General features: G+C 61.6%; 1 protein-coding gene across 3 annotated transcripts; it reads right to left on the bottom strand.

The window, feature by feature from the left end:
* Positions 1–22,660: 22,660 nt before the first annotated feature.
* ZFPM1 (zinc finger protein, FOG family member 1) lies at positions 22,661–102,843 on the bottom strand. Of its 3 annotated transcripts, XM_054453683.2 has the most exons (10): positions 102,451–102,843; positions 70,187–70,291; positions 67,163–67,285; positions 42,780–42,913; positions 30,910–31,012; positions 29,583–29,789; positions 25,581–25,814; positions 25,094–25,189; positions 24,875–25,015; positions 22,661–24,661 (listed from the first exon to the last, which is right to left on the bottom strand). In XM_054453683.2, the coding sequence occupies exons 1-10, from the start codon at positions 102,488–102,490 to the stop codon at positions 22,842–22,844; spliced, it is 3,003 nt and encodes a 1,000-aa protein (XP_054309658.2). In that variant the 5' UTR covers positions 102,491–102,843; the 3' UTR covers positions 22,661–22,841. The 3 variants fall into 3 exon arrangements, with proteins under 3 accessions (XP_054309658.2, XP_054309659.2, XP_054309660.2); XM_054453684.2 differs by lacking the exon at positions 25,094–25,189 and having other exon boundaries at positions 102,451–102,836; XM_054453685.2 differs by lacking the exon at positions 67,163–67,285 and having other exon boundaries at positions 102,451–102,836.
* Between the last annotated feature and the right edge of the window lie 6,721 nt (positions 102,844–109,564).

Genomic DNA, 109,564 nt, shown 5'->3' with positions numbered 1-109,564 from the left:
TCCGCTCACTTGAACCTCCGCCTTTTTTGTATTTCTAGTAGAGAGAGGCCTAGAAGGCTCAGCTGCAGCCGCCTGCCCCGCAGGGCATTCCTGGCCCAGAAAGGGTAAAATCAGACTCTAAACTCATTCAGCTGAGTGGCTTGTCCTGGGTCTGCTGTAACAAGTGACCACCAATGGGCGGCTTAAAGCAACAGAAGCTGGCTGGGCACAGTAGCTACACCTGCAATCCCAGCGCTTGGGAGGCTGAGGCGGGAGGATCGCTTGAAGCCAGGAGTTTAAGTCCTGGCTGGGCAGCATAGTGATACCCCCATCTCTAAAAAAAGATGGTACACGCCTGTAGTTCCAGCTACTCTGGAGGCTGAGGCGGGAGGCTTTCTTCAGCCCAGGAGGTCGAGGCTACAGTGAGCCATAATTGCGCCACTGCACTCCAACCGGGGCAAGAGAGTGAGAGCCTGTCTCAAACAACAACAATAATGACAACAAAAACACCCAGAAACACATCGCCTCACAGCTCCGTAGGCCAGATGTCTGGTAGCACACGAAGTGGAGAGCGAGGCATGGGCAGGGCTGCAGGCTACAGGGGAGGCTCCCCACTGCCTCTTCCAGGTTCCCAGGCCCCAGGCATCCGTGGCTCCCGTGCCTTGAGGCTGCATTGCTCTTGCTCTGCCTCTGTGGTCCCACGCCTCTCCTCTTCCATCTGTGTCCAATCTCCCTCTGCCTCCCTCTTAGGAGAACTCATGATCACGTTGGGTGTGTCCAGATGCCTTATTTCTCTCCATCTTTAACTCAATCATGTCTACAAAGACCTTTCTTCCACACGCAGTCACGTCACGTTCACAGGGTTAGGGTTAGGGACGTGGATGTCTTTTTTTTTTTTTTTGAGACGGAGTCTTGCCTGTGGCCCAGGCTGGAGTGCAGTGGCACAATCTTGGTTCACTGCAAGCTCCCCCTCCTAGGTTCACACCATTCTCCTACCTCAGCCTCCTGAGTAGCCGGGACTACAGGCGCCTGCCACCATGCCCAGCTAATTTTTTGTATTTTTAGTAGAGACGGGGTTTCACCGTGTTAGCCGGGCGGTCTCGATCTCCTGACCTCGTGATCTGCCCACCTCGGCCTCCCAAAGTGCTGGGATCACAGGCTTGAGGCACCGTGCCCGGCCAGGGACGTGGATGTCTTTCAGGGGCCATTTTCAGTGGCCACATCACATGTGAGTGAGGGGACCAGGCCCTGGTTTCTGAGCCCCCGTGGTGTGCTCAGTCCTTGTGAGGTTATAGGTGAGGTAAGAATAGTGGCCCCCAGCGTGGAGCCTGTTTCCATTTCTCTTTTTCTCCCTCTAAGGCAGCACAGGTGGCCCAGCTGTGCCCTCCCGAGCAGGTGAGGCTGGCTGAGCCCTCTGGGTTCTCCATCCTTGCCTGTAAGTAGGGCTGAAAACAGCACTTTCGCCCAGGTGCTAGGAAATGAGACGCTGTGTGTAAAGTGACTGGCGGCTGCCTGGCCTGGTGGTAAAGCTCCTGGAAATGGGCGACTGTGTGAGTCCAGGCTCACACTGCTCTAAAGAACTACTGGAGACTGGGTCATTTATGAAGAAAGAGGTTTAATTGCCTCACAGTTCCACAGGCTGTGTAGGAAACATGGCTGGGAGTCCTCAGGAAACGCACAATCATGGTGGAAGGTGAAGGGGAAGCAGGCACATCCTCACATGGCGGCAGAAGAGAGAGAGAGAGCACGAGGGGGGAAGCGCCACATACTTTAAAACCATCAGATCTCGTGAGAACTCACTATCATGAGAATAGTGAGGGGGACATCCACCCCCGTGATCCAGTCACCTCCTACCAGGCCCCTCCCCTAACCTTGGGAATGACAATTCGACATGAGACCTGGGTGGGGACACAGAGCCAAACCACATCAGTGGCTTTCGGGAGATCTGAGTAGCAATGAAGGCACGGCCCCCTTGGGAGAAAGTGTCTTGTGAATTCTGCGGTACTCACCATGGGCTGGGCGGGTTTTCATTGGGGGCGGCAGGGCCTTGGGGGTGGGGCCACACTCTGGGGAACCCTTTGGGTCGGGGAGTGAGCCCCGCTCTGGGCATAGGCAGCCCCAGCACAGCAGAGGGCGTTCCTTAGGTCCGGAAGGGGGCACAGTCAGGTGTGAGTTCTGGGCCCTGAGCTGGGGCCATCATCTCCTCCCGAGAGAGAGCACAGGTGCCATTGCAGGTGCTGCTAGGTGCTGTGCTGCGTGCCCTCTGAGCTTGGCGACGTTCCACTGAGCTGTGAGAGTCTCTATCCTGGGCTCTGTGGAGACCAGGATGAGAATAAGATGAGGACCAGTGGCTTCCAGGAGCCCCAGTCTTAGAGGTGGAGACAAAGAGCTGTGGAGGGGCCGGGAGTGGAGAGGAGCTGGGGGGTAGGCAGAGGGGGTGGGGATGGGGCAGGAGGCATGGAAGGGGCAGGGGACAGACAAAGGGCCACTGGAGCCAGATTAAGACAGAGGGGAGGTGTTAAGACTTGGAGCCGAAAGTGCTGGGAATTAAGGGGAAATTCTACTAAAAGTTTATGGTAAGACACTGGGATGGGGGCCGGGTGCAGTGGCTCATGCCTGTAATCCCAGCACTTTGGGAGGCTGAGGCAGACAGATCACTTGAGGTCAAGAGTTCAAGACCAGCCTGGCCAACATGGCGAAACCCTGTCTCTACTAAAAACAAAAAATTAGCTGAGTGTGGTGGTGCGCGCCTGTAATCCCAGCTACTTGGGAGACTGAGGCAGGAGGATCGCTTGAACCCTGGAGGCGGAGGTTGGAGTGAGCTGAGATTGCCTCACTGCACTCCAGCCTGGGTGACAAGAGTGAAACTCTATCTATAAAAAAAAAAAGCCAAAAATGCTGAGAATTAAGGCAAAATTCTGCTAAAAGTTTATGGTAACACCTGGGATGGGAAAGGTCAGGTGTGCAGGAGGATAAGGCCCGAGGTAGAGAGATGCCCCTGGCTTGGGGCCTTGACAAGGCTGGAGGAATGGGGCCGTGGGGAAGTGGGGGGTGGCGCCTGGCTCAGACAAGGGTTCCCTGGTGGAGGGTTGGCGGCTGTGGGAGGGAGCGGGGAGGCTGGAAGCTGCAGGGCCTCCCTCAAAGCCAACCAGGCCTTTGGCGCCAGCATGGAGGGTCTTGGGCCAGCCCTGGAAGGGGAGTCCTTCATCCCTCTCTCCCGGGCTCCCAGCTGCTCACTGCCTATCCCTGCTCAAGAGAGGAGGCGGAAGGCTGTGTCAGGGAGGCCCAGCTGGGCTGGGGGTGGGGCCGAGGCTGCTGCTGCGGGTCTTCAGATGAGGACGCGAATGCTCCTAGGGGCCTGGCTGAGGCGGGACCAGCGGAAGGAGTAGGGAGGAGGGTTGGGACAGAGACTGGATCCCGGAGATACAGGGCAAGGGCAGGGGCTGGTGTGAGCTCACCCATAACCTCCAGGTTCGAGTCTCTCCCCCTGAGTGCTCCAGACCTGACCCTTGCTCTTCCCTTGGGACCCCACTGGCAAAAGGGACTTTGCAGATATGACTGAGTTAAGGATCAAGAGAGGGGAGATGACCCTGGATTATCCGGGCGGGTCCCCCTGAACCACAAAGTTCCTCGTAAGAGGCGGGCAGCAGGTCAGAGAGGAGAGGAGAGGCTGCCCTGCTGGCTCTGAAGATGGAGGAGGGACTGAGAGCCTAAGAACGCAGGCGGCCTCTGGAAGCTGGGAAAAGCAAGGAACGGATTCTCCCCGGAGCCCTTCCAGGAGGAAGCAGCCCTGCCCACACCTCAAGTTTAGCCCTGAGAAACCCGTGTTAGCTTCTGGCCTGCAGAACTGTGAGAGGATGAAGCTGTGTGGTTTCAAGTCACTAACTCTGGGGTCTTTTGTTCCAGCAGCCACAGGACCCTCGTCCAGGAACCAGCACCCCAGCCTGAACGGGGCTTCCTGATGACCTGCCCAGGCTCCCACCTCTCTGCTAGCTGGGGCTGTAAACATTTTATACTTGTGATGAGGCCACCAGCAAACACGGAGGCCTTCCTCCGGCGGTGACCCAGTGATGAGCCTGGGCCGATATCCCCAGGCACACTGGGGTTTTCACGGAAGCAATAACATCTCTGTCATTTTTTTCCAGACCTCACTGAAGATCCCCCTACCCCAGGCTCAAGTCAGAGAGAGAGGAGGTGACAGTGCTGGAATTTCAGCTGGGCATCTGTCCCAGCTCTGCACTGAGTGCGTCCAGCCCCTGCTGGAGCTTGCAGACGGCAGCCCTGCAGGAACCCACCAGGGCTGACTCCTTCCTCCCCAGATCCCACAAAACAGCAACGGATCTCCACCGGCACGTGTTCCCCTCTACGTTCACATGAAGTGTCTTTTAATGGAAAGTGTATAAACTCGTTAATTTTGGTTACTGCACAGAAGTTAGGCAAGTTCCTGCAGCTTTATTCAATGACAAATGCTGTCCCTCCTGAGTGTGAAATTAACTCACTTTTCTTTTCTTTTTTTTTTTGAGATGGAGTCTCGCTCTTTCACCCAGGCTGGAGTGCAGTGGCGCGATCTCGGCTCACTGCCAGCTCCGCCTCCCAGGTTCACGCCATTCTCCTGCCTCAGCCTCCTGAGTAGCTGGGACTACAGGCGCCCGCCACCACACCCAGCTAATTTTTTGTATTTTTCGTAGAGATGGGGTTTCAGTGTGTTAGCCAGGATGGTGTCGATCTCCTGACCTTGCGATCCGCCTGCCTCGGCCTCCCAAAGTGCTGGGATTACAGGCGTGAGCCACCGCGCCTGGCAAATTGACTCACTTTTCATGGCAGGTTTGAGGGAGACAGAGAAAACTCTTCTCTCACCTGAAACCGTGGCTTTGAGAAAAATAAAGTAGAACGACCGTGGCTCTTGGGAGCACGATCTGAAGGACTTGGCAAAATGTTTCCTCTTAGTGGCACCTGTGATGCCAGGTCTGTGAAAAGCCCAGGGAGCCCGGCTGGCATCACCTCTGTGGCGTCCCGTGGGCCTCTGGCCATGCTGTGTCGTAGGAGAAAGAGCCACCAGGCAGCTGTGTCTTGGAGGAGCCTCCCCGCTGCTGTCAGAGGTGCAGTGTGCACTTAAATAGCAAGAACCTGGGCGCAAAGCTGTGAGGCCCGGGGCTGGGTTTCTGCCCCTGCTGTCACACATGACCACCAACCGGGAGGTAGGAGTTTTAAAACAATAGACATTTACTCTCTCACAGCTCTGGAGGCCACAAATCTGAAACCAAGGGGCCTCAGGGCTGCCCTCCCTGCAGGGCTCAGGGAGGCCCCTTCCTGCCTCTCCAGCTCCTGGCTGGTGGCTTCCTCGCTGTCCGTTTTCACACAGCCCCTCCTCTGTGTCTCTGTGTCCCTCTCCTTATAAGGACATAAGCCACAGCGGCCCAGAGCTGTGACCCTTCATCTTAACCTTCATCACCTCTGCAAAGACCCTGGTTCCACACTCACAGGTCCTGGGGCTAGGGACACAGCTCAACCTAAAACAGCCTCTAAGTGAGGGGGTTTCAGAGGAAGATTGCCCCAGCTCCTCCGTGCTGAGAAGGACTTGGACATGGAAGAGTACGGGAAGAGCATTCCCGCCGCTTGGAACAGCCCACAGGTGGAGGCATACGTCAGGAGGAGCAGGGCCCTGTGGGCCCAGTGGGTGTGGAAGGTCGTGTGGCGCAGTGTGTCTTCCAGAGGGCTCAGGAGTGTGGGGCTGGGAGCCACAGAGCCTGTGGCAGGCAGGTGTGACCAGGGACAAGCGTGTTGCTGGGGGAGACAGATCTGGAGGATCAGCGAGCCCAGGCTTCCCAGCGGTGGAGCCCCTGGACAAGGTTGTGTCCCTGTGGGAGGCAGAGGGCTTTTTCAGCCTTCATTTCAGGAACAATGACATGAAGCCCTGAGAAGGAGGAGCTCAGCCAGGAGCGGAAGGAGCTGGGCTCGAGCCTGGGGTTCAGTTCTACCAAACCCAGTCCAGATCTGGCACCTGTCAGCAGCCAATGAGCACATTAAAAAATGTGATGAGGCCAGGCGATGGCTCACACCTGTAAACACTGCACTTTGGGAGGCTGAGGTGGGAGGATTGCCTGAAGCCAGTTCAAGACCAGCCTGGGCAACACAGTGAGGCCCCCATCTCTGCAAAAACTATAAATAAAAAAAATGAGGCCTGCTGCGGTGGCTCATGCCTGTAATCCCAGCAATTTGGGAGGCCCAGGCAGGTGGATCACTTGAGGTTAGAAGTTCAAGACCAGCCTGACCAACATGGTGAAAACTTGTCTCTACTAAAACAAAAACAAAAGCAAAAATTACCCACATGTGGTGGTGCACGCCTGTAATCCCAGCTACTCAGGAGGCTGAGGCAGGAGAATCACTTGAACCCGGGAGGCGGAGGTTGCAGTGAGCCGAGATTGCGCCTCTGCACTCCAGCCTGGGCGACAGAGCGATTAGCCGGGTGTGGTGGTGCACACCTGTAGTCCCAAGTACTTGGGTGGCTGAGGCTGGAGGATGGCTTGAGCCCAGGAATCTAAGGTGGTAGTGAGCTGAGATCACACCACTACACTCCCCCCTCGCTCCAGGGTGACAGGGTGAGGCCCTGTCTCAGAGTAAATAAATAAATAAGTAAATGAAAAATAAAAATGTGACAAGACCAGGTGCTCATTGATGACTGAATGGAAAAACAAAATGGGGTCCATCTGTGCCTGGAAAATTCTTCAGCCATAAAAAGGAGCGGAACCCTGACACAGGCTACACTGGGACGAACCTTGAGACCCTTCTGCAGAGTGAAAGACGCCGGTCACAAGAGGCTGCACGCGTGTGCCTCTGTGTCTCCGGAACGCCACGACAGGCAAAGCCACGGCAGCAGGGAGGATTGGGGGTGCCTGGGCTGGGGAGGGGGAGAGGCAGGCGGCTGCTAATGGGGTGGGTTTTTTTGTTGTTGTTTTGTTTTTTGAGATGGAGTCTCGCTGTGTTGCCTAAGCTGGAGTACAGTGGCATGATCTCAGCTCACGGCAACCTCCACCTCCTGGGTCCAAGCAATTCTCCTGCCTCAGCCTCCCAAGTAGCTGGGATTATAGGTACGCACCACCACACCCAGCTAATTTTTGTATTTTTAGTAGAGACGGGGTTTCACCATGTTGGCCAGGCTGGTCTCAAACTCCTGACCTCAGGTGATCCACCTGCCTCGGCCTCTCAAAGTGCTGGGGTTACAGGCCTGAGCCACCGTGCCTGGCCTGAATGCACATTTTAAAAGAGTCTCGGCCAGGCATGGTGGCTCACGCCTGTAATCCCATCTACTTGGGAGGCTGAGGCATGAGAATTACTTGAACCTGGGAGGTAGAGGTTGCAATGAGCCCAGATTACACCACTGCACTCCAACTGGGCGACAGAGACTCTTAAATAAATACATAAAGAGTCTCATTTGCATAATTTCATGTAATGATGAGCAGAGCCCTCTGAAGGTCACTATCCGGGCAGCCTCTCATCTGAGCTGGGCTCGGAGCCTGGACTGTCCTCTCCCGGGAGCCCCTCAGGCTCCGTGTTTTCATGGGCCAAGGTTGCTGTCAGACTGCCTGAGTCCTCAGGGCTCTGAGTCCAGCAGAAAGGAGGAGATGGTGTCCACGCCCATGTCCTCTTCTTTCCGCCAGCCTCACTGTAGCCTGGCCTTGCTACCTGGCCACTTCCTCTGGGCCACGCCGCTCCAGGAAGGAGCCCAAGGGCAGCCTTCTGCGTGGGGGCCACTGCGCCATCCGTGGCCACGTGAGCTGCTCCAGAGGGCAAGGTCCCCGGCCTCCCTGGGTCAATCAGAGCTGGCTGTGCTTTGCCTGTTTGGCGGTAGAGCTGCGCCGTCTTGGGGACGGGGGTGCACACAGGAGGAGGCTCCTTTTGTTGGAGCAGAGTTGGGGTTGGGGTGGGGGCCACCCTCTCCCCTGGCCTGGCCTGGAAGGAGAGAACAGGCATGATGTGTGTCTTCCGGAAGATGGCAATGGGCACGGAGCAGAAGGAGACCAAAGGCCCGCCTGCAGCTCCCGCGTTTTGGTAGGGGGCATTGCGCGTGTTCAGGAAGTGTGAGGTTCCTGTCTTCTCTGACAGCAAGGGCTCGGATCAGGAGCCAGGGGTAGGAGCGCAGACCTCAGGGGGAGACGACCAACCTTCACTCCCTCTGTGTTCTCTGGGCCTGTTCCCAGGTCAGAGGGCTGTGCTGGGGAGGTACCACACAGTTGGACTCAGCCACAGCTAAGTTTTGATTGAAGGCTCCTCCCAGGCACTCACCCTCTTTCCCCTCTCCAGTGAGCCCCCGCTGGGTGCCTGAGCTGCAGGAACCTGCAAAACACCTTTGTGCCTCCCAGGCTTCAGACTGACTTCAGAGTTTCTTTTCTTTTTTTTTTTTTTTTGAGATGGAGTTTTGCTCTGTCCCCAGGCTGGAGTGCAGTGGCGTGATCTCGGTTCACTGCAACCTCTGCCTCCTAGGTTTAAGTGATTCTTCTGCCTCAGCCTCCCGTGTAGCTGGGACTATAGGTGTGCACATAACCATGCCCAGCTAATTTTTGTATTTTTAGTAGAGACGGGGTTTCACCATGTTGGCCAGGATGGTCTTGATCTCTTGACCTCGTGATCCACCTGCCTCAGCCTCCCAAAGTGTTGGGATTACAGGCATGAACCACCACGCCTGGCCTCTTGTTGCTATTTAGAGGAGGACAAACGACTTACAATCTAACGCAGATCAGAAGTGACTGCCAGTGTTTCTGACTGAGACTTAAATAATGAGTCACTCTGATGTTTGCACTGCAGTTTGAAGCAACACGATGTCTCCTTTTGTGAAATTAACTCTGAAATGGCCCCACGTTTAAAGAAGTAACTTTATTCTGCTTTGATATTTCAGCTCATTTTGAAACCCAAGCTTGGTCTCCTCTCTTTGCCATGTGAATTGTCCATGGATTCCGGCTGAAAGCGGCGGACCCTGGCTGGCGGGTGCAGGTGCAATACAGTTAGAGCTGGAGGCAGTCCTGCCTCATGCAGCCGCTGCCGGGGCTCAGAATTTAACCACTTGGACCCTCTGTTTCCTCTTCAGTAAGACAAAGCCAGCACTAGAAGGGTTAAGATTGGAACAGACTTTCCTCAACTCTGATCCATGGACCTGTGCGTTGGTGCCAATGTTTTCATCGATGTGCAGTGAAATGAAGAAAAGGAGCACCAAGTGGAATAAATCATTTCACGTGGGCTGGGCGCGGTGGCTCACGCCTGTGATCCCAGCACTTTGGGAGGCCAAGGCGGGTGGATCGCTTGAGCCCAGGAGTTTGAGACCAGCTTGGGCAACATAGGGAGAACTTGTCTCTATTAAAAAAAATAATACTTTCATGTAAAAGGCTTTTTGTTCAGATATTATGCTATCCTACTGTATTTGGTGCTAAAAGGTGCTTTTATGAAATATTGAGACTATTAAGCAATAGTTAAAAAAATTAGTGTCAGTATCTGGAAAAAATGTAAGGTTAGAGTCCTATGCAAACCCAGAAGTGATTGTTGACAGTTTTCTGGTTTGTGATTTTTCCAAAGTCGGGGGACCCCTGTTCGGAGTGGCGCTGCCTCACGGGTGCCTTCAGGTGAACCCTGGCGGGGGGCAGAGTCCCTGGGAGGGAGATGGGCCCAGGTAGTCAGTCCAGCCAGAGCAGAGAAGGCAGTCAGTCAACATGCAGGCCCTGCCCCTGGCTTTGGTGCCAGATAAAGGGATGTCCCAGGAGTTCCTCTGAGACCCTGGAGCCTGTGGCTGGTGCGCCTGGGAGGAAGGGAGGTGTGAGCCAGGCGCCCAGATCACAGGGCTGGTGGGTGGGGCAGGAAGAGGGCCAGTGCCCTACATGAACCTGCCAGGGCTGTGGGCCTGGAAGCCCTTTCCCCCCGGAAGGGGGACAGGGTCATTGACAGTGACCATCTGGCTGGTGCTGACGTGGAGGGTGGGGATTGGAGCCACTGGGGTGGGATCCTCTGGCCATCCACTGGGAACCCGACCTTACGGGGGAAAGGGCGGTGGCGGTCAAGCTGCTGTCAATCCCTACTGTAGTGCGTGGGTCGGGGCTCTGTGCCCTGGAGACCCGCGGTCATCTTTCTGGCCACAGGATGTCCTGCCTCTTCTATGCCTCTTGGGTCTGGGGGGAACCAAGGGTCTGGGAGGGGAACTGTGAAGTCTCATGGCTCAAAAGGGCCAAGGCGGGGTGAGGCCAGGGTGTCTGCAGCCCAAGCACATACCCATCAGCTTCACGCTCCGGCAGTTGTCACCCTCTGTTCCCTCACCTTCCCCACCCTGTGTTTCCTCACCTTCCCCACCCTCTGTTCCCTCACCTTCCTCACCCTCTGTTCCCTCACCTTCCTCACCCTCTGTTCCCTCACCTTCCTCACCCTCTGTTCCCTCACCTTCCCCACCCTCTGTTCCCTCACCTTCCCCACCCTGTTTCCTCACCTTCCTCACCCTGTGTTCCCTCACCTTCCTCACCCTCTGTTCCCTCACCTTCCCCACCCTCTGTTTCCTCACCTTCCTCACCCTCTGTTCCCTCACCTTCCCCACCCTCTGTTCCCTCACCTTCCCCACCCTCTGTTCCCTCACCTTCCCCACCCTCTGTTTCCTCACCTTCCTCACCCTCTGTTCCCTCACCTTCCTCACCCTCTGTTCCCTCACCTTCCCCACCCTCTGTTCCCTCACCTTCCCCACCCTCTGTTCCCTCACCTTCCTCACCCTCTGTTTCCTCACCTTCCCCACCCTGTTTCCTCACCTTCCTCACCCTGTGTTCCCTCACCTTCCCCACCCTCTGTTCCCTCACCTTCCTCACCCTCTGTTCCCTCACCTTCCCCACCCTCTGTTCCCTCACCTTCCCCACCCTCTGTTCCCTCACCTTCCTCACCCTGTGTTCCCTCACCTTCCTCACCCTGTGTTCCCTCACCTTCCTCACCCTCTGTTCCCTCACCTTCCTCACCCTCTGTTCCCTCACCTTCCTCACCCTCTGTTCCCTCACCTTCCCCACCCTCTGTTCCCTCACCTTCCCCACCCTCTGTTTCCTCACCTTCCCCACCCTCTGTTCCCTCACCTTCCCCACCCTCTGTTCCCTCACCTTCCCCACCCTCTGTTCCCTCACCTTCCTCACCCTCTGTTCCCTCACCTTCCCCACCCTGTTTCCTCACCTTCCCCACCCTCTGTTCCCTCACCTTCCCCACCCTCTGTTCCCTCACCTTCCCCACCCTCTGTTCCCTCACCTTCCCCACCCTCTGTTCCCTCACCTTCCCCACCCTCTGTTCCCTCACCTTCCTCACCCTCTGTTCCCTCACCTTCCCCACCCTGTTTCCTCACCTTCCCCACCCTGTTTCCTCACCTTCCTCACCCTCTGTTCCCTCACCTTCCCCACCCTGTTTCCTCACCTTCCCCACCCTGTTTCCTCACCTTCCTCACCCTCTGTTTCCTCACCTTCCCCACCCTCTGTTCCCTCACCTTCCTCACCCTCTGTTCCCTCACCTTCCCCACCCTGTTTCCTCACCTTCCCCACCCTGTTTCCTCACCTTCCTCACCCTCTGTTCCCTCACCTTCCCCACCCTGTTTCCTCACCTTCCCCACCCTGTTTCCTCACCTTCCTCACCCTCTGTTCCCTCACCTTCCCCACCCTCTGTTCCCTCACCTTCCCCACCCTCTGTTCCCTCACCTTCCCCACCCTCTGTTCCCTCACCTTCCCCACCCTCTGTTCCCTCACCTTCCCCACCCTCTGTTCCCTCACCTTCCCCACCCTCTGTTCCCTCACCTTCCCCACCCTCTGTTCCCTCACCTTCCCCACCCTCTGTTCCCTCACCTTCCCCACCCTCTGTTCCCTCACCTTCCCCACCCTCTGTTCCCTCACCTCCCCCACCCTCTGTTCCCTCACCTTCCCCACCCTCTGTTCCCTCACCTTCCCCACCCTCTGTTCCCTCACCTTCCCCACCCTCTGTTCCCTCACCTTCCCCACCCTCTGTTCCCTCACCTTCCCCACCCTCTGTTCCCTCACCTTCCCCACCCTCTGTTCCCTCACCTTCCCCACCCTCTGTTCCCTCACCTTCCCCACCCTCTGTTCCCTCACCTTCCCCACCCTCTGTTCCCTCACCTTCCCCACCCTCTGTTCCCTCACCTTCCCCACCCTCTGTTCCCTCACCTTCCTCACCCTCTGTTCCCTCACCTTCCCCACCCTCTGTTCCCTCACCTTCCCCACCCTCTGTTCCCTCACCTTCCCCACCCTCTGTTCCCTCACCTTCCCCACCCTCTGTTCCCTCACCTTCCCCACCCTCTGTTCCCTCACCTTCCCCACCCTCTGTTCCCTCACCTTCCCCACCCTCTGTTCCCTCACCTTCCTCACCCTCTGTTCCCTCACCTTCCCCACCCTCTGTTCCCTCACCTTCCCCACCCTCTGTTCCCTCACCTTCCCCACCCTCTGTTCCCTCACCTTCCCCACCCTCTGTTCCCTCACCTTCCTCACCCTCTGTTCCCTCACCTTCCTCACCCTCTGTTTCCTCACCTTCCCCACCCTCTGTTCCCTCACCTTCCCCACCCTCTGTTCCCTCACCTTCCCCACCCTCTGTTCCCTCACCTTCCTCACCCTCTGTTCCCTCACCTTCCTCACCCTCTGTTTTCTCACCTTCGAAATGAGCAGAAAGGTGCAGGGATGGGCGATGGGTCTGGACAGATGTTTCTCCACAGACACACAGTGGCCAGTGAGCATGGGGATGCTGCGTGGCACTGCCCGTCACTGGAGAATGCAGATCACAGCCCCAGTGAGATGCCCCTTCGCATGCATTCAGAGGCTGAAGTCAGACAGCGCCCCAGCATGTGTTGGTGGGATGTGGAGGCCTGGCATGCACTGCTGGTGGGAACAGCAAACAGTGTGGCCGCTGTGGAAAGCAGGGTGACAGCTCCTCAAAAGCTCAACCTCGGGCCCGGGTGCGGTGGCTCATGCCTGTAATCCCAGCATTTTGAGAGGCTGAGGCAGGAGGATTGCTTAAGTAAGGAGGTGGAGACCAGACTGGGCAACATAGTGAGATGCCATCGCTACAAAAAGTAAAAAAAATTAGCTGGGAATGGTGGTGCACGCCTGTGGTCCTCAGCACGTAGGAGGCTAAGGTGGGAGGACCCCTTGAGCTCAGGAGGTTGAGGCTGCAGTGCACGGTGATAGCGCCATTGTACGCCCTCTGCCTTTGAGTGGAGAGTGATGATTTCCTCGTGCTGGTTGGAGACCGGAGCATGCCATGTTCATGCTTCCTGAACTTTTATCTGACTTTACTTGTATTATTATTATTGCAAGGTATAAACAAAAGTAGATGCAAGATGGTCGGGCACAGGACCCCTCCCCCAGCTCATGAGGTGCCACTGGGATCTTTTTGCAGCCCTGGCAGGCCCTCTCTGTCCTGTGTCCCACCCTACCCCAAGTCCCTGCTATCCTGAGTCGGGCGCAGTGGTCTTCAGGAGCCTCCTGTGGGGCTCACGGAAGTGGGGCTCACGGGCTGAGGTCCAGGCGTGAGCAGGGCTGGCCCCAGCTAGGAGCTCCCGGGGAGAACCAGCTCCTTGTTCTGGAGGCCTCCCCATTTGTTGGCTCACGGCACCCCCCCATCTTCAAAGCACATTGAGTCCTCCCATCCCACCTCTCTGCTGTTCTCTCCTGACCGCTCTTCCACTGATAAGAACCTTGTGATTACACTGCGCCCACCAGGATGATCCAGGGTAATCTCCGTGTCTTGGGTCAGCTGATGAACAACCTCAACTTCCCCTGCAGCCTTAACTCCCCTCTGCTGCGTGAGGCTGCGCCTTCACAGGCTCATCCTGGGGATGAAAACACAGGCATCTTTGGGGCCATTCTTCTGCCCGCCGCCTCTCCCCTGGCATCGTTGTCTATGTCTGCTGCCTGTATTTGAATCCAGTGTATGTGTGCACCTGCGTGGCCCTGTATCTCCCCACAGCATCCATGCTAAGATTCCCTGTGCTGACTCACAGAGCCAGACGTGGTGGCACAGGCCCATAATCCCAGCTACTCAGGAGGCTAAGGCTGGAGAATCGCTTGAACCTGGGAGGTGGAGGTTGCAGTGAGCCAAGATCAAGCCACTGCACTCCAGCCTGGGTGACAGAGTGAGACTCTGTCTCAAAACCGCCCCCCCCAAAAAAAACCCAAAAAACTAGTAGTTAGACTGTGTGTTACCATGTGCTGATGTTTATTAGTTACTGAACTTGGGATTAACCGACTTCTTTGTCAACAAGGTCTAAACCAAGCCACACACCCTCATGGTAGCCTCTTCCAAGTCTGAGGTTTGGTGAGGGAGGGTGAGTGCAGCCCTGAAGTGGGAGCAACCAAAGCACAAAGCATGATGTGAGCAGGAGCCCAGCTCCCTCCAGCAGCTGCAGATATTGCATCAAAAATTGCCTCAGTGTTGGACAGGTGCAGCGGCTCATGCCTGTAATTCAAGCACTTTGGGAGGCTGAGGCAGGAGGAGCAATTGAGCACAGCAGTTCGCAGACCAGCCTGGGCAATATAGTGAGACCCTGTCTCTTATTTTATTTATTTATTTATTTTTGAGACAGAGTCTGGCTCTGTCGCCCAGGCTGGAGTCAGTGGCGCGATCTCCGCTCACTGCAATCTCCGCTTCCCAGGTTCACGCCATTCTCCTGCCTCAGCTTCCCAAGTAGCTGGGATGATGAGTAGCTGGGACTACAGGCGCCCACCACCACGCCTGGCTAATTTTTTGTATTTTTTTAGTAGAGACGGTGTTTCACCGTGTTAGCCAGGATGTTCTCAATCTCCTAACCTCGTGATCCACCCATCTTGGCCTCCCAAAGTACTGGGATTACAGGCATGAGCCACTGCGCCTGGCCCCGTCTCTTAATAATAAAATTTTTATAAAAAAGAAATTGCCTTGGTGTGTTCCATGGTGGTGTCTGTGATTGTGGGAACCAGTTTCCTTTTCCTTGGCTATTTTCAAATTTCACTGGTTCTTTAAAAAAACACACAGTAGAACTTTAAAACAACAACAACTAAAGTCATACATGGACACCCAACAAACACCACAGCTCCTGGCGATATGAAAAGTGGCTTTTGACTCACAGGGAGTCAGGGCTGCACTGAGCAGTTTGCAAATCTCAGCTCCAATGATCATGAGGTATGAACAGACTCGCCAAGGCTACCTGCCTGAAACCACAAGTGCAGCCTACAGTGATGAATCTTTGGCAGTGCTTTTTTTTTTTTCTTTTTTCTTTTTTGAGACAGAGTCTCGCTCTGGCGTCCAGGCTGGAGTGCAGTGGTGTGATCTTGGCTTCTTGGCTCACTGCAACCTCTGCCTCCCAGGTTCAAGTGACTCTCCTACCTCAGCCTCCCGAGCAGCTGGTACTACAGGCGCCCGCCACCATGCCTGACTGATTTTTGTATTTTTAGTAGAGATGGGGTTTCACATATTGGCCAGGCTGGTCTCGAACTCCTGACCTTGTGATCTGCCTGCCTTGGCCTCCCAAAGTGCTGGGATTACAGATGTGAGCCACCACACCCGGCCTCCCAGAGTGCTGGGATTATAGGTGTGAGCCACCACGCCTGGCCAGTCTTTGATAGTTGTAAGGATTATTTTCATCATTACCATCATCGTCACTATCATCACCATCACCACCATCATCAGAATGTGCCTTTTCAACTTTAGAAACGAAAAATGCCATAAAACATATTCACTGCAGATGAAGCAACAGATAACGCAGCAGTAAAAAGAGCGAATTTACTGACTAGAAAGTCGATCAGAAGAAATGACCCATTACGAGTGCAGAGAGATAAGGAGATAGAAAATCTGAAAGAGAAGCTAAGAGGTACAGAGTAGAGAAGAGAATCTAATAGAAATCTAATCAGAGCTCCAGAAACGAGAGCAGAGGGAATGGGGAGAGGCAACATTCGAAACCAAAATGGCTGGGGATTTTTCAAAAATGTTGAAAGAGAAGAATTCTCAGATGTAGGAATGCCACGGAGGATACACACTTAGTGAACTGTACTACAATTGCAGGCTGTTAATGATGAAGAGATCCTGAAAGAGGGGATGAGAAAGAAATACAGCTGACTACTCTAAAGAACTACAGCCGACGACTCTAAAGGACTACAGCCGACGACTCTAAAGGACTACAGCCGACGACTCTAAAGGACTACAGCCGACGACTCTAAAGGACTACAGCCGACGACTCTTCATCAACAATGAGAGTCAGAGAAAAGTGGAAGCACATCTTTTCTTTCTTTCTTTCTTTTTTTTTTTTGAGACAGAGTTTCACTCTTGTTGTCCAGGCTGGAGTGCAATGGCATGATCTCGGCTCTCTGCAACCTCTGCCTTCCGGGTTGAAGTGATTCTTCTGCCTCAGCCTCCTGAGTAGCTGGGATTACAAGCATGTGCCACCACGCCTGGCTAATTTTTTGTATTTTTAGTAGCGACGGGGGTTTATCCATGTTGGTCAGGCTGGTCTCGAACTCCCGACCTCAGGTGATCTACCCAGCTCGGCTTCCCAAAGTGCTGGGATTACAGGCATGAGCCACCATGCCAGGCCTAGCACATCTTCAAAGAATGAGAAAAGTGAACTGTCAAGCTGGATGGAGTGTCCAGCCAACTTCTCATTCAAGAATTATGGCACAATAAAGGCTTTTCAGATAAAACACTAGTATAGTTTTGCACAGTCAGACCCTCATTAATGGAACATTTACAGGATGCTATTAAGGAAGAAAGAACGCAATGCCAGGAAGCTGTGCTGGGATGGCTTGTGACCCAGCAATCTCCACCATCCATGGCCAGGCGGCATTTGAGGGGGCTGCACCTGCCTGCCAGGTGTGCTGAAGCTGCCTATCCACCTGCTGCTGGCACCTGGTGTCCCCCATTCCTGCACCGCCCGTCTGATGGGTGCAAGCTGCGTCTCTTCATTTATAATTCACCCTCCCTGACAACGTCTTCCCACCAGGCTCCTCCCTGTCTCCAGCCTTCCTGTGGGATGTGCAGACACTGGATCCCAAACCAGGACTCGAAACTTCAAGTCCAGGCTCTGGAGACTTCCTTGCCACCTCCATGTTTGATTGTGGAAGGAAGGAGGGCCCAGCTCTCTGGCCCTTCCCACCAGATGGCAGGAGAGACAAACTTGCTGGTTCTGTGCCCCCTCGGAGCCCCCAGTTGGCAGGGTCTAATGAGGAGTGCAGCTAACTGGTTAATGGGGAGAACCTCAGGGGGAGATGACAGCAGCCAGTGACAGTTGCCCAACAATCAATGTGCCCAGGCCAGGCAGGCTGGTGGGGAAGATGCATTGCAGGGGGCATGAGAGCACAGCCCATAGGGAGGACCCCCAGCCTCTTGAGAGGCCCATGCCTGCTTTCCATAGCCAGAGACCCTGTTAGGGCCAAGGGCGGACCACCCACACGCAGCCTCCGAGCTGTTCTGAGGTAGGAAACCAGCAGGACTTCTCTGGTCACAACCTTGCTGACCAAAACGTGATCTGGTCCAGAAAGGATAAAGTAAGGAAAGCAGCAGGAACCAGCAGATGGCGAGGAAGGCGATCCCTAGCTGCCTCATTGTTCTCTGGCATAACGCAGTCCCACCAGCACCATGACAGTTTACAAACACTATGGCAACGGCCTGGAAGTTACCTGCTTTACGTGGCAATGATGGGGAAGTTATTGCCCCTTGCCTAGAAAGTCCTAAGTAACAGCCGGGCGCGGTGGCTCGTGCCTGTAATCCCAGCACTGTGGGAGGCTGAGGCAGGTGATCACCTGAGGTCAGGAGTTTGAGACCAGCCTGACCAATATGGTGAAACCCTGTCTCTACTTAAAATACAAAAATTAGCCGGGTGTGGTGGTAGGCTTCTGTAATCCCAGCTACTTAGGAGGCTGAGGCAGGAGAATCACTTGAACCCGGGAGATGGAGGTTGCAGTGAGCCAAGATCATGCCACTGCACTCCAGCCTGGGAGACAGAGGAAGACTCTGTCTCAAAACAAAACAAAACAAACAAAAGGAAAGTCCTAAGTAACCTGCTCCTCAATTTGCATGAACCCACCTTTTAATTTGCATGTAATTGAAAGGGGGTTTAAGTGGTTATAAATACAGTCGCCAAGAGCACCGTGGACTCTGGGTGCAGTGACAGACTGCTGCCGTCTAACACCCCAGCCTGCCCTTGAATTCTTTCCTGGCTAAGCCTCAATCGCGTGGTCCACCTGTCCTGCATCAGGAAGAGAATCAAGGCCATGTGCTGCCGGCTCACGGCAATAACCAGGCGTGTGGAGCTTGGGTCTCTGGCTCAGGCACCACACCTGCCTGGCTCTGCCTCAGGCTGGTGGCATATGCCCATGAGAGCATATGAGACCTTCTTTGAGCCATCAGCGGTCTCCTGGGGGGATCTGGGCTGTGCAGGAGGGGCCCAGAATTTCAGACTGGAGTTAGGGTGTGTGCCAGGCCTGCTCCAGCTTCTCTCGGCTGCTTGGGGTTTGGGGTTCAACATGGAGGACTCGGATTGGCCAGGACACCAAGACCCTCTTCACCCTTCCCTGCCCCTTTCCACCCCCTGCCTGCACAGGCCACATTCTCCTAGGCATTCCTTCAGCCTCAGCCCGTGCCCTGCGTTCGAGGGTGGGGCTCCTGCCCTCGCCACCCTGTTCACCAGGAGCGTCAGAGAAGGGGAGGGCCAAGCGTGCACTCCACGCAGGGCAGGACGTGGCCCCTGGGCAGAGATCTGGGTCCAGCTCTCTCCCTTCCCCGCCCCTGCCTCAGTTGACCAAGGCCTGGTGAGCAGGGATGTGTCTGCTCCTGCTGGTGAGCTAGTGAGGTCGGCGCCCACGGTCTGGGCACCTGCTGTGTGTGCAGTTCTCACACCTGCCAGAGAGCAAACTGCTGGGAGCTGGTTAAATGCAGATTCCCAGGCCCTGGCCGGCAGGGAGGGAAGCAGCCAGCCAGAAGCTGCTGCAGGTCTGTGGGCAGCGCTGGGGAGGACTGGGGCTCTGAGGGGACAGAGGGGCTCTGAGGGTGCCAGATGGGGAGGCCATGCTGGCATGAGGGCCGCCGTGTACAAGGCAGGGCTCAGGCTGTGTATTTCCCTTGCATCTTGGTGGTCACTCCTGTGACCCTGGGCAAGTCCCGTGCCTGGGAGCCCCCTGCTCCCTGCCCAAGGACAGCATCAGAGGATGTGCCTCCAGGGTCGTGTTGGAAGCAGCCTAGAACAGCCCTGTGAGGTTGGGATTCTGCCAGGTTCGCCACTCTCCCCAGGTCCAGGCCACCCGGCCGTCTGGTGGCCGAGCTCCTCCCGGGTGGCCGGTCACCTCCCCTGCTCCTTCCCTCCATGTGGAAATGGATGCGTTTCTGAACAGCTGTGAGACCTCCTGCTCTGCGCCTCCCTCCTCCATGCGACCCGCCCTAACCCTAACCCCTGCCCGGAGCTCCCGACCCTCCCTGCCCCTGCCTGACTCACCTCTGAGACACTCCCAGCCCAAGGTCCCGAGGCGAGTTCTGTCCACAGCCGCATGGTTTACTCTTCTCTTCACCTCTCCCTGGCACCTCCAAGGAGGAGGAGTTGGGTGTTGAGGGGGTGAGGCTGCCTCCTCCTGCTCTTCCTCCCTCCCGCTCTGCAAGGCCCCGGCAGCTGCAGGGCAGGCCAGAGTGCAACGGTGCTGCCTCCTGGCGTCCTGAGGCTCTGCCTGAGACTCCAAAGCGGGGCTCTCCCGAGGGGTCGAGGGGTCGGCTTGGGGAGGAACAGGTGGGGACCGGTTTTCAGAGCAGACCCATTCAATGGTTGCCAGCTCACGCAGACCCCCAGCCACAGATGATGTCCTGCTCTGCATGTTGGTGTCCTGGTGTGGGAGACAAGGCCGGCAGTGGGGGCCCTCTCCACTCCCACCCTTCCTCAGGCAGGCTGGGGTGGGCTTCTGCTAGGCCTGAGCTTTCTGTAAGCCGGGGCCCGGCTGGGAGCCAGAGCCCAGCCTTACGGCTGGTGGTAGAGAACTGAGTGCTGGAAGCCAGCAGAGGGATATGCCCCGGCCCAGCTTTGCCCGCCAGGTGCCTGGGCAGAAGGCGTGTCCCGACGGAACCTTGGTGCCCTCGTGCACAGTCAGGGCACCCAGCCCATGGTGTGGCTGAGAGGACAGACCCTGTGTCTGGCAGAGAAAGGGGCCGCAGGAGGACGAGGCTGCCCTGCATCATCTCATGGACGTTGTGCCCCAAGTAGCGTGAGGGACTCCCGGCAGGCTGGGGTGACCCTGCCTAGGGGTTGCCAGCCTGCAAGGGGCTTTGAGCTGTATGCAGCTCAGGTAGAAGGGAGCAGGTGCCCTCTCGGAAGAAGGACGGTGGAGGCGGGAGGCCCATCCTGCGCAGGGCAGGGGAGGGGTACAGCCTGGCTGGGTGGCCCTGAGGTGGAACTTTTAAGCTAGTCTTGAGGGGAGAAGGAGTTTCACAGGCAAAGCAGGGGGAAGTGGGGAGGGGGGAGTGGGGAGGGAGCAGCTTGGAATGCAGCGGCCGAGAAGCTCAGGTCACACATGGGACTCAGTGGACAGTGTGATTGGAGAGTGGGCTGTGACGGTAACCATGTGCCATGAGTGGACAGTGTGGCTGGAAAGTGGACTGTGACAGTGGGACTGACTGCTGGGCATGGGGAGGGGCTGGCTGTGGTCCACACACACCCTTTCGACTTCAACGGATGCAGGCCCCTCCTCTGTGCCGGCCACTTGTGGGTGCCTGGGAGGCAGAGGTCCAGCAGGCGCAGCCCCAGCTTTCAAAGGAGACAGGCCAGTAGGCGACGGGCAAGAGAACAGAGATGCAGAGTGACCGTTCCTATGGGGGAGCGAGCTGGGGACAGAGATGCAGAGTGACCGTTCCTATGCGGGAGCGAGCTGGGGACAGAGGTGCAGTGACCATTCCTACACGGGAAATGAGCCAGGGACAGGTCTGAGGGGGCACCTAAGCTGAGAGCTCCTGAACCCTCCAGGCAAATTCATGCAGAACAATGCAAATGACGAGCAGACTTGAGGGGTCCATGCCTCCCGTCCCCGCTGTCATCTGGTCTTCAACAAAAGGGGTGTCTGTGAGGAAAAGGCTGCTTGCCTTTCCTGGAGCTCAGGTCCCTGGGAGGGGGTGGCAGCCCTGTCTGTCCAGTGGCCTTGGCCACAGCCCCATCTGGCCAGACCCTAGTGGGCAGGTGGACAAAGACATCAGAGACCACTGAAAGCGTTGCAGACCCAGGACCACGAGCTGCGGGCAGGAGAGCGAGCCCTGGACGAGCTGGGAAGTGCCTCGGGCTTCTGAGGCTAGAGGCCGCTGCCTTGTTTGCCTGCACTCCCCAGGGCCGCTGGGCAAAGCTGAAAGAAATGCAGCTAGTTCAAGTAGAGTTGGAAATGGGCTGGGAATGGTGGCTCGCGCCTCTCATCCTAATGCTTTGGGAGGCTGAGGCTGCAGAAGCACTGGAGGTCAGGAGTTTGAGACCACCTTGGACAACACAGCAAGACCTTGTCTCTATAAAAATGTTTTAAAAGTTAGCCAGGTGTGGTGGGTCAAGCCTGTAGTCCCAGCTACTTGGGAGGCTGAGGCAGGAAGATGGTTTCAGCCCAGGAGTTTGAGGCTGCAGTGACTTATGATCGTGCCACTGAACTCCAGCCTGGGGAACAGAGCAAGACCTTAGCTCTAAAAAAACAGGGTTGCCCAGCCTGGGCAGCATAGGGAGACACCATTTCTACAAAAAATACAAAAACTAGCTGGGCATGGTCGTGTACCAGCCCCAGTTACTCAGGAGACTGAGGTGTGAGGATCACTTGAGCCCACGAGGTCAAGGCTGCAGTGAGTATCCCAGGGCACTCCAGCCTGGGCAAGAGAGTGGGACCCCGTCTCCAAAAATAAAAAAATAAAGTGACGTTGGGAATAGAAGAGTGTTTTTGTTCTCCAGTGAGAAAGCACGCTGGAGGCTGCCCACAGCCGCCCAGCTGCAAACGGCAAGGTGACACCGTGGCTGACCGCGGTCATCCAAGTATTCCCTCAGTGTGGCCGGCCCATACAGCCCAGCAGGGCAGGGAGGACAGGGTGGGGTGCCCTGGCCCTTGCACCGACTCAGCCACCACAGGTGACTCCACCACACAGTTGTCCTCAGCCCTGGCTCTGAGGGAGAGATGCACCCACCAGTGAGCATCAGGACCCCCTCGAGGCCAGGGAAGGCTTTGGCCTTGGTCTCCCTCTCCTGTCCACCTACTCGCCTGTTCTTCCCCCAGCCTTGGCGACCACAGGGCTTCATCCTCCCCAGGGCGCCCCCACCCCTGCCATCCCTGGTGGTCTGTGACCGGATGGGGGACATCGGACCCCCACGACCATGCAGGGTTGGGGGATGGCCAGCCAGGTCAGTGCCCTTCCCTTCCATGTCTGGTGGCCAAGTAGGCCGTGGAGAGGGTCAGCAGTGTGGAGGCTGCTCTCCCTAGGCGGGTATGGACAGGGGTGGGGTGGGGTAGGCCCAGAGCGGCTGGCCCTGCAGTGGTTCAGTGTGTGCTGTGGCCTCCGACCTGAGGCTCGGTCTAGCTCTTAGCACCACCAGTGGTGTGACTCCGGCAGGGGCCCAGCCACTCTGGGCCGCAGTGGCCTGTGTACACACCAGGGGTGGATGTGACACTGGCTGCGTGTGCCTACTGGCTCAGAGAACTAGACTGGCCCACCACCATACTCGTCAAACTGAACTTCTTTATTAAGTGCCAAGGGTCCAGGCGGGCGCTGCCCCCTGCGGCCCCCTCCGCCGAGGCCTGTGCGCGGCGGGGTTCCCAGGAGCGAGAGTCCGTGCGGCCTGGGGGCGGCCCCCTCCCCGCATCGCAGGGGAGCGTGCAAAGCGTCTGAGGCTGTAGTGTGGGCGCTCACTTCACGTGCTCGGCGGCGTGAGAGGAGCAGTAATACTTCTTGTGGGCGATGAAGGTGGACAGGCTGCTGAACTTGATGTTGCAAAGACGGCAGTACCGGTGGTTGCCGTTGGGCAGGGGCGCCGGCGTGCTCTTGCTGGGGGTCTGGACGCCCTTGTCCGAGTAGGAGGGGGGCGCCGGCGGGGGCGGCACGGCCTCGGGCGCGGCGGCCGGGGACGGGGGCGGGCCGGGCGGAGGCTCCTGGGGCTCCGGGCCGAGGCCGTCCCGGGGGCCACGGGACCCGGGCTGCGGGGAGGCGGCGGGCGCGGGAGCGGGCGAGGGGCCGCGGTCGGCCGGCGTCCGGGCCTCGACCCCCGGGCCGGCCAGGGGCGCGCCGAGCAGCAGGCCGTGCGCCAGGCGGAAATGCTCCAGCAGGTCCCCGCGCACCGGGCCGTTCGGGGGGCAGTAGGGGCAAGCCGCGGCAGGCAGGCCGAGCGCGCCGGGCGGTGGCGCAGCGGGGCACGAGTACTTCTTGTGCGCCAGGTAGGCCTCGAGGCTGTGGAAGCTCACGCGGCAGGCCGTGCACTCGTGGTAGTCGGCCAGCGCGGGTGCCGGGGCTCCGGGGAGCGGGCGTCGCGGCTTCTTGCTCAGGTCGATGGGGCCGTCGGCCGCGGGGCCGGGCGAGCGCGCAGGGGCGGGGCCGGGGCCGCTTCCGCTTCCGGGCCGCGGCGACTCGGGCGCGGGGGCGTGGCCGGGCGGCGGGGGCGGCGGGGCGCCGGCCGCGTGCAGCTCGTAGAGCTTGCGGCGTCTGCGCGTGCGCACGGGCGCGGCGGGAGTAGGGGCCGGGGGCGCAGCCGGCCCAGGGGGTCCCGGGGGCGCGGCCGGTCGGCGCGGTGGCGGGTCGTGGCGCGAGGCGCAGTAGTATCGCTTGTGCACGGTGTAGGTCTCGTGGCGGCTGAAGCGGATGTTGCAGGCCTCGCACAGCGTGCGGCTGGGGTCGTCCTCCGCGTCGTCCACGGAGCTACCCGGGCTCTGGCTGCCCTCGCTGCCCCGGCCGCCCGCGCCGTCCTCGGGCGTGGCCGCGCCCCCAGCCCCGTCCTCGCGCGATCCGGGGCCCGGGGACGAGCGCGGCGCGTCGGGCTCGGCGGGCGGGCCGGGGGGCGCGCGGGCCGGGCCGGGGGGTGCCTTGGGCCTGCGCGCGGCGGGCGCGTCCTCGGGCGCCCGGCGGCCTGAACAGTAGAGGCGCTTGTGCACGTAGTAGTTGTTGACGTTGCTGAAGGTGATCTCGCACTCGAAGCACGTAGCGCCCTTGGGGGCCCCCGGGAAGAGCCCGGTCTGTGCGCCGCCGGCTCCCGCGCCCGCGCCCTGCTGTAGCCGGCTGTGCACCAGTTCGGACATCTTGGCCAGGATCTCCGAGGCGGGGGGCGCCGCGTCGGGCCCGAACACGTACTGCGGCAGGAACAGGGCCCCGGCCAGGCCCAGCTCGCCGGGCACCGGGCTGGAGCCCGGTGTGGGGCTGGACAGCTCGGCCTTTACCCTGGCCGGGGCGGGGCTGCGCGGCGACGGCGTCCGCGACGGGGCCTGGGGCCCACGCTCTCCGGGGCCCGGCATGGGGGCCGCCTCCGGCTCCTCCACCACCTCCACCTTGATGCTCCTGGGGGCCGCCGGGGGCTCGCTGCTGCCTCCATTCTGGGGGGCCACTCTGGCCTCTCCGTTGGTGGCCTCGGCCAGGGCCTTTCTGTCCAGTCCTGGCGATGGGGTGGGCGCCAGGCCCAGGTCCGCGGAGGCCAGGGGGCCTTGCAGGGCCGTGTGCTGTTGCTGGAAGCTGCCCAGACTGTCTGCAGAGAGATCGCAGGGGTGGCACCTCAGGCCCGGGGCGGGACCTGGCCGGTCAGAGCTGGAGGGCGAGCTCCGGGAGGGGAGGGGTGGGTGGAAGTGGTTTAGAGCGAAGGCTGAAATGGACCCCCACCTGTCTTGGGCGACAAGCCCACTCCCTTCTCACTGCTCAGGGGGCCCAAGGGGCAGGGGGTGGCCCCCACAGGGCTGCTCACCTGGGGGCAGCTTGGTTGCTGGGTGCCCTGGCGAGTAGATCTCACCCTTGGAGCCAGGCTGGCAGACCATGTGGTTGGTGACCAGGTGGCTGTAGAGGATGTCCCTTGTGGTGGAGATGAAGCCACAGCTGTGGCAGACACCTGTGGGCCATGGCGAGGTGGTCAAGGCCCAGGGCGGGGGGCGGGGCCCACACACCTCCCGGCGCCTGCGGTGCCTACCGCTCAGCGTGTCCGTGTGCACCTTGAGGTGCCGCTCGCAGTTGGCCTTGGTGGTGAAGGCCGACAGGCAGATCAGGCACACGAAGGGCCTCTCTCCTGGAACACAGGGCGCGTGAGAGCGGTGCCCGGGCCAGCTTGACCTTGGGACTCCAGGGATGAGGAAGGCGACAGGGCCCAGGGCCGTGATCTGTGCAGGGGGACCCTGTGCTGAAGGGTCTTTAAATTCCTCCCCCTCCTCCGCCTTTTGTCTCTAGAGACTGCAGTGGGCCCAGCCCTCAGCTGACTACCCAGATAGCCCACAGGCCAGCCTGCCTGCTCTGGGCCCCTGCGGGGCTCTTGGGTGTGCCGGAGACCGCACAGGTGAACCGTGGCACCGTGTGTGCTCGCATGTGGGTTTTCCCGGGCGGCCTGCGGGACTGGGTGGGGAAGCAGCCGGCATCCTGAGGACCCGAGTCCGGGGTGGGGGCTCACCGCTGTGGGGGCTCACCGCTGTGGCTGCGCATGTGGATCTCCAAGGAGCTGGCGCTGGGGCAGCTCTTGCGGCACTGGGGGAAGGGGCAGATGCGCTCATTGGGGTAGGTCTCTTTGGGCTTCTCGTCTGTGGCGGCCGCGGCTGGGGAGCCGGTGCCCTGGCGGCTGGCGCAGTAGTAGAGCAGGTGCGCCTGCAGGTTGCGCTCGCTGCGGTACCAGATGCCACAGTCCTTGCAGGGGAAGACGTCTTCTGTGGGGTGGGAAGCAGGCGGGGTCAGGCTGAAGGCCAGCCTGCCAGCCAGGGCAAGGCTGTGGGCCGAGGCAGGGCCTGGCCGTGACGGACCCCACGGTCCTCCCCACCCCAGGAGCTGAGGCTTTGACCCCTTCCTGTAACTGTAAGCCTCCTGGATGGTCCTGTGACAGCCCCACTCCCTTCCGTAGATCCCAGGAGCCCTGGGACCCGTGGGGAGTGAGTGGGGTCTGAGTGAACCCCTATGGGTCCGCTTCCAATGGTGAGCCCCATAAGGAGATGCTTTGGCCTCATGGGGGCAGAAGGAAGAAGTGGACACCGCCGGGTGTAGCATCCATGACATACTGGGGTGACCCTGTGGACCCGGGAGGCCGTGGAAGAGGAAATGTGTGTGTACAGATGTGCGTGCAGGTGCGTGGGAGTGCCAGGCTGCAAAGAAAACCCACGCGCACAGTCCCGGGCACTCAGGCACACGATGGCTGCTGACTGCAGTTCTAGGAATGTGGGCATGAGACTAGGAGTGCAGAAGTTAGGAAGCCCCCATGCGCCCACACACCTGGGTGGCTCCATGTCAGTGATCACCTGGCTGGTCAGATTTGCCGAATTTACCACACTGACCCCAAATGGGCTGCTTATAACTGTTGAGAGTTTTGGGGGCTTGCACTCTGCTTACGGTGGTTTTGTCAGCGGGGGAGGACTTCTCTAGCGTGTTCTCGGTTTGTCTTTATAGCAGTTTAAGGAATGTTCTCTGCGCCAGAGCCCTGCCCCATCTGCCAATGGCCCCTTGGCTGAAGACAGCGAAGGGGAGGGCCTGTTCAGCTTGGCCTTGGCCTCCATGTGGAACCCAGGGGCCCTGGGATTCCTTATCTGGCTTTCAAGCCTGTTCCACTTAGAGACCGATGTGATATCTGGCTTCTGCCTCCGCAGGTTAGTGCTGGTTTCTCACCCAGCTTCTCCAATGTTGATCCCGAGTCTGCAGTTATCACGCAGGGGTGGCCCCTACCCCCGCGCCCTCCCCTCTGCGGCCTGCTCGCCACCTCTGCCTCTTGGGAGGAATTTCAGTGCCTGGGTGAGGTGGCTCTTCCTCCTGCACCTCGCTGTTCTAGCGACTTTCTGGCTCACATCTCCCTCCTGTGCTGTTGATTTCTGTTTCTCAAGTTCCTTTTACTTGGGGGCTGCAGGCAGCTCTGTCCTCTCTCAGCTGAGGCCTTGAGCTGGGTCCCAGATCTGGGAGGCCACGGGGTGGGTTTGTTTCTGCGTCTCCAAGGTCATTGTGGGGGACTGTGTTGCTGCAGGGATGTGGGGAGAGGGGCCGTGGCCATGCAGTTTAGAAAGGCTGCCCGCCTGCTGGTGACCACAGGCCAAGTCCGGTGGCCTGCGGAGGGGCCTCCAGGCAGGTGCCTCTGCATCCTGCTTCACAGGTGAGATGGGCCCAGAGTGCCGGAGGCTCAAGAATTAAACTGGATCTGACCCTGGAATTGGTTCCTACGGCTCTTGCAGAGCAGCAGACAAGCATCGGCCGTGCCCTGGCAGCTGCAGAAGTGTTAGGGCAGGACTCAGGAATGTCAACAAGATGTCTGGCCCATGGTGGTGTCTTTCCGAAGCAGTGTTCCCAGGACACTGCTGCCTGGGGATGAGGCATGTCAGACCCGCGAGGGGGAAACCGAGGCAGAGGCTGAGCCTGGGGCACCCGCAGCTGCCCCTCAGAGACTGGGAGGTGGTCTCCTCAGGCCGTGTGGGCAAGGACCCTGCTGGAGGATGGGACCCTCACCAGCCTGCTGTCCCCACTGTCTTACTGTAGTCATCAGCAGGGTGCTCCCCTGGAGTTGGGTCTCCTGGGCACCCTGAGACACTATGGGGGCACCCCCTCTCCATCCTGGTGGAGGGGTGCTCTGGCCTCCCATCCCCTCCGCGCCTTCTTCCAGGGAAGAGGAGAAGGCAGATGGGGACCCCCTTTGCTCCCGGTTCCTTTCAGTCACCTGTGGCCCAAGTTCTCTTCTGACCTCCTGGCTCCCTGGGGCAGTGGCTTGCCCTGCCCAGGCCCAGCCTCCGCCACCAACCTGGACTTAGGTGTGGACCTGGCTGCTCAGCCCCTTCTCTCCAGTGTCACCAGCCGTGCCCACCAGCACATAACATGGGCCATTATGTCCTGGGTACCTCGCACACAAGCCCAGCCCCCTCTGGCCAGCTGGCCCCTGCGCAGGCCTCCTCTCTGACCCTCCCTGGAGCGGCCTTGGTCAGGGTCATGGTGACCTCTGCACTGTCAGGACCAGCAGTCATTTCTCTGCCGTTGGTCTCGCCACAGCCTGGATGTGGCAGACCACCTGCCGCCCTCCAGGGCCCCCTCTAACCTATCTCAGCTCACTCTCCGTACCTTGGGAGATGTCCCCTGTCCCCTGACTCCAGGGTCCACAGGGCTCTCTGAGCCCCATCCTGTCCCTCAGTGGACTCTGTGGCTTCTCTTTTGCATCTAGCAGGTGTCTCGAGGTCAGGACACTCAAAGAGTGGGGGTCTGCTCCCCAGACTCCCGTACGGGCTGACATCCCCCCAATGGCTGCATACTTGGCCCTGCGGGTCCCTTTGCCCCTAACCACTGGCTGCCTCCACCTACTTCAAGCCGTCTTCACATCTCACTTGCTCACAAAGGTCGCTTTTCTTCCAGTTTTGTGACTCTGTGGTCACCAAAGCTAAACCTGGGTCTTACTGTCCCCCTCCAAACGTCCTCTGGTGCAGTCCCCGTTCCCCTGGGAAGCCCCAGCCGCTGGCCGGAGCCAGACTTGCCGCGTATTCCCCGCATGCCTCGTGCCTGTCCACGGTGGCCACACGCTGTCCTTGGCCACAGAGGTGCACGGGACGCACCATCACTCTCAGCTCATTTTAAAAAGTTTCAGCAGATATGAGATCTTTTGTGTTGCCCAGTCTGGCCTTGAACTCCTGGGCTCAAACGGTCCTCCTGCCTCGGCCTCCCACTGTACTGGGATCACAGGTGTGGCTCCTGCACCCGGCCGGGGGTGAGTGACTCATGATTCCCACAGCCACCCTCAGAGGTTCTGAGAGAGCCACTGCAGGAGTGACATCTGTCCACTTCAGGCGTCCCCAGGGGTGGCTCTGTCCCCAGGGACATGTGGCCACGTGTAGAGAGATTTTGGTGGCATGTGCCTGAAGTCCCAGCTACTCAGGAGGCTGAGGCAGGATGGCTTGAGACTAGGACTTTATGACCATCCTGGGTAACAGAGTGAGACCTTGTCTCGAAAAAAAACAACAAAAAACCCAACCAACAGATGTCTTGGTTGTTACAACTTGGAGGTGGAGGTGGTGGCAGCACCTAGCGGGCTGGGGCCAGGGCTGCTGCTCACAGCCTGTGGTGCCCAGGGAGACCTCCACTGTGGAATGACCCGGCCTCAAACGCCAGGAGGGCCGAGGTGAGGGTCCTGCTCTGCCCCACAGTCAGGGCCGCCCCCACGTCCGCCCCCAGGGAAAGTGCAGGCTTCTGGTGTGGTGTGCGGGGCAGAGCCAGGTCTGTGCCTAAGCCCGCTTGCCTGCTGGCAGGGGCTTTCCCTGTGGTGGCCCTGGGCTCTGGGGACCCTCACTGTCCCTGTGTGTTCTGCACTTGGGACCACCCACATCACCTCCTTCCCTGCCTTCCCTCTCAGTCTGTTGGCAGCCTGCGGCCCCCCAGCTTCCCACCGTCAGCTCCCACCCTCTCCTGCCCTGCCCGTCCCTCCTTGGTGGAGCAGCCGCCCTGGGCCCGGGGAGCCCAGCACTCACTGTTGATCACCGCGGTGGCAAGGATGGAGGCCATCCCGGCCTGCTGGGGCAGGAGCTGGAGGTCGTGTGCAGGGGCCGGGCACGTGGGCTCTGCTGGCTCCCTCTTCACAGGGTGGCCGGGGGTGCTGTGGGGCTCGGCCGTGAGGAGCACGCTCAGGAGTCCCCCCGCGGGCACCGGCTTGGTGACTCTGCACCAGAGTGTGTCATCTGGAGGGAGACAGGTGTCCAAACCTAGGACCTTGTGCCCCACTGCCCTGTCCCGTCTTAAACAAGGGGCGGAGGATGGGGTCAGGAGAGCGGCCACCCGGGTTCACAGCCGTGGCTGGCTGGCTGCCAGGGCCGTCCTGCCTCGGGGGTGAGGCTGGGTGGTCCCCTGTGGGTGCTCACAGCCTGCCTGCCTCCAGGCCTCCTTGCCCTGGGCCCATCCTAGTGGGAGGGCCCTGAGGAAGTCTCCCAGGAAAGGGATGACGTGGAGGGCGGGTGGTGGGGTAACTAGGGGAGACCCTGGGTGGCCACTCAGGGAAGGCAGCCAGAGGTGGGGCCCTAGAGTGGACCCCGCTCTCCAGGAAACTGTCCAAGGGCGGCTCTTCCTGCAGCTGCCTGCAGGGGGCAGCCTCAGCCCACAAAGCCCAGGCTGTGCGGGGCCGGCTTGTTCACCTGCGATGCCGGGCTGTGTCCCCTGCGGTGCTACCTTCAGGTCTGAGCCGGCCCTGCCCACGCGCACCATAGCCTGTCCCCACCCCGCACTGGGGCTAGGGACTCCACTGGCCAGTGGACCCTGCCTAAGCCCAGAGGGCCTCCCGCTTCTTCCCTGGGTGCTCGGAGGTGGAGGCCGCCCAGACGTGCCACCCTAGTAGCAGCAGCACGGCAAGGCCCCTCGACTTCCTGGACGGCCACCTTGACCGTTCCTGGAGCCAGCCCGACGACGTGGAAGATGGTCCAGTGGCACCTGCCAGCCAGCCTGGCATCGGGGTCCCTGCTGCTGCCCTTGGTGGGTTCCCAGAGGTGCAGCCGAGGCAGGGAGGAGATACGGGGATCACGGTGTCCCCCAGAGGGGCAGAATCCTCTCCCCGCCCCCCCCCCCCCGCCACAGACACCTGTCCTGGCTCAGCCTGCCAGTCGGTACCCTCATACAGGGACTCATGGTCTGGGCTGACTGGTCCCAGTAGAGCGTCTGCTTCACGCTGCAGTGCCCGGGGCCAGCGGCTCCCTGTGCCCCATCCCCCGCCCTAGCAGGCTGGTTTCCCTTTAAGGGCCCAGCCCAGGGGGAGCCAAGTGACCCCCACCTTCCGGAAGGCTTGGGACGGAGGTGCCGCGTCATACTGACCCTTCCTGTGGATCTCTGTGTTGGCCTCGGCCTCAGTCAGGGCCTGGGGCAGCGTCCTCAGCCAGCAGGCCTCGTCCACCAGCAGCAGGGTCAGGGCTGGGCTCTGCGGAGGGGGGCAGGAACAGGTGGGGAGGGGTCCATCAGCAGCCTGTCTGGGGGTTCCCGTGGGTATGTGGGGCATCTGTGACACGGATCTGCCTCCCGGCTTCATGGATCTGCCTCCCGGCTTGGCTGCTAGGCCAAACTGTGGACAGTCATTGGCCCAAGAGCTGGCAGAGCCGTGGGATGGGCCATCTGTGCCATAGCTGGCTGGCGGGGCTAACACCGTGCTGGGGCTGGGAGGCTTGGCAGGGAGTAGTACCTTCCAGGGTTGGGTACAGGGAGTAGTACCTTCCAGGGTTGGGCACAGGGTTCTTGTGGAGACTGAGGCCCGGAGAGGTCGAGCAACATGCCCCAGGTCACGCAGCCAGTGAGCAGCAGAGCCTGAACTTACACCCGGGTCTGCATATCTGTGTATCTGTGTTCTCCCTACTGCTCGCCCACCTTTGCCCCCGGAGTGCTGGGTGTGAAACCGCTGTTCCCACAGGGGCTGGACCTGGTAGAGGCTCCTTCCACACAGACCCTAGATGCCTCCAGAATGACCTCTGTGGGCTGGGGCCGAGATTAGCCCAGAAGATACGGCACCTCCCTAGCAACGCTTGGGCCTCAGTGTCCCCCTGACAGCATGGCTCCCCTCCCTGCCACAGGGCGTGGCAGGGCCACCTGCGTTCCCACTCGCTCCCGGGGCCGGCACACAGTGGACGCTGGGGAGCACCCGGTGGGCTCAGCAGGTCTGTCCCCACCCTGAGGCTGGTCAGGCCCCTTCCTGTGGGCCTGAGACACCAGCACTGTGTTGGATCAGCCCTGGCCCCCCGGCCTCACTGTCACCCTGGAAAGCAGGCAGTACCCTCCTCTCCATCTCATGGGTGAGGAAACTGAGGCCCGGGAAGGGGAGGGACAGAGCTCATGCCAGTGCCCGGGGCCATGCCATGCTGTCAGCGGTGGTTCAGGCTAGGTCTGGAAGGAAAACACTCTGGGCTCGGCCCTCAGGGCGGCTGCCGGCGGAGCCTGTGGAGGCCGCCTCGTTTCCTGCGTCCATTGCATCCCGGCCGCCAGCCGAATGGCAGAGGAAATAAATGCGAGGGGCCCCATCCCAGTGCAGTCGGGGGCTGGGACAGGGCGAGGTGGGGCGGGCAGTCCGTGGCCTCACTCTTTGGTGCCCAACACTGGTCAGACATCAAGGGGAGAAAGTGGTGATGGAGGAAGGGGTGACCGCCGCTGCCGCTCAGGCCTTGGTCCCTCCTGCAAGGCTGACTCAGCCTCCGTGGCCTGACCTTCAGCCCTGTGCTGTTCACTGCACTGGTGGTCCCCAAGCTCAGCCACCTGGGCGTCCAATCCAGAGGCACAGCACACACGCGTGCTCCAGCACTTCCTGTAAACACACTTTTTGTTCTGTACAAATGAATGCCTTTTCATCAGAAACTTCCTGCATCGTGACCTTTGCCTGAAAAGCCAGTGTCACCTACAAATGCTGCCGCTGGCACGGCACAGGTTTGCGCAGCCCTGTGGTGAGGACGGCAGTCGGCCCAACCCTGCCATGGCAGAAGGGGCTGGGCTGGTGACAGTGCAGGGGTGTCCCCCGTGGGTTTGGGGTACCTCCCCACTAGGTGCCAGCCCATGAGCTTTCCTGGACTTTGCCAGCACGCGTGGGACCCTGTGGGCCGCAGAGCTGGGCAGTGGGGTCCCAGCCAGGCTTGGCCTCCCTGCTGTGACCTTGGGCAGGGCACGACCAGACCCTCTGGGCCACCCCTGCCTCTTGGCCCATCCGCAGGGCACTCAGGAATCTAGCAAGATACGGCCTTCGGGCTGGGATGTTCAGTGACCACTCAGGCAAGGTTGGGGCAGGCTGGCCAGCAGAGCAGGTGGCTTCCACGTCACCTGCCTGCTACCGCACGGCTCAGCCACAGGACGGGTGAGCAGAGCTAAGCTGGCCAGTGGGCTGGCCCTGGCTGGGGCGGGTGCAACCCTGCAGTCCCAGTGTGAAGCCATCCCCAGCAGCCACCCGAACCCCTGGCTCAGCTTCTCCTCTGCAGACGGGGCTCTGCCCTCTCCCCACATGGCTGTTGGGGGACAGAGGGGAGGCCGAGCCCCTGCTCACTCTGGACCCACCCCAAGCCCACCATTAGCCTTTGAGGCAGTCTCAGGTGGGTCAGTCCTATCTCCTTTGACTCAGTTTCCTCCCAGTATGTTGGGAGGCCATGATCTGTGTGAAGCTTTTTGCCTGCCTGGCAGGTTCCCAGCACAGGATGCATATTAGCTCCAGCCCTGGCTGTTGCTTTTGGGTTTACCCGGCAGGACAAATTGGGCAGGGGGTGCTGTCCACAGGGCACGTCCGGGGCAGCAGATGCTGAGTGTCCACTGTAGTGAGTGGCTCCCCCGAAGAAGGTGCTTTGCCCAGGCTGGCATCGGGTGGGTGCCCCCCTTTTAAAGGATACCCCAGTGATTCCCAGGGCCACAGAGCAGGGCTCAAGAGCTGCACGTCAGTTGTGGGGTTCTGCTGGCTCCGATGGGGGCTTCCGCTGGGGCAGGCTGGGGGGTAAACCCCAGGGGCAATGGGCAGGCACATTCCTGGCACAAAGGTGGGTGACCAGCGGCTACTGTGTCCCGGCTGCGCCCGAGCCAGGCGGGCAGCGCTGGGCGAGGCTGCTGGGGCCTGGCCCTCCCCACCCTGGCCTTCCTGAGCCTCTAATGAATATTAATGAGCAGAGGAGGGTGAAAAAAATTAATCTGCTTGATCCTCCGATGGGTGCTGCGGTAACGATATGAAATCTAATTATTCGTCCCAATATTTCTAAACCCTCAAACTGAGACTGACAGCCTCCCGGTCGGTTTAATGCTTATCACTCCCAGGAGCAGCGTGTTCGCAGCATGATAAAAACACGCACCGCAACTTTGCTGACGCTGCACAACCCCCCGAGTTTTCTGTGGCAGTCCCAAGTGGAGGGAAGGCGCCATGTTCCCGCCCGGCCCCGCCGAGTGCACCCCGTGTTTGTGGGGCACGACGGGGCGCCTGCCCTGGGTGTGCAGGTGGGGAGGGGCATGGGGAAGGAGGGCGAGGCTCCCATCCGGCACCCGCCCCCGACCCGGGAGGGAACAGGTAGGAGACCTAGGGGTGCAAGATAAGCAGCTCGGGCCACTCTACCACAGCCCCCACTGCCAAACACTCTCAGAGGGGCCTGCCGCTCCCACTTTTGTGATCACAGGCTGGGAAGGGGTGAGGGCCTCCCTGCCAGTCTGCCCTGGCTTCTGAGGATGCAGGGGCCACCCTGACACCTCCCAGGGGAGAGGGGAGCACAGCCTCACCTGGGGCCACCAGGGTCCCCAGCCTGGAGGTGGCAAGGACATGGCCAGCCCTGAGCCAGTGTCTTGCCCGGTGCCAAGTGGCCAGACCCCTGAAGCCAGCTGGGGGCCACCCGCCCATCCTGGGAGCCACTGCTGGGGCCGGGGCCGCGGCCGCGGCCGGGAGACGCAGGGGCAGGAAAAGCCAATTTCAGCTTCTGCTTCCCTTGAGGAGGGGCTGGCTGGGCTAGGTCTGCCTGTTGAGTTTTTTCTCTGTCTCTTGTTTTTTCCCCTCCTCTGATCAGGCCTGGAACAGAAGCCCTTTCTCTGGTGCTGCAGGCCCTTCCTGACCCTGCTCTGCCTGTGGGCAGTGGGGAGCAAGTGGGGAGGGGGCCTATTTTTTTTTTTTTTTGAGATGAAGTCTCACTCTTGTCCCCCAGCCTGGAGTGCGATGGCGCGATCTTGGCTCACTGCAACCTCCACCTCTGGGGATCAAGCAATTCTGCCTCAGCCTCCCGAGTAGCTGGGATTACAGGCACGCACCACCACACCCAGCTAATTTTTGTAGTTTAAGTAGAGACGGGGTTTCACTATGTTGGCCAGGCTGGTCTTGAACTGCTGACCTCAGGCGATCTGCCCGCCTTGGCCTTCCAAAGTGCTGGGATTACAGGCGTGAGCCACCGCGCCTGGCCTTAGGAGGGGGCCTATTTTTAACTTCCCAACCGGGCCCTCCTGCCAAGACTCTCAGAGATGTGGGCGCTGCGGCCATCTTCCCTCCCAGGGTGCCACAGGCTCGGCACCCAGCCTGGTCAGGCAGGTGTGTCCAGGGTCCACGGAGGACCCTAGAGCCCACCCTCCTTGCCGCCCCTTGGGGTTGCCCTGACCCTCCTCCGGGCCCTGGCCGGCCCCACCAGCAGCGGCCACTTTAAATTCCCCGGGCGGACCTGAGAATGCTCCTTGTTTCCCCCAACAAAGAGGTCAGTGTCTCGATTCTGCAGTGGCACCGATAGCCATCGGAAACCCTATCTGCGCCGCATCCGCTGTGACAACTTTATTTGAGGCCGTTCTCAAACCTTGCTGTGCAGCTCTGAAGCAGCTTGCAGGGCTGCTGGGGTGGCCCGGCCCATGGAGCCAAACGGCCGGTCCCGCAGAAGCCCCGTGGGGCTGCTTGGCCATCCCCAGGCCACTGCGGGGTAGCAGGCCAGCAGCAGGTTCACGGGAGGGTGGGAGCTAAGGCTGAGGCTGCTGAGGCCCCAGCCCGTCTTTCCTCCAGCCCATCCTGAGAAGTCCTTCACCTCCCCGTCACCTTACCAGAGGCACCAGCTGGTCCCTCAGCGCCTCTGTCTCCCTCGATCATGCAAGGAGTACACTTCCCAGGTGAGGGCCTGAGGCCTGCACGACTACAAGCCAGGTCCGTGAGACCCCTGCCGCCTTGCTGCTGCCACTTCATCCACTCGGTCACTCACTCGCTCACTCCCTTATCTGGCAGGCAGACCTTGCGCACCAGCTGTTGCCAGGTGTGGGGAACACAGTGAACAGAACTGCGTCTCCTGTGGGTGCTGGAGTGTGGAGCCGGCCAGAAACAGCAGGTAGGCGCCTGGAGGGGCAGCGACAGAGACACGGGACAGGCTAAGACGGGGAGTGGGAGTGGCTGTGCCAGGATGTTGGCCGAGACCTGGAGGGTGAGGACGGGAGGATGTGGATATGAGGGGGCCAAGGAACAGCACGGGGGAGGAAACAGCACGGAGAGGGAACAGCACAGGGGAGGGAACAGCACGGAGGGGCGGGGAACAGCACAGGGGAGGGACTAGCACGGAGGGGTGGGGAACAGCACAGGGGAGAGGGAACAGCATGGAGCAGGGGAGGGGACAGCACAGGGTGGGGGAACAGCACGGGGGAGGGAACAGCACAGGGGAGAGGGAACAGCACGGGGGAGGGAACAGCACGGGTTGGGGGAACAGCACAGGGGAGGGAACAGCACAGGGGAGGGAAAAGCACAGGGTGGGGGAACAGCACGGGGGAGGGAACAGCACAGGGGAGAGGGAACAGCATGAAGGAGGGAACAGCACCGGTTGGGGGAACAGCACAGAGTGGGGGAACAGCACGGGGGGGGAACAGCACAGGGGAGGGAACAGCACAGGGCGGGGGAACAGCACGGGGGAGGGAACAGCACGGGTTGGGGGAACAGCACGGGGGAGGGAACAGCACAGGGGAGAGGGAACAGCATGAGGGAGGGAACAGCACGGGGGAGGGAACAGCACGGGTTGGGGGAACAGCACGGGGGAGGGAACAGCACAGGGGAGAGGGAACAGCATGAGGGAGGGAACAGCATGGGTTGGGGGAACAGCACAGGGGAGGGAACAGCACGGGTTGGGGGAACAGCACGGGGGAGAGGGAACAGCACGGGGGAGGGAACAGCACAGGGGGAGGGAACAGCACTGGGGAGGGAACAGCACAGGGGGAGGGAACAGCACGGGGGAGGGAACAGCACGGGGGAGGGAACAGCACGGGTCGGGGGAACAGCACAGGGGAGGGAACAGCACGGGTCGGGGGAACAGCACAGGGGAGGGAACAGCACGGGTCGGGGGAACAGCACAGGGGAGGGAACAGCACGGGGGGGGGAACAGCACGGGGGAGGGAACAGCACGCGGGGGGGAACAGCACGCGGGGGGGAACAGCACGGGGGAGGGAACAGCACGGGTTGGGGGAACAGCACAGGGGAGGGAACAGCACGGGTTGGGGGAACAGCACAGGGGAGGGAACAGCACAGGGGAGGGAACAGCACGGGGCGGGGAACAGCACGGGGGAGGGAACAGCACGGGGGGAGGGAACAGCACGGGGGAGGGAACAGCACGGGTTGGGGGCACAGCACGGGTTGGGGGAACAGCACAGGGGAGGGAACAGCACGGAGGGGGGGAACAGCATGAGGGAGGGAACAGCACAGGTTGGGGGAACAGCACAGGGGAGGGAACAGCACGGGTTGGGGGAACAGCACGGGGGAGAGGGAACAGCATGAGGGAGGGACAGCACGGGTTGGGGGAACAGCACGGGGGAAGGAACAGCACGGGTTGGGGGAACAGCATGGGGGAGAGGGAACAGCATGAGGGAGGGACAGCACGGGTTGGGGGAACAGCACAGGGGGAGGGAACAGCGTGGGGGAGGGAACACGGTGTTTGTGCTCAGGATACCTTAGCGGGGGGTCCCTGATCCACGATGGCCTGAGGCTTTCTCACCTGGGGATGGGGCTGGGACCCCTGGAGGCACCACAGGGTCTGAGCAGTCCTCTGAAACCATGCAGGGAGCCCCAGAGCCTGGCGTCAGGGGTCATCGCCATGGCAGAACCTGATCTCCTAGGAGGGGAAGGCTGGCCTTGGGGAGCTAAGTCAGGCCACTCTCCCTTTAGTTTTCACAGCACGGAGGAGGGAACAGCACGGAGGCGGGGGAAACAGCATGGAGTGGCAGTGGGGAACAGCACAGAGGAGGGAACAGCACAGGGGAGGGAACACTGAGGTTGGCCTCAGGCCATATATCCATCCACCCATCCATCCATCCATCCATCCACCTACCTGTCCATCATCCACCCACCCACCTAATCATCCATCCACTGACCCACCCTCCCATCCATCCATCCATCCACCCACCTGTCCATCATCCACCCACCCACCTAATCATCCATCCATCCACCCACTCTCCCAACCATCCATCCATCCACCCACACTCCCTCCCTCCTATCCATCCATCCATCCACCCACCCACACTCCCTCCCTCCCTCCCATCCATCCGTTCATCTACTCACCCACCTAATTATCCATCCTCCACCCACCCTCCCAGACATCCATCCATCCATCCACCTACCCATCCACCCATCCATCTATTCATCCATCTATCCACCCACCCACCTAATCATCTATCCATCCACCCAATCATCCATCCATCCACCCACCCTCCCATCCATCCATCTACCCACCCATCGATCCATCCACCAACCCATCCACCCATCCACCAACCCATCCACCTAATAATCCATCCATCCACCCATCCACCCACCCTCCCATCCATCCTCCCATCCATCCATCCATCCATCCATCCATCCTCCCATCCATCCATCCTTTCAGCCACCCACCCATTCGTTCATCTATCCACCTACCCACCCACTCATCCATCCACCCATACATCTGTCCGTCCATCCACCATCCATCTACCCACCCATCCATCCATCTATCCACCCATTCACCCACTCATTTATCCATCCACCTATCCATCTATCCATCCACTCATCCATCCACCCATCTATTCATCTATCCACTCATCCATCTATCCACCCCCCTTCACCCACTCATCCATCCACCTACCTATCTATCCATCCATTCATCCACTCATCCATCTATCCATCTACCCAGCCGTCAATCCATCTACCTACTCATCTGCCCATCTACCCATCTACCCACACATCCACCCACCCATCCATCTACCCATGCATCCATCCATTCACCCATCATCCATCCATCCATCCATCCACCCACCTTCTCAGCCAGCCACCCATTCATTCATCCATCCATCTATCCACCCACTCATCCATCCACCCATACATGTATTCATCCATACATCCACCTGATTATCCTCCCATCCATCCACTTATCCACCAGCTATCTACCCACCCATCCATCTACCCACCATCCATCCATCTATCCATCCACCCAGCCATCAATCCATCTACCTACACATCTGTCCATCTACCCATCTACCCACCCATCCATCTGTCCATCCGTTCATCCACCTGTCCATCCACCCACCCACCCACCCTCCTATCCATCCATCCATCCACCCACCATCCATCTGTCCATCTATTCATCCATCTATTCATCATCCACCCACCCTTCCATCCATCCATCCATCCATCCACCCACCCACCCTCCCATCCATCCACCCATCCATCCATCCACCCATCCATCCATCCACCTATCCATCATCCACTCACCCACCTAATCATCCATCCACCCACTCTCCCACCCACCCTCCCATCCATCCATCCATCCATACATACATACATCCACCCACCCTCCCATCCATCCATCCATCCATCCATCCTTTCAGCCACCCACCCATTCATTCATCCATTCATCTATCCACCCACCCACTCATCCATCCACCCATAAGTCTATCCATCCATCTACCTGGTTATCCATCCACCATCTATCTATCCACCCATTCACCCACTCATGTATCCATCCACCTGTCCATCTATCCATCCATTCATCCATCCTCTCATCCATTCATCTATCCACTCATCCATCTGTCCACTCCTTCACCCACTCACCCACCCATCCATCCATCCATCAATCCATCCACTCATCCATCAATCCATCCACCCAGCCATCCATCCATCTACCTACACATCTGTCCATCTACCCATCTACTCACCCAACCATCCACCCATCCATCTACCCATGCATCCACCCATCCACCTATCCATCCATCCATCCATCTATCCATCTATCCATCCACCTACCCACCCACCGACCCACTCATCCATCTGTCCATCCATTCACTCATCCACCCAGCCCTCCAGCCACATATCCATCCATCCATCCATCCATCCATCCATCCATCCATCCACCTACCCATCCATCCATCCATCCATCCATCCATCCACCTACCCATCCATCCATCCATCCATCCATCCATCCATCCACCTACCCATCCATCCATCTATCCATCCATCCATCTACCCATCCATCCATCCATCCATCCATCCACCTACCCATCCATCCATCCATCCATCTATCCATCCATCTACCCATCCATCCATCCATCCATCTACCCATCCCTCCGTCCACCTACCCATCCACCACGAGCGTTTCTTCTGTATCTGACTATACATTCTGAAGCTGGCTGGGCCCCTCAGGCCCCTTTCCTCCAACCCCTGGCGTGGCAGGGGTGGGAGCTGTTGCTGCATCAGGGAAGCGTCCTGCCCCAGGTCACACAGCAAGTCGGTGCCAGAGTCCACACTCCTGACTCGGCTGGGGACTTGTGCACTCATTTTCCTCTGTGGGTGCCCACCCCCCATGTCCAGAGGTGGGGGACTGAGGGGGAAGCCACCCTGTCCCTGTTCACCCCTGCCTGTGAGCAAGCCCTAGGCCTCTGGAGGCCATCGGGGAGGGTCACAGCATCGCATCTGCACCCCTCCCCCTTCTCCTTCTACAAAGAGAGAAGAAAAACCAGCAGCAGCTGGGGCGATCCAGGCAGGAGGCAAAGTCCTCCTCAGGGAGGGGTCGGGGAGAGAACTGGGACCTGTCAGCCAAGAGCGACAGGGGCCCACTGAGACGCAAAAATATTTAGACAATAAATGAAGTATCGGAAAGGCGTGCATATCTTGAAGAAATCAATCATCTTGTACGGTGTGTCTGGACACTCGGCGCCAAGGCGGAGATAGCGCCTCGCTGGGGAGATAAGGGTTAATCAAGGATTTAATTCTGCAGGAGATAAAGCAGAGGAGGGAAGAGTGGAGCGGGGGCTCCTTCCTCCCCGGGCTCACCGCAGAGCCTTAGCGGCTCCTCTGGCCTTGGCTCCCCTTGTGCCCCCAGACGTTATCTCCCCACTTGGGAGGGTTTCTAACCCCGTGCCCGTATCCCCAGGATGGCCTGTGCCCTAGGCCAGAGCAGGACTAAATGCGGAGGCAGGCGGACAGGGAGGGGTGACTGCAGCTAGGGCAAAGGGCAGCCCGTGGGGATGACTCCTGGGCCGGTGCCAGCCCCTCAGCCCTACCATTAAGGAGCCTGCGAGGGTCTCCGGGGATGGGCAGATGTGGGTTCTAGTTCTCCCTCTGCTGTTTGATCCTGGGTATTTGGGCAATTAACTTAACATCTTGGAGCCTCAGTTTTCTCATCTGTAAAATGGAGTGGCAGGACCCACCTCGTAGGGTGCGGGGATGAGGAAGTGAGGATGGGCGTGTCATGTGTCTGGAACTCACAGAGCCCTCCAATCTCAGCCTCTATGGTCTTTGCCCCTGGTCTCTACCTATGGGTTTTCTTGACACTTTGAGAGTTCAGAGATGAGAGCCACGGAGCTCCTAGCCCATCCACGCATTCCTCCTGGCAACCATAAATGCCTGCCAACATCCCCACATCCCAGCACCCCAGAAGGATCAACTGCCGCTTGCACGCGTACAGTGATGGGGAGCTCACCCCCTACAGAGCCAGCTCTAAACACCATGGCTTCCTTCCCGTGGTGGAGCTGAAATGTGGCTCCTCCCATGGAGAAAACTGACCACCACTGAGCTTCCACTGCCGTCCTTCCACCGCCCTGCTCCAGGCCACGGGGCCAGGCAGCCACCCCTCCTGCAGGGCTGCTGGCCGCAGTGCCCACTGAGCCATGCCTCGTGTCAAGCACCACTCCTGACCATCTCATGTGACCTGCCCAGCTGCCCTGGCAGGCAGGGGTGCCCTGGGCTTCCCTGCACCACAGATAAGCTTGCAGCCCTGCCCACGCCCCCTCTCAGGGTCTGCAGGCTCAGACGTAAAAGGAAGCTTTAGGCGTCCCTGTGTCTCACCCAAGGTCCCAAAGGCTGAGGAAGTGGAGGCTCACAGTGGGCAGGAGCCTGCCTGGAGATGCACAGCAAGGAAATGGCATAAAGGCAGGAGACTCCAGGGCCTGGCAAAGGGGGATGCCCTCTGTCCTGGGCCAGCTTCCCAATGACTCCCTGAGCGGCCTGGGACACGCGTCTGCCCGCTCAGCTGCAAAAGGCTGTGTGAACGGCCCAGGAGGCCCCAGACCCTATGCCGCCCATGATGCACCCCATACGTACTTACAGGTTTCTATATACCAGTGCCCTTCCTTAGCTGACACGTGTTTTAAAAGAAACCATGATACCCTCTTCGGAGGAAACCGTACTGACTTGTCATAAGTCAGAGGTAGCCCCAGAAGTACATCCAAGACAAACGACACAGGCCTTTGTGTCTAGCAGCAAGGGGCTGCCTTGGAAGGCTCTGCCAGGCAGGGGCTGTCACCAAGGAGATGAGCACACGTGCCGAGGCCATGGAGACCATGGGCCTGACGGCCGTGCCTGTCGTCAGAAGGGTCCGTGGGGACAGACGCAGAACTACCCTCTCGCTCTCTGCTGTAGCATCCCCACCGTCCCAGTACCCCAAGGCCTGGGCCATTGCTTTGTTCCTCCCTCCCCTTGAATGCTCTTCTCCTCTGCTCCAATGCCCAGTCATCTGTCAAGGTCCTGCTTAAAGAACCCCTCCTCCAGGAAGTCCTCCCTGAGGCACCAAAGGCCCCATATCACCTCCTACAGGAAGCCGTCCCTGGGCCTCAAGGCAGTGAATCCCTCCCTATGCTCCAGGTCCCAATATCTCAGGCCCACATCTTCCCACAGGCTCCACACAAAGTGGCCAGAGCTCCTGGGCTGGCATCTAAGCTGGGCCTGTCCCCTGGGTCGGTGTTGCCCTGCATCTGGTGGGCGGGCAGGGGCGGGGATGGGGGCTTCTTACCGGCTCCGCCTGCCTGGGGGATGAGGCTCTGGTCTGGACACTCCCGTGGAACGGGCCCCAGGACAGGCCCGTGGCGAGGCTGAGTCGGGCCCGTATGCGCCTCTGCCCATCCTGCACCACCGGCTCCAGCTCGTCTGCAGAGAGACATCGCAGGCATGAGGCGTGCCCGGTCTGGGGCCTGTCCAGCCCACCTCCCGCTAGGGTTGGCCCAAGGGGCAGTGGAGGGTGGTAGTCCTGGGGGCCTGGGCTGAGTGGCAGGGGCTGGGCAGGAGCTGGGTCCCAGGGGCCTGGGCAGCCCTGCAGCAAGATCTCTAGGGCACTGTGGGGTGTAGGGACGCAGCCAGGAGGATGCCTGTGGCTGGGTTTGAGCGAGCTGTGAGCCCTGTGATGGTCGTTCTCCAGAGCAAGGGCTGCGGGTTGGATAAGCCCACAGAGCCCGGCCGCACAGTGCAACGCTGGCATGAGTTTGTGTCATGGCTGACTGGTGGCCCCCAAAAGATACATCAGCCTGCAGTCTATGAACCTGCTCATATTTGGAAAAAGGGTCTTTGCAAATGTAATTAGATTAAGGCTCTTGAGATCAATGGGATTATCAGGTGGGCCCTAAAACCAATGACAAGTATCTTTCTAAGAGACACAGAAAAGGAGAGAGAAAAAACCATGGGAAGATGGAGGTGGAGATGGGAGGCAGCCATGAGGGTCGCCTGAAGCCCCCAGAAGCTGAGAGTGGCAGGAGGGAGCCTCTGGAAGGAGCCTGGTACTGCCGACACTTGGAGCCTCCAAGCTGTGCGAGGACACACTCTGCTGCCTGAAGCCCTAGGTCATGCTAACTTAACACCCAGCCCAGGACACACACGCACCTGGCCCTCACTTGCCTCCTGGAGCCTCAGCCTCCTTGGTGGACAACAGGGACGTGGCTCCTCCCAGGCCACACACCCTCTGCCCAGGAAGGCCGGGCCACCTCTACCTCTCCTGAGGCCAGGGCTGCCTGGGCGCATGGAGGCCTCACGTGACCTGGCCTGGTCCCCTGGCCGCAGTGCTGTGGCGGCCCCACTTCCTGGAGCCCCGATTGGGCAGGCTGTGGCCTTAATGGGCCTGATGATCAGATAGCTGCTTGCCTAATGGCAGAGATAACATGTAAATACACCGGAGGCCCTGCTAAAACGTTTTAACTGGGTCTTTGTCTTCCCCAGGGCAGATAAGATGGCAGCGAACCAGGACTGAGAGGCCGAGGAGGCCTGCGCCCCTTTATCAGCCCCCAGGAAGGGAAGAGCGGACTGGGGGCAGCAGGAGCGGTTCTGCCGTCTCAGCTTCAGGGCTGCCAGCCCACCCAGAATGCCTGGGTCCCGGCCCAGGGCTCTGACCACTGGGCCGCCCTCCTCCCCTGCCCCTGCAGGGCTTGGCACCAAGAGGATGCCCAGTGTGGGCTGGGTCCCAGCATCACAATCACACGGGCCAGCCCGCACCACGTGGCCCTATGGGGGACCGGGAACACCCATTCCTGTGACGGTCATCCCCCTGCACAGACAAGGACATCGAGGCCCCTGGAGGCTATGCGGCTAGCAGTAGGGCACCGGGGTCCAAACCCAGAGGCCTGGCTCCAGGGGCACCCCTGCGTGTGACAGTGGTGGGGGGCCCGGCCCCTGATGTCCTGGCTGTACCTGCGACTCTGGCCCACCTGGCCAGGCCTCAGGGGTAGGCATGGGAGAGAAGAGACTCCCCAGATGGGAGCTCCCGGTGTGTGCTCATCTGTCCCTCTCTCTGTCCGGCCTCTGGCGGGTCCTGAGTGCCACCATCAAGTGAGCCTGTGTGTCACCCCTGAGTCAGGGCTGGGGCCACAGGGAAGCATTTGGAATCCCATCCGGACCGTCAGAAACGCTTGGAGCTTCGTGGGGTGGGCCCTGCATGCAGGCCTCTGTTCTCCTGCTGGGGCCTGGGGGGCAGGGCGGGGTGGGGGGGCAAAGAGGACCCTTGTCTGAGAAGCCTCTGAGGGCACGTCTGGACCCATGAGTGGCTGTGACTTCCTTTCAGAGAGGGAAGGGGTGGCATGCCTTCCCCTCAGGTTCCAGAACATTCTTGACCAGAGCCCCTGCTGTTCCTGAGACACTGCCGTGCACCTGGGGCTGGTGCCCACCTTTCCAGGGGTAGGAGGAGCTTGGGCCTGTAGCGTCCACACCTGCCGCGTGTCACACCTCAAGGGTGCCGAGGTCCCTGTCCTGGCAGCCCTGGGCTCTCACTTGGCCCCTGCCCTCATGGGGAAGTGGGAGGGCAGAACTGGTGCCCACCCTACCCGGCCCACGATGCACCCACAGGCAAACGGTCCTGCTCCCTAATCAGAGCTCCAGGGCCAGCCGGCCAAGCCTCCCAGATAAGAGCATGGCTGGCATTTCCCGTGGCGGCCGCCCCTTCTGGGTATCACGCACTGCCAGAGAGGGCTGGCTCTGATAAAGGTGGCCGTTCCACTCGCCCAGGGGCAGAACCCATCACTCAGGGATGGCCGGGGGCTGGGCGAGGGGCCTCCAAGGAGTCCAGGGATCGGAGGGGTGTGGGGCTGGGGACCAGGGCAATGGTCACCATGACAACCCATCTCCCTGGACCAGGGTTCAGGTTGCGTCTCCAAGGGGCTGTGCACAGGAAAGGTGCCTCTTGGGGGTGGATGCAGGTGCCTGGATTGGTAAGGGGAGAATGGCTGATCTTAGCCCCAGCTCACCCCAGGTGCCCTTGTGCAGTATTCAGCCTGTGCAACTGAACATGGAGGCCGTGGTGGTTCTCAACGCCCTTCTGCTCACGTAACCTATATCCAGCCCCCTGTTCCTGCAGAGACCCTCTCCCAACCGGAAGTAAAATTGCATTGGAAAGTGGGGGTGGGTAAGGCCTCCTACTCCTGGCAGATGGGGTGCCTCCTGAGGACTTGACTCAAGGCTGAGAATGGATGGAAGTGTCCGTGAGTGAGGGTGAGGGGCCTGGAGCCTAGAGCCGGGGGATGCTGAGCTGGGTGGGAATGGGCAGGAAAACACAGGCAGTTGTCTTTTAAATGGTCTCTGAAATGGCTGGGGGATCCAGACAGTGGCACCCATGGAGATGGTCAGCGCCCAACCCCACCACCAGGAAGCCTGGGGCCCAGCGAGGCTGAGGAGTGCCCAAGCCACAATGGGAGCTCTGGCTGGAGGTGGGACCACAACCCACCGTGAGCTCAGTGCTTGTCCCGCCACAAAACCCTGTGGGGCACCTGGGGCAGCAACAGGCAAGCCACAGCCTTGGCCTTGGGGCTCCCAGAAAACACAGGCAGTGGCCAGACACCCCCACTGGCACCGACAGCTCTGAGGGTGGGCCAGTCAGGGTCGGCTTCCAGGGGGTGGTGTCCTTCCCTGCCAGCCTCCTGTGACCGGTCTTTCTGCTTTCTCTTCCCCAGCTCCAGAACAACTGGGGTGAGCCCAGCAGAGATGCCAGCTCCGGCCAGGTTGTCTCTGCAGCTGAAGAATGGGGACGCTAGCTGTGGCTCCCAAAAACCCACAAACCCAACATGAGTGCCTGCCCCACGGACCCAAATGAGCGCCCGCCCCACGGACCCAACTGAGCTCCCGCCCCACGGACCCAACATGAGTGCCCGCCCCACGGACCCAACATGAGTGCCCGCCCCACGGACCCAACTGAGTACCCGCCCCACGGACCCAACATGAGTACCCGCCCCACGGACCCAACTGAGTGCCCGCCCCACGGACCCAACATGAGTGCCCGCCCCATGGACCAAGCCTCAGCCAGGCCCAGCAGGACTTGTGAGGATTCTTTCCAGCTGTGCTGAAGTTACTCCACCCAACGTACGTGGGGGAGACAGATCCGAGAGGTTAAGCAGCTGGCCCAAGGGTAGGCAGCGGGTGGGTAGGTTTGAACCAGAGCCCCAGGGCTCTTCTGAGCTGAGGTGGGAGGGAGCGGCTGGTGGCCCCGTGGCTGACTCTTCCTGCTCTGACCTCAGTTTCCCCATCTCTAGATGGGTCTCCTGAGGAGGGGGCGGGCCCCAGGCCACATGGGTGAGCCCAGCCGGGGGCATGGGGCCGTCACTACAGGCACAGCACTGGGACAAGGACTAATTTATTCAGGCAAACAAGACGCACACACCATTTCCAGAACAAACACGCTGTGCTGGGATTCAATTTCACCCCCAAGCATCTGCGAGGAACCAAATGAGAAGTTCCAGCCATTGCATATTTATATGATTGAAAGGTCCACGTGGGTCTTAAAACCCTACAATGACACCCCGTGGGGAGGGAAGCAGTGGGGGACCGAGGACCAGGCAGAGCTCGGCGCTGCCGGCTGAACCAACTCCACAGAGTGGGAACCTGGCTGAGGGGAGCCCGGTGGGTCTGGCCAGGGTCCAGGGCCTTTTGGGGGTGCCTGGGGAGGGAGAGCTGGGGTTTGGAATCCACAGGCCTGGGGCCAAGTCCTGCCTCTGCCCAGCTTGCCAGCGGTTGTGTGTGCTCTGAGCCTCAGTTTACCCATATGGAGAAGGGGGTGCCAGCATGACGTTCCCTCGGGCTCGTGCCGTGAGGTTAGGGGGTGTGTCTGCCAGTGCAGCCAGCACTGTTCTCTCTCTCCTAGCTGCCCAGATGGGCTGAGAAGCTGCACTAGGTGGGCATCCTAAGGCCTGGGGCCCAGCCCAGGGCTGCCCCCTGGGACTTGGCCTTCACCCCTGGACTCTGGTTCTGCCCCTGAGGCCTTAGAGGCCCCTGTGGCCTCCCTCGACAACGTGGCCAACAGTGTCCAGCGCAGGAACCGTGGCCCCTCCGTGACGCGCGTGTGGCAGCAAGCCAGTGGAGGAGCGTCTGCTCCCATCCCACAGGCCCAGAGACTCCAGCAAGCAGCTGGGGGTCACACAGCAGGGAGGGCAGTTGCTCCCGAGACCAGACCCTGAAGCTGCTCTCTGACAGAGGATCCAAGGCTACACCCAGGGTCTTCTGCCTCCTGAACCCACTCTGCTCAGCCGCCCGCCTCCCCAGGCCTGTTTCTCCACCTGCTCCTGAACCCTCTCTGCTCAGCCGCCCGCCTCCCCAGGCCTGTTTCTCCACCTGAGCCATGGCCATGGCAGGCTGGCTCACAGCTCTGACTTGAGGAGGCAGGTGAAGGCATCACCCTGTGGGTCTGCGGACGTCTGGGAACCGGGGCCCCTCCTGCACACAGCTGGCCTTCCCGTCTTCCAGGGGCCAGCCTCTGTGTGTGCCTAATGGCTGGTAGCCTCTGGAGTGCAAAGTCCAGCCACCCCATATGGTGGGCTCTGTGGTTGGTGCCCACCGTGGGGTCACCCCAGCACCCACTTATCTAATCGGCCCCATCGCTCCGCCCGGCCCCGCCCTGTGACTCCCATAGGCCAGCTGGGCCTGGCTTTGTTGGGAGCGGCCCTGTCTCAGGGATCATGCTGTTTGCATTTGATAAAAGTCACAAAAAAGGAAAGAAAAAGGAGTGAGGGGGAGGGAAGAAAAAACCCCAGGCTGACGGGGTTCTGGAAGTCTCTGTGGGTCAGCAGGCTGGCGGTGAGGCTGGTGCACAGACCATGTGGGGGCCCCGAGAACACCAGCTTCCAACACATCCTGTACAGACACAGAAACCGAGGCCAGAGGGGTGAGCGGTTCCCCAAGGTCATATGGGAGGCAGACAAGGGTGGCCGGGGTCAGCTGCGTGGGGCGGGGCAATCCGGCCCCTCTGTCCACCACAACGCGCCGTGTGCAGATTCGCTTGCTGATCACGTGCTCGGTTCCCGCGCAGGCAAACCCCACGGGGCCCCTGAGGGCCTGGAGCCCATTTAACAGGGGGCGAGGTGACCTGCCCAAGGTCACCAGCTCCAAAGTCAGACCCTCCTGGGTGGAAAAGCCCGTAATCTGGGTGGCAGCTGAGGCCCCAAGACAGAGAGAGGTGACAGAAGGGGAGGGGAGGCTAAGTAGCTCCTCCTCCGCCCCGTGACCTCCATGCAAAGTCTGTGTCCCCTCTGCAGCCTCAGCAGCAGGCTCTGGCTCTGTGTGCTGCAGCCACCTACGGGAGGCAGAGCCCTGGTTCCCAGGATTCACCAACCAGGGCCCACGGCAGGCACCGAAGGCCACATCTGGGAGAGGTTCAGAGTGAGCGTCGGGATGGGCCTGTGCCAAGGAGAGGCTGGGGAACCCACGTGGAGCCCAAGGCCTGTGGTTGGACTCTGTGGCCTGCTCTGCGGCCACGGAAGCCTCTTGGGCAGTGGAAAGGGTGGTCCTGTGTGGATGTCATGGCCTCCTTCACATGTGATCCTCCCAAGATCTGGCTGGGAACAAACCCGGGCCTGGTGAGAAATGGATGGGGGACAAGGCTGGGGGTCCAACAACTTCTTTTCTTTTCTTTTTTTTTTTTTCTTTTTTTTGAGACAGAATCTTGCACTGTCACCCAGCCTTGAGTGCAGCGGTGCTATCTCGGCTCACTGCAGCCTCCGCCTCCCGGGATCAAGCAATTCTCCCATCTCAGCCTCCCGAGTAGCTGGGAGTACAGGTGCGCGCCACCGCACCCGGCTAATTTTTGTATTTTTAGTAAAGAAGGGGTTTCGCCATGTTGGCCAGGCATGTCTTGAACTCCTGACCTCAAATGATCTGCCCACCTCAGCCTCCCAAAGTACTGGGATTACAGGTGTGAGCCGCTGTACCCGGCCCACCAGCAACTTCTTGACACATTCTCAACCCACTGGGCCCCTATCTGTGGTCCCCTTTTTAGGTTCCTGTTTACAGATGGGGCAACCAATGCCCAGAGGAGGGAGTGGCTGCTGGAGACCCCCGAGTGGAGCCCAGGATGGGCTGGGGAAGGGTGTCCTCCCAGGAGGGCTGTGGGGCTGGGCCCATCTGCAGAGGGGCCTCACAAGGGTCCCTTGTGAGCATCCGAATGCCTGGGTACACGGGTGAGGTCAGGGTGCACTGTGGGCATCTGGCTCTCTGCAGGGGGCCTTTCCCACAGCATGTGGGCCCCTCAGGGCTGCCACTTCTCCCCGAGGCCCACATCTGCCGAAGATGGATGGCATCTCCCATGGGGGCTGGTGTTCCCAGGCCTGTAGAATCCACAAGACCCAACCCAGGCTATGGACAGTGGCTGAGCATCATCCTCTGAGCCATACCCCATCCAGCCAACCTGCCAGGGCATGGAGAAGGCTGAGCACCGTCCTCTGAGCCATACCCCATCCAGCCAACCTGCCAGGGCATGGAGAAGGCTGAGCACCGTCCTCTGAGCCATACCCCATCCAGCCAACCTGCCAGGGCATGGAGAAGGCTGACACACCCAGGCAGCCCAGGTCTAGGACCAGGAGACCAGAGCCATGGGGCACCAGTCAGTCAGTGTGTTCCCTGGATCAAGCCACACCTGAATGCGGGGACCCGGTGCTGACGGGGCGAGGCCAAGAGCTTGGGGGATGATGGGGACCATTTCTCCTGTTCTCGTCTGTGAAAAGCAAGGCCTGAGAAGCTGGGGGCCACGTCGGAGGTTACACAGCCAGCAAGTGGCATGGGAGAGTCGAGCCCAGGTCCTCTGATCGCAAACCCATGACTGCAGCCCAGGCCATACCCCACTTGCAGTGAATCCCACCCACTGGGTAGTGGGCCCTCCGTGAAGCCCCTTCCCCGTTCACAGACAGGAGCTACCGAGCGGAGCGGGCAGAAGGCAACCTGGAAAGGCCAGCAGGACCGCAGCCCTCACTCGCGGCGGTGGCCCCAGCTGTGGCACTCAGGACAGCCGAGATGGAAGGAACAACGTGACACACGCTAGCGAGAAGGAGATGGAGCCGCCGATGGGAGGCAGAGACAGAGCTGCAGGCGGATGAGACGCGGGTGACGGGAGCCATGGATGCACCAGAGCTTGGAGGCAAAGCCCCTCGAGGCCTCTGCAGATTAGCCCGGTTTTTGGGGGCCTGATGAGGGTTCCCACCCTGCCTCCCCTTGGGTACCCCCCAGCACCCCTCAGAGGGTCCAAGTCCTTGAGGAGGGCTGGGTCTGGGAGAGGCGGCAGAGGAGCCTGGGAGCTGCACGCCCAGGATGGGTAGAGAAATGGATCAGCTTCGCTGTTGAAAAACCAGATGTCACATACGTCTGGGCCCTCTGGCCACGCTGGGGAAATGGCTCTGCTCCTCAGGGCTGTGCCCCGTGCACACCCAGTGATGGCCACCACCCTGCGGACGCACACTCAGTGCACAGCCTGCCCTGCCCGCCCGCCCCCATTCAGTCCTTTCTGGATTATTCTGTGTTATTGTGTGCCCAGCATTGCAGACAAGCCCCAGCACAAGACCTGAGTCCATTTCACTGAGGGGGAAACAAAGGAGGGGCTGCCCAAGGCCCCCCAGCGCCTTGCCCTGGAAGACCCCAGGCCCATCACTTCCTGGGAGGCTTCCAGCTCCTCCACCCTGGTCCCCCTGCCCTGGTGCCCCCCACCCCTGCCCTGGTCTCCCCACCCCCTGCTCTGGCCTCCCCAACCCCTGCCCTGGTCTCCCTGCCCCCTGCCCCTGGTGCCCCCACCCCTGCCCTGGCCTTCCTGCCCCCTGCCCCTGGTCTCCTCTACCTTCTGCCTGGCATGGCCCCTGTTGGCCTCCTGGCCATGGTGCCTGGCCTCTGCTGGGCCACAAACCTCAGAGCACCCTGGAGGCCAGTGGAGAGCCCAGAGTGGGGTTGGCCCAGAGCCCCAGGCCTCCTGGACAAGGGTTTTCTTCTCACCCCAGGCCAGAGGTTAACAAAGGTTTTTTGTTTTGAACCCCAGAACTTGCCTTCCTGAGATGTTTCCCTCACACCCTGCACTCACTGTGGATGGCCGTGGGGGACCGGGGGTGCGGGGGGTGCCTGCCCTCGGGGTGGGCACGTGGTTGGAAAGCCCCATGGGGGCCCTGCCAGTGGCTGCACCTGCCGAGGGTCTCTCTCTGCTAGAGGTGGACCTCGCGCCCGGTGTGCCCACCCTCCGAGCAGCGGCCCACCCAGCACGGTGGTCTCCTTGCCAAGATGTGCTCAGGGCCCACATTGCAGGGGGCCTGGGTGGGGTCAGCAGACAGGCGGCATGGGCTGCATTCCTGGGAGCTGACGGCAGGGGGTGCTGGCTCCAGGGAGTGGTAGGTGCCAGGCACGGTGCTGCCTCAGGGCCAGCCCACATGGCGCTGTGCCAGGACCTCAGGAAGCTGCCGTGTGGAGGGCGATGCCGGCCCCTCCCACCTCCTCCCTGCCTCCCAGGTCCCCAGAGTGCTCACCACCTCCTGGGGCACCAAGGGGCAGAGCTCTTGATTTCATTAACTCTGTCTTCCTGCTAGACCGTCAGCCCCTCAGGGCCGGCTGTTGACGGCTGTGTCCCCAAGGCACTGGGACACCGTGGATCTGAGTGCCTGTGTTTGGAGGAGGAGGGCACCACCGCCTGGAAGAAGACCCTGCTAGAGGACGCTGGGGAGGGACTGGCCTCCTCGCGGAAGCTCTAGCTGGCTCTGGGCTGCCCTTCTACAAATGGGCAGTAAGGAGTAGCAGGCGCAGGGGCCATGGCTTGGCTTGGCCAAGCCTGGGTCTGGCGTCCACTGTGGAGCAGCTGCGTCAGCCGCCGGGCGAGGGAGCGGCAGGAAGGGCTGGCCCCAGGTGCCGCAGCCCCTAGCCCTGCCCCGCCCACCCGCCAGCTGGTGCCTGTGAACTTCTCTTCCTATCGCCTGGAACATCGCTGCAATTATTGATTTTTTGACACAGAACAACAGCCCATCTTTATCGGGCTGAACCCTGGCCCCAGCTAATGGCAGAGCTGGGACCGCCTGGGAATAGCAAGGAGGGCAGGGTGGGGCCCAGCTCTCCTGCAGGGACCTGGGGGCCCTCGCACCTGCAGGCCCAGTGGCCCGTCCTGGGGAGGGGGTGTCTCTAAGGGAAGGGGCAAGGCCCTGGCCCCACAGGGGCAGTGGGGCAGTGCTCAGGCCCAGAACTGCCCTTTCAGAGGCCTCGAGGGCAGCTCGGAGCCAGGTCTTGCCTGTCTGAACCCTTTCCATGGTGCTCTCTGGGGACTGTGGTCTCAGACACCACTACCTTGGCCCCGTCTGGGGCAGCTGGACTGGCAGGCAGAGCTCCACGATGCACAGGGGGGCCATGTCCCTCCATGTAGCCTTAAGGGGTCTGTGCACGGGGCCCAGCAAGGGGCTCTTTCTTCATGCACCCTGGGCGGTGTCTCTGCCACTCTGTGGCACCTCCCCAGGGCTGAGGAGTCTGAGAGCCACAGCCTCATGTCACCTCCAAGCTGGGAGACTGGCGGCCTCTCTGGGCTTCTGGAAGGCTAAACACCCTGGGTTCTGGGCCTTGGTCTTCCCGCCTGGGAAGTGGGGAGAGGGAGATGATTTGCCTTCAGGTCCTAGTAATCTGGTCTTCGGGGACCCTGAGGCCTGAGAACTGGGGTGGGGGTCCCTGGCTCTCCCCAGCCTTGCCTCGTCCTATTGGTGGCTGAAAACAGGATGTCAGATAAGCTGTTTGCACAGGACATATTTTCTTTACCTTATCTGTGTCCTATCGGCCTGGGCGCCCTGGCCTCTGCCCTGTTTTTCCAGGGTCTGGATGCCGCTGAGGGCCCTTTCTTTCTACCAGGCCCCTGCTCAGCCTGTTCATTTGCCCCCTGGGGGCTCTGTCTCTGCTTCATAAATGGGAGAGGGTGAGTGAGGGTCCAGGGTGCTGCCCCAGCCCTGGGCGAGACCATCTACCCAGCCTGGCAGGCACCCACCCCCACTGAGGGCAGCTGTGGACACCCAGGCAGGTGCTGGTGAGGACGCTGGTGCCCACCGAGAGTGTCAGGACACTGCCACCCCCTAAGAATGGAAAAGTCCCTTCCAGAAAAGGCTGCTGCCCTGAGCCCTCACTGACCTTTCAGGCTCATCACCTCCACAGAGGAGGTGCTAACCAGGGGGAGACTGAGGCCTCGGGAGCCCAAAGTCTGCCTGGCAGCCCGAGGCTCTAACTGGGGTACAGGGCCTGTGCCCCGGGGTGAGCCCAGCCCCATGTGAGTCCCGGAGGCAGAAGGTGCTTCCGTGAACTGTGAATGTGTCTCCTCTTCTAAGAGCCACGTGTGGTTTTATGGGAAGCCACAGAGAGTGCTGTCATGGCACCGATCACCCCAACACATGAGAAGACCGAGGTCAGAGAGGACCTGGCGCCACAGAGAGGATCTGGCCCCACAGAGAGGCAGCTGGCTGTGAGTCAGATGCAGGCCAGGCAGAGGGTGCGGAAGACCAGGAAGCAGGAGGAGCCCTGGAGGCAGAGCAGGCCGGCTCCTCCCCAGACACAGATCCCTCCACTCAGGAACCGTGGGTCCCCCAGACACAGCTCCCTTCCCTGTGCCGCTGCTCAGGAACCACGGGGGTCCCCACTGGCCCCTGAATCAAGCACTGTGCTACAGTGGGGGTTCCTGTCCCAGGGGCGCCGTGCTCATCCACCCGACCTGCCCCGCGGAGCAGCACCCCCGCCGCCTCCCATCTGCCGAAGAGACTGCACACAGCCTTCCAGCCCCCCGGGGCCTTCATGGCTGGTGGGGTTGGGGGAATGACAGCTAAAGGCGGGTGGGGGTGGTGAGCGCTCTGAGGGCAGCCCCGGATCTGCCGTCCGGCCACCGTGTGTACAGAGAGACCCACAAATGGGCATCCACGTGGCCTCCGCTGCCCTTAGAACCATCCTCCTTCTCTGGAAGAAACGTGGCAAGACAGCAAAAATTAAAAAAAAAAATGGCTTGCCATCTTTGACATGCTGTCCTGAGCCCGCCCATGCTGGGATGATTTTTCTGGGATAAATTCCCAGGAGCCAACTGCTGAGTCAAGGGAGGCAGCAGCTGGTGGCGCTGGGGCAGCCAGGACCGGGTGGCTCCAACCTGCGAGGTGGGGACCCTCGGCTGGGGCGGGGAGTCTCCATGGCCGCAGGCGGCCCACAGGGCACAGGGACGGGGTTGGGAGACATGGAGGGGCGTGCACAGAGGCGTCAGGCCTATGGGGCAGAGGTGGGTCCTGAGTGCCCGGCGCCCGGGCCCCTGGGCAGGGTGGGAGAGGGCGGGGGGCTGGGGTGGGAGGCACCCTCACGAGACACAATAAACCCCCAGATAGCATCTTGCCGCATCTCAGGCCCTGCTCGGCCCTTTCGGGCAGGATATGACCAGCCCTCGAGCCGATGGCGGCCCCTTTGTCCCATCTCCGGGGACCGATCTTATCAGCTGCGTCCACGGCCGCTGTAATGGAAAAGCGCAGTGAGGAAATAAAAAGTTACACGCAGAGAAGGAGGAGAGATAAATAAATAAATAAATAAATAAATAGGGGGGTGGGTGGAGGAGCTGCTAGGAATGTTAAACTATGGGTTGGGGCATTTGCAGTGCTGGGGTCAGGAGGTCAGGGCTCACCGGCCTGGTCTCCACCTCGGACGAGCCACATGAACTCACTGGGCCTCAGTTTGCTCATCGGCCCAGGAGCCCCCTCCCTGGCTGGGGTTGATCCCATGGCAAACAGCAGTGGCAGGAGGGCCCGGCACCCACGCCCGCTACCTCCATCTTCACCAGCACCTGCGGGAGGGCCCCCACACCCACGCCCGCTACCTCCATCATCACCAGCACCTGCGGGAGGGCCCGGCACCCACGCCCGCTACCTCCATCATCACCAGCACCTGCGGGAGGGCCCGGCACCCACGCCCGCTACCTCCATCTTCACCAGCACCTGCGGGAGGGCCCCCACACCCACGCCCGCTACCTCCATCATCACCAGCACCTGCGGGAGGGCCCGGCACCCACGCCCGCTACCTCCATCATCACCAGCACCTGCGGGAGGGCCCGGCACCCACGCCCGCTACCTCCATCATCACCAGCACCTGCGGGAGGGCCCGGCACCCACGCCCGCTACCTCCATCATCACCAGCACCTGCGGGAGGGCCCGGCACCCACGCCCACTACCTCCATCTTCACCAGCACCTGCGGGAGGGCCCGGCACCCACGCCCACTACCTCCATCTTCACCAGCACCTGCGGGAGGGCCCCCACACCCACGCCCGCTACCTCCATCATCACCAGCACTGGCAGGAGGCCCTGCACCCACGCCCGCTATCTCCATTATCACCAGCACCTGCGGGAGGGCCCCACATCCATGACCGCTATCTCCATCACCAGCAGTGGTGTCTCGGTTTCCCTCCTGGGCAGGAGGAGGTGGAGAAGTCAGGCCAGTGTGGGGAGGGGCCAGCCTTAGAGACCCTGACATGTCCCCAGCCGAGGCTGAACCCCCACAGGGAGGGCCAGCTGTACCTGTCGGTCAGGTGAGGACACCGAGGTGCCGTCTAGGGACCCAGCACTGTTCCCAGGACCCAGCTCAGCCCAGGGTGGCCAAGATCGAAGCTGACCATGCAGATGTGCTGGGAAAGAGAAACTGTGGGCCCTGCCCTGCCCCAGCAGCCCCAGGCAGCCTGAACTGTCCTGTCTACGTCTCACAGATGAGGACCCTGAGCCCAGAACAGGGCACAACAGGCCCCAGGTCTGCGGTGAGAGAGGTGATACCTGGAAGCCAGCTGTGCCGTTGTGCCAGCGGGAGGGTTGGTGCCAGTACTGCTGGCAGCAACAGTCCTAGCAAGGTGACAGCATGACCCAGAGTGACAGCGACAGCACCAGCAAGGTGACAGTGGCCAGGCCAGCAGCAGCACTCTCTAATAGCACTGTTCCTGTGCTAGTGACAGTCACGGTGCCCACGCTGGTGGTGACACGGGTGTAGTGGTGGGAACAAGGGCAGCTGGGGCAGCAGCTGCCAGCGACATGCTTGTGGCCTGCCCAGCGCCTGCCCACTGTCCCAAGGGTCCTCCCAAGAGTGCCTTGTGGCCATCTTCCTGAGGAGGCCACCAGCTCAGGCGGGGAGCTGGCTGTGTCCCCGGCCATGTGGCAGGCCCAGGAGGGGCAAGGAGGGAAGCTTCTGGGCAGCAGCCCGGGCTCCAGGGGCTCGTCCAGGTGACACTGGTGGACCTGCCCCTGAGATGTCTGGGAGGGGCCGGTAGGGCAACGGCGGGTCCTGGGTGGGGGCTGGTGATGGGGGATGGCCGGGGCAGGAAGCTGGGTGGGAGGGCGGAGGAGGAAGCCAGCTTGATTAGCGCCTGCGGCCGAGATAGGCTGCCCTGGCCACAGATAGCCTCTCCCAGAAGGTGGTGAGGCCAGCGGGCAGCACGGCAGGCAGCCAGGCCCGGCCCCCGCCCCCCAACCACCGGGACGGCTGGAGACCCAGGGCTCCGCCTGCACTCCTCATGGGGCATCCACTCTCTGCTCACCCTCTGCTGGCATGGGGCCGAGGCGGGGCCCGGGGAGCCCACGGGACCCTGGGGGCTGGGCCCGGAGAGGCTGGATGGGTGGGCCTGGGCCCTTCCCTGGGAGGCAGGCCTGTGGGCTCTGTGCCCACTCAGCCCCTCCCCAGCATGGGGGTGGGGTGGCTACCTGACCTCTCCTGGCCTCAGTTTCCCATCTGTGAATGGGGACACTGCCCACTTCAGCCAAGCCCTTTCCCGGATCTCCCTCCGTCTGCCCCGGAGCCGTCCTCCACCCAGCCAGCGGGATTCAGGGGCCACCCAGGTGGGGTCCCCCACACTGTGCGCAGACCTGCTCCGTGTCCAGCCTGCTAGGCACCAGGCTCCGCCCTGTCCACGTGCCCGGTCCTGCCTGCCCCTTGGCCCCTTTGCTGCTCCCAAAGTCAGCTGGGCCGGCCCCACCCCAGGCCTCTGCACCCGGCTTCCTCTGCACCGGCCTGTGTCTACGGCCCGCTGCGTGGCCCCCGCAACTGCTCTCTCCTCCTCGGCGGCTGCTCTGGAGGCTGCGTCAGGGTCTGTTTTGCTCACACTGCGTCCCCCTGTCTATCACAGGGCTGGCACACAGTTGGCGCTCAATAAATGGAAGTACAAGGGAGTGAGTGAGTGCCGGCTCTGCCTGTGGTTTTGGGACGTCGAGGCCCAGGTGACTTTCCTGGGGTGGAGGCTGAAGTCAGGGCCAGGTTCAGGAGGCGGCTTCTGTATGGCCAGGGCCGGGGTAGGTGCGGGAGGTCAGCCAGGCCTCAGGGGCTGCAGATGGCTCTGGCCCCAACCTCAACCCTGTCCAGGGGCTCCGCCCACAGGGCCTTGCGTGGAGAGGCAGGCCTGGGGTCTGGTAGTGCAGGCAGGACCCGGCTGCAGCTGCCACCCAGCCCTGGGTCCAGTGCTTGGGAGAGGGGAGGGAAGGGTGTCATGGGAAAGCTCAGGGCCAGGGGCAGCCAAGGTGTCCACACCAACCACCCAGGGTCATGCTGGCCAGAGCCTGCGACCTCTGAACTCAGTTTCCAAGATAACTAGCCTCCACAGCCGCAGCCCAACGTGATGGGGCCTCAGGCTCTGAGCTGGCTGCTGCCTTACCCCTGCACTCACTCCAGATCAGCAGGGTGCCCCCGGCTCAGGGACTGTGCCCTCAGCTTGGGACACCGTTTCCAGACGCCCCTCACTCATTTGGGACTCAAATGTCAGCTCAGCGAGGCCGGCTCTACCTGCCCCTCGGACATGTGGGGTTCCTACCTTGTCATGATTTGAGGTGTCTCCCTCACCAGAGAGCAGATCCTGGAGGGCCTGGGCTGTGCTGGCCTGAGCACGTCCCTCATACACACACTGGTTGAATGAACATGCCACCTCCTTCTCTTAACCGCTCCCGGGCAGGACACCCATGTTCTTTCTGGTTCCAGGGCCCGTGTCCCCTCCATCACACATGTCCAGGGCAGGCCCATCCCTGTCTATCCAGCACCTGATATGTGCCTGGCCCCAAAGTGCTCAGCAAACCTCTGGGGAAGGGGTGTGGCTGCGAGACACAGCCCCTCCTCAGGTTCTGGCTCGGGCTCCCCAGGGCCCCCTCTGCCCAGCTGTGAAGTGGGGCGGGGTCTGAGGCTCCCTCTGGGGACCCCCCAGGTGGGCCCCTGTTCCCTAGGACAGCCAGAGGAGGTGGCTCCTGACCCAGCACTGGGTCTGGTCCCCGGAGCTGACCCCAGGCTGACCCCTGCCATCCGCCAGGGCCCCCTCCTCCGCCGTTAATCTAAGACTAATAGTGCTATCGGGGGCAGCGCCGGGCCGCTGATAAGGCAGAATAGCTGGAATGATTTCCCACCCACGCACACCGGGTAGGGAGGGAGCCAGTCGCCTATCGGCCCATCTCCCCGCTGTCCATCAGGCCGGGCCCCCGCCTCAGCCTCCACCCGATAGCAGGCCTTGAGGTTTGCGTAGACGCTCGGCCGGCGAGATTAGTCAGAGGGAGCTCGGCCCAGATAACCAGCCCGACGCCCTCACACACTCGGGTGAGGATTCCCAGCCTCGGGCGGGCCCTGTCGGGACCCTGGGGCGGGGGACCCTTCGTGGGCCTCAGGCAGGAAATAGCGGACAGAGCCCTCCTCCTGCCTCACAGCAGCTGCCTGCTCCCAGCGCCGGGATGCTGGACCAGATCGCTCACGGCACGGCATCTGGACGAACACCCCCTACCAAACCCTTCAGGATACCCATTTTACAGCCAAGAAAACCGAGGCAGCTCCTTGCAGTCCCAGGCACTGAGCCCCCGCCCTGACCCCTCTGAACCCCATCCCCGCCTGGGCCCTAATGCTCCAGCCACCACTGACCACTTGAACCTCAGCCTGAGCCAGCTCCTTGCACACAACCAACCCCACTCTACTGTGTCCGTCACACCTCGGCGTGGGGCTGGGGCTGGGGCCGTCCAGCTGCCGCCCCTCCCATCTCCCACACCCAGCCTGACACTCGGGCGTCCCTTCTACTGGCCAGCAGTGCCCTGGGGACATGGCCAGCCTTCCCATCTCTGCCACCAGAGCCCAGGACGGAGTGGGGATGGAAAAGGCATGACTTGTGTGATCAGCTGGAATTCACCTTGTCCATAGTAGTCCTGGGAGAGCTCCAGGTCCTGAGGCACTTAGGGGTGGAGCAAGCCAGAAGCAGGTGTGTGTGGCTCCTGGGCAGGGGCAGGCCTGGCAGCCCCCCACCCACAGGCAGCACTGCCCAAGTCCCAGCCCCATGTCCACTCAGGGTTGGACCACTGTGGCCAAGCCACCTCACCTCGCCGAGCCCCCGTTTCCCTAACTGTAGAGTGGGACCCAACTCAGACCTCACCTGCAGGACTGGCTGCCGGATGTGAGAGGCCCTGTATACCAGGAGTCAAGAGCGCCCCTCACAGGAAACGCCCAGTGAGAGGCGATCTCCTCAAGCCCCATGTACATGACCAGTGCTGGTGTGCTCTGACGCCTGGCAGTGTGTGGGGGAGGGTCCCCGTCCCCACCCTAAGCCCCCTCTCTGTTGCTTTCTCTCCCCTGTAGCCCACCCTGGGCCAGAGCAGGTGGGGACTTTTGTTCTACAGCCTGAAGCCCCCAGGTGGGGGCTTCAGGGTCCAGGGGAGCCCCCCTGTTCAGTCTCAGCCCCAGGGTACCCCAGGCCTCTCCTCCACCAAAGGCCCAGCTTCCCAGGCCCCACTTTGCCCCTGGAGTCAGTGGGGTGGGGCGGGGTCTGGGCTTCACGGGGATTGCTTGCCCGGGAACCGCACAGGCCAGGGCTGAGCCTCGGTGGTGCACCTGGGTCAGGTCCCCAAGCACCAACCCAGCCCACTCTGCCCTCCCTCTCCAATCCAGCCTGTCTCCAAGGCCAGGCTCTAGCCTGGAACCCCCAGCCCTGTGCTCTCAGGATAAAGTCAGCCCCGCCGCTGTCACATCCTGGGCCTCTCACCTCTGCCCAGGCTGGTCCCTCCTCATGGAAAACACTTCCAGGAGGCCAGGCAGGGGATGTGTGCTAAGCTCACCGGGAAAATTCTCCCTGACCCCCAAGGGCAGTGGATACCACTGCTGGGTGCCCTCCGGAAGCCTCCTCCCTCGGCTCCAGAGGTCTCGGATGGAGCATCTTGCCCTGCCCAAGGATGGCAGTGGGGTCACATGGAGCCCAGGCTCAGGCGGGAGCTGCAGGAGTCACTGCTGGGAGCCTGCCCCAGAGCCCATGTGCAGTGCAGCCACACTCTGCCCTAGACCACCCCAGCTCCCATCTCACAGGCGGACCCCTGTGCTCCTCTTGCCTTAGCATGCCCCCCTCCCCATGGCCCAGGTGCATTTTGTTTCATACATTTGGTTACCAGGAAAAAGCTCTAGGCCCCGAGACGCTTCCCAGTGAAGGGGACCTCACCACCCTGGCCCCCAAGTGGGCTCCTGGCCTCTCACCTTCTGTCCGGGGCCCATAGAGCCCCAGCTGCCCTCATGTTACTTCACACACACACAGTGGTGGGCAAGTCCTGTGGGCCTCTGAGGCCGCCTCCTCGCTCCCCAGCTAGCATGGCACCCTTGGCACGGTCCTGCCCTTAGCGTCAGGTCTCAGGCCGTCCTTCCCATCCTCGGTGCCTGCACCATGCTGCCTCCCAGACAGACACAGGCAGAGCTGGGAGCGACTCACTCTCTGCCCACCCTGCAGACCAGGCACCTCCTCTGCACTGGGACAGGTAGGCAGGTATGGGGCCAGAGGAAGGACGGACAAGTGAGGCCTCCTTGGTGCCTCAGGCAGCCCTGGGCGAGAAGCTTTCCTCCGAGCCCAGTTCCCCTCAGTTCTGCCTCACAGAGGGAGGGGGGAGGCCTGTTCCATGGGGAGGGGACTCCACACTCCAGGGTCCAGCCTCCACGCTCTCCGGCCTCTCCCTGCACCTGTTTCCTTGTGGCCCAGCCTGCACAATTACTCTCCGGGCAGATGACCACACAGGGCCCGTGAAACGGGTCAGCCCAGGACCCCAGGGAGTCGAATGGGACCCCGGCTCCACCCCTCCAAGTCCTAGTGGGGCTGGCATGTCCGAGCGCCTCCATTTTCCGAGGCAGGAGTGGGATGCCCAGGACTCAGCCCCACATCTCACGATGGGACAGGCCTGCAGGATGCGCCACGGCCGAGCTGCTCCCGAGCGCGTGCAGGGATTATAGATTATGGCTTAGCCATTTGCATAGCAGAATCTTAAGCAGCCGCCCCTCCGGCAAACAAGGTCATTTCAAAGATAAAATAGGAGCTCTCCGCCTCCTGCCGCCCATCCTTCCCTTTGCATCCGGGCTGGTGGCTCCAGGGAGGAAGAGGGAGTCCAGGCCCTGGTGGCCCCAGCTCTGCCTCCACCCGAGGTCTCTTCTCTGTGGCCACTTCTGGGATCGCGCTCAGACCCCGGCCCTTCTCTCCTCCTGCCAGCCCCTCCTGCTGCCTCACTGGAGTCCAAGGCCACAGGCCCAGTGACCAGGCCGCACTCCTGCCCGTCCACACCCACCTTGCCCCCCCACTCAGGCCCTGCGGCCTCCTACCCATGCAGGGCTGTGTCCTCTACTGCACCCCCCGCTCCCTACTGCAGGGCTCCGACTGGCCCTGGAGGCCCGTGGACACCCCCTCCTGGAATCAGCCCCCTCCCTGCTTCCCCCTCGCTTCCTGGGTTTGGTGTGGGTGGTGATGGCAGGGTTTGGTGTGTTGTGATCGGTCCCTGTGATGGGAGGCTCTGCCTGAGGCCTCTCACCCCGACGGGCCGTCCTGCTTTGGACAGCGAGGCCGCACTGCAACGACCCCACTGGTGGGTCCCTTCCGGCTCCTACCTGGAAGCCTCCCTGGTGCTGGGTGGGTAACGGGGTTTTGTGGGGGGTGAGCTTCTCCTGCCACGAGGCCATGGTGACCGCCACCGACGGGAGCACAAGGTGGCTGCTTCCGGCCCCTGCTTGGCCGCCTCTTGGCCGTGGAAAGGGGAGTTCCAGGTTGCAGATGGCGGCTTCTCCCCGTAGAACCTGCCTGCACACCCCAATGCGAGAGAACCCAGGCTGCCCCAGGGCAGCCGACAAGCTCAAGGCCTGCAGCCGAGGTCTGGGAAGTGGCTCCAGCCACGCTCTGCGCTACACACTCCGCAGCCTCCCTCCTCATAGAGGCTTCCTGAGGCTGTGGCTATCCTTACGTCCATTTTACAGACGTGGAAACTGAGGTCTGGAGAGGTCAGGCGGCCTGCCTGCTGTCACTCAGTGAGGCTGGACTGTAGGGCTTGTGCTCCCGTCTCAGAACAGCTCAAGGTGCCCTCATTTGAAGCCGTGGCGCTCGAGAGCAAAGCCGCTCGCAGCAGACACAGCTCAGAACTTTTGAAAACAAAAACCAGCACCCACTGAGTGCCTCCCTGATCTCTTTTTAGGGCTCTGGGACCACCAGGTATCAGGTAGGGCCAGGAAGGGCTGGGGTGGGGGCAGTAACAGGGCCAGGAGATCACAGGAAGTCAAGACAATGGCCATGTGCGTGCCGGGACAGCTCTCCCCACCCCGGGACAGCTCTCCCCAACCCGGGACAGCTCCCCGCACCCCGGGACAGCTCCCCGCATCCTGGGACAGCTCCCCACACCCTGGGACAGCTCTCCGAACCCCGGGACAGCTCTCCACACCCCGGGACAGCTCTCCACACCCCGGGACAGCTCCCCACACCCCGGGACAGCTCTCCCCACCCCGGGACAGCTCTCCCCAACCCGGGACAGCTCCCCGCACCCCGGGACAGCTCCCCGCACCCCGGGACAGCTCTCCGCACCCCAGGACAGCTCTCCGCACCCCGGGACAGCTCCCCGCACCCTGGTACAGCTCCCCGCACCCTGGGACAGCTCTCCGCACCCGGGGACAGCTCTCCATACCCCGGGACAGCTCCCCACACCCTGGCACAGCTCTCTGCTCCCCGGGACAGCTCTCCGGTGCTTACAAAGTCCTTGTGCGCCCAGGACCTCACTTATCTTTGCAGTGGGTGTTGAGGGCCTCTTGGGTGTCCCTTGGGAGGAGGAGAGGGGCTGGGAGGCCTCCTCTCTGCCTGGTGTTACATGGGTGCCTCCAGGGAGTCCCTGACCACCAGGGACAGGGCAGCCTGGCTGGACCCATGGTGGAGCTGTTGGGGGAGGCACCAAGGCAGGGCCTCTCTGCCTGGCTAACACTGTCCACCTTCTGGATGTCCACAAGTCCCAGTCGCTTTCCCTGGGTAATGGGTCTAACTGGGGTTGGGGTTGAGCGGTTTCCCAGGACACCAGTGAGCCCGGGTCCAGCCAGCAGATGAGGGCCCTGGGCTCCCGGCTCTGCAGCATGACCGGGTCCCATCCACATGCAGGACAGATGGGAAACAGGCTCAGGGCCCAGTCACTTCCCCAAAGCCACAGGGTGCTGAGTGCCCCTTGGTCCAAGCTGGTGCTCCCTCCACCCCAGATAGGAAAGGAGGATGGCGCCTCCCAGGCCGCCTCAAGAACAGGGCCCCAGGCCAGGTTCAGAGGGGCTGGGGCCTGCACTGTTTCCCACCCTTGGGATTGGGTGGGCTGGGGAGCAGCTGTGGGCCAGAGACCATGAAACAGAAATTGGGAGAGAAAGGGGCAGAGACAGGGGTGAAGGAGCGAGGCATGGAGAGAGACAGAGAGAGAGAGAGAAAGAGAAGCAGGGAGGGAAGAAGAGAGAAGGAGAACGGCAAAGAGAGAGGGAGAGAGGAAGGGAGAGAGGGAGAAGGCGAGGAGGGAGAGGGGAGAGAGAGAGGCACTCACACAAGACGGAGCATCAGAGAGAGCGTCTGGAGACAGAAGGGAGAGACGCTCAGGAGGAGCAGGGCAAATGTGGCTAATCCCCTATTGTGCCCCGGCCACTGGACCAGTCACCTGGCTGGGCACTGCCCTTGGGGCCACTGACCCTGCTGGCCATCGACGCACGGGCCGCCCCGAGAGATAACAGCCCACAGAGCCTCTCTGGCTTCCCCGCGGGTGATAGCTCGGCCTGTGTGGGTCTGATAGGCCGTGGCCACTGCAGCGGTTGGCCGGCGGCCGCGTATCAGCCCATCACCGCCCACTGCACAGAAATTCATATCTGTGGGAGCCGATAGGGCACCGCCCGGTCCTGAGGATGCACACAGCACAGGAAGCTCGGGGGTGCGCCCCAGCCCCAAACCACGGCCGGCCTCAGGGGCCCAGCCCTTCCCGGCGCCAGGCTCCATCCCCCAGGGCCTCCTCCGTCTGGAGAACAGGAGGATGATCTAACCCCTCTCAACACAGCAGGGGTGGACAGGGACCTGTGGGGTGGCGATCAAACCAGTGTCTGTGAACTCCAGGCCCAAACCTAGCTCCACCACCTCCCAGCCGCATGACGGTGGACGCGTCCTGCATCCCTGGGCTGGGTCTCCTCCTCCAGAGACTTGGGTCACCATCTCGGCCCCTCTTGGGGCTGCTGTGAGGACTGCCCAGCACCCCCTGTCTGCCCAGTGGCCAACTGGGTCCCACAGGTACACAATGGTCCCTGCCACTGTGTGGGTGGTCTCTGCTGATAGAGTGTGGGAGCTCTGTGGGCCCAAGGGGGGCCTGTGGGCACCCTCCCTGCTGCCCTATTCTATAGCTGGGGACACTGAGGCAGTCAGGGCAGCCCCTCCCGACCCCATAGCGCTGCCCTGAACGTGAAAAGGCCTCCCTGTCATGCTGACTCTGCGGCGAAGGCCTGAGGCACCAGCGCCTGACCGGGACCCCCGAAGGCACCAGCGCCTGACCGGGACCCCCGAAGGCACCAGCGCCTGACCGGGACCCCTGAAGGCACCAGTGCCTGTCCAACCCCTGACAGGTGTGTCCTGGGCCTGCTCCCCAACTGGTGTCCCTGAGGAGAAGGCACGCAGCCAGCAAGTTTCTGCCACGGCGCCTGGGACCTCCACCATCTTTGGGTCCTCGGTGGGTAAGCCACATCGTCTGCTGTGCTGGATGCCCGGTCCCCCTTCCTAGGGGGCAGCAGGGGGAGCCCGTGAGGACCGGTGGCCACGAGGCCCCAGCATTGCCTTGGGCAGCTCCACAGCCCATGCAAGTGTGACTCAGCTTCCCCATGGGGCCGGGTCATCCTCCTGGCTGCGGCTGCCCAGGCCCACCCCTCTCTCTGTGGTGCCCTGTTGTGGGAAGGGGCAGCGTTAAACAAGCGGCTGCCTACTTGCACCGGCGGGCACGCGGACCCATCGTGCACTCTCGCCGTGCTGCTGGGACCTCGCTGACCCCTTTCCATCTTGGCCCCCGGGAAGGAATGGGGTTCCTCTGCCTCAGCGAAGCCTTCCTTGCTTCCCAGCACGGCGAGCGCCTCACCACGCGTCTTCTCTCCACAGACGGGGCCCTGCTGGTGTCATTACGGCTGCTTGCGCGCTCTGCAACAGCCATCTGCTCCCGGCTATATGCCTGGCACACAGCAGGCACTCAATAAATGCTTGCTGCCGGGTACGGTGGTTCACGCCCGTAATCCCAGCACTTTGGGAGGCCAAGGCGGGCGGATCACGAGGTCAGGAGATCGAGACCATCCTGGCTAACATGGTGAAACCCCATCTCTACTAAAAATACAAAAAATTAGCCGGACAGTGGTGGCAGGCGCCTGTAGTCCCAGCTACTCGGGAGGCTGAGACAGAATGGCGTGAACCCGGGAGGTGGAGCTTGCAGTTAGCCGAGATCGCACCACTGCACTCCAGCCTGGGCAACAGAGCAAGACTCCGTCTCAAAAAAATAATAATAATAATAAATGCTTGCTGCACCTGGTTCGAGAACCTGCCCCTCCCCACGCTGTCTCTCCTCCACGGGGGACCTTGCAACCCTCCCTCCGCCTCTGCTGGGCCCCCTCCCTCCCTCACCCACCAGCTGACGGCCTCGGCCGGGCAGCTCTGGGAAGCCACCCCAGACGCTACTCCGGTTCCTCGGGCCGCGGGATTTATTAGGAATGACAGAAACAACCTGACTGCCAGTGTTTCCTGCATTCATAAATGAATGGAATTCACAGTCCCCGAAGGGGCCACAGGGAGAACACGTTCGTGGGACTTCTGGGGTCAGAACTCCAGCTGCAAATCACGGAGCAGAGTCACCAAACCACCCTCTAGGACACACCCTGTGGCCCAGGCCCCGCAGGGTATGTGGATCGGACTCCGTCCCCACAGGCTGCAGCCACTCTGGAGTGGGGTAGGGTCCTCTCCTGCCCTTCAGGCCTGACCGCCTGCCTGGGCACCTCAGCACAGCTCTGAATCTCGGCCCAGCTGGGAAGGCCACGGGCCCAGGCAGCTCAGAATGCAGCCTGCTGTTCCCACCTCCCTGCCTTTCCCACCTCTGAGGATTCTTTCCCAGCCACCACTCTGGCTCCTCTTCTGCGGCCCAGACCACGCTCTGATCCAGGGAACCCCCCAGCGCTTCCTTGTACACCACGTGAGGCCCGGGATTGGCGCGAGGGTGCCAGGCTCCAGCGATACCACCAGCTGCACAGGTTGGCTGAGCTTTGGACTAGGCACAGGCTTGGGCCTGGTGGGTCTCCAGCAACCTACACACCTGCCCCAGCATCCACGTGGCCCTGCTCCCAGGGGCCGGGCCAGGCTGCCCGGGAGGCGATGCTGCCGCCGCCACCACCCGCGTGGTTACCTGGCCCGCTCCAGGGACTGCCCGGCTCTTCCTCCGTGGGCCTGGGTTCTGGTTCCTGTCCTTCCAGCTCCTTGGGGCCTCCTGGGGATGTGGGGGGCAGCAGCGGTGGGGGTGAGTTAATATCTGCAGAGAGGAAAACACCGTCACATCCCTGCTGAGCACCAGGCACTGAGCTGCCCCTCCCTGTAGCTGGGAATGATGCTGAGGCGCTGGGCGCCGGGTTGGGGAGCTCGGGCCCAGAGCCACCCCCATGTCCTGGCTTGCTCTCACTGGGGTGGGACAGACATCCAAGTTTTCCTCTTGGTCTTTTAAAACCCCTCATCCCTCATTAATTGTTTCAATGATAATTGTTATTCCAGCTGCTGTTGATAATTAGGGCACAGGATGGCCAACCGGCCTGCCCCGGCCAGCAGGCACATGCGCAGAAGCCAGCTCCCCGGTCCCCTCTGCTGGCAGCTGGGGGCCCCTCCATCAGGCCCTGCACCGATTCCAGCCCAAAGGGCATGTTTGCATTCCCAGCTGGTCTGATAACCACCTCGGCCCCGATCGATGCGATCCCATAAAGCCCCCCCACCCCATGACGTCACGTGTCCACAGATTATTAATACCCACGATAAGGGCTGTGATTAACATCAAATAAGTCAATCACACAGTATAAAAGTCCTATTATTTTTGGCTATAAATCAAAGTGGCTGGCATCTGAGCTCCAGCCACTGCAAGGGAGCCTCGCTGGACCCGCCAAGCGGCAGACACAGCTCCTGCGCTGCTGTCTTATCGCACCCATCGCCACGCTATCACTACGGCCTGTGCCAGGTGCAGCCCTGGCTGTTTTTTCCAGCTCCTTCCCGGGCCCCACCCCCGCCCCCATGCGGCCCTGGCTCCTAGATCAGATAAGGAGCCTGGCTCCCCGGGAAGCCGGCCCGGGTCAAAGTCCACCTCCACTTGCCCTTTGCTGCAGCCCCTCCATCAGGGCGCCCTGCAGCTTGCTGGCGGCACCTGTGTGAGGCACTAAGGCTGGCGGTGGTGACAGCCAAGGGCCTCGGAGTCCACATGTGCCCTCTCCCCCCAGCCACCGAGGGACTGGCACCCAGCTCACATGTGCAGGAACTAAGGCTCCGTGAGGGTTAAGAGCCCGGCCCTGGGACCGGCCAGGGAGAGCTCTGGCTGCACCACAAGCAGTGTGTGCTGATGGATGGTGATGGCGGCAAGGACAGGGAGGAGTGGCAGCCAGCGGGCCCCTGGGCTGGACGCCTGCACCCGGCCTGGCTGTCCTGGGGCAAGGATGTCTCTGGGTGAGCTGGGGGAGATGGCGGCCCCAGCCCTGGAGTCAAGTCCCACTGGCTCTGGTGACCCCGGGGCCTGCTGCCAGAAAAAGGGGCCCAGGTGCAGCAGGCTGGGCATGTGCAGATGGGGGGATGAGGCCTGCTGGGCTCCTGGGGCTGTGGCCCACCCAGCGGGGACCCTGACATTCAGACTGGGAAATGCTGGGGTGGGAGTCCCCACTGAGAAGCCCCCCCTCCCAAGCCAGGGACCAAGGTCTGCCTGGGATCTCCACCCCAGCCCCTCGGCTGCAGACCCCTCTGAGACCTCTCCCCCGCCCCCGTTGGCCTTGGAGCCTTTGGATCTGCTGTCACTGCCTCCTGGCATCCCTCCGCCCATCAGGGGCAGCCCCACGCATCCATCTCTGCTCCACCCCAGCTCATGTCACCCACCTAGCATCCTCCCAAATGGTCCGGGTATGGCCACATCTCCTCCACATTGGAGTGGGGTAATTCACAGTCTGTGTGCAGAGGGTTTCGTGGCATGGGGGTATGAGATTGGCGCCTGGGGCTGCAAGTGGAGTGTGGGGGAGCTGGGCGGAGCCCACCCCACAACCTGCTGCTGTCTCTCTCGCACCTTGGAAAATGGGGGTGAGCATGCTGACCTCTCCTGGCACCTCTGTCCCGGGGAGGCCCCTTCTCCCAGGGTCTCTGGATGTGTCTGGGGTACAGCTGGCTCCAGCAGGCCTCCTTATGGCAGGTTAACTCTCTCCTGGGAGGGCAGGCCCTCTTTTCAGCTTGGGAAATGCCCTGCCCCATGGAATTGGCCACCAGGAGGGCCCAGGGAATGTGGAGGTGCCTGTGAGGGTGGAGGAAATCAGGCTAAACCCAGACCTGGGTGGGACCCCCACTAGGGCACTTGTGAGCTGAGTGACCCTGGCAAGTCACCAAACTTCTCTGGTCTGTGAATGGGGTGTGGTGTCTTAGCAGGAGACACCACTGTGCACCCAGCAGCCACTTGCACCCAGCATCCACTGTGCACCCAGCGTCCACTGCGCACCCAGCACCCACTTGCACCCAGTACCCACTGTGCACCCAGCATCCACTGTGCATCCAGGACCCATCTGCTGTGCACCCAACATCCACTGTGCACCCAGTACCCACTTGCACCCAGCACCCACTGTGCACCTAGCACCCACTGTGTACCCAGCACCCATCCACTGTGCATCTAGCACCCACTGTGCACCCAGCACCCATCCACTATGCACCCAGCATCCACTGTGCACGCAGCACCCACTTGCACCCAGCAGCCATCCACTGTGCACCCAGCACCCACTTGCACCCAGCACCCACTGTGCACTCAGCCCAAGCAGCATGCCAGCAGGGGCCACAGCTCAACAAGCCCCAGGGAGGGGGCCTCATGGTCCCCACTTCACAGAGGGTCTACTGAGGCTGGGAGGGACATGGATTCCCATCCAACCCTGGGCCAGACCTGCCCCATCTGGGCCTGGGTCTGCTCATCTGTCTGAGGGCTGGATTTCAGGCCGCACATGCAGCAGGTGTGCACATCTCCCCTTTCCTAGAGACCCCCCAGCCTCACTGAGGGCCTCCGGGCAACAGGCCTCTGGCTGCAAGACGCCTGTCCTGGACTCCTGCATATAGTTGGCCCACACCTCTCAGACACCACTGAGCTCCGAGTGCATGGTACGGGTAAGCAATGGAGGCCCCAGCTGGAGGCGCGGTGAGAGGGCTCAGTCTTACTCACCTGCGCTGGGAGGGCTTGGGGCTTCAGGCGCCGTGGCCTTTTGCTCCATGTGGCTGGCGCCCACCAACTGCACCTCCTCTCCGGCCTCCATGTCTCCGAGGGAACCTGTGGACACAAGACGAAGGGGGTTCAGGAGGAGCTCTGGGGGGACAGCTCCTGCCTCCTGACCCCTCCTGGCATAGGCACAGCCCTGGTGCCCAGGCGGAATTGGCAACTGGGCAGTGGTGAGGGTCATCCCTCACCCTGAGGTCAAAGGGCGGGTGGCTGTTAGCTGGGGGCTCCCTCTGGGTCCCTCAAGACTTGACATTTGGGCACGGTGGCTCACACCTGTGATCTCAGCAGTTTGGGAGGCCGAGGTGTGAGGATTGCTTGAGTCCAGGCGTTTGAGAGCGGCCTGGGCAACATGGCAAGACCCTGTCTCTATACAAAATACAAAAATTAGCTGGGTGTGGTGGCGCACACCTGTAGTCCCAGCTATTAGGAGGGCTGAGGTGGGAGGATCACTTGAGCCTGGGAGTTGGAGGCTGCAGTGAGCCGCGATTGCACTGCTGCACTCCAGCCTGGGTGACAGAGCGAGACCTCTGTCTCAAAAAAAAAAAAAAAAAAAAAAAGACCTGATGATCCTTGACGAACCCCCACCCTCTGCAACAATTCCAAAGCTGCAGGGTGGCCTCCACCTACCCTTACCTGCCCTGACCCTTGGCCTCCACCATGCCCACGGATTCCACTCTTGCCAGAGAAGAGTCGTGGACCCTGTGTCTCTCTCCCACCTGCTCCCCCCAGCACCAGGGGACAGGCCCCCACCTGCTCTGGCAGCCGTGGAGCAGCGAGCGGGCCCTCCCTGTACCGTAGGCCCAGCGTCCATCCAGGCCCCGAGGGTCGCCGTCGCCACGGCCTCCGCCTGGCATCACCTGCCAATGCCCCCCCCCCAGGGGCCCAGTCCCCGTGTGCTTCCCTCACACTCATTCTCTCGGTCTGGGAACTCCCTGGGGTGACGCCCTCGCCCAGCACAGGCCCCGCACAAAGGAGGCGCTCACAGACTTGTCGAGCGAACAACAAACCGAGCAGGGCACAGGTGTCTGCAGCACCTGGGGGTGGAGTGCCTCAGGGCCTGGGTCCCTCAGAGACTCACACATCGGGGTGGGGAAACTCTAGGAGCCCACCTTACAGGTGACAAGGCAGGACTGAGACAAGGCCATGCGGCCCAAGCACGGGAGCAGCTGCTCCGGACCCCACAGTGGCTGTGGAGTGGCGCTGAGTGCAGGTGTGCGTGCTGACATCCGCCGGCGGGGCTGGTGATGAGTGATGGTGTCCAGTGTGAACAGAGGACAGAGGTGCCCCTCCATATCCTGCCTGACTGCTCCCCGGGTCCCCAGGCCCTGACTCAGCCTGTGTGCTGGGACTGCCCTCTCCGCCCCCATCCTCTACAAGGCCTGACCCGCCCAGCCTTCTACTGTCCTGTGTGAGGCACGATGGGGGCAGAGCCTCCCGACACACTCAGGAGTGGGAGGGGCCGTGGCCCTCCTGAGCCCAGACCCCAGGTCCCGCAGCCGCCAAGCCCTGTGGTCACAGCAGAACATGAAGAAGAAAAGTCTGGAAACCATGTGTCTGTGAGTTCACGTGTCAGGGGAGCTGATGGGGCAGAGTGGGGGTGGGGCAGAACAGAAGACACCAGAGGGAAAGCCTGAGTGTTGCAGGCTGGAACAACCACCTCCTGAGGGCTGAGCTCCCCATCCCTGGAGGCAAGCAAGCTGCACGGATGGAGAACTGTTCAGGGTTTGTGCCTCTGGCTCGGTGGTTCCTGGCTTGTCTTGCCTCATGGCCCCTCTGGGAATCTGATGAAACCTGGTGCCTCCTCCCCAGAAAAACACACCGAGGCGCCCACACGTGCCCAGCTTCAAGAGCTTCTCTCCGAATCCCTGCCGTCCTCCTTCGCAGCCCCTCATGCTCCCTGCTTTGCTCCGTTTCTCCAGGGAAAGGCAGACGACGGGAGGGAGACGCGCTGGTGGGAGGTGGAGCCCGCTGACGCCTGAAACACCTGCCCAGCCAGTAACAAACGTGCCACCCGCCAGTGTCCAACGCCAGGTTCAGAGGCTGCCTCATGTGAGAGACCCCCGAAGATGCGAGAGAATGAGAAATGCCGTGACTGAGTTTCAGGCTGATGCCCAAGGCTGACCCCGACCCCGCCGTTCCACGCAGCAGGGAGGAGGGAAGGTGGATTTTCTGCGTGTTTGGACTCCAGCCCCGTCTCTGATCATGAGCAGGCTGTGGCTGGCTGATGCCATCAAACCAAACTGCTCCTGGAGGGGCAGACGCCTTTTCTGCCTTCTGCTGACACCTGAGGGCCAGGTGCCAGGTGCCGTTCCAGGATGCAGGGGTGCACCAGACCGCTGAACACTGCCCCGGGTGTCCAGGCCACTGTGGGGACAGTCAGAGAACAACAGATGGGCCCCGACCGAAAACAATGGCAAGTTCTAGAAGTGCAGTGAGGGAAGGGGCCACGAGAGAAAGACAGAAAAACACGGGGAGGGTAGGGGCTGCCGCCAGCAGATCTCGGAGGGAACAGTGGTTGTTGTGAGACCAGCCCCTAAGAAGACAGCTCTGGCAGAGGGGCCACATGTGCAAAGGTCCTGGGGCGAGGATGGAGGTGGTGGAGGAAGGGGAGGTCGGGGTCCAGGGTGTGCTGGCAGTCAAGGCTGAGGGCAGGCAGGGTCCTGGCCGTGCTGACCTCAGAGGCCACGGGGAGGTGGGGACCCTCATCCTGGGGCCACCGGGGAGCCATGGGGGGTCCTGGACAGGAGGGGCAGGTGTCACTGGGGAGCCATGGGGGGTCCTGGACAGGAGGGGCAGGCTGGACTCTCCTAGCTGCAGTCTTTGGGGCTCTAGCTGGGACCCATGAGTCCCGGCCTCCTCAGAGCACCTCAGAGCTGTAATTACAGGAGGTGGCTGGGCTCAGACCACACAGGAGCCAGCCCCAGGCGAGGGCTTGCAGCCTCCCATTAAAGCGCCCACACGGGCAGGCTCCAGGGCGGGCTGGGCCACCCCCGACCGGTCCAACTCCTGCCCCTGGGACAGGAGGCCCAACCCGAGTGCCCTCCCTCAGCACACGCCAGGGCAGAAAAGCAGCCGTGGCGGCCTCCCCTCCCCACCTCTGGGGTCGGCCCTGAGCAGGCAGTGCTATCCAGAAGGGCAGGAGGCGCTCGGCCGTCCCTGACTTGGCAGCAGCATGCGGAACAATCAGCTCAGCCCGGCTCCTCCCCTTTCTAGAGGCCCGGGCTTTCCGTGGCTGGCATGGAGCTGGGAGGGGCTGCCCAGGAGCTGTGGTTCCTCCTGCTGAGCAGCTGTAGGGCCTCAGGGCCTCAGTGACCTGCTCTGGCAAATGGGCTTGAGGCCACCTGCCTTCAGGGACTTCAGGGACCAGAGCACTAGGGCTGGGGTCCACAAGAGACACAGCCCTGTGCATACCTGCTGCAGCCCCAGGAAGGTGGGCTGGCTCTCCACGCCCCACCCAGGTGGGCCTCAGACACCCAGGGAGGCGCTGGGCTGGTGATGGGTTCTCCTATTTACACAAGAACAAAGGCGCCTGCTCCACACAAAGCCGTGGTGATGAGCGTGGAGAAAGAGGCTGCCAGGCTAATTTCAGTTCCAGCACAATTAAAACGGCTCTGATAATGCAGCAGACAATTGTCAGCTCACAAATAGGATGTGTCGAGGCGGATGCTGCCCTGGGCCCGCCTCGGTGTCTGAGAGCAGCTGCCTGGTACCCACCGAGCCCCTAAGTCAGCACCAGTCCCGTCTGTGGCCCACCTGGGGTCTGTGGGGACTGTCCAGGTGGGCGACAGAGCACTTGGGTCCCCACTGGCTGGGGGCATCTGTGAGCCACGGATGCTCTCTGCTGCTTTCCCCCCATGCCCGGGGCTAGCAAAGACTCCCCCTAGCCTCTTTGGGGACCCGCTCTCTGCCCAGTGATGCCAACAGCTGGAGCAGGCCAACCCACGGCCAGGCAGGCTGACAGCTGCTGCGTCCTTGCTGTGTGACCTCGAGCAAGTCACTCCACTCTCTGTGCTCAGTTTTCTGGTCTACAGATGGAAGCCACAGCAGCTCCCACCTCAGGAGATGAAACATGCAGCCTGCCCGCGTCCTCAGAGTCCAACACAGGGCAGGTGCTCAGCGAACATGAACTGTGGCTAGCACAGGTTTTGGGAAATGGGCGAGGGTGTGAATGGTTAAGACTGGACGGGCGGTGCTCAGCACTTTACAAATGCCCACCCTTAACCGCCCCCACCCACATAGTCCAGCGAGGTGGTCTTCCAATTTCATTTCGGATGGGGAACCTGGGGTGTAGAGGGTGGCGGCCCACACAGAGCTCAGCAGGTAGGGGCAGTCAGGAAAGTGCAGGGGGACAGGGTGCATGGAGGAGGGGGTACGAGAACAGTACGGGGACTTGGTGACGGCTGTGGCAGGGTGGAGTGGATTAGGGTAAGCAGGACCTTGGGGGCAGCCATCGTGGAAATCCCACTCACCAACCACATCCCAATACCCACAGCGGGAAGCCGAGCCATGCCCACTTTACAGGTGAGTAAACCAAGGCCCAGCAAGGCCGACTTGTGAGCTGCCCTGTCCACGGCCCCCGACGAGGAGGCAGCAGTGGTGGGGGTGGGGGTGGTGGGGCAGGAACTTGGGGCTGGGTTTCAGACCTGCACCCAGCACGTAGCCCTTCCCTGAGCCAGACACGGATCCCACGCCTCCCTCGCCCTGGGACCACCTGCAGTGAGGGTGCTGTCAGCCCCATTGCCTGGCCTGGCAGAGGTGAGTGGCCAAGGCCGCACCTGCCTGGAGGTGTCCAGGGGCCATGGTGGCGGTCACCGGTGGCCAGGGCAGCGCTGGGCTCGGCCCCTGCGGTGCCCGGAGCCCCTTGGTTATCACAGCCAGCAGACACCCGCGCGCCCATCCGTCTCCTGCTCATTAAGCCGGACGCCGAAATGGAAATGAAAACATAATAGCTATTTGATTGGGGGTGAGATATTTTGCATATTGGTTTGGCGCTGATAGCGGAATTTCATCAACTCCCTTTTTTCATGCTTTAAAACTGAATTACAGAGCTGGCTCTGTGCAGCGGGATGATCCCAGCTCCCTTCCAAGTCCCCGCACCGACGATTAAGGTGGCCCCTCCCGGCTTTGATGGCGAGGCGCTGGGGGGCTCCTTTGAACGACTGCCTTGCGGAAAGCCGGAGCCAGTCGCTGAGGAGAGGGGGGCATCCCCCAGACTGTGGGCCCTAGGGTGGCCATGCCAGGTGGGGTGCAGATGGGGGCTGTGGATGAGGAGTCTGAGGCCCCTGGGGAGGCCCCTGCGGTGCCCTTGGCTCTGTGGCCTTGGGCAAGCCTCCTGAAAACCAGGGCCCCGGCCCAGGGAGCACCCTGCCCTGGCTCAGAGTTTGAGACCAGCCTAAGTCTCCAGTGGGTGCCTGCAGGGGACACAGGTGCCTATGCTGGCCTCTCTTGGGAGTCCTCTCATTCTCGGTCTAGAGGGGAGGAAGTGGAGGTGCAGGTGCCTGCCCAGGCCCCATGTGAGCAGCTGGTGGGGCAGGTGGCCACTGGCAGCCACACGGCCCCGCTCCTCCCCCACCAGCACCATGGCTCTTTCCTTCACTCTTTCATCCGCTCCCTCACTTATCTGTCCCCTCACGCACTCACTTCTTCCTCCTTCGCTTTCGCTGGCTCCTTTCCCCTTCCTGAGCCCTTGGCGTGCCCCACCCTCATGAGGTGCCAGAGATCCTGCAGTGACCAGCCCCATCCCCCAGAAAGTGGAAGACGCCAGTGTGAGCACCACAGGAAAGAGTCAGAGGTGCCATCCAGGAAGGCTTCCTGGAGGAAGTAGCAAGTGGGTGGCAATCTGGATGGGGAGAGGAAGAGGTTGCCAGCACCGGGTCCAGGGAAAAGTGCTCCAGGAGGAAGGAACAGTAGGAGCTGAGGCTGGCACAGGGCAGGCAGCTTTTCCCTGAGCCTGGTTTCAGGGGATGAAACTGTCTTGCCAAAGGCTGGCATCAGGACTCAGCCAGGTGTTGGCAGCGGGCGCTGGGCGCAGACGTGGGGTTGTCACCACAGCTGCTGTCACTGTTTCTACTTTTCAGGGACGTGCCCCATCTTCCCCCTTCAGCGGGGGGTGTGAGTGGGTGAGGCCAGGGCTGGGGGAGGAAGTGCTGTGGGGGGGCTGCGTGGGGGAGGGAGGGATAGGGAGGGGAGCAGTGAGGGGCACAGGTCGGGGCAGAGGATGGGACGGGGAGATGGGAGAGGGGTGGGGCTCGGGAGGCAGAAGAGAAAGACCCCCAGGGCTGGCCTCCTGGTCTTGTTGGCCCTGGGCAGCTGGTGGGGGGGTCACAGCATTGCGAGGAGAGAGACCCTGGCCTCTGGCGGCACACAGCGGCCAGATAAGGCCCTGATAACAGACAGAAAATAGCAACAGATTCAGACTTTCCCACCAGCTGGGCAGTGGGCGGCTCGGGCCACGGTGAGGACAGAGAGGAGACGGGGACAGCCCGCTCGCTCTGTGGAGGCCACGCTATGGGAGCGCAGGGTGACTGGGGCCCAGGCCGGGTCTGGGGGCTGTGGTGAGCCATCGCAGAGGGGTCCCCCAAGCTGACCCGAGTCGAGTCTACAGCTTGACCTCTTGGCCGGCGGGCAGCATGACCTCTGGCCGAGCGCCCCCTCCCAGGTCCCTGGTGAGTGGCTGATGCTCTCCACACCCCCCAGCCCAGCTAGGAGCATCTCTCATCCTGTGAATCTTGCCAAGCAGGGAAACCGAGGCACAGAGAGCCGCGGTAGCAGCAGCCCGGCCCCGCCATCAAAGTGGGGTCTGCTGGCGATGCCAGCCCAGCACCACCTGCGTGGGGAGCCTGGCCCTGCGGCTGGGACTCGAGACTCACCGCCCACACCCTCAGGACCAAGTGGCCAGTACCTCACACGCAATCCATCGAGCAGCCAGGCTGACTTCCAGGCACAAGGGCAGCTGAGGGAGTGGGCGCAGAGCCTGGGAGAGCCCGGAGCAGACGGTGCCTTCTGTGCCTACCCACCTACCCACTGGGGAGCCCAGGCTCAGCACACGCCCTTGGAGCCTCGCGCCTCCTTCACGTCCAACCCATCACCCCGGTGTGGCCCGGAGCCGCTACTGCCATGTGGGGTCCAGGCCTCTGGACAAGTCCCCACCCCTGTTTCCCTCGGGTAGCATTTGTCACCTGGCTGCTTAAACCCACAGGTCCTCAGGTTGGCCCCCAACTCCTTCCCCTGCCGCCCCTGCCTTAGGGCCTCAGCACCCCCTGCTCCCACTACGGGAACCCTCGCCTCTCTCTGCAGTTCAAGCCTCCTCATCCCCCCGGCAGAGGCTCTTTCCCCTTCCAGCACCCCAGCTCAGCCGGAGCCTCGTGTTTATTTGCAGGTCACACTGGTTCACTGGCTGGACTGGGAGGGGGCGTGTGTGCCTCCGTGGGCCCAGCACAGCAGCTCAGTGAGCCCTGCAGGAGGCAGGACGGGCAACCGTGACAGCGACCCCTTACAGGGATGCCGGCGCGAGGTGCTAAAGAAAGAACCCAGGAACGGCTGTGTAGACGCAGACGCTGATGGAGATGAAGAATGAAGAGGCTCTCGGGGGCTATGAGAGGCCCCGGCTGGGAGGGCACCCCGCAGCAGCCCCACCCCTGGCCCACCAGCAGCTCCATCAGTTCGGGATCAGCACCTGCTGTCAGCCAGGGCCACTACAAAAGCGGATGCTGGTGAGAGTGCGGCTTACTAGAGCAGCGCCCTAACCAGCGCAGGAGCACGCGGCTGAACCTCCAGGGTCCCAGAGGGTCGTGGCAGGCTGGGGATGTGGCCTGAGCCCACCCCCTGGGCTGTGCTTCTGGGCCCAGACACCCTCCCCCATTGGTCCTGTCCCTCAACTGTGCCAGAGGGCCTGGGGCAGGGGAGACATGGGGGTTGAGCGGCTCCACCAAGAGGCAGACGGACAGAGCTCCCACACACCCTGCCATGGGGAGCTTGAGCCTCTTCTGAGTCCCAGACCCACCCGCCCCCAGGTCTGTTCTCCTTGCTCTCCCCTCAGAGGTCAGCCTCAGGCTGTGGGCTCCAGGAGGGCCAAGCCCACTGAAGCAGCCTCAGAGCCCAACACGCCCTCCAGGCCAAGCCTGGGGAGCTGCTGCTGAACCGAATGTCTCCAGGCTCAAGGAGGTGGCTGCTGTGCAGGGGCCCTGAGCCCTGACTCACTCCCAGTGACAGCCTTATAAATATTCAATTGAGATGGAATTCACATACAACCAACTGCATCCCCCGTAAGCACCCTCTTGGTTTTGCTTTTCTTTTCTTTTCTTTTTTGAGACGGGGTCTTGCTTTGTTGCCCTGGCTGGAGTGCACCTGTGCAATCATGGTTCACCGTATCCTCAAACCCCTGGACTCAAGTGATCCTCCGGCCTAAGCCTCCTGAGTAGCTGGGACCACAGGCTCATGCCACCATTGCTGGACTGAAGCAATCCCTCTACCTCAGCCTCCCAAAGTGTTGGGATTGCAGGCATGAGCCACTGCACCCAGCCATGTTTGGCTTTTAAAGGCAGGAAAATTTGCTGGAAAATGGGTATGCTGGTAATACGCAGCCCAAATAAAACCCAGGGCCGCACCTGGCCCAGTCTCAGGCAAAGAAACACACCGCGGTGACCCAAATCTGTGCTTGTTTCTCTTCAAGAGTCTGAAAGGAGTCACCGAAAATCTTACTCTTTCTAACATCAGCCACCTTCCCGTGCCCTTCTCTGCTGACCCAGGGCCCTCACAGGCCAAAGCCCACACGCCCAGCCCACGTGGCTGCTCAGCTCTCCCTTCCCAGCACTCATGTGAACTGTGCCCGCTTCTCTCCCTCCTCTCCTCTCCTCTCCTGTGTTCCCTCTACGTCCATGTCCCCACTTCCTCGTGGAAGGCAGGGAAGCCAGGTTGGCAGAGACCAGAACTCACTTTCAGGGCTGTGGGGAAGGTCTGCGTGGCCCCGGCCTGCAGATGGTGTGGAGAAGGGACCCGGTGCACGAGCGTGCGCGCGTCCAAATCTTCTCTCCATCGCTGTCACGCTGTATGTTTAGCGTAAGCACTGCCCTTGGGGGGCCGGGGTCTTGCAGCCAAAAGTGGTCCCGGGCCAGGAGTGGGAAGCCCTCAGGCCACCGGCTTAACTTCTGACCATCTCGGGCCCTCAAATTCCCTGCCTTTCCCTGCCTCTCTGGGAAGCCCTCCCTGGCTCAGGTTGGCCCCCATCGTATGCTCAAGTCGAGTCCCTCCTTCGGTGCCAACAGCCTGGATTCCACAACACACTTGCTGTGTGAAGAACTGTCTCCCTGCCTCTTCAGCCACACTTGGCCTTGTGGTCATGTTCACTAGGCAGCCCCCAACCCCTCACCTCCTCTGCTCAAACACCTCCCATGGGCCCCCAGGGATCTCGGAGCAAAAGCCAAACCCCTGCCCAGCTCCCACCTGGTTTCCGAAAATGGCCCTGCCCTGGCTGCCCCCTCTGCCAGAACTTCCAGCAGGCACCTGCTCTGCCCTCTCCCCTCCCTCCCTCAGCCCTCCCCAGTTCCCACGATGGCCGCCCTGCCACTTGGTGGCCCTCCCTCCCTCCCTTCACCTGTGCTCACGGCCGACCCCCAGCATCTAGAATGGTGCCCGGCACACAGTAGGTACCCAGCAAATGCTGATGGACACAGGAAGGGTCAGGGCCTGGAAACAGGCTGGTGGGGTGTGGCTGGTTTGGAGCGGGGTGTGGCTAGGTCATCCTGGGCTCCCCCAGCAGGGAGGCTGTGCAGAGCGATGGGGGCTTGGTTGGTTCCAGCGAGGGGACTTCGGGTCTCAGCCTGCTCACCCTGGGGTTGGTGAGCCAGGCTGAGTCCCACCTGGTTGGCTGAAGGTGCCCATGGCAAGGTGCCCTGCTACCTGCCCCTGTGGGGTCTGAGGCTTGGGTGGGTGTGGGGGCACCACGAGGAGAGGGATGAGACTCAGGGTCATGGGGCACCAGCATTGGGAGGGGGTCCTGCACCCACACCCCCTCAGCCCCACCACTTCTTCCTGTGGCCGGCCCAGTAACCGAGGGGTGGACCTGGTCGGCTTAACTGCCCCGGGCCCACAGCCACGCCCAGCCTCTGGCCACATGGTGTCCAGGCTGAGCAGCCCTCCAGGGGGCCGAGGGTAGGCCCAGGTACTCCTGCACACATATGTCCCAGGCAGCATCGGCTGCAGGCAATGCTGGGGCTCCTCTGAGCCCGGCCCCTCCCTGGGCAGAGGAGTAACCGTGGTAGGTGGCAGACAGTGGGCAGTGGCCAGCAAGCCTCGGAGTGGCCAGCAAGCCTCGGAGTGGCTGCACAGATAGCACAGATCCAGGTGTGCTGACCCAGCAGCCTGCCTGCACCCTTTTCCCGAGCCCTGCCCTGTACCCGGCATTGTCCTTGGGGTCCTCACAGTCAGGAGAGAGGACCTGGGCTTTCTCAGGCCCCAGCTCGCTCTCCCCTCCTCCTCCTCCCTTTTTCTCGGCTGTGCCCCCCCGGACCCCTGCCCCCACTCCGGGTTACTTGGGTGGGATTGGGACACAGGTCTATGCAGCTCCCAGGCCCGAGGTCTGGTCTCTCCCCTTGCTGGCCTCAGTTTCCCCTCCTGGCTCCCTGTCATAGGCAGATCACAGCTCAGCGAGGCCCTCCCTGGTCCCATAACTTCCCTCCCAATGTGTGCGCTCCTGCCCCCGCCATGGTCCCTGTGTGGCTGCCCACCCTCCACTCTGATAGCTCCCCGGGGCCTGGGCCCTGCCAGGTGCCCTCGACACCCCACGAGAGTGTCCACCTGCCTCGCCTGCTCTGGTGCAGGGCTGGCACCGGGCACATCTCCTCCCGGAGCTGTGGCTCCCTCTGACCAAATCAACACGAGTGCACAGCCCTTCACAGTTTATGAAGCTCTGCCAGGATCAAGCACAGGCCTGTAGGGAAACTGAGGCAGAGAGCAGCCAGACCTGTCCCTGCACGGTCCCAGCACGGGCCTCAGGCCAGCTGCCATTCAAGGCCAAGTGGAGTCTAGCTGGTGACTGTCTCTGGGCATAGGGGCTGCCCAGGTCCTGGTTTACACATCTGGCCGACGGGTATGGACTCATCAGTCTCGAAGATCTGCTGTGAACAGAGGATGGGAGGCTCTGCAGGAGGCAGAGGGGCCCCAGATGCGGGTTCCCGACAGCCCTGGGGGTTCTGCAGCAGGGGCGTTAAGAGCGGAGTGAATGAACGTCCTGTGTGTGGGGACGGAGGACGCCGTGGAGGCTCAGACAGTGTTCAGGATGGAGAAGAGCGGGCTGGCGTGGGGGGCTGGCTTCAGATGGGGTAGTCACCAGGGCTTCTCAGAGGGTGACCTTTACCTGCGACTGAGAAGAGCTCCAGGCAGAGAGCGCTGAAGACAGAGCCCCCCACCCCGAAGTGGGAAGGAGCCCTGCACAGCCCAGGAGTGGGAGGAGGCGGGTGGCGGCAAGGCGGGTGGCGGCGAGGCAGGGGGCTGGAGGCCTCGGAGGGAGCTGGGGTTTTATTCTGGGCACCGTGGGAAGCTACCATCAGACACTGAGCAGAATGCCAAAATCTGTCAGACTGTGGTAGGGTCCCTGGGCTGCTGGGGGAACCCTGGCCGGGCAGCTGCTGCATCTGCCACCACCTCCAGGCAGCCCCCCAGCTCTGGCCACCTCTTCGGGCTCCCTTGGATCCTCCCCCTGCCCTGAGCCTGCCCCTTCTCTGGGGCCACGGCCAGTGGGCTGGTCCCCCACCCATGTCCCCAGGGGCAGGGGCCCGGGCGGGGCAAGGCAGAGAGAAAGGGAGGCGGAGGAGGAGGGAAGAAAGAGCCGGGGCCTGAGAAAGCCCAGCCCGGCTGATAGGGGAGAGATTGGTTTCAGCCGGAGCCGCGGCCTGCCAAGTCCACATCCTATCGGTGCGGCCTGCGCTTACTCAACATTCATCACCGCTGAACTCGGAAACTTTATCGACGCTGAAGGTTGGCGCCATCTCTGGGCCCGGCCACTCCTGGCCCTCCGATGGGCCTGATAGCCACTGATAGATTACATGAGATTGCTTCACTCCGGAGAACCGATTACTAAACCCCTTGGGGAAGAGCCGAGGGGGTGCCCAGGGACGGGGTGTGGGTGGGGGTGGCGAGGCCGCGTGGGGCCGTGGCGGGCAAAGACCACCGCACAGGGTGAAGGCGAGGGTGGGGTCAGGCCATGTGTGTGGCAGGGTGGCCGAGGCCACGCACGCGGCTGCAAGCCCGCCGGAGGCCCAGGGAGGAGGAGAGGTCCCAGCACAGCCCCGAGAATCTGGGCTGGTGAGCAACCCCCTCCCCGGATGGCTGATAAGGGCTGATAGATGGGGCGGGGGCCGCGGCTCACAGAGCCGTCGCCGCGCAGCCTGCGTCAGATGGGTGGAGGCAGCTGGCTCCCTGGAAGGGAGCGGGGCTGCAGCAGGATGGGCCCAGCCGCGGGACAGGTGGGGCGCGCGCCCAGAGCCCGGGGCAGCGGGGCCGTCATGGCCCTCCCTAGCAGCCGACCGTCCTCCCGCCCTGCGGCTGTCACGGCCAGGCCTGTGGGTTCACCTCACCCCGCCCTCAAGGCCATGGTGAGAGGGGCCCCTCATCAACCGCTGTACAGCTGGGCTGAGGCCTGAGGGGCGGTGGGTGAGCTCACAAGCCCAGGAGACTCCAGGCTTTCATTCACAGCATCGAACCACAGCCCGAGGGTGGGTGGTTCCTGCCATCCTCTTCCAAGTGGGCCGTCCCAGAGATTCCCGGGGGCCAGGAGCAGGATTCACTCCAGACCCGGGGACCCTAGTGTCCAGACCCTCAGATGCCTTTCAGAAAGGAAGAAGTCATGCCCTCTGGCTCGGTTCAGCCTTTTCCTCGTTCCAGGGTCCCAGGCAGCAAAGCAACTGCTCCCACAGCACAGCTGCAGAAACGGAGGCTTCCCGGTCCCACGGGGGATGGCAGCGCAGGGCCTGCGCCCAGACCTCCTGCCCAGCTGGCCCCTCCTCCTGGTGGGGTCCAGGGCTGCGGCGTCCTGGAAGCTTGTGGGGCGCTAGAGCTCTGAGCTGTGATGGAGGCCTGCCCTGGGCCCGCTTCCCCGCCTGAAACCTGGAGTTAACACATCAGCCTCCAACCCACGGAGGCGGAGCCTAGGATGCCGGAGTGGGGCTGGGGCAAGGGTGGGAGCCACCATCAGGGAAAGCCTGTGCCGGGAGGGCGTGGAGTTCTGGGGACCCACTGCTGCCGGGTTCCCAGCACCGAATGCACTTGTGTCCTGAGCTGTACACTGGAAAGGGTTAATGTGGTAAATGTGATGTACACTTTACCACAATAAAAAATAGAAAATTCAGGCCGGGCGCGGTGGCTCACGCCTGTAATCCCAGCACTTTGGGAGGCCGAGGCGGGTGGATCATGAGGTCAGGAGATCGAGACCAGCCTGGCCAACATGGTGAAACGCTGTCTCTACTAAAAATACAAAAATTAGCTGGGCGTGGTGGCGGCACCTGTAGTCCTAGCTACTCGGGAGGCTGAGGCAGGAGAATCGCTTGAACCTGGCAGGCAGATGTTGCAGTGGGCCCAGATCGCACCACTGTACTCCAGCCTGGCGACACAGTGAGACTCAGTCTCAAAAAAAAAAAGAAAATTCAAACAAAAAAGCAGGAAATGCCACCTTCTCTGTGCTGTGGGCATAGCAGGCGCTCTGGTGCCTCTTCCCTTTCTCCTGGGACTGAGGCACAGAGCTGGCACATCCCTGCCTGTGTGCCCCACCCTGCGGGCACCTGCCCTGCCCATCACCATGCCTCCGGCCACTTGTGGGTGTGGACACTGAGGCTGGGGCTCGCTGGGGTTCAGCCCTGCACCCCCTCCATGAACTGTGGGTCCACAGATGGGGTGGGGTTGCCGGTTGCCATGCGTGGTGGGAGCCCAGATGAGGTGACCTGTCCTGAGAGTGGTCCCAACAAACTTCCGCTGCCCATCAGGGTTTGGCCCTGCTGGGCTCCTACCAGGGAGGCCCAGGCTTCTGGCTCCACTCCCTGAAGACCACACGGCCCCTGCCCCAGCCCACCCAAGGCTCTTGTGGACCTGCAGGTCCCCTCAGGAATAACCCACTGGAACATGGTGCGGAGCCAGCCCGAGGCCCAGAGCCCTCCCAGCCCACGGGGGCCTCACCCCGATTTCACAGAGATGGAGACGCAGCCTTAGTGTTAGTCACAGGCTCCGGTGTCTGTGGCAGATCCAAGTGTGAGTAAGTGGTGGGTAGGAATTCATGCCCAGGCCATGTGGCTTCAGAGCCGGGAGCCCTGACCCCTCCACTGTGTGCGGAAGCCGCCGCGGCCACGGCCATCTCGGGGTCCCGACCCCTCCACTGTGTGCGGAAGCCGCCGCGGCCACGGCCATCTGGGCGCCCGACCCCTCCACTGTGTGCGGAAGCCGCCACGGCCACGGCCATCTGGGGGCCCGACCCCTCCACTGTGTGCGGAAGCCGCCACGGCCACGGCCATCTGGGCGCCCGACCCCTCCACTGTGTGCGGAAGCCGCCACGGCCACGGCCATCTGGGCGCCCGACCCCTCCACTGTGTGTGGAAGCCGCTACAGCCACGATCATCTCGGGGTCCTGACGCCCCCAACTGTGAGCGGGAGCCACCGCGGCCATCTTGGGGTCCTGGCCCCTCCACTATGCGTGGGAGCCACCGTGGCCACGGTCATCTCAGAGCCCAGATGCTACAGCCCGAGCCAGACCCTGCGGCCGCTGGCCTTTGCGAGGGTGGAGGTTACACAGGGCTGGAGCCCTGGAGGGTCAGCTGGTTGGGAGCTCAGGGAGGCCAGCTCTTGTCTGAATTCTCAGCGCCCATCGCGGTCAGGGTGGAGTACGTGGAGAGGAAAAGTCTGGTCTATCATGGCTGCAGGGGAGCTGGGCTTTCCTCCTCCCGGCCACCTCGCTCCTTCAGAAGGCAGCGTCTGGGCAGCCCACTATGTAGCTGGCAAGGGCATACGGGGAAGGGAATGCCTGTCATGGAGGCTGGACCCCACCGGGTGAGGTGCTGGCATCTGAGCTGGGCCCTGGGTTAGTGCGTCACGCTGCGTCTCCTGCCCCTTGCTGGACGACCTCATCCCCTGCTCGGAGCTCCCACTGTGCGCTCGGCGAGGACGTGTTTCCCTATGCCACATCCTCACCTGTCACTCAGCGTCACCACCCGGCCCTCCACACCATGCCACATCCTCACCTGTCACTCAGCGTCACCACCCGGCCCTCCACACCATGCCACATCCTCACCTGTCACTCAGCGTCACCACCCGGCCCTCCACACCATGCCACATCCTCACCTGTCACTCAGCGTCACCACCCGGCCCTCCACACCATGCCACATCCTCACCTGTCACTCAGCGTCACCACCCGGCCCTCCACACCATGCCACATCCTCACCTGTCACTCAGTGTCACCACCCGGCCCTCCACACCATGCCACATCCTCACCTGTCACTCAGTGTCACCACCCGGCCCTCCACACCATGCCACATCCTCACCTGTCACTCAGTGTCACCACCCAGCCCTCCACACCACCAGTCCCCCAGCAACAGCCTAGTGGTTCTGCCACAGAGCACATCAGACCCCTGTGTTCACTCTCCCCCATCAGGCTGGGGCTCCATGAGGTCACCTGGGGTCCCTGATCCATGCCCAGCACACAGCAGGCACTCAGTACAGGTTTGGAGAGTATAGGCGACACCCGTGGGCATCCGGAGGCTGCCCGCCCCAGCCCGTCCAGCAGCCCCGTCCCCAGGATGGGTGGGGTGGCTCTGACAGCAAGGACCCCGCAGGAGTGAGTCACAGCCCCGGCACAGGGACAAGGACCCTGGCTCTCAGCAGGAGATGCCCCCACACTGGAGGGGCCTTTGCCCATGACAATGCTAGCTCTGGAGGCCCTGGCTTTTTCTCCGTTTCCTTTTTCCTTCGGCTTGCTTTGCTTCTGGGGACACAGCCAGGCACAGGGAGCAGATCCAGAAATCAGCTGGGGAGTATTTATGGAGCACCTATTGTATGCCCCAAGCTGTCCTGGGGGAGAATAGAGCTGCCTGCATGCGTGGAGACCCCTCTGCAGACTGGGAGGGCTGCGTGGGGAGATCCCCCGGGCTGGGCATGCACCTCTGACCCTCACCACGTGAGAGGCACCGCACCCCACGTTAGGGGGTGGGGCCCTGGCCAAGGTGATGTCTGGTTCTGGTCGGACGGCCCCTCCCTACTTCCTCTCCTTAGATCTCAGCCCAGACTCTTTCCCTCCTCGCCCCGCCACTATTTTCCACTTACACATTTTTGACAAACACCCACACCTGTGGCTGATTTTCAGGTGCCGTGGGAGCTGACAGGGCCTCCAGCCAGGTCTCAGGCCGGCGGAGCCTACCTCAGCCTGGTCTTGCCAACAAGACCCACCGTGCAGTGCGGGCGGATTCAGAACACAGGCGCATGCCCCCTAAGGTGTCCTGAGACCCCTATAGACATGGTCTCCTGGCACGTGAATTGCTGACAATGGGAAATCTGGAAGACCCCAGGTTTCCAGGCTATGCCACAGCCACAGACAGGAGGACCCCCAGAGAACCTGCCACCTCAGCCTCATGGTGTGGAAGGGGAAACTGAGGCCCAGGCCGGCAAGGGGCTTGCCGAAGAGCCCAGAAACCATCCTGGGAGGCAGACCTACTAGACCGCCTTCCAGTTTTACAGATGGGGAGGCTGAGGCTGGGCAAAGGGGTTGGGACTGTCATTCATTAAGATGGTGCCACGTCCCTGGCCCGGCCGGCACTTCAGAAGCTTGAGGTTCCGGACGGAAGTCAGCGCAGGGAGAGGGTGGAACAATGGGGGGCAGCCTGCAGGAGGGTCTGGAGTGCACCCAGACATGGGGGTGGGAGGGAGGCTGGCTGGCCCCGGGCCGTCCCTGCCGGGTTGTGAAACTCGCTGTTCCCATCTGGGAGTGGCTGCTGGCTGCACTCCTCTCGGGAACTCCTGGGTCCTGGTCCCCAACTCAGGTCACGTGGGTCTGGGCTCTGAGGGTTGGCAGGTCATCCAGAGGCCAGCCTGTCCATCCACCTGTGCCCAGGCAGCAAGGCCCCTAAAAGATGGGCCCTTCCAGAGCTGGTGGTGGTGGTGGCAGAGGTCTCCCATCCTGGGGCAGGGTCTAGGGTGGGAACTACTCCCCCAGGTCAAGGGCAGCCTCTGGAGGAGGCCCTGCCCCCACACAGCAGCTCAGCCAATCCCTGGGCCTCACCCCTGCTCATTTGCATACCCCATTTCCATTGGCTGCCAACAGGCTGGTTAGGACAGTGGTGCCCTGGCCATGGGGGTGGGGCTCTGGGGGGTGGGGCTCTGGGGGGGCGGGGCCCTGGGGGTATCAGATTCTGGGTGACTAGTCCCAGCCCCAAGTCTAGGGTCAGAAAGCTGCATGGGGCTGGTGGGGGGTTTAGTTACGGTGCAGGCTCTCCCCTTTCCTCGAAGGCTCCCTGACATCCATTCAGGGATGACTCAGAGCGGGAAAGATACTGGCCCAAGGTCGTACAGCCAAGAGGCCGGCACAGCTGGGATCTGGCCCCAAGTCCCAACCCCTCTCCAAGGCCAGCCTCTTTTCTCCTGGGGGGGACTGTTTAGGGCGACTTCTTATTTTTGGCTGCCTTGTCTCAGGGAGGGCTATTTGGGGGCTTTCTTTGCAAAATGATGATGATGATGACTTTCAAAGCACCCTGAGTGCTCAGCTCTCCCTCTAGATCTGGTGGCTCCATGCGCCGTAGGCAGTGGGCTCATGGGTGCGTCGGGGCGGTGGGCTCGCGGGTGCGTGAGGGGCGGTGGGCTCGCGGGTGGGTTGGGGCGGTGGGCTCGCGGGTGCGTCGGGGCGGTGGGCTCGTGGGTGGGTTGGGGCGGTGGGCTCGCGGGTGCGTGAGGGGCGGTGGGCTCGCGGGTGCGTGAGGGGCGGTGGGCTCGCGGGTGGGTTGGGGTGGTGGGCTCACGGGTGCGTCGGGGCGGTGGGCTCACGGGTGCGTGAGGGGCGGTGGGCTCGCGGGTGTGTGGGTGAGAGTGTGTTCTCGCTTTTGTTCCTGGCATTTGGGTGGGGTGAGATAAGGGGAAGGGGGGCCGCTCAGCTCGAGCAGGCAGATAGATAACGGCGATAGCACCTCCTCCACCGCACAGCACGCATCGCCCTTTTTATCAAGTTCCCTTTTCTTCTTTTTCGTTGTGGGGTGGTAGGGTAGAAAACACCCCACCCCCACCTCCCAAAGCCATGGAACTAGGGGGTGGGGGCCTCCCCCTCTCAGGTCCCAGCCACAAAGGGCACGGGTCAGCTTAGGGCCCGCTGTGCCCAACACACCCAGCAGCCAGCCCAGAGCCCGTGACTGGAGGAGGGAGGGGATCCAAGGCGGCTGCGAGGCCCGGGGTCTGGAGGTCCCAGGATGACAGGAGCAGCTGCGCATGTAGGGCAGGTCTCACGGTCTACACCATCAGCTCCTTGAAAGGACTCCAAGAGGGCGACCGGCCCCCCATTTTATAGGAAAGGGCGGCAAGGCCCAGAGAAGTGAAGTGTCACTGGGGCGGGTACTGAGCTCCTTCCTCGAGAAGCCCTGGGTGGGCACCGCTGGGAGGGGTGGGGAGACCTCAGGGGGGTTGGCCATGGCCTGCAGGGCAGGCTTGGGGCGTCGGCCCTATGTGACAGATGAGGAAACTGAGGCCTGAGCCTCTGGGATATGTGTGAGAACCAGGGCCATGGGGACAGATGCTGTACCCCCTGCTTGTTTGCTGCGGCCCCTGGTCTGGGTGACTGTGGCGACTATGGGGGACTGACAACGGGTAGACTCTTGGATCACAGGGACAAATGTTCTGGAGCCACTCTGGCCACCATGTGATGGGACGAGGTCCTAGGTGACATCACTGAGGTCATCGGCACACTGTAGTCGTTGGCGGAAAACCGTGCAGGAAGAATGCCAGTAGGATTCAGGGAGGGTGGGCTGCGGGCAGAGAGGGCTTTGGAGAGGTGGCCCCACCCCAGGGACCCTCACCCCGGGTCGTGTCCCCCCATTAATACCACTGCTGTTTTGGGGTTCACTGAGACCTGGTGCACAAGGGCCCCAGATGCTTTACCCACTTCTGCCCTAATTCCTCAAAGGCCAAGGAGGCTGGAACTATGGTCGTGCCCATGATACAGGTGAGGAAACTGAGAGGCTGCTGGCCAGGGGGCAGGATTTAAACGCGGGTCACTGGAGCTGACGTTTACCCCCTCCCCCACATACACACCCCACTGCACTGGAAATAGCTGACTTCCTTTTAGAATATGGAAACAAAACCAAACCCAAAAGTTAGAAAGAAACCAACTTTCTCACCAAAGGAGCTTATTTTCTGGGGACAGATGAAATGAACCCAAGAAAAAAGAATAGAGGCAGGCCAGCCTCCGCCCATCCCCTCCCACTGCCAGGATGGGCTGTGTGGCCCTCGGCCGTCCCCTGCCCTTTCTGTGCTTGGCCTTTCTCCCTGAAAGGGAGGGGTGAGCCCCCTGGGAGGCTCGTGGGCTGCCCCCCACTGCAAACACCCCAGAATCTCCAGCCAGGATGGAGACTGACCTCGGCTAGACTCTAAGCCAGAAGCCAGGGTCCCTTCTGTTCTCTTCATGCTGTGTGATCTTGGGTGAGTTACTCAACCTCGCTGAGCCTTCAGTTGTCTGAGGAGAATGAGGTCATAGGTGCCCCTCCCAGGGCTGCAGAGTACTCCATGCCAGAACTGCCAGGGCTGGGTAACGGAGCTGTTGCCTAACCACGGCCACTGTCAGGATCATTACAACTGGGGGTCCCAGAACCATCCAGACATGTCACCATCCACACTGCCCCAGGGATCCTGCCTTTGGGAACCCAGAGGATCTCATTTCTCAAGAGTCACTTAAAATATAAAATCCAGGAAGGGGGAAATGGCAAGCTGGCCTGCATCCACTGGGAGCCCAGGCGGCACCACAGGAAGCCTTTCTGCTAGCGAGGGAGCGGCCAGGCCACTGCCTCAAGGAGACATCGTAGCTGTGGGGCCTCGGTTTCCCCCCTGCACAGCGGGCCCCTTGGCCCCCTCCACCCCTAAGGCTGCTTCACCTGTCCCTCAGCAGGAGGATTAGCCGCACGCCGGGCTCTAATCACCGCTAATCGCTCCATCAGCGCCGGATCTCAGATCAGCTGAAGGAGGCGGCTTTATCCAGACAGACGCCGCGATGGCACCTGAGTCCCATCTGGGCACAGCTGTCAGGTGCAGCAGCAGGGCCAGGGATGGCTGGGCACAGGGTGGGAGCCGGGCTGGGGAGCACACAGGGTTTCTCAATGCAAGCAAGCCCCTCCCCCTCCCCAGCTGGCCAATGGGGCTCTGCCTGGGCCCTCCACATTTATTAAGTACCTACTGTATAGCCGGGCACTGTTCTAGGCACCAGGGGGACACCAGGGATCCAAACAGGCGAAATGCCCACCCTGGGGCATTGCATGGCTGGCAAGGCTGTGAGGAGAGCCCTGTGCTCCCACTCATTTGACAGGTGGGGAAACTGAGGCACAGAGACATGGCCCAGGACAGGTGCAGCCAGCCAAGCCCAGACTTCTGCTTTTCCTCCACCCTTTGCCCACCACCAGGCTGCTGGGAGGGGCACTTCCCTGACAGAGGGCTTCCCCGCAGGCCTGTGGGCCACGGTTACTAGCTCCCAACACCAGCCCATTTCCAGCATTACGATGTGTTTCTGCTGTTTGTCTTCTGAGCTGACACTGCGCCCTGCCTGTTCCTCCCCAGCCCGGGCCCTGCTGCGAGCTAACTCTGCACCTCCTGACATGGGGTCTGTGCAGAGGCCGCGGCGGTGTAGGCCGGATGCTCTGTGGTTCACGGCCTGGCCCAGGGGCCGAAAGAGGCTGGGAGAGACGGCCAAGGGCTCCCACCCACCCCAGGCCCCCATCCTCCTCACCCTCCTCCCTACCTTCTTTTTCAAAAACATAATTTATCTGTGTATTATCAAGAAATCCAGACACTTTAATCAGTGAGCTATGAAGTCAGAATTTCCATTCTTATCTTCGGGAGGAGTGGAAATGGAGGAGATAGGCGGCGGATCGCTGGTGGGGAATGTTAATGGGTGGAGAGGCTGGGCTATTGGCCACCGAGAAGCTGGTATCTCCTCCATTATCAAGGCTGTATCTCACCCACCATCTTGGCGCAGTAATGGGGCCAGTTCAACTTTCCCAGTTATCACAGGAGCTGAAACCTGTGCCCGCCAGAGGCCCGGACCAGGAGACAGTGCAGGGCAGACCAGGCCGCAGCCTGTAGAGCTGGAAGGGTATGGGGATGATCGGCTTGTGCCAGGGCCCCAGAGGGCCTGGGTGCCCACTGACCATTGCCATGGCGGAGTTAGGGGGTCTCTCTGCTCTCTGGGAAAATGTTTGGTTTTGGTGGAGCTGGGTGTGGGCCTATGAGCAATGGGGGAAACCGAGGCCGACTGCCTCAGGGTCCCAAGAAGGCTGGGGTAGTCCCAAGCCTTCCTGAGCTGTTCCAGGCCCATGAAGTGGAAAGAGGGTAGATGGTGTTGGGGACAGCAGCAGGACTGAGGTGTGAACACCCCATCCTCCTGCCTTGGGACTTGCAGGGTGTCCTGTCCCCTCTGGGAGCATATCCAGGGCTCAGGCCTGGGGTCGGGAACTATCACTCATAAACAGGTAGCCTGGGGGCACCTGGGGGCCCTGCCCCTGCGGGTCTCAACCCGAGGCATGGCTCACATGCCTCGGCCCCTCGGGCCCAGGTGTGCTCAGTGTACCCTTAAATTTTGAGGGGCTGCTCACCTGTCCTCAGGGCCCTTCCTCGAGACGGGGCACCCAGGCCCTAAACAGAGCACCTCTGTCCACTGGGAAGAAGGAGCCTCCAATCCACTCCTTCCAGCCCCCAAGGATTGACCGATGGACCACGGGGTACAGAGCAACTGCCTCGATCAAGGGCTCCTGGCTGGCTGGAGCCCCATCCCACAGTCTGGGACTTCCTGGAAGTGCCCAGGGCTGGCCCTGCCCTATGTGTGCCAGGTCTAGTTGTGGCTCTGATCTCTTTCCTACATTTCTAAGGCCCTGCAGTGGCCACCTTGGCGCAGAGCGGGGAAGGGACTTGCTCAGGGTCACACAGCCAGAGGACACAGTATTGAGGCCAGAGCTGGATCTGCCTAGAGACACAGGAAGGCCTCAGTTTCCTCAGCCTCAAGACGGGCATCCCCTGGTCCAGCGGGAGCAGGGAAAGGTCTCCTATAAAAACCACCACTGCTGCCCTCCTCTCGTTCCCTCCTCAAAATATTTGCCAGGTGGTTTCCCCGCCCAGATCTAGGAGCTCAAGCTCCAGGGCTGGGGCTGACCTTGAAACTCTTTATGCCTCAGTTTCCCCATCTGCACACTGAGCCTCTTTCAAAGGCTGCCGGGAGAAGGACATGAGGCCACGTCTGTCAAATCCTGGGCACGGTGGCCGAGTGTGAGGCAGGGGCCTAGTAAATGCCCAGTAGGTGTTGTGACATCGGTGAACCTGGGGGCTGAGTGTGGAGAGGGGCTTAAGCCCTGGGGTCACATCGGGGGGAGGGCCCTGTGGCCACTGATGGCTCTGAGTCTTGGCTTCCTCTCCCATCACCAGGGTCTGGGCGCCTGCTGCCAGAGGAACCCCAAGAGAGGCTGAGAGGGCAGCTGCAGGCACCTGGTCCCTCACTGGGGGCTGAGAATGTCCAGGATAGACGCACCATCAACCGTGAGGCCCTGTCCCCTGTCCCCGGAGGACTCCCCAGCAGGTCTTTCATCATGCACCACTTTGGGAAGGAGCTACGACCATGTGGCCCTGGGGCCTCCTCTGCTCCTGCTCCCTGGGTCTGACTTGGGGAGTGGGGGCTTGATGGAAAAAAGGGAAGTTGGGGCAGGAGGCGGTGATGGGTGCAGGTGCCCAGAAGGAAGTGGGAAGGAGTGGGCCCATGCAAGGCCAGCCGTGACAGAGACACCTGAGGGACGTCAGCAACCTGGGGAGAGGAAGGGGGCCCCTGCCCTGTTTGTGTGGATTTTGTTACACAGCACAGACTGCAGGGGGCCCTGGACCGGGCTGCACCTCCCGTGTTGGGTGGCATCGCTCCTCACAGCCCCGTGAGGTGAGCATCACTGCTCCATTTTATAGTGGGGAAACTGAGGCTCAGGATGGCTGAGTGACTTGCACGAAGACTGGGCAACCCTGGAGCCCAGCCTGGTGCCTCACGATACCCCCATTTTGCAGAGATGGAGACTGAGGCTTGGAGAAGCAAGGTAACCTCCCTATAATGACAGAGAGTCTAGGACTCTCCACTCCAGGATTCCAACCATGGCAGCCCACAGGGAAGCTCCTGGAGCAACCCGGAAGCCCGCGGTGGCTGCCCCCTCCTTCTCAGGAAGCCACACCCCCGACAGTCCAGGAGGTCCTAGGCATAGGCAGCCTGCCCGGGAGCTGGGGCAGGGCCACCCTGCCCTGCCGCTGCCTCCACAGCCAGAGCACCACTGTGTGCTGTGAGACTCTTAGCACAGCCACCCACCAGCTCTGACCCCCGATTTTCTCACGTGCGAAATGGGTGGAGAACCCAAAGCTAAGTGGTGTCTGGAGAAGGGCAGGACGGGGATGCCCGTAAGGCACATAGCAGACCGGAGCCCTCAGCACGCCTGGCTCACTCCAGCCCCAGGTGGGGAACGGAGGGAACCGGGGGAGTCAGGGCCTGAGCTCTCGGAAGCTGCCCACCAGGCCCCAACACCCATTTCACAGCTGGGGAAGCTGAGGCTCCCAAGACCACAGCCAGCAGTCCAGGGGAAGCTGGGGAAGCAGACGGAGGCACGGGAGGCTGAGGGGAGGGGCCTGCTTATCTGCTAACCTGGCTCTGCCCAAGGTCAGCCACCACATTCCTGCCCCAGCAGGGCCACTGCCTTCCCCCAAAACACGAGGCAGCTGGGGAAGGAGGAGGAGATGGGGAGGAACCTGGGCCTCTCCGGGCCACGATGCAGTGGGGCTGGTGGCCTGGGGGTGCTGAGTGGGCAGTGCCCAGAGAAACCTGGGCCCACCCCCGGGGTCCACGGCCCCAGCTCCCACGTCACGTAACCTCATGCATGTCACGCCTCCAGGGCCTCTGTTTCTCGCCTGTAAAATGGGTTGGCCAATGCCAGCGATGATCTTAGCAGTGGGCCAGATCTCGGGCAAGAAGAGGACAGCTGGGGCTGGGGTGTGAGGCCGGCCCAGTCCAGGGCGTGGCACACTCAGGCAGAGTCCCTCCTCCCTTCAAAACCTAACACCTGAAGGAGGGGAGGGCCAGTGGGACTCTGCTAAACGTCCAGCTCTCAGGGCTTTTGGCAAAATATCAATAACGCAACCGGCAGCTCCAGAGGCAGCGAAGTCCCTCACAGACATGTCCCTAGGACAGCCCTTCCCAGCCCGGGCCCCACACAACAGCCGGGAAGGAGGTGTTCTCATTAAGCTCCTCCTTCAAGAGAGAAATAGAGGCCCCAGACACAGCCACTGGCCACAGGGTCACAGCAAGGCCAGGCCAGGACGTGAGGTTGCGCTGTTGTCTGAAGCGGTCCCCAGACTGGTCACCTCCCTCTCCAGAGTTGAAGGCCAGCATCCGCCCGGAGCCCTGAGGGTGCAGCCCAGGTGGTGGGGCAAAGCCTCTGCAGTGGGGATGGGGTGGGAACCTGGGGACTCCTCAGCAAGCAACCTGGTCCTCACCAGGCCTCCCGCCCCTCGGTCCTCACCAGGCCTCCCGCCCCTCAGTCCTTAGCCCACCCAGTGGCCCCATGAACAGCTGGGAGGCCGAGGCCCACGGGAGTCTGAGCACCATGTCACCTGGCATGAACAAGTCAGGTCCTCTTCCTGACCCGGGACCCGGGGTCTGCTCCAAACAGCTGCTATTTAAGCACCTACTGTATACCAGCCCTGTTAGACTACCCAACACTGCTCGGATAGGAGGGACCCTGTTATTCCCACTCTAAAGAGGAGTCTCTAAAGTGGGCATATGGAAGACACTGGCTGAGGCCACCTGGCTGAGAGCCACACCCCCATCCTCACTCTGGGGTCCTCAAATCAGTGCCACGTGCTAAACATGAAAGCTGGTGTTGGGCAGAGGGCAGGACCAGACCACCTCCCCTGTTTCTTCCTCCCACCAGGGCAGGACTCGAGTCCCAGCCTCTTAGGACCTTCTCATCCTCATCTGAAAAATGGGTGTGCCCATTGAACCAACCGAGGCAGGGAGGGCCGCCACCATGACACTGCCTGGGCCCAGAAAGACGGCAGGCAGCTCCCCAGGAACTGCCAGTGTGCCTTCCTGCGAGGACCCCTACTCCTCCTGACCCACCTTCCCAGGCTGAGAGCAGCCCACTGCTCTCCTGGCCCTGCCAACAGTAGGCTGGGGACCTTTGATAAACCCTGGGCCTCTCACTTGGCTGCCTGGCCCCAGAACCCCACTGGCTTGGCTTGGTCCAGACCCTCCCAGAGCCGGGTGCAGAGGTGGAGAGGCACAGGCAGGAGCATCATCTCAGCCCCTCCTTGCTGCCTTCGCCAAAGGGAAGCCCCAGCCCAAGAGGGCAAGAGTATGCCAAGGCCACACAGCCTGGGGAGTCGGGATGCGCTGGAGGGAAGGGCCAGCCAGCTAGAGGGTGGGTGTCAGGGGCTGCCCTGACCTGGAACCTGGGGCCGGTGCAGTGAGCTATGTGAGCAGCAGGGTTGAGGGGCCCTTCCACAGCAGGGCCCCTGTGTGTTTCACATGCTGGGCTGTCCTGGGAGACAGCTTGGGAAGAGGGATTGCTCCATCTCAGATAAGCTGGAAACCACAGATCTCACCCAAGTGATTGACCATGAAGGGGAAGAGGGGGAGGAAGAGGGGGAGGAGGAGGGGGAGGAGGAAGGGGAGGAGGAGGAAGAGGGGGAGGAGGAAGGGGAGGAGGAGGAGGAGGAAGGGGAGGAGGGGGAGGAGGAAGGGGAAGAGGAGAAGGGGGAAGGGGAGGAGGGGGAGGAGGAAGGGGAGGAGGAGGAAGAGGGGGAGGAGGAAGGGGAGGAGGAGGAAGAGGGGGAGGAGGAAGGGGAAGAGGAGGAGGAGGAAGGGGAAGAGGAGGAGGAGGAAGGGGAGGAGGGGGAGGAGGAAGGGGAAGAGGAGGAGGAGGAAGGGGAAGAGGGGGAGGAGGAAGGGGAAGAGGAGGAGGAGGAAGGGGAAGAGGGGAAGGGGGAAGGGGAGGAGGGGGAGGAGGAAGGCCCTTGCCAGACGGCACTGCCAGCCCCATGGGTGGGCGTCAGGCTGCTGGGGAGGAGGGAGAGGAAGGGGAGGAGAAAGAGGAGGAGGCAGAGGAGGAGGAAGAAGAGGAGGAGGGGGGAATGAAGGGAAGGAGGAGGAAGGGGAGGAAGGGGAAGGGGAGGAGGGGGAGAGGGTTAGTAGCAGCTGTCTTGGATAACAGGTATTTTCCTTCCATTCTCACAACAGTGCTCAGGGGACAGGTACTATCATCACGCTCACTTTGCAGATGGGAAAACAGAGGCTCACATGGGCAGGCCTTGCCCATAGTTCCACGGCCAGTAAGTGGCAGAGCTGTGGTGTGAGCAGGCCATGTCTATTTTGAGCCAAGCGTCCGTCTGGTCATTTATCTGACAGAGTTCCGGGAGGCCCACTCTGTGGGGATGGGACTGACCCAGTCCTGCTCTCAGAGAGCTTGTGGGCCTGAGCAGCGAGCGGGTGATGGGACAGGCTGGCAAGACCATCAGGCAGGTGTGGACGGGGCCTCTGAAGGAGCGCTGAGCTCCATGGGGGCCGCCTGCACACAGGCAAATTCCAGGGGCCAAAAGGAGCCCAAGAGCAGCCACCCAAGTCTCGACTTGCACACAGGCCCTAACGAGGGGCTCAGCCCTGATGTGCGCCGGCTCTCCCCTGGTCCTTAAGGCCACAAGCGCTGCCTGCAGCTTGCAGGTGGCTGATCCCTCACCCATGGGGTCATCTGCCTCCTAATGACACAACCAAGGACACTGCATCCAGAGTGGCGGGACTCAAAGATCGTGCAGCCAGGCGGGGCGCAGGCGACCCCCTCTGCAGGTTCTGGAACCCCCTTCCCTTCAGTCTGGGCCACTTCTGCCTGAGTGTAGGGTGGCAGACGAGGTCTGGAGAGCAGACCTGTGGCTGTAGCCTCAGTTTCCCCCTCTGTGAAATGGGGTCAGTGGCCACTGGGAACCTCCAGGAATACCCAGGGGTATGGTGGCCGGGTGTGCAGGAGCCCCACCAGGACCCCGAGTATGGCGTGGCCGGGCCGGGTCCATGGGGTTGGCGATACCGATCGGCAACAGCTGCCTCCAGGAGGAGGCTGTCGATGGCAGATAGACCAGCGGGAGTATTATTCACAAGCCCGTCAAGCCCAGGAACGTCTGGTTGGCATAGAAACAGGAGATAAGGGGCACAATTAATGGCATCACATTCCCTCCTCCTTTCTTCCCCAACTGACCCATTTAAATCCCCAGCGGTGCTGGATGCCACGCTGGGTTCCTGGTGACCTCCAGGGAGGGGCTGGCTGGGCTGACGGCAGTCCCAGGCCCAAGGAAGGCCCGGATAAGCCTCCCAGGGGACCCCCTCCCTCGTGCAGTCATGTCTTAGGAAGGAGGCCATCTGGGGAAAGACCTCAGAGGGCCTCTGGTCCCAAAGGCCCATTTCACAGATGTGGAGACTGAGGCTGAGAGAGGCCTAGGGTGGCAGGGCAGACAGAAGCCAGAGGATGGAGAGAAGGCAGCTCAGTGTTCGTGGACACACCCTTAAGGATCACAGGCCTGGCCGCCTGGGTTCCAACTCTGGCTCCATCACTTGCTTGGGCGAGAAACTTCTCTGTGCTTCAGTTTCCCCAGATGTAAAATAGTGATCAGAAGAGGACCTACTTTAAGTTAATACACAGCCTGGCACAGAGAGGGCTCTTAAGCATTGGCTGTTATGAATATTATTCTTACCATCAAATGAACATGAGCTGTCTGCCTTCCCTAAGGCCCAGGAAAGTGGGCAAACCACAACCGGCCCAGAGCTGGGTGACAGCGTGGGCTCCGGGGTCTGCCAGACCCTGCTGGATTCCCCTGCAGGTTTAGGGGTGGGGGGCCTTGAGAGTACCTCCCGATCTCTAATTCCCTCTGCTAAATGTGGCTTGAGGGCAGGTGCGGTGCCTCATGTCTGGAATCCCAGTGCTTTGGGAGGCTGAGCTGGGAGTACAGCTTGTGCCTAGGAGTTCAAGACCAGCCTGGGCAACATAGTGAGACTCCATGTCTATGTTTTTAAAAAATTTTAACTAAGGAAAAAAAAAAAAGAGAAAGAAAAACGTGGCTGGGATCAGGACTCTGAGATGACAGTGATGACTTCACAGCCTGAGCACCAAGCAGGCTGCAGGCACTGTCCCCTCAGGGTGCTGACTGGGGACGAGGCAACTCGGCCAAGGACCGGGTATGCTGAGAGCAGGACCTGCAGCCCCCGGATGGCAGACACTATCATATCCATTTTTCCAACAGGGGGAAACTGAAAGCTCTGGAAGGCACAGTAACTTGTCCCCTGTGGTTCAGCACCAGGGTCAGCCAGGCTGCCACAGCCCCTTCTTTCCTGGATCATGAGCATGGTAAGGTGGCCTCTGAGAGCCTCAACACCCGGGTGCCTCCCACACATGGAAGGCCAGTGTGGATGGCTCTGTGCAGACATCCCACTCATGTTCATAACACATCGCAGAAACCACCCCATCTCCCTCTGGGCCCAACCCAGCCCTCTCTCTGGAACTGGAAATGGCCCTTGCCAGATGGCACTGCCAGCCCCACGGGTGGGCGTTGGGCTGCTGGGGAGAGCAGGTGGGTGACTTTGAAGCTTGGAGGGAATTAGTCATCCTGTGGCTACCAATAATTTGTTTAATCAGACTCTGAGAGTGTGTGAAAAACACCTTCTTCTCAGCTGCAGCAGCTGCCTGGGCTGGAACGGGAGGGGCTCAGGGACCCTCCCTCCCCGGCTCCTTCCGGAAGGTCCTACCCATATGGCCTAGGGTTCTATCTGGCCTGTGGGATCCATGGGCCCTTCCACTGCAAAGTGCCTCTGTGGACCCTCAATATCTCCAGCCTGACCTGGGGACCCCCACAGCTCTGGGGACCTATTCCTGATTCCATTTTTCAGAGTGGGAGACCAAGGACCTGACCCACTCCATCACTCCTGACCTCACTCGCACCTGCTGGCACAGGCTGGTCCCCCAGCCCCAGGCGCCTCTCAGCCCTTGCTCCCCTGACAGCAGTGGAAAACTGAGGCCAGCCCTACTGTGCCAAAGGTCACCCCCTTCCAAGAAGTGTCCCTGACCACCGGACGTGCCCCCATGCTCCCCTTGGCTGCCCCCTCTGCCCCTCTCATTTGCCACTGGGACCCAGGGCCTGTATGCAGTAGTGCTCAGCAAACAGTACTCAGCCCAGGCAGGTCTGCGGTGCCTCCTCACCAGGGTACACTGGCCTCCCCCAAAGCAGCCTGGGCCATGGAAACCACCTTGATTTTTTTTTTTTTTTCAAGAAAACTCCAAGCAGTGTACACTTGGTTCTTGCTAGGAACTACCAGCAACACCAGCATGATTCAAGGGGAAAACACCCTCTCTCCCTCTGGAGGTGACAAACCCACCTCTAGCGGTCTCGCACCATCTACGAGGCCTCAGGGCGGGGTGTCCTCCCCCTTCCCCGTCCTGGCCCGGGCAAAGCCAGTTTTCTTTCATTTTGACGGACTGTACCACCGGCCACAGGGGAGGATCAACTTCTTGGCAATTAAGTGTGTTTGGGGAGAAAACTCCCCCAGACAGACCAGCGCACGGACGCCGGCTCCCCGGCCCCAACCCGGGCCGTTCCAAGCCCCCACTCGCCCCAGTCGCGACGCCCCCGCGCTGTTCCCCAACCCGGCCGGGCCTGGTGGCCAAAGATAAGGCCTCTTATCGCTCTTGGCGATCGCCATCGGGCCGACTGGCCAGGCGCTTATCGGAGCTCACATCGACTCGGGCGGGAGGAAAGCCCAGCGGGCTGGGGGCGCCGGGGGTCCCGAGCTGCCCCGGCCCCGCGCTCCGGGTCGGCAGCCCGGCCTATCGCGTCCGCCATCTGGACGGCCAAGGCCGCGCTCCCGCCTCGCCCTGCCCCCGCTCCCACGTTTGAAGTTAATAAATGGAAGCGCCTATCGCAGCCACCATCGGTTGCGCGCCTTATCAGCGCGGCACATCTATCTCCGCACGGAACAAAAGGCGCACAGAGGGGCGGGCAGCTGCGCCAGGGCTTTGATGGGGGCGCGGGTTGGGGGTGGGCGGCCCGAAGCGCTCGGCCCCCTCCGCTCTGCACTCGCGGCCCGGCCGCAGGTGAGGCCAGGGCAGCGGGCAGGCACAGGCGCTGGCAGAGGGCGGGCGGGCGCCGCCGCTTGGTGACAATCAGCCTTCGCATCTTAACGTGCTGAGATCTGCCAGGGGGAGGAGGCGCCCCGGGCCGCGAGCGACAGGGAGGGTCCGCGGCCCCGCCTCCCTCGTCCGGGCCCTGTCTCTGCCCCGGTCCCGGGCCGCAACGAGGATGGGCCGCGAGGGCTCACCGTGCACCCGCCGCGGTCCCAGTTCCCAAAGTGCGCGCGCTCTGCCCGCCCCGCTGGGCTGGGCTACGGGCTCTCGCTGGCGCTGGCGGCCTTATCAGCGCTGGAGATCGGTTCCCAACCTGCGATCTCCCTGCCCGAGCTATCTGCATTTCTCATCACAGCGAAACACACACACACACACACACCCCAGAACCGAACACAGGCGCTCGGGGGAGGAAGGAAAAAGAAACCAGAGCACAAGCGCGGATCGGGACCTGTGGGTGGCTTTTAATACTTGAGTTGACACGATAGAAGGCGACTTTCGGAAAACAGGTCCCGTTTGCGCTGAGGGAGTTGGGTTACGGGAACCGGTTCATGCCTGTGACCCCCGCCTCGGGAGACCTCCTGAGTAGGGAAGCTCCCACAGGCCCCGCACAAGGGGTCCTGGTGGCAGTGGTCGTGTGGACAAAGGAGGTAGTGCCCGGGCGCCTACGGCTGGGCAGCGGGCGGGTTTCCGTCGTGGCCTCCTGGCAGGGCTCAGACGACCTGCCCGTCAGGCTCCGGGGAGGCGCCCCGGGGAGGAAGACCTGCGCCTGGGCCCTGACTGTGAGGCGCAAAGTTATTATTGGCATAGGGTGGGGAGGGGAGCTTCCTTTGCTCTTGCTCTCTCCTGGCACGGCCCAGACGCCCAGGCCAGACGGTGGCCCCGACAGCGCAGTTCTCATCGTGGGGGTACTGGCAATGTGGCGGCGGGGCAGCAGCCTCTGACCCGGCAGGGAGCCGGACCAGCGAGAAACTTAGTCGCGTGCAGGCGCGACCCCGGCCCGGGGCTGCGTCCTGGGAGGCCCTTCTCTGACTCAGAGCAGCCCACTGGGATGCCAGGGGGTGCCCGCGGGCATCCGAGGGCACCATTTGTTGTCCATGCCGCCTTGGCTGGGACACTTGCAGGGTCCAGGAGGTGTCACCAGGCAGACAGGGCCTGGGTTCAGGACTCCAGCGCTAGGGCACGGGATGGGGGTGTCTGGGGGGCTGGAGCCAAGTGCCTAGGCTGCGGCAGCTGCGCGCTACCCCCTCCCCTGTCCTGCGGCTCTGAGACGGCATCGGTGGGGGTGGACGCGGGCCGGACTTGGCCAGGCATCTCCGCGGCCCCGGGTGTCCCCTCTCCCTCCCAGGTCTCTCTCTCCGCTTCTAGATACAAAGCCTGAGAGAGTCAACCGCGCGAGATAAGATCACAATTTCAGCCCGTCCCGACAGAACGATCTTATCAGGACGGGACTTGCAGAATGGAATATTTTAAACTTTATCTGAGCCCAGATCGGGGCCGCCCTATCGCCGCACCATCTCGCAGATGCGGGGGAGGGGCAGGCCGCGAGGGGCAGAGCGCTGCCCGGGCCGCGCGCCCAACCACCCTCCTCCCGGCCTCCGGGCGGTCCCCGCCTGGGCTGGACCCCCCGGTGCCCAAGCCGAGACGCGGGGGCCCAGGCCGCCGGCGGAGATTAGATTACGGCGCGCTTGGCACAGCACGGGGGGCGCGGCGCGGGGTGAAGGTCGCCGGCGCCCGGGGCAGAGCGGGGACGGGCGGGGGCGGCGCTGGTGGCGGGGCCCCGGTGGGGGTCGGGCGCGAGGAGGGGCCGGCGGGCAAAGTTTGACTCACGCTTGATCTGCCGGGGGTTGCTCTGTTTCCTCCTGGACATGTCTCCGGCGCCGCGCGCCCTCCCGGCGGCCGCCTCTAGCCCCGGGCGGGCGGCGGCGGGAGGCGGGGGCGCGGCGGGGCCGCGGGGCCGCTCATGCCCCCGGCCCCCGGTCTCCGCGGCCGCCCCGGCCCGCGCCCCCAGCCCGCGCGCCCAGCCCCGGAGCCGCTGGAGCTGCCGCGGAGGCCCGAGAGGCCACGGTCCTGCGCTGCGGGCGCGCGGACTGCCCGGCGGGCGGGTGCCGGCTCCTCCGCTCCCGCGCACTCGCCGCCGCCGCCGCTCGGCTTTTCTCAATGGAACCCGCGGGCGGCGAGCGGCGGAGCAGGCGGCCACTGCGAAGGCGCTCCGGGCGGGCTGGAGGCACGGGGCGGGGCCGGGCCTGAGCGTCGTCGGCCGCCGCGCCTCCCGCCCCGCCCCCGGCGCTCCGGCCCCGCCCCGCTCCTCCTGCCGGGCCCTGCACCTCTCCGGCTCCGCCCCCAGCGCCGCGGCCACGCCCCCGCCCGCCTGGCTCTTCACTGCTCTGGCTCCGCCCCCAGAGCCGCGACCGCGCCCCCGCCCGCCTAGCTCTTTTCGGCGCTGGCTCCGCCCCCAGCGCTGCGGCCCCGCCCCTGTCCGTCTGGGCCTTCAAGGCACTGGCCCCGCCCCACTCGATGCCCGCCCCTTCCTGGTTCGGCCCCGCCCCCGCCCCGGGGAGACCACTAGCCTCTCCCATTCCTCTTTTGCCCGGAGGCCATGTTCCCCCAGGCCGGGCTGGGGCTCTGAGACCTATTCGGTTCTGTTCTGCTGCCCCGCGGCACCGTATCCTGCGCCCCGCCTCTCGGCGCCAGCTCCGCCTCCAAACCTGACCCTACCTGGTTGGGCCCTGAGACGCCGAGGCTCCGCCCCCGCACTGTAACTCCGCCCCCAGCCCTTGGTCCGTCCCCAGACCCCTGGGCTCGGCCGCCCGCTCCACGTGCGCGGTGGGGGCAGTGACAACCGGCTCAGGAAGCCCGAGGCCTTGACGCCCACGTTTGTCTTGGGCCAGACTTGGGGTGTGGAGCGGATTCGGGCCAGGGAGGGGGCTTCCGTCCCAGACTGCGGTGGGGTCCGCCAACTGCGGTGGCCCCCAAATGGTGTCAGTCCGCGCCTTCAGGACAGCAATGAGAGCAGGACCTCGGGTCTTCCCCTGTGAGCTCAGACCAGGCTGGAAATCGAGGAGGGGGCGCGGGAGCCCGCAGCCCTGGGCGTTGCCACTTGGGGCCTTTCCTCACCGAGCCTCTCCAGGGCGCCCCGCAGGAGACCGACGAAGGAGTTGCCCACAGCGCCCGGGCCACAGCCCCCTCTCGGAGCAGTCAGAGGTCAGCGAGGTTTGTGGGCGCGGTGCTGTCAGCTCAGGCCTGGAAATGGAGAACTGTTGCCCTCTGGGGTGTGTTCAAGAGCCCCACTTCACGGTGGCTCGGGGACTTGCTCAAGGTCACGCATTGGGGGGCTGTCCCCCACTCCCAGCTGAGTTGTGTCATCTCCTTTTAATGTTCTCGGCCTACACTTGCTACCTGCTCCCCCATCCCCCGTACTCATAAGAAACGGGAGTCAGGGGGCCCAGGGGCAGACAAGAAGGACCCCTCCCATCTGACGACGAGATCATCGCACAGCAGGACTGTCGCACCACCTGCCAGCCTGCTGGGAGCTCCTAAGACCCCATCTCGTGCCAACTTCTGTGACCTATTACCTGGCTCCAAGGAAGGGAAGAAGTGGGGCTTACCCTCAGAGCCTGGGCTCTCTCCCTGGCACAGGAGAGTGGCGGGTGGGTAGGAGAGGCAGGGGTATGACACTGGATACGCGCCGCCCCTCCCCACAGCCATGGACAGACAGGAACACTGAGACCAGGAGGCCAAGAGAGCTGCCCAGGGGCATACGGGTCCTCCAGCCCTTCCTGCTCTCTGCCAGGGTCAAGTGGGCACAGCCTTCCCACAGCTGCTCTCCGGAGGGGGTGGGGCCCATGTCTGATTGGTTCACTCAACCCAGGACCTCCCCCCACCCCCCCGCCCCCGCCCAGTGCTTGTCAACTGGATGGAGCACCTACCTGTCTGGGTTTCCCACCAGGCCTCGCCTCCTTCCCCAAAGGAGGCCACTTTAGAGTATGTGAACCTGGGAGTTAGGGGAGTTCCTGGAGGAGGTGGCCATGGGCTGGCACCCGGGCTGGGTCTGAAGCTCCACGCACAGCAAGTGGCACCCAGGCTGGCGCTGCTGGAACGGGCAGAGATCTGTGTTGAGGTGGATTCCGAGGGTCAGCAGGAGACAGCCATGATCATCCATGACTGATGTCTGTCTAGGCTGCAGGAGGAGATGATGGGGATCATTTTGGCTGCTGCTTTGCCTGATCTGATTTATTCTTTGAGCCCATATATAGATGAAAACATGGAGGGACATGCCCAGGGCAGCCAGCGAAGGGGGCAGGCGGCAGGTCCAGACCACAGCCTGCTGCCCTGGCTCCGTCACTTGCAAGGCCCCATGCAAAATGAAAATATGAAAATATGGAGCCCCCTTGATCAAAACCCCAAAACCCCAAAACCCCAGGGCATCAAGGGCAGGATGTTGAGCCCGGTGTGGTGCCCTTCCCAGCTCAGGCCCTGTGCCCCTGCACCGGTCACAGGTCCCCTAACCCTGCCAGGGCTGCTTTTGTAGCACATTCCTTCTACACTCTGTCCCTCTACCTGCCCGGAGGGAGGCATTATTACAGATGAGAAAACTGCAGCCGAGAGGGGAGGCTGCCTGCTGATGTCGAGTGGTAAAGCTGCAGGACCTTGCACGCACCATTAAACCCTCAGGGCGGTCATGACGATAACCATACACTGAGGAAGAGACACAAGTCATGCTGTCTAGAGGATGGCCTGGGGGAGCCCAGAGCAGGAGCAGCCATCTCTGCCTGGGGAAATCAGAGAAGGGTTTCTGGAGGAGGTGACATCCAAGTGGGGCTTTCCAGGAGTCCCTGATCAGGTGGGAGAGGAACAGAGTGTGGGGTTGCTGAGGCTGTCCAGGCTGAGCCCACCTGGGACATCCACCCCCCACCTGCTGCCCATTGTGAACCCCAGTTTCCATCTGCCCCTGCGTATTCTCGAGGTGTGTTGAGATTCACATCCAAAGTCACTGGTGGGGAAGTTGGAATTGCATTCAGCCCGCATTGGGCTCTCCTCTGCTGGCTCCCAGGGAGAGCAGGGCCTGGAACACATAGGAAGTGCTGTCTGGCAGTGACCTGGAGACTGCCTCCCCTCCAAAAACAACCTCAGCCCAAAGAAGACATTTCTGGGGTTCGAGCAGTGGGGGTGTGCAGGGGTGGGCTGGGCCAGTGGACATGGAAGTCCAGCCTTCTATTGGGAGTAGAGGGGCGTGAGGGGGCAAATGCCTTACTATGCCTCTACTCTGCCTCCGCCCTGCCCCTGATGCTGGGTCGGTTTCAGGGGAGGTTCTCCTGTGCGTTGCCGACCCTGTACATTTGGAGGTAAGGGAGGAGGCACTCTGAGATGGCCTAAGGGCTCCCCAGCTCCCCAGCCTCCCCTCCCCTTTCCGGGACCTGTGTCAGCATCACCAGCACAGCACTGACTGTGCTTCCAGGCTTTGCCAGGTCTGTGCCACCTTTGCACAACTGGCTGGGGTGGGGGCGCAAGTTACCCCCATATTACAGATGCAGAAACCGAGGCTTGGAGTGGAACAGTTGCTTTTCAGGGGTCCTACATCTTGGAAGTGCTGGAGCTGGGAGGGAGCCCGGGAACTCTCACTCCAGAGCCAATGTTCTTCACCCTGAATGGGACGTTGGGAAAACTGGGTTTGAGTCTTGGCTCTGCCACTTTCCCTCCTACCTGTGGGCTATCGGCCATGGACCTGGCTCCTCTGACGGGCCAGTGCCGAGCCGCCCCAGCCCAGGAAGGCTGCCGGGGGCTGGGCAGCAGCTGTGGATGGGTGAGGGGCTAATTGTGGCACCACCTATGTGCCAGGCCGACTGTTGAGCTGCGACTCAAGGAGCCACAGAATGTTCTGGGAACTTAAGCTGGACCTTGAAGGATGAGGATGAAGAGGATGCTCAAAAAAGAGTGATGGGAGAGAGAAGGGCATTTCTGGTGGAGATGGTGCAGGGGCAGAAGCTGGAGGCCGGGTGGGGGGTGGACCCGGGGCTGCAGCGGCTGCAAGGCTGGTGCACCTGGAGGTCAGGCCATGTGAGGGCCTTGGAACCAGGCTGCAGCCAACTCCTCTGTCTGCTCCCCACCACTCCCCACAGCTGGCCTGTCACCAGGATCTGTGACTTCACTTCCTTATGGCTCTGAGAGGCCCCTCCCACCCTGCCCCAAACCTTCATCAGACTCATCTTACCCACTCTCCCCGACCCTGGCTGGTCCCTGATGGAAGGCTGAAGCCAGCGGGGCCTCCTAAGAGCCATGTGTTATAGCCTCAGGCTCTGCCCTTCCTTCATCCTGGAGCCTCCCTGTATGTGAGTCCAGGGGTCCCCCTTGGCACAAGCTATTGGGCTGCCGGGTGCGCCCTTCCCTCCGTTGCCTGGCCTGGTCTGCCCACCCCTCCTGAGGGAATCCCCTGAGTGCCCCAGGCAGGCTCAGGCCTCTCTGTCCCAGGGTGCAGGGCAGGCCCAGCTGCCTCCTCTTCCGCAGTCAGCGCTGCCCTCCTACAGCAGCAGCCACAGCAGACACTGTGGAGGGCCCTTCTGAGCCAGGCTGCACATTTACATATGTCAGCACACTCTGCTCACAGCAGCTCTCTGCAGAAGGAGCTGTCCGAATTCCCATTTGCCAGATTCACAAACAGAGGTTCAGAGAGGGGAAGTCACTTGCCTGAAGGAGCAAAGCAGGGAAGCACAGGGCAGGACTCTCCCAGGGACGCGCACGCTCTAAAACGCACAGGGGCGGCCGAGTTAGGGGAAGGGACCCCAGGACCTCTCCCGTGGTCCCCGCCCGGGCTGGGCCTCACTTCCCCCACTGCCAGTCATCCCCAGGCCTTGGCGCCGCTGGGCAGCCGTGCCAGGGGCCCATTCTGACATTTGTCAACGCTGGCTCTGTGAAGGGTTTAATTAACTTCCCGTTTCAATGGGGGGATAATGAGTTTTAAATACCACGTGACTCCATAAGGAGGTCAGGCGGCAGCGAAGATGTCAAAATAAATTAAGTTAGGAATCGGGAGCCCACTCACCGTGGGGGGTGGTCTGGCCGGCTCTAGGATGCTGCCTGGGCCACCCTGGGCGGAGGCTGCTGCTGCTGTGGCCCCGTTGTCACTGGGGCTGGCTCTGGCTTTGGAGACGGGGCTCAGGCAGTCCCATCCTCAGCCGGGACCCATCTGATCTATCAGACATACGAGGACAGCAGAAAGCGGGCTTGGCCTGGGACCATGCTGGATAAGCCCCTCTCCTGTGGGTCTCACAAGCTCTGCCCTCCAAGAGCCAATGGCCAGGCTCTTGCCTGGAGACCGTCCTTGGATATCAGCCAGGACTGACCTTTTCACGCAACTGCCCGTCTGTCCGATTTATCCGGCGGGGCAAGGTGATACCAGTGCAGACAGGAAATCTTATCTGGACATTTCTTAATCTCTGAGAGTGGGGGTCACGTACGACACAGATAGGACTCGCTTCCTTCCTCTCTCTCTCCTCTCCCTCCTTTCCTTCCTTCCTTCCCCCCTCCTCCTCCCCTCTTCCCTCCCTTCCTTCTTCTTCTCTCTCTTGTTTTTTTGAGACGGGAGTCTCACTCTGTCACCCAGGCTGGAGTGCAATGGTGCAATCTCTGCTCGTTGCAACCTCCACCTCCTGGGTTTAAGTAATTCTCCCTGCCTCAGCCTCCCAAGTAGCTGGGATTACAGGCACCTGCCACCATGCCCGGCTAATTTTTGTATTTTTAGTAGAGACAGGGTTTCACTATGTTGGCCAGGCTAGTCTTGAACTACTGACCTCAGGTGATCTGCTCACCTCCCAAAGTGCTGGGATTATAGGCGTGAGCCACTGCACCCAGCCTTGCTTCCTTCTTTCCATCCATAAATATGTCTTGAGCTCCCAACCCAGGTACTGAGATTAGGCAGTGAACACACACAAGTTGTCACTGTGTGTGATGGACTGTGCCAGGCAGAGGTGGTGGCCAACAGCAGTGAGTGGACAGCAGATGACACGGGGGGCTTCCATGTGCTATAAATCAGGTGGGGTGGGGGTTGCCATCTGACTAGGTGTCTAGGGGAGACCCAGTAACACTTGGGGAGGGTTTCAGGAGGAGGGCAGAGCCAGCGTGTGGCCAAGGCAGACTGTGGGCTGCAGCTCAGTTCCCCCGTCTCTGTCCACCTTGGGCTTGGCCCCGTGGCCCCGTGACCCACTTCGGTCAGTGAAGCGTCAGCAAATTGGAGGCAAGCAGAGGCTCACGGAGCAGGTGTGTGCACGGCTTCCTGAGGACGCCTGACCTGGGGCCTTGAGGATGAAAAACTGCCTGGAGTGAGGGGTGTCTAGCCCTGCCCCTGCTGACCTGCTGGTGGGTGGCAGCTGCCAGAATGAGCCCAGGTGAGGCCAGAAGACAGTCCACCCAGCCGACCTGTGGAAGCTTGGCCTGTCGTCAGTCCTGTTTTCAGCCACCAGCTTGGGGGCTGTTTGTGACATGGGCGTGGATGGTGCAGACGAACGCGGGTGAGCGGAGGCAGGGGTTGCGCACAGCTGCGGGACGCAGGGGCTGCGCATCTGGCACCGCCGGGGAAGCTCCCGGCACAGGACCCGAGGCATGATGAGGAGCCAGGAAACCTGTGCGCCATGGTGAGGTCAGCCTGGGCAGGACATCGAAAGCAGCCGTGGCCTGTGTGGTTGGTCCTAGGCGATGCTGCAGGAAGACCCGTTTGGTTTTCAAGCAGGACTTAGGAGCAATATGCGAGAGTGTGGATATGCCAGGCTGGAAAGAAAACTGCCACGCGTTTCCAGTCTCTCTCGCCGAGAAAGATGCTTAGAGGAAGCCCTGGCCTCAGAGTGAGGAGCTGGTCCAAGGTGTGGCTGCAAGACCGCGTGTCTGGCCCCAGGAAGACCCTGTTGCTGCATCTGGACATCGGCCTCCGGAATCTGAAGAGCTTGGCCACACA

Source organism: Pongo pygmaeus, chromosome 18 (genome assembly GCF_028885625.2).
Source record: "Pongo pygmaeus isolate AG05252 chromosome 18, NHGRI_mPonPyg2-v2.0_pri, whole genome shotgun sequence".
In the NCBI taxonomy this organism is placed as follows: domain Eukaryota; kingdom Metazoa; phylum Chordata; class Mammalia; order Primates; family Hominidae; genus Pongo; species Pongo pygmaeus.
Note: the sequence above shows the minus strand (reverse complement) of the source record. Positions and strands in the feature narration are given on the sequence as shown.

Bases quoted from the DNA above. Each gene is read 5' to 3' on its own strand.
- ZFPM1 (XM_054453683.2), bottom strand. From the start codon at position 102,490: ATGTCCAGGAGGAAACAGAGCAACCCCCGGCAGATCAAGC. The intron at 25,016-25,093 runs GTAGGCACCGCA...CATGGCCCACAG, and splicing joins GCACACGGACACGCTGAGCG to GTGTCTGCCACAGCTGTGGC. The intron at 24,662-24,874 runs GTGAGCAGCCCT...ATCTCTCTGCAG, and splicing joins AGCAACCAAGCTGCCCCCAG to ACAGTCTGGGCAGCTTCCAG.